At 44.6% G+C, this 141,596-nt stretch overlaps 2 protein-coding genes and 1 long non-coding RNA gene across 3 annotated transcripts in view; 1 reads left to right on the top strand and 2 right to left on the bottom strand.

Annotated features, from left to right (window-relative positions):
- The window catches only part of ATRN (attractin), a 152,979-nt gene extending 148,264 nt beyond the window's left edge, over nucleotides 1-4,715 (bottom strand). Inside the window, exons 1-2 of the mRNA XM_030450914.1 lie at nucleotides 4,552-4,715; nucleotides 3,992-4,408 (exon numbers count right to left, since the gene is read on the bottom strand). Coding sequence (XP_030306774.1) covers nucleotides 3,992-4,408; nucleotides 4,552-4,715 — 581 coding nt within the window. The remainder of the gene's footprint in view (nucleotides 1-3,991; nucleotides 4,409-4,551) is intronic.
- Nucleotides 4,716-23,641: 18,926 nt separating this feature from the next.
- Nucleotides 23,642-24,616, bottom strand: LOC115598329. Its single transcript, XR_003987572.1, has 3 exons — nucleotides 24,558-24,616; nucleotides 24,391-24,471; nucleotides 23,642-23,678 (listed from the first exon to the last, which is right to left on the bottom strand). It is a non-coding gene; the product is annotated as an uncharacterized LOC115598329 (long non-coding RNA).
- Nucleotides 24,617-39,172: 14,556 nt separating this feature from the next.
- C4BH20orf194 (chromosome 4B C20orf194 homolog) lies at nucleotides 39,173-117,459 on the top strand. Its single transcript, XM_030450437.1, has 37 exons — nucleotides 39,173-39,268; nucleotides 49,042-49,121; nucleotides 56,016-56,135; nucleotides 56,959-57,083; nucleotides 59,670-59,766; nucleotides 60,982-61,088; nucleotides 63,547-63,624; nucleotides 65,683-65,781; nucleotides 66,396-66,451; nucleotides 67,493-67,628; nucleotides 69,259-69,340; nucleotides 71,181-71,217; nucleotides 73,613-73,700; nucleotides 74,104-74,180; nucleotides 75,103-75,147; nucleotides 75,590-75,635; nucleotides 76,649-76,760; nucleotides 77,671-77,741; nucleotides 78,672-78,722; nucleotides 79,549-79,636; nucleotides 83,291-83,394; nucleotides 87,201-87,347; nucleotides 91,200-91,288; nucleotides 91,519-91,617; nucleotides 91,854-91,971; nucleotides 94,851-94,939; nucleotides 96,270-96,428; nucleotides 99,551-99,676; nucleotides 101,720-101,757; nucleotides 109,100-109,235; nucleotides 109,589-109,675; nucleotides 110,789-110,895; nucleotides 111,598-111,672; nucleotides 112,737-112,939; nucleotides 114,591-114,656; nucleotides 115,245-115,338; nucleotides 116,855-117,459. Exons 1-37 carry the CDS (start codon nucleotides 39,183-39,185, stop codon nucleotides 116,965-116,967), a joined length of 3,531 nt encoding a protein of 1,176 aa, XP_030306297.1. The 5' UTR covers nucleotides 39,173-39,182; the 3' UTR covers nucleotides 116,968-117,459.
- The last annotated feature ends 24,137 nt before the right edge of the window (nucleotides 117,460-141,596 follow it).

Here is a 141,596-nt window from a genome sequence, read left to right as displayed (position 1 = left end):
CCCCACACATCCTCCTTAGAACAGCAACACCCTCCCCACCATCACCCCTTTCGTGCCTTGGGTGAAAAAACGATAGAAATTGGTCCTTCCCAGGTTTGTCACCTGTGTTTCTAACTGGAGCCTAAATAAACTGATTTTCCCAGAGAAGAAGGCAAGCAGAATATTTAGTGGAGTGCCACACAGAGCTAGGATGTTCCCTCTCCACTGCTAACCCAAGAAACCACGAGGGATTGGCAGGACAAGTTGGATCCCGACAAGCCCAGAGTTCACCAGCAACAAAAAGGCCACAAATATCTCCATCAGATAAATCTAGATAAAGACAGGAAGATGAATATGCCAAATTTAATTATACCTCTCAGGCAAGCAGATAAGCATGTGGAATACACCAGGCTTCCAAGAGAATTTACAGAATAATTCTCACTTGCCCTTTTGCTGCCTGGTTCTACCTGGAGCATCCAAGAACAAATCCAATGTTTTACACCCCCCCCCAAAAAAAAAAAAACCACCCCTGAAAGGCCAGGTCTGGCAGCAGAAACTCAAGGCATGTGAAAGTTATGATTGGCAAACTCTAAGGATTGCTCAGACCACCTGTTTGCACTCCCCTGAGAGCTCCAAGTTTATAAATCAGTACCGGAAACTTCAATTCCCTGCTAAAAACAAACAAATAAAGAGATAAATAAACACCTCGAGAGAAAAACAAACATTGTGTTTTCCCTCAACATTTTAGAGCAGAATTAGCTATGAAAAAGAAACAAGTGGCTTTATGAAAACAGAAAGAGCTCAAACAAACAAAAAGAGGCCATTAGCAGTGAATATATTTCCATTTTTTTTTTCATTCACCACTTTTGCCACTCAGAAAAAACTCTGCTTTTATTCACAATATTCCCCTTAAAATGATCAGTGCCCTAAACCACCTGAAGGAAAAGTAACAGGTAAGGAGCTCATATGCTCTAACCTAGAAGAAAAATTCTTATCATGACTATAGCAAAAAAAAAAAAAACCCAAACAAAATAAAACCCAACATTTAAAAGGAAGCTTTTGACTTAAAAATAAAGGGCTTGCTTAGCCCTTGTTTCCACATGAAACAGGTTTCAAATCAACTGCACCACACACCCATCTGCAAACTGTCAAAAATAAATAATAATAATAATAAAAAAATATAGAAATCTCAACTCCTAAAGCACACAGTGGGGTTTTTTCTTCTCCTCAGCTCCCTCCCCCCAAACCTACAGCAGGCAGCATGGAAGGGTGGTTGGTGCTCTCTGTCAGGGGCTCCCTGAGAAAGGAATCACTGCCTGGAATCCTCATCCTTGCTTTCTTTCCTTCTTTTCCAAGAATCAGCTCTGCCCAGGGAATTCACCTGCTGACACACACACAATCTCTGGCTCTCTCCCTGCCACAGCTGAGAAAACCAAAGCAGAAACCCAACCATCTTACAGAACCCCCTTCCACTGCAAATCTAAGTTCAGGCAGGGTGCATTTCCAGCCTAAGATTTCCCATTTCTCATCCTGGGGAAGAAGATTGGAGACACAAAACCCACCTGGGCATTCCCAGCATCACCAGAACTGGGCCCCAGCACTGCAAGCCTCATGTTTTCCAGTACCCCCCAGCCCCCAAATCACCTCCTTCTGTGCAGACTCCATATCCCCCTGCCCAGAACCACCCTTGGGCTTTTTTAATTAAAATTAAAATGACCCTACTCAGATGCAGAACCCCCACACCACCCCCTGTGCCTGTTCAAGCCCCTCCAGCTGCCCAGTTCTGACCCAGGAGGTTCTTTCCATCAAGCTGTTATCCCTCCTGTCCCTCCCCAAGGCTGAGCATCCCTCCTGCACACACCCCACTGCCCCAGGAGCACACCCCATACTCCAGCAACCTTTTGGGGTGCTGCTTCTCCCTCATGCACACCCCTCCCCAGTCCCCCCTTAACCAAACCCCACAGCAGCTTTGATGCCACCTGCCAGGAGGAGCTTGCTCCAACCCCCCTGAACACCCCACTGTGGTCTCCACCCAGCCCTCAAACCCCCTTGCACACCCTTCCTCTCCCACCCCAACCTGCTCCCAGCCAGGTCCTGCCCCACATCTGCACCTCAGTCCTTCTCCTACCTCTGCCCCCACCCAGGAACTGGCCCCACACCCACAGTGTCCTCCAGCCCTAATTAAGTTCACTCATCCCTCAGCCTGGTACAACCCCCAAACCTTCTCCTGCTGCCCCCAATATGTCCCCCCACATAATCCCCCCCAACCCAACCCCCCCCCAGCCTTTTTTACTTCTCCAGACCTACCACAAGGTGTAAACCCAGTTACCCACAACCCCACCTCAGGCCCTGGTGCCCAGCCCCACACCCACCCCATGCCCCAAACCCACACCCCTGCTCCTACACAGCCCCCCTACCTCACAACTCATCCCCCCATCACCCCCAGTGCAACCCCGGCCACCAGCACCCCAAAATATTGTTCCCTCTGAGGTGCTTTTCATCCCTGTGCTCACCCACACCAGCTCAGGGGCACCCAACACCCCCATCCCATCACCCCCAGACCTCCAGCAAGCAGCCCCAGACACTTATACCCCCCCAGACCTGATCCTTCACACCCTCATCACCCCAAATCACCCCTCAAAGCTGCCCTGCCACAACCAAATGCCCCCTCAGACCTCCCCACATCTGCACCCAACCCCCTGCTCTCACCCCTCTGGATCCATCCCTCACCCCCCCAGTGCCCTCAGACTCCCCCAGAGACACCCAAACCCTTGGGGTCCCCTCAAGCCACCCTCATCTTCACCCAAGATTTGCCCCATGGCTCCACCACCTTCTTCACCCTGCCCAGGAGGCTCCCACCCCCTTCAGTGCCCCCAACCCAGCCTCAACCCCACACCCCTCATCTCCCCACTGCACCTCGAATGTCCCTTTGGGCAGCCCCCCCAGGTCCCTCCTGTCCCCCCTCAACCCCAAACCTCTCATTTCCCTGCTACATCTCAAGTGTCCCTTTGAGCAGCCCCTCAGGGCCACCACCAGCTCCCTCCTGTCACCCCTCAACCCCAAACCCATCATTTCTCTGCTGTTCCTCGAGTTTCCCCTTGGGCGGCCTGAACCCAGCAGGGCCACCACCAGCTTCCTCCTGTCCCCCCCTAAACCCCAACCCCCTCATTTGGGCCACCACCAGGTCCCTGCTGCCCCCCTCATGTCCCCAAATCCTCCCACCACCCCTACCCTAAACCCCAAACCCCTCACCTCCCCATAGCACCCCAAGTGTCCCCTTGGGTAGCCCCCCAGGGCCACCACCAGGTCCCTCCTGTCCCCCCCTAAACCCCAAACCCATAACTTCTTGGCTGTACCTCGAGTGTCCCCCTGAGCAGCCCCCCCAGGTCCCTCCTGTCCCCCCGCAACCCCAAACCTATCATTTCCTTGCTGTACCTCGAGTGTCCCTTTGAGCAACCCCCCAGGGCCACCACCAGCTCCCTGCTCTCCTCTCTCAACCCCAAACCCCTCACCTCGCCATAGCACCCCAAGTGTCCCTTTGGGCAGCCCCCCAGGGCCACCACCAGCTCCCTCCTTTCCCCCCTCATGTCCCCAAATCCTCCCACCACCCCTACCCTAAACCCCCCAACCCCTCATCTCCCCATAGCACCCCAAGTGCCCCCTTGAGCAGCCCCCCCAGGTCCCTCCTGTCCCCCCTCAACCCCAAACCCATCATTTCCTTGCTGTACCTCGAGTGTCCCTTTGGGCAGCCCCCCACCACCTCCCTCCAGTCCCCCTCAACCCCACACCCCCATTTCCCCGCTCCCCCCCAGTATCCCCTCAGCACAACCCACTCCCCCCCTTTCCTTTCCATTCCTCTCCCCACCCCCCAGCACCCCCCGCACCCCAAACTCCCTTCCCGGGAGCTCCTGCTCTCCAGAACCACCAAACCAGCCAAAACCCCAAACCCCCCCAGCCCCTTCCCCAGCCCCCCCCCGGTTCCCCCGGTTCCCCCCGGTCCCCCGGGTCTGACCTGAAGCGTCCCCCGCAGTGCTGGCACTGGTCGCCCACCCAGCCGGGCTGGCACTCGCACTGCCCGCTGCCGGGCTGGCACCGCCCGCCGTTGGCACAGGGTTTGTCGCATTCCTTCCCCACCTCCTCGGTGGCCAAAGCGGCGGCGGGGCCGAACCCCGGGAGCGCCGGGATCGTCGACGACGACGACGACAACAACAACATCACCACCGACACCATCCCCAACACCCCGAGGAACGGCGGCAACCGAGGCCTCCCGCCCCGCCAACCCGGGCCCCGCCGCGCCCACAGCTCCCCCGCCATCTGCCGGATCCCGGGGCGGGGAGGAGGAGGGGGGGGGGGGGGGGGCGGGAAAGGGGCGGCCCGGCGGGACGAGGCGGAACGAGGGGCCCGGGAGCTTCCCGGGACGGTGGCCGGGAAGGGAGGGAGGGAGGGGAGGAGGCGGCGGGAGGGGAAGGGAGGGGAGGGGGGGGGGGTTCTGCCGCGCCCGCTACGGTGGCCGTGAAGGGATGGGGAGGGAGGGAGAGGGGGGGGCAAGGGAGGGGGAGGAGGAGGCGGTACCGGAGGCGGTACCGGAGGCGGTACCGGGACGCTCGCGCAGGCCCGCGGCCCGTGACGTCAGCACCGGTTCCCCCGCCGCGCCTCCGCCTACCAACGAGACGGGCGGCGGGGGCGGGCAGAGCGGCGCCGCGGAGGGAGGGTCTGGAGAGCACCCCCCGGGGCATAGAGTGGGGGGAAGGGGTCCTCCCACACCCCGTGTTCCTTCGATCCGCTGCTTCCTTTTCTTCGTCTTTCTTTTCCTCTTCTTCCTCTTTCCCTTCTTCCCCTTATTCTCTTCCGCTTCTTCTTCCTCCTTTTCCTCCTCCTCTTCTTCCCCTTCCTCCTCTTCTTCCCCTTATCCTCCTCTTTCCATATCCTCTTCCTCTTTTTTCTCTTCCTCCCTTTATCCTCCTTCTTCTTCCTCCTCTTCCTCCCTTTATCTTCTCCTTCTTTCTCCTCTTCTTCCCCTTATCCTCTTCCTTTTGCCTCTCCCCCCCTTTATCCTCTTCTTCTTCCTCCTCTTCCTCCCATTATCCTCCTCTTCTTCCTCTTCTTCCTCCTCCTCTTCTTCCCCCCTTTATCCTCTCTTTCTTCCTCTTCCTCCTCCTCTTCCTCCTCTTCCTCCTCTTCCTCCTCTTCCTCCTCTTCCTCCTCTTCCTCCTCTTCCTCCTCTTCCTCCTCTTCCTCCTCTTCCTCCTCTTCCTCCTCTTCCTCCTCCTCTTCTTCCTCCTCTTCTTCCTCCTCTTCTTCCTCCCCTTATCCCCTTCTTCTTCCTCCTCTTCCCCTCTTCTCCCTCCTCCCATGGTTAAGGCCCCTCAGGGGTCCCTGTCCCCCCCTCCATGGCCCTGCTCTTACTCCACAAAACTGCCCAGAAGGGCCCTGGGGAAGCTCCAAGGGAAGGGCTGAAGGGAGAACCAGCAGGGAGCTGGCAGGGAACCCCAGACCCCTTTGGGTTGGGAAGGACTGTGCTGGTTATTTAGTTCCAGGGTCCCTGCACGTGCAGCTCTGGATGAAGGAAAATCGGGAACCAGGGGGAGATTTGGGGGTGTTCAGCCTGGAGAAGAGAAAAATCCCATGGGGAGACCTCAGAGCATCTCCCAGTGCCTGAAGGGGCTCCAGGAAAGCTGGGGAGGGACTTGGGACATCCTGGAGGGATGGGATGAGGGGGAAGGGTTTCCAGCTGCAAGAGGGGAGATGGAGAGGAGATCTTGGGATGAAATTGTTTGGGGTGAGGGTGCTGAGCCCCAGGTTACCCCCAGAAGCTGTGGCTGCCCCATCCCTGGCAGTGTTGAAGGTTGGATGGGGCTTGGAGCACCCTGGGCTGGGGGAGGTGTCCCTGGGCATGGCAGGGGGGTGGAAATGGATGATTTTTAAAGTTCTTTCTAACCCAAAGCATTCTATGAAGGGTGGGGACAATCAGCTTTCCCCATCACCCCCAGTGCAACCCATCCTGGACTTCAGCTGCACCTCAGCAGTGTCAGACTTGAAGAACTCCTTGTAAACTCAGCACTTTGTGGTTTGGTTGTTTGGTTTTTTTTTCCAGCTGGGTGGAAAACCACAAGTTGCCATTTCTCCTTCTGTCTCCCCCCACCCTTAGCCCAATATCTTTTCATTAAAATCAGTAAATCCCAGGGCAATAAACCAACCAGATCTGAGCACTGGGGGCTTTTTATCAGGCAAACTTCTTTAAAACTCTCTTAAATGAGGAGCTAAGAAAGCTCACCCAGCAAATGAGAGCAAGGAAAGAGACTCCTCAGGGGATGACAAAGAATCCCCCAGCACTCCTCAGGCTGCCAGAGGCCAATCTGGAATTCCTCAGAGCAGGATAACACCCCGGAATGTTGAACAAGAGGAAAAAAAAAACCCTTCCCTGACCTTGGGAGTGATCACACCGAGCCCTGTCACTGTCTGCATGAACCATGAACTGGGGGAGATCATTATTGTTAAATTAAAAGTGTCATCTCTTCAGTTTTAACATTAAAAAGTGTTCAAATCTTTTTTTTTTTTTTAATTTTACTTCTTTATTAGCAGGCAGCTTCCTGAGCACTGTTTGGAAGGGGAGGAGTGAGGTTAACCCAGGCTGAGCTATTTTTATTTTGGAAAAGAGAAATATTTCATCCTAAAATGATATAAAACACCCTTTTCCTGGCTACAGGCTCAGTTTTGCAAACTCCACAGAGTGAGGCTGTTGCACTGAGGTCCCAGGTATCATGACTAAAACAAAAAAATATAAAAAAACTCTCATGTAATCAGCACAATCAGTGCCTCTCACCCAACTTCCCTCAGCACCTGAAATTAGCAGCTAATTATTAAGCAAACAATTCCTTGGCTCTTGGTTTCAGCCAAGAAACCTGCACTGAGCTCTGGTCCTGCTCCACTCCCCATTTTTCACTCCTGTTCCCCAGTTTTCATAGAATCATAGAATTGGCTGGGTTGGAAGGGACCTCAGAGATCCTCGAGTCCAACCCTTTTTATGTCCCTGCCTGCTGCTCTTCCACCTGGAATTAAATCCCTGGATGCTCAGGATGTCAGGCAGGTTCCTACCCCCTTCCCATGCCTGGGAGAGGAGAGCCAGGGATGGTAATTAATGAGTTGGCCTCTGGGGTGAAATTATATCCTTGTCAAGAGCCTCCCATGGATATTAAGAAGGACAGAACATGATTTCTGGGGGCTGAGTCACAGCTGAGATCCTGGGTGTGGAAACAGTGGAGCTGCTCTGGGAACCTCTTTATCTTTATTCTGCCCCTGTGCTCAGCCCTGGGGAGGCCACAGCTTGAGTCCTGTGTCCAGTTCTGGGCCCCTCAGCCCCTCAGGAAGGAGCTTGAGGTGCTGGAGCAGGTCCAGAGAAGAGCAAGGAGGCTGTGAAGGGATCCAGCAGAATTGCTGTGAGGAAGGGCTGAGGGAGCTGGGGGTGTTGAGGCTGGAGAAGAGGAGGCTCAGGGGAGACCTCATCACTCTCTCCAACTTTCTAGAGGTTTAGTTTCACCTCTCTTTTTTTCTCCATTTTAATTTGGATGTAATGAGCAAAAGTCCTTTGAAAATATCTTTAATAAGGAATAAAAAAAAAAGAGTAATTCAGGTGCTGCCAGGGGCAAAGGTCTGATAGATTTGCAGGCACAGTAATGCTGAATAGCTGAAAAATACTTTTATCTGCACTGTTACTCCAGATCCTCCCTTTTTAGAAAGGAGGAAAAGAGCAAGAAGCCTTTTCTGGAACTGCTGAAATGAGGAGAGAAAAGGAAGAACCTTACAGCCTATCAAGAGGATTGTGAAAACAGAAAACAAACCTCGAGGAGACCTGGGCTACATCAGCAGCCTCTGGTGATTACACGTTTTAGACCTTGGGTTTCACATCTAATTCAGTATTTCCCACTGCACAGTTCTGGAGGCTGCTGGGTCACTGAGTGACTTGTGGGGTCTCTGCTCCACTTCTATTTTCCTCTGTTTTCAGGCTGTGTCTTGGAAGAGCTTTATGGAACTATTTGACCCATCTATCTCCATCTGATTCCAGGTGGGAAGATGCAGGTTCTGATGCTCAGCAGCTGATTGCCTCCATGGGTAACTGGGAGAACAGAGCCTCCCTTTGGGAAAATGTCCATTTATACAGGTTTGGGCCAGGATAAAGGTGATTTTCTGTCTTGTACTTTTGCTTTTAGCTCAGTCTCTTGTAAGTAGTTGCATTTGCTGAAATTAACAGCCAGTTTCTCAGACAGTGTCTGCTCCTAGGACTGATAACACTTGATGTTTATAGTTACTGCTAGAGACTGGTGTGCAGAGCCAAGGACACTGCTCAGCTCTGAGGAACATTTTACCCTCCAGAAGGATAAAGAGGTCCCACCTGCAGCCTCCTTTGGGGAGGAACAGACAAGAGAGATGCCAGAATTGACCAAACAGAGGATTCCATCCCATACACCTCATACTCAGGAGAAATTTGAGCCATCACAAGGGCCAAGCCAGATTTCCTGCTTCCAGCTTCCAGCTCCTGCCCTTCCTGCCTTTCCTGCTTCCCTTCCTTCACCCGGCATCCTGGAAGGATTCCATCCTTTCCTCTGCCTGTGCTCCTGATCCATCCCAGCCCGAATCTGTGTGTTCCTGCCTCCAGCTCCCAACTGCTGCTGACCCCAGGATTCCAGCCTGGACTTTCCCAGGGCTGCCCTGCAGCCTCAGTGGTGATGTGAGAGTTATTGGGGGAAAAGGGGGGAGGAATGTGGTTTCCATTTTCCTGTATAGTTGTATATATTTAGTAATTTTTCCTATTTATCATTCCTGTTTCATTAAAGCTGGGTAGTTTAGTTTCCAACCCATCAGTCTCTCTCCCTTATTCTCTCTCCTTTCTTTACCAGGGAGGAGAGAGAGATTAATAGAGAGTATCTGTTACTCAGTTTAATTGCCAGGCCAGTGTTAAACCCTGACAAGAAAGGGACTAAAGTTGGGTCCAAACCTGGGAAGTGTGGCTTTCAGCCCAGAGCCACCATCTCTGTGAAGTCACTCCTCAAATCCTGGTGTATTCTGAGATAATCTCCACCCCTGAACGAAAATTGGGTTATGGTGTGAGGAATAAAGAGGATAAAAAGGGGAGAACAGAGGAATAAGGAGGATAAAAAGGTGAGGATTAATAAATCAATTAATTAAAAGACAGCCCAAGAAAAATCAGCTGGATGTGGTGTCTCTGGCAGGTATTTTTTTTTTTTTAAACCATCACAGATTGGTAAATTTACTGCAGGAAAAAATACAACCAAGAAACCAAACCCAACCAAAACCAAACCAAAACACCCAAATGCACTTTCAAACCCTGGTATTTATAAAAAAGAAAGGCTCTGTCTGTGAACAACTCTTCTGTATAACCTAATTACCTGATTCCAGGCTGCTCTGGGGAAGGAGTGCATTGAATTCATCAGTTTCCCCCCCTTTTATTTTCCTTTTTTTGCTAGAACAGAGCAAAATCCTGAGGGTAGCAAGTGATTGAAAGATCATCCACCAACAATAGCAAGTCAGATGCAGTCTGGGGAGAGCCTGGATGCTACAAAAATAGCTCTGTCCTCCCTCTTCCCTCCTCCCTTCCCAAACAGAGCCCAGCCAGGGGATGGGGATAAGGAGGAGCCCGGTACAATGCATCCCTTCCATGTGTTCATCTGGAGGGCAGGGGCTGAAAAGAGAGGAGCTGCCATGATTATGCAGGGTATTCTTGGGAGGAATAAAGGGAGGAGAGGCAGTTTTGTGCCTTCCCAACAAAAAAAAAACCCAACAAACCACCAAGGACAGGCTGCACATTGTTCAGGGCCAGACGCTCCATGTTGCTGGCGGGGAAGCAGCTTGGCTGGGGCTGACCTGGGTGATTTCTCCTCTGATGTTGGTGCTGGGGGAGCAGCTGGTGACCATGCTGGCCCAGGGTTTCACTTGGTAAAGTGAGAGTTTCAGCAGCCCCAGGGTGGGTGCCAGCCTCTCCCCATCACCCAGGCACACGGGGAGGTGCTGGGTGCCTTCCCGGAGGTCTCACCTTCCAGGGAGGGATCAGCTTGGTGAGGAAGAGGAGGAGGGGAAGGAGATGCTGTGGCATTCCTGCCTCCCCATCATCTCCTTTTCCCCTGTCTGATTTGCTGGGTGTTTGCAAACTCCCCAGTTCCTTGCTTTTTGCCCTTTCCAGAGGGAGTCAAACACCACCAACAACCCTCATGGATGCAGCTACAAGGAAATAAATGGAATTGCTGGCCTGGGACCTGGCTCTGGCTGACTCAGGAGGGAAACACCTTCCCTCAGCATGGCCCCATGGCACTGCTGCTGTCCCTGGGGCAGCTTTCAGCACCCAGGAACCAGAGTTGCCCCATCAGAGGGATGACAGAGGTCAGACACCACTCCAGGGATGCAGCACAGACAGAGCCCCTGCAGTCCTCAGCCCCAGCCCTTCCACCAGTGGGAAATAAGCAACAGAGGGACTGAAACCCAAACAGTCCCCAGTCCTCCCTCTTCCTCACACATCAGCTTGACCCCTTCTAGCTCCTGGGAAAGACAACTGGGTGTTATTCACTGTCTGGGAGAAGATGCTAATCTTTCTTTTCTCACTGCTTGAAGCCTTAACCACCTTCCCTGGCTCTGAGCTGGCTGTGAGCAGGGAAGCAGCACTGGCAGGAGGTACCAACCTTGGGCTTCAGGGTGGTTTTGGTGGCCTCATGTCCAAAAAAATAAAAAAACCCAAAACCATCTGGAGTGTACACCTCTTGCACACTCACTCCTCCCTGACACAGCTCCCTGGGGATGGAGCAGGGCTGGATGGGGTAAATCAGGCACCAGCCCCTTGGTTAAAGCTCAGAATGTCCTTCAGTAGCTCTCAGGAAAGCCACTCCTGCTGTGGCTGTACATAAAAACACCCTGCTAAAAAAGCCAGTCCTTTCCACAGCTGACTCCTGGATATTCCCAACAAAACCAGTCCCAGGGCTCCACATCTCCAGCTCCAGCACATTCTGGGCCATGTGGGACTTCTGGTCCACAAGCTCTGTGGTAGCAGCTCTGAGGAGCTTGGCTTCATGGTGGAGAAAAGAGAGAGCATTAAAAAAATGGTCTCTGAAAGCACAAATACCCTCATTCTGACTTTTAGAAGAAGAGAAACACATGAGTCAAGGATTTGGGCAGTTCTCCATCACTATCACCTTTCTTCCCAAGCCTTATTATCTGTTTTTAATACTACCCCCTGAGTGCTCATGCCCCTGAAAATTACTTTTCCCCCTCTTGCACCTTGCTCAGGCCAGATTTACCCCAGGTGCTGATGTACCAGAAGTGCTCTGGATCTCCCTGTGTTCAGGGCTGAGGGAACTCAGTTAAAATACCTGCTAAATTCTCTTGTCTGGGGTTTGGGAGCTCTTGAGATGTCCTGCAGATTGCACAGGAAGCCTCCAGGCTTCAGAACAATGTCCAGCCAGCTTTGGAAGCCAATCCCCAGGTTGGATGGGGCTTGGAGCAAACTGGTTTGGTGGGAGGTGTTCTTGCCCAGGGAAAAGGGGTTGGGACTGGGTGATCTTAAAGGTCCCTTCCATCCCAAACCAGCCTGGGACTGGAGGATTTTAGGAAGGTGCCTCCTGTTTGACACCAGCCTAAGAGCATCACCTGGGGTAGAGCTGCTCCTTTTCCTCTGGACAAGCAAAAAGAGAACTGAGGCTGACATGGGCTTGGCTGCTGCCTTCCCTGGGTGAAATTAGGGAGGTTTTAATCAACTGAATAATTGGCTGAGTGTTTGCAGTAAACCTGTTGTTCAGCCACCTCCAGCAAACAACCTGGGATCTGGAACCTGGCACTTAAACCAAGTTTATTGAACTTATCCAAACTTTTTACACTTGTAATTAAGAGGGTGAGTGGTCCAGCTGACTTCCAGGGGAGTGCCTGGTTAAGTTTGGGTAGTTAAATCTGAGTAGTTAAACCTGTGCCTGCAGCTTCATGAGAGTGAAACTTGCCCATGGGCTTGCCCGTGCCCTGTTGGACCAGCACAGGAGGAGTTTGGCTATTAGATTACATCAGCCCCTTTTGCTTCCTCCTATGGTGAGAGGCCAAACCAGTAAGGAGTTACTGGTCTGCAGTTGCAACCAGTTCTCCCAATGCCTCCTGCACCTGAGTGCAAAATAGTTGAGCGTGGTGTAATTGGGATAATCAAGCCCTGGGATAATCACAGCATCAGAGGAAGTGTTTGGGAGCTAGGGGGGAGGAAATGTCTGAGGATGCATGGTTATAGATCCAGGACACACACAGAATCCAGGGGTGTGTTGGCTTCTGGACAGAACTGTGTGGAATTGGAGGAAAAATTCAAGTTAGGAGAAATCACCCCATCCAACCTTCCCCCTTCTTCCTCCAAGCAGCTCAAACCAGCAATATTTGGGGCTTGGAAATAAATGATTAGACAGCAGCTCTGACCACTAGAGCATCATTTTGTTAGGGCTTCACTTCCCTGCCCCACTTCTCCAGCTCTGCTCTCAGGTGGATGAAGGCATCAAACACACAGCCAGGACAACAAGCAAGAAACTCCAGGGCTTCAAGCCTGGCTTTGAAGCTTTTTTTTATGTTCTTCAGGCCACAGCTGGGTCTATTTTTGGTGGCTCCTGCTCCAGACATCTGCTGAGCCCTGCTGGTTGCCTGCTCTAGCAAGGCAGGAGCACAATAAATCTCCTTGTAACAGCTGAATTGGCCTCAGCTTTCCAGAGCTAATCAGCCATGAAAATGCCCCTCCTTGCCATCCTGGAAGAATTGACTCCAGTGATGAGAAACCTTCTCTTTTGAGCCTGGTCACAAGGGGAAGAGGCCGTTTTTGGGGAGATTTCAGCTCATCCTTTGGAGCATCCCATGGAGTCAGAGAGGGCAGGCCTGGCTCTCAGCTTTCTCTTAACCCTCTCCTACCCTGGACTCAGGGATTTCCAAAGGAAAACTGCAGGATTAACACAAGACCCATTGTTTGGGTTTTTATTATTTTATTTTATTTTACTTTTATATTTTATTCCATGTCTTGGAGGTCTTCTTTAGGGGTTTTTCCTGACCCTGAGTATTTCCAGGTGCCACTGACTCCATCCTCCTCCCCATCTCCTACACCCACACCACCCTTGGCATCTCTGACCATCAGGGTCGAGTGCATTTCACATGCACCAAGAAAAATATTGGGAATCTTGTGGGTTTCTGGGCTATTTGCCCCAGTGGGCAGCACAGACAGAGATTCCTCTCCATGGGCAGCAGTGGTTAATGCCAGGATATCCCACAATTGTTCTGGAGGTCTTGCAAGGGGCAGTGTCAAGGTGTCCCTGGTCTCTATCACCAAATCCACCTAATTTTATCAGGAAAGGAGGCAAAGACTCACAGGATGGCTTTGCTGAAGCATCCCCTTGTCTAGGGAAGCCACTAAACTCATTCTGGGGATGATGGTCACCCTTTGGGATGATGCTTGCTCACTCCCCAGCCATGGGGGATTCAGGGCCATCCTCAGGCCTGATGGTTCCTTGCAGGGATTTATTTCAGCCTGTATCAGGGTTTCTCACAAGCCAGGTCTAATTCCTTCCTGTAGGACAATCCATCCTGCTGTGGTGGGATCTCTTGATCAGGGAACAGGGTTGCTGAGGGAGTGTCACCACTTTACTTGTCATTCCTGGGTCACCTGGGTTTGTTTGGTTGGTGTTGGCTGAGGGGAAAACATAAAGCATGTGTTCAGCCACCTGGGTTAATGGGTGGGTGATGTTGTTCTTCAGGGAATGAGATGGGGAAAACACATTCTGGGTTGAGAAGAATCAGTCAGAGGAATGTGCAGCAACACAGCTTTACACCTCCTGCTCTCTCTGCCTTCAGAGTGGAGTTCCCAGGCTAAAGAAGTTCAACCCAGGAAAGAAAAACCTGAGTTTATCTCCAATCCACCATGGGAACTCCAAGTATTAACTTTTCCATGCCTAGGCAGCCCCAAAATGCTTCCCTCAGAACCCAAGGGTGAAACTCTTCCCAGGAACCATAGAAGCATGGAATCCCAGGATGGTTTGGGTTGGAAGGGACCTTCAAGATCATCCATTCCCACCCCCCCTGCCATGGGCAGGGACACCTCCCACCAGCCCAGGGTGCTCCAAGCCCCATCCAACCTTCAACACTGCCAGGGATGGGGCAGCCACAGCTTCTGGGGGCAACCAGGGGCTCAGCACCCCCATAGTGAAATATTTAACACTAAATCCCTCATTTATTTAATATAACCAAAATTCCCTTGCATAGTGATCCCTCTCTATTCAAGACACCTCCCCTCACTGCCAGAAGCTTGGGGACCCACTGTCCTTTTGCTGGTGGCATCAATGTGCTGCAGCTGAGTGACTTTGTGCTTTTAGGAGCTGCACCCAGAAGATCTTCTCCCTCTCTGGGAACCTTTTTTTTGGGAGCTCTCTTGGCACAGGAGGCCAAGTGCAGCCTGGTCTGCTGCCACGCTTGGGGAGGACCCACATCAGGAGGATTTCCAGCAGGATTTCCATCCAGCTTGTTGAATCCCTTGCCAGAATCACCTTGTGAGGAGCATTGCAGGTGATGCCAACCACGCTTGGAGGCTCTGGGGCTCCACAAGCAGTGGAAAAGCTTGCAGCAAGGATTCAGCTGGAGAGGGGAGCAGATTGCTTCCCCCAGAGCAGCATCATTGCTGCCAGGCTGGGAGCAGAAAGGCCCTTGTGTGCTTCAGCCATCAGATGTGGCTGGAAGACCCAGAAGGAGGAGATCTGCTGGGAAAGAAGGAGCTGTTTTCCTTTGGAGGTCACAAAAACCCCATTTGTGACTGCAGCCGCCTTCCAGACAGAGGCCCCTTATTGTTTGCAGAGCCACCCTTGGCAACCTTTCTTAGGAGCCTGGATGGGAACCAAGAAGGGTTTTGTGAAGCCTTATAAAAGGGCATTATGAGCAGGGGGCCCCATGGGTGGGTGGGATGTGCCGGGGTGATCCCCCCTGGAGGGAGCTGCGGGGAGCAGGAATCTCCAAGGGATGTTTGATCCTGGAGTCAGCCTGAAGCCCACGTGCTGGGGATGGGACCATTGCTCCCAGTTCCTTGCTCAGAGCATCCTCCTGGTCAACAGAGGATGTTTGTGAAGCTGAGCATGTGAAAGGGGAGCTAGAGGAAAGCTGGGGAGGGACTTTGGAAAAGGGCAGGGAGGGATGGGAAGAGGGAGGGTGGTCCCAAGCTGAAAGAGGGGAGATTAAGATTGGATTTTAGGAAGAAATTGTTTGGTGTGAGGATGCTGAGCCCCTGGTTGGCCCCAGAAGCTGTGGCTGCCCCATCCCTGGCAGTGTTGAAGGCTGGATGGGGCTTGGAGCACCCTGGGCTGGTGGGAGGTGTCCCTGCCCATGGCAGGGGGATCATCAAATGGATGATCTTGAAGGTCCCTTCCAAACCAGTCTGGGATTCTATGACTCTGTGTGGACAATCTGTCTTGGACAGCTTCACTGAAACCCACCACAGTCTAACCATGTCCTGGCTGAAGCAGGGTTGAAGGAGTTTAAGTTTCTGCAGAACATCTGAGCAGCACTGGTCAGACATCCCAGGCCAGGGGTAAATCCTGCTTTCCTGTGAGAAGGATAAAACACTGCCTGGTGAAATCCAGTCCTTGTTGCTTCATGGGATATTAGTGACCAACTCCAAACCAGGTCCTTGGGCTCTGGGAAGGATTTTCCTTCTCTTTAACACTTGGCACCAGGAATAAGGTCCAATAACCCAGGAGTTCTTCCCTCTGGAGGGAGGCACAAATGAGAAAGATGGCTTCATCCCAAGATGCTTGAGAAGATGGGGAGGTGACCTGAACCATCCTGCCAGCCCCCATACTGAGGATGCCCAAGGCCACCTCTCACCAGAGCATCCCCAGAGCAGCTCAGGGGTTCCATTCATCCTGCTCTAGCAGGGATGCTCCATCCTTGGTGCTTTGGGCTCCATCTCCTGGCTGCTCTGCAAACCCCACTGCTCCTAGCAGGGCCAGGAGCAGCCAAGCAGGCATTGCCACCACCTCTCTCCTGGATGGTTCTCCATGGAGTGGTGCTTTCCAGCTTCTCCTCCTCCTCTGGAACCCCATCCCAGCTGCCAGGGGTTTCCTCTGGAATGTGCAAAGCCAGTGGCTCCATCTCATCCCCTTCCAACCTTCTGTTCAGAGCTGGATGTCATCACCCCCTTGGGCATGGGATGGATCCGTAGCTCCTTCCAGCTGAGCTCAGCTTCAGCTCCTCAGGGGATTTGGCTGATGGCTCCAAGACCCTGTCCCAGCCACATTGTTCCCTCCTGTGTTGCTGGGAGGAGGCTTTGCAGCCCACCAGGACATTTTTTTTGGAGAAGCCCAAGTTCCACAAGCTGTGCTGCAGCCAGGAGCAGCTTCCTCAGCAAGGAGAAATTTGCCAAAATTAGGAGCTGAAGCTGTTTACAGATCAAGCCAGATTATTTTTGGCAGGCAGCAGCCCTGCAGAATCTGGGCAGAGAGTTTGCTGAAGCAACTGGTGAAGCCCTGGAAAAGTCAGTGGTGGCTGCACCAACCTAACCCTGGCTCTGACCCAGGGCTGGAGCTGCTCTGCTCTGAGCCAGGCTGAGATTTGGGGGTGTTCAGCCTGGAGAAGGCTCCAGGGAGATCTTAGAGCACCTTCCAGTGCCTGAAGGGGCTGCAGGAAAGCTGGGGAGGGCTTTTGGATAAGGATGTGGGGTGATGGAACAAAGGGTTTCCAGCTGCAAGAGGGGAGATGGAGAGGAGATGGGAAGGAGAAATTCTTTGGGGTGCTGTGAAGGTCCATGGGACCCCTTCATCCCATCCTACAGTCTAGAGGGACAGCTTTAGGGTCCCTACAATCCACACAGCAGTGGATTTAAATCATTTCTCCCCCTCCATAGCAAGGCAGGCTGGTATCTTGACATGGATCAGGTCTTTTCTATGATCTGTCCTGATGAAGCCATCCAAGCACCTAAGTATTCCCCAGGGTGATGCTGGGAAGAGCTCTACCTGATGATGTTCTCCTATAAGAGAGGAAATCAGAGCATTCTTCTCTTTTTTCTTTCATTATCCACAGGAAAGTGCCCAGTGTCAGCAGAGAGATGGTGAAGAGCATCCCTCAGCTCCCACCTCTGTCTGGGAGCCTGGGATCTCCCTGGAGAGGGTCCCAGAGCAGCACCCTGGTCCAGATCTGCCACCAGGTAGATAAGCAGGGAGGCTACAGAGAACTGGACCCTTTGGGTGCTGTAGAGGGACCCCATGGGGTTTGGCATCAAGTGAAAGATTCCTGAGGAGCAGAGAAATAAATGAAGATTTTGATTTCTGGAGGGGGGGGAAGTTACAAAATGAACTTAAAAAAAAATCCAGCAGAATTTTCTGTTGGGTTCTTGGGAAGAAGACAAGGAGTGACAAAGAAGTGAGGGGTTGAGGGGTCCCAGAGCTGAGGAAGCTGGGGACAATGTGATGAACAGAAGATGGAGGCTGGAGAGGAGGATGCAGATTCCAGCAGCCAGGAGCAGCTCTCCAAGAAAAGGGATGAGAGTCCCAGCATGGGGAACTTGCAGTTTCCAATAGCACAAGCCCAGCAAACACCCTGCTGAGGATGGTCCCATCCTGCAGGCCATTTCTTCCTTTTTCAGATGTTCTCCAGACTTGCAAGAGTGTCTGGGGGAGTGATGAGTGGTTGCAGGATTAATTGCTTTGAAAGCACAAAAGGAACAGAAAATGCCTGAAGGCAGTGGGATAATATGTTGTATTCATAAAGGTTTTAATAATTTAGTGCCAGCAGCTGCATGAAGTTATTCTGTCCCCTTTCCACTGCTCCTCTTCAAGGACAACTCAAGGCAGCTCAATTCCTGCTCAAGGAGCACGAATCAAAGGATGCTGGGGGTCCTTCGAGGTGGAGTTCATGTTTTATTAACCACAGCAACTTGTTTGCTGGGAAGAAATTAAAAGCACTTTTAGGGAGTTCAGGGTGCAGAAAAAAAAATCCTGATGAATGCCCTAAAACTTGAAGCTGGTGTTTGCTCAGCACTGGCTGGAGAAAGTAAAACCTGCACAGGGGAAGGAGCAAGGCTTTAAAATTAAACCTGTAGTAAACCTGTAAGTAAAATTAAACGTTTTCCTGACATGGAGCCCAAAATGCTGCCTGGTGGAGCAGTGCAGGGCTCTGCACCAGGAGATTTGGGCCCTTCAGTAGGATCTGGTTCACTTGAAACCAGAACAGACACCAAAAAGCTTCCTGGAAGGATGGGGGAGTGGAAGGGGAAGAGATTGGGTTGGAAAGGTGGGGTTAGAAAACCAGGAGTATCCCATGAGTAAGCCTAGAGCACCTTGTAGAAACATAGAAGCTTAGCATGGGTTGGACCCTTCCAGATGATCCAGTTCCATAGTTGATCCAACCTGGCCATGTGTAGGGATCTTCCCATCTGAAACTTCCCTGTTTGAAATGCAAATAAATTTAGCTATATCTCAGGGCTTGAATTGTTTTCTGGGGGGAGCAGGGGGCAGTTACACAACCACAACAATCCCTTTCAGCTTCAAAAGCTGTGAATAAAGCCAACAGGAACTCTTCTTTTATCTGCCAGAGATCTGGCCCATGGAAGGTCAGAACTGCTCCAGCTCAGAGAAGCCAAAAATTATGTAAATTCTAGAATTAAAGGGGAAAAAAAGATTTTTTGGGGTTTTTTTTTCCCCTGATCCCACTTGAGAGGGGAAGAGACGAAGAGCAAGGATGCTCTTCAAGAAGGGAGGTTGAAGTCTTGAGGTTGGGTTTGCTTTCAGCTGAGTTTGGGTTGGCCATGGCTGCTTTTGCTGAGCTGCAAGTGACTCAGGAGGGGAAAACCAGCTGGGTTAGATCAAGGGAAAAAGAATTTACTAACATTCCTTCCATGGGCAGAAACCTAGAGGAGAAGCAAACCTTGGAGTTTGCACCTCTCTATCAACCTGAAGGGCTCCAGGAAAGCTGGGGAGGGACTTGGGACAAGGGACTGGAGGGATGGGATGAAGGGGAATGGATTTAAATTGACAGAGGGGAGACTGGGGGGAGATTTTAGGAAGAAATTGTTTGGGGTGAGGGTGCAGAGCCCCTGGTTGCCTCCAGAAGCTGTGGCTGCCCCATCCCTGGCAGTGTTGAAGGTTGGATGGGGCTTGGGAACTGGATGGTTTTTAAGGTCCCTTCCAACCCCAAGCATTCAGTGACTCTGGGATTCTCCCCCCACAGTCCAGAGGGAAAGGAAGAAGCTCCCATGGATACAACTTGTGTCAAATGCAACCAAGCCTGAGATGTTCTCATTTAACTACCTGAGTAAAAACAAAATAAAAATAAATATTACCTCAGTCCCAAGGATGGAAGAAGAGGAAGAAGAACATCAACAGCTCGAGGTGTGCCTGGAATGTCTCTGTTCTCATCTTCTCCCTCTCTGCATTACAGAGGTGTGGAGGAGAAAGCTGAAATTGCAAGAAACCTTTATTCTGTGTTAATTGAGAGCTGTCACCCAGCTGAATTGAAGACACCCATCTCTTTTTTTTTTTTTCTCCTCCTTTTTTCTCTGTCCCAGACCAATTTTCTTGCCTCCAAGATGTGCTAATTGCTCCAGCTGCACCAGGCAGAAATCTCCTTGTCTTTAACTGGGGCTCAGCTCAGGTGCATTTCTATGTTAATGTATTCCCAGCCCTTTTCTTCCACGGGAGACAAAATAGCTGCTGGAGGACTGAAAGAAAAACTGGAATTTCATTTGCCTTGATTTAAGGAGGCAAAATATTTAATGTGGGGAGACAAAGGAGATCACTGTTGCTTTTTGGTGTGTTTTTTTTCTTTTTCTTTCTGAACAGGGCTGAAAGCAGGGGATAAAATGGGCAATGACTTGGTTGAAATTCCCTTTCAATCCCTTTTTTTCTCTCACCTGGACTGTCTGATGCCTGACATCCAGCCAGGGATGGCTCCTGGGGGTTTCACCCCAAGCCATCACCCAGCTCCTCAGCTTTTTGCTTCTTTGCTTATCACTTCTTGATAATTCCTCCTTATCTTGCAGGCCCAAACCTTTCAGGACTCATTTGCTGCCTGTTACCCCTTGGATCATCCTTCCTTTGGTCTCAGAGGATGTAAATGTTATGGGCAATGTCCAAGGGCTCTCCTCCACATTAAACCTGAGCCAAACAGCCTGATAGCTGTGGCTGAAAGCCTCCTGGTAGCACTGCTGAACAGGCAATGAGGCTCCAAAACTCTTCTGCCTTCTCACAGTCCTTGACAAAGGATGTGCCAGGCAGCAGATGAGCAGCAACAAGAAAAAAATAATTTAATTTGAGTTCATCCTGCTGTGATCATCTCCCTGGGCAGGGCAAGTCCAAGCCAACCATTCCCTCCTGGGTGATGGAGATGAGGAGGGTGTAAAAGTGCTTCACAGAATCCCACAGAATCCCAGCCTGGTTTGGGTTGGAAGGGACCTTCAAGCTCATCCATTCCCAACCCCACTGCCATGGGCAGGGACACCTCCCACAGCCCAGGGTGCTCCAAGCCCCATCCAACCTGCCTCTCCTTGAGCAGTCTTGGCAGGATCATAGAATGGTTTGGGTTGGAAGGGACCTTCAAAAGCATCCAGTTCCAGCATCTAAGTGGAAAACCAAAGAAAAAAAAGCTGGAGATGTTTGGTGGAAAATGTGATTATTTTCCCTCTTAGGATACTGTGGATTAATTCCTGCTCCCTTAGGTCTGAGCAGCTCCCATTGGGTTAAGAGCTTTCAGCCAAGATTCCTGCCCCTAAAATCACTCTGATGGGAGCTGAAGATGTAGGAGATATCTGACACCCATCCTATCCAATCCAGCCCTTTTCATTGCTGATGTTGTTGCCTGGGTGCTAGGGCTGGTGACAAAGGGTGTTCAGTCCTCTGGAATGAAACTTAGAATCCTAGAATGGTTTGGGTTGGAAGGGACCTTCAAGATCATCTTTTTCCAACCCCTTGCCATGGGCAGGGACACCTCCCACCAGCCTAGGTTGCTCCAAGCCCCATCCAACCTGTCTCTCCTTTAGCAGGGAACACAAACCTCTTCCTTTCCCCCTCCCTGCTCTCTTTGCATCTCCCCCCACCCTGCATTCCCAGCCCTTTTCTCCACCCCCCTTCAAATTTATCCAGAGGAGGCACCAGGATGAAGCTGAGGTTCTGCAGGTGCCTTCCCCATCCCCAGGTGTCACCTGGAACCCTCCCTTACCTCCTCATGGTTCTCTTTATCCTCGGGCCCTTTGACACCCAAGTTTTCTTCCTCCATTGCTGCTTTCCTGTTAACACCCACCCTGAGATGCCAACCACCTTTCACAGCATCTTTCCCCTCCCCCCCATCACCTTTGGGTGCTTTTATCATCCCCCATCCAATGTTTGAGGAAGGAAAAGGTGTAGTGGGGGTTGATTTCTCTCTTATTGATGGGATTCTCTCCAGGTGCTTTTGATGCACTGACTCACACACATTGATCTCCCTGGCTGTGTTTTTAACCCCCCCTTTCCCTTCTTTCCCTCCCTCTCTCCCAGCAGTGACTCAGGGTCTCTGCCTGGCAGGTTTGTTTTCATGTGCAGGCTGTACCCAACCTCTGCGTGTGTGTTTGAGCATCCTCTGGATTCATTTGCAGGACTGCAATGCAGGTAGGATCGAGTTTGTTTCAAAAAAAAAAATAAATAAAAAATCAAATCCTAAAAGAAACAAATAAAATATCAAGGCTGGAGAAGTGGTTTGATTTCCAGCTGAGGAAGAAAATGTATAGAGAGCATCTCGGGGCTACCAACAGTCCTAGGAACATGAAGATGGAGAGAAGGCAGGAAAGGGGTTGTTCCCAGTGTGTCCCAATTGACTCATTTGGGGAATTTTGGCACTGTGAGCCCTGAGCCTGTCCAGGGATCACTTTGGGGCCATGGCAGGGGATGGTGGGATGCATGGCTCCTGGATGAAGCTGCAGACTTGGTGGCTTCACAACCCCAGTGCCATCCATGCTGTCTCCAAAATCACAGAAATCAGTGTTAGGGCTTGGAAGGGACCTCAAGAAATCACCAAATCCAACCCCCTGGGTCACCTCTATCAGGTCACACAGAACACATCCAGCTGGGGTTTGAATGTACCCAGAGCAGGAGACTCCACAACCTCCCTGGGCAGCCTGGGCCAGGGCTCTGTCACCCTCAAAGTAAAAAAAACCTTTTCCTTATGTTTACAGGGAACCTCTTGTGCTCCAAACTGCATCCCTTGTCCCATCATTGCTCATCCCTGAGAGCTCCATCCTCCTGACACTCACCTCTGGGAATTGCTACAGATCTGTAAAGCTGGAGGTGAGAAGCCCAATTTTCCAGCTTTCCAGTGCATTGCTGTCTCCATTAGATAAAATATTCTTTATTTCCTGCCCTAAATGATTGCAGTGTGTTCCTCCACTCTGTTGTGCTCAAGCCCAGGAGGTAAATCCTCTCTCATCACCAATAGGTTACAGGGAAAGATCAATTTCAGCACAGAATCAAATCAAATCAAATGCCACACTTCCAAATCAGGTGGCTCTGAGTCAGAAGAAACATTGCAACCTCTCCCAGAGAGTCTCACTGAAAAACCCCCAAACCTTCTGGTCAGTCAAAATGTTCTGTTTCTATTTTGACTCTTCTTGTTTTCACTACATAAGGGGCTGAAATGAAAAGCCCTTTGGAAAGGGAAACTGAAAAGGCTTCACTCCTGAATGGTAAAAGGTTCTGATACCTTTAGAACACCCTGAGCTTTACAGATTTTTTTTTTTAACCGAGCTGGATTTTAATTAAACCTTCAGGTTGTCCAGCCCAGGGTGCTCCAAGCCCCATCCAACCTTCAGCACTGCCAGGGATGGGGCAGCCACAGTTTCTGGGGGCACCCCGGGGGCTCAGCACCCTCAAATTAAAGAATTTAATCTTAAGATCTCCTCTGCATCCCCCCTCTTGCAGCTGGAAACCCTTCCCTTTCATCCCATCCCTCCATGTCCTTGTCCCAAGTCCCTCCCCAGCTTTCCTGCAGCCCCTTCAGGCACTGGAAGGTGCTCTGAGGTCTCCCTGGATCCTTCTCATCTCCAGGTGGAACAACCTTACTCAGGGGGACAAACTCCTTGGAAGTGTCTCTCCAGTTGTCCATCTGAGGCTCTGTCTGATTGGAGCCTTGATTTGCCCTGGGATGCAGTGGGAGCAAAATTCCCTTTTGAACCCTGGATCTCTGGGATTGCTCCATGGGCTGTTCAGGCTTGGAGGGTTTGGGCATTCCCATGCAATTCCAGAGGGCAGGAGCAACCTGGAGCCTGGATTTCTCAGCAGGTTGGCAAGGAAAAAACCTCTCTTTGTCTCTTTCAACGAATCACAGAATCATTTTGGTTGGAAAAGAGCTTTATGATCACCAACTCCAACCATTCCCCCAGCACTGCCAAGGCCACCCCTGCCCCGTGGCCCTCAGCACCACATCTCCAGGGCTTGGGAATCCCTCCTGGGATGAGCCAAGTGACCACTGGATGATGCTCCAGAGACCTCAGTTCTCAGGCAGGATGGCTGAGGGGAAGCAAAAATGAGATTGCAGAGATGCTCCCAGCCCATTCAGGTGGGAGATGAGACAGAGGAGGTGGCTGTCAGATGGGCTGGAAGCCAATGCTGAGATGCTGCTGACTGCAAGGGGATTAAATCTCCCTTCTTGGAGGAGCTGAGAGGGCTCCATTCGGCTGGATCAGAAACCTGCAGGAAGAAAAAAACAGATTGGAAGTTGGCTGCCACAGTGAATTTGCCTCGTTTTGCACTTGCCAGATAAATCCTAACATTTTATGATTTATTTATGAACAAACCTGGAGGTGACCTCCAGCTGCAGACTGGTGAAGCTGCAATAATCCCAGGCATTTGGATATTGATCCCTCCTGGAGAAAACAAAACTATGTGGAGCTGGAACCCAAGGAAAGGCTCTGCTTTTGCAGAGCCCAGCTAGCAAAGAGGCATCAAAACCAGGAGAGGAAAGATGAAACAGACTCATTTATATAACCTGATTTTGTGTCTCTGGGTTATTTACCAACACAGTGATTCTCTAAAGCCATCACCCTAGAAGATATAAACCAGTTTATTTCATCACTAACTTAAACTTCCAGATGCTTGGCTTAAAATAGCCAGAAGGAAACCAGCTCTTATTGTGCTCCTGCCCAGAGACAACAGGATTTGGAGTCATTAGGAGCATCATCAGGGCTGTGATTTCAGGCAATTTGTTATTTAAGCCTTCTTGAAGGTTGCTCTTCTTCTGGCAAAAAAGAAACCAAACCCATAAACAATGAACAGAACAACACGACCCAAAATGCAACATAAAAGGACACAAAAAACCTGGCTGGAGGGTGGATTTGTCTGTGTTTCAGAGGATGATAAATCACTGGGCCTTGCTAAAGCTGCCCAGGAGCTGAACACTCACCCAAAGCTCCCTGGACAGCAGAGAACAAGATCCTGTAAATCCAGCAAAATTGCACAGGGGTTTGGAGGGATGGGAAGGAGCCTGGGGAAAAAAAATATTAGTGAGGAGTTTTCCCTTTAAATTGAAAGGATATGACCCTACAGGAGAACAAGTGATATATACAAGACCCTTCCAAGCATCCTTTGGGCCAGCAGTGTCCTGCCCAACCCCACGGGCTTTCTGGGCCTGGAGAAGGCATTTTTTTCCTTTTCATTTCCCTCTCTCATCCCCTGTCAGGACTCTGCCTCTTGAAGATTCTATTTTGTTGTTGCTCTGAAGCAGAAGTGCAGCTGTCCCACTTTTCCAGCCTCAGGGGCACAACCTGTTCCCAAAGTTCCCAGAGCAGCTCCCAAAGCTGTAGGTGATGGGAAGTGTGATGGTTCAGTGCTGTGTGCTCAGATCCCAGATGGTCCTGGCATGAGTCAAAGCAAACAATGAATGGGGTTTTTTTGTTGTTTGTGTGTTTTTCTTTCCTCCCTTCTCCAAACAAGAAGTTTTAAAACCTTCTCCAGCCTTGCAGGGAGATTTCATTCATTTCATTTCATTTCTGTGTCTTTCAACCCAAACCATTCCAGGATTCTATGGATCTCTGAAATCCCATTCCAACATAATTTATATCTGGATGGATGGATGGATAAAGAGCATTGCACCCAAGTGCACATGGAATGAAGAGGTGCAATGATGCCCTCCTGGAGTAGAGAGCACAATTCACTCCCTTTATCCCATGGATTTTGTGGTTATCCCAAACTTGTGCCTTTCAGAGAAATGCTCAGTGTAACTGTGTGCCAAAGGAGAGTCCTAGAGATTCTGTCTCCACCTTTTCAGCCCTGGTACCTCAAGGGTCTGTTGAAAAGGGTCTGACACAACACAGGGACATTGGAGAAGCAATAAAAACACAGATAATCTGATTTCTTGCAAGGTTTCAAGGGGCACATCAGGTAGAATTGTGGAATCATGGAATGGTTTGGGTTGGAAGGGACCTTCAAGATCATCAAGACATGGTGGCATGGGCAGGGACACCTCCCACTAGACCAAGTTGCACAAGGCTTCAAACATGACCTTAAGGCTCTTGTTTTCCAACCAAACTGACTCTGTCACCCTGTACTTTTCCTGCAGAGTTTCCAGCTCTCAAATCCAGCAGCATCTCATGCTTTGGGTGGAAGCAAATGTCAGGTTTTGCCTGGAGGTAAAGGAGAGGGATTGAGCCTGAGCCAGCAAAACTCTGCACGCTCAGAAGGAAGGAGCTGCTGCAATTAAAAGCAGGACCATGATGGTCCATCTTGCTCCTCCCCCAGCCAGAGGGTGGAAAACAACAGCCAGGGAATGTTTTCTCTTTGACTTTGCACCTTTCTTGTGTATTTGCTGCCTCCTGGTGCCTGCGATGCAAGGAGCTGGAGCAGCTCTGGGCAAGGAGCTCTGGCATCTCAGCAGCAACATCCAGAGCCAGAAAACTGCTGGAGATGCAGACACAGCAGCCCATGAGATATCTTATGCTATTTAATAGAAAATGTGGTCCAGCCTCTGCGTTTGATGCCCATAAAAGCTGGGAGCACTTACAGGGAAAGGATTTCTTTAGGGGTTCAGACAGTGAGAGGTAAAAACCTTCCTGGTGCTGAGAATTTCCTACACGAGCCAAACGTGCTCAGGTTGGCATTTCTTTCCCAGAGTAAATATTTCTGAGGTGTCATTTAAGTTAAGAATGATGTAATAAGCTAATGAGAATGTTAATTCCAGAAGTTTGGTGTTGGTTTGGGTTTTTTTTAGCCCATCTAGGGAGAAAATACCCCCAGCTCAGGTCAGGTTTTTGCACATGTAGTTGACTCTCAAGCCTCATCCTGCTGTCTCCTCCTCTGCCCTTTGGATGAATCTTCCTGAGATCATAAACATGGTCAAAAAATGTCCAGTCACCAGCTTCAAACCCTTTGATATTTCTGAGGTGCATCCCTACCCCCTCTGTGAGGTTTTTGCCTTGACATTTCTGTCTGTGCTGGAGCACCGGCTCCTCGGGTCATGTTAATTAATAAAGGAACTTAATTAGAAGGGAAAATGCAAATTCAGAGGGAAAAAATCCAACCTCCTAAAGTGGAGGAACAAGTGTAATGTGGTCCTGAAGCCTCCTCACCACCTCTCTCAAATGTCCCCATGTTGTCCTCACCTCCCACTGCCATAATCCCCTCTCTGTGGCCAGGAGATGGTTCTTGGAACTTCTTCATGAGAATTCCCATGTGGTTTTTTTAAATTTTTTTCTATTTATTTATTTTTTAAAATTTTTTATTTTGATTTTTCTAAAAGGAGAGTATTGTAGCTGCTTTTGAACACCAGGAGGAACTGGGGGACCTTGTGGCTGTCAGATTGCAGGAGGGTTTTCCAATACAATTGTGATGCCACCAATGTGCCCTTGGATACTTTTAACTCATCTGCACCCAGAGCTTTGCAGAGGCTGATGTGGTGTCTCTGCATGTTAAGGTGGGGTAAGCAAGGTGTGGTGATTTCATCACCTTTTCCCTGAAATGGGATAGGAGGAGTGAAATTCCATCCCCTTGGCCCTCTCCTCTGCCTGAGCTCAGCAGTGAGGCATCTGATGTCAGCCTGGGAAGATCAGATACAAGGAAGGAATTTTGTATGATTAGGGTGGTAAAACCCTGGCCCAGGTTGTCCAGAGAGGTGGGAGATGCCCCATCCCTGGAAATATCCCAGGTCAGGTTGGATGGGGCTCTGAGTAACTTGAAGATGTCCCTGCTTACTGGAGAGAGTTGGAGGAAATCACCTCTAAAGGTCCTTTCCGGCTCAAACCACACCATGGTTCTATGACTTTAGGAAACTACTGATTTGCTATTTTTGCTTCATCTCTCAAATCCATCACAGCAAAGTTATCTTGTCAGGGTTTCTTCCAGGATGGGTGGTGGAAGAACAGCAAAGATCCAGGCTTTCAAAACCTCGAAGGGTTTTCCAAAAATCAGTGGATGCTTTGAGACCAAGGGACCTCCTGGAGATGTGGACACCGTGCCTGCTTCTCCATGGGGAAGCTGAGTTATAGAATCACAGAATCATAGAATGGGCTGGGTTGGAAGGGACCTCAGAGATCATCAAGTCCAACCCTTGATCCACTCCCACTGCAGTTCCCAGCCCATGGCACTCAGTGCCACATCCAGGCTCTTTGGAAAGATCTCCAGACACGGAGAATCCACTACTTCCCTGGGCAGCCCATTCCAATGCCTGATCACCCTCTCCAGAAAGAAATTCTTTCTCATCTCCAACCTAAACCTCCCCTGGCACAACTTGAGACCCTGCCCTCTTGTCTTGCTGAGAGTTGCCTGGGAAAAGAGCCCAACCACCCCCTGGCTCCAACCTCCTTTCAGGGAGTTGCAGAGAGTGATGAGGTCTCCCCTGAGCCTCCTCTTCTCCAGCCTCAACACCCCCAGCTCCCTCAGCCCTTCCTCACAGCAATTCTGCTGGATCCCTTCACAGCCTCCTTGCTCTTCTCTGCACCTGCTCCAGCACCTCAAGCTCCTTCCTGAGCTGAGGGGCCCAGAACTGGACACAGGACTCAAGCTGTGGCCTCCCCAGGGCTGAGCACAGGGGCAGAATCCCTTCCCTGGACCTGCTGGCCACGCTCTTCCTGAGCCAGCCCAGGATGCCATTGGCCTTCTTGGCCACCTGGGCACACTGCTGGCTCCTCTTCAGCTTCCTGGCAATCCAGACTCCCAGGTCCCTTTCTGCCACTCTGTGCCCAGCCTGGAGCTCCCCATGGGGTTGTTGTGGCCAAAGTGCAGGACCCGGCACTTGGCTGTGTTGAACCTCATCCCGTTTATTGTTGCAAGGGGAGTTGCAAGGACATGGTTGAAGTGGAGCCTCTGATTGTCACCAGGAGCCTTGGGATGATGCATGGATCATTCCCACTGCCTGTGGAGATGCTGCAGGGCTGAGTGGAAGGAAGATCTCAGTGTCCTCTTTCAGAAGCTCTTGTCTCAGGGTACATTTTGCAGCCTCTCACAGCACCTTTGGAGCTGTTGGGGGTTTGGTAACAAGCTGGATTCCCACACAAGCTTCCAAGATGTTGTCCTAGTTTTAATGGGAGGGAGAACACTGCAGGGGTTTGCAGCAGAATTGGAAGTCCTGATGGAGAGAGGGCAGATTTGGGCCCCAAAATCAGCACAAGGTGAGCACGGCCACAGGGCTCTGTGACAAGAAAAGCAACACCCCATGGTAAAAACACCCCTTTGGGCCAAAAAATTGGATATTTGGCTTTGTGAGATTTCCTATCCTTTGCCTTCAGGGTGGCCCAAAGCCTTGCCAGAATATTTGCTAATGAGCTCAGTGGTACCTTCTCATCTAATGGGCTTCAAGGGAGCATTTTGCAGAAGGGCTGTGCTGGAAATCAGTGTTGCCAGGAGGCCAGCAGCCTGTAAAAACCCAGCTCCTTTGTCTCTGAGGTGGGTGACAGCTATAAATTGCCCTATAACTCGACAGCTCAGGTCCTATTGTTCCCTTTTTAAAGACCCAGCAAGGTACAACCCTAGAGAAAAGGCTCAGGATGGCACAAGGGGGAAAGGCAGACAAGGTCAAAGTCAAGGTCAAAGACTGGAGATTCCCCACACCCTTCCCTTGACAAAAGGGCCTTTTTATTTCTGTGCTCTCACTGGAGGGCAGTGGTTTATATCCTAATTTTAGCTTCCTTTTAGCTACTGCACAGTGAGTATTACTGTGCTGCTTGAATAAGAATTGCATCCACACAAACCCCACTTGGCAGTGTTTGCAGCCACATCCTATTCAGTGCCCAATCCCCCTTCCTCCTGGTATTATTTCCCCTTCCTCCTGTTGTTATTTCCCCGTTAGGAAAAGGGAACACCAATGAAATCTCATTTTCTATCACTGGACCTCAGACCTGCTCTTGTATTACGACATTGCCAGCACAGCATCCTGCTGTTTGCTGGGAAAAAAAACCCACAGAGCATCCACACCAAGAGCTTTGCAGCCCCTTTTGCAGATGCTATCACAGTGATTATCTCTGGCAGCTTTCCCCCCTTCTACCCCCTCCTCTTTTTTTTTTTAACTCTCAGCTTGCTTTGATGCTCTCCCCTCCTCTGCATCCAGCATTCCTCCACTCCAAAGCTCTCCCAGCTGGTTGGGAAATAGTTTCTGGTCATTGTCCCCAGCTCTGCCATGCAAACACAGAATCTCTGCTGGGCCAGACACTCTCCTCCTCCCCTTTGCCCCAGCGAGCACACAGGGAATATTGGGGAGGGATATTCAAGGCAGTAATCTGGCCATTTTCCCAATTCTGGGGCAAGAATTGTCTGTGATTGCATCTGAAGTGTCTTGTTTTGTGCAGGAAGACATCAGGTTTTCTTCATATTTTTTTTTTTCAGTTTAGGAAATAAATAATAATAATAATAATAATAATAATAATAATAAAGCTTTTCCTTTGTCTCCCCTACAACAAAGAAAAGGGAACAGGCTATTTAACCAACCAGCCCATCCCCAGGGTAAAGGCTCTGCCTTAACAGGGTTACACGCAGGAGAAATTTGGCTCGGGGTGTGTAATCACTGCCTGAATTAATGAAAAAAAAAAAAAAAAAGGGAAATAAAGAAAGAAAGGGTTTCTTTGGAAGAGGCTGAATAGCCCAGCTGCAGCAATTATCTCGTCACTCATCGGGGTGACGACAAAATTAGTTCCAGATATAAAACCCAACAGGGGAGCCTGGATTTATGGATTTATTTTGCCAGTTAATGACACTTGAGGTCCCCTCCCTGTCCCCGTGTGCATGGAGCAGCCCCTGCCATGTGCTCGTGGCTCACAGCAAAGCCCTGGGGGTTCCCAAGAAGCCAGGTGAGGACCTGGGCATCAGTTTGTGCCAAAGTTGGCTCCTTTCTCAGGGACCTGCTGAAGCTCCTGGCTGCTCCCCAGGCAGCTCCTGACTTGAAACTGGAGCTCCCAGCCTGGCTCAGCCCCATCCTTGGGCTTGTTGCTGGAGGTCATGGAATCATTAGGGTTGGAGAACCCCTCTGAGGCCAACTATCAACCCAACACCAGCAGCCAACTAAGCCTTGGGTCCCCAGGAGCTGTGTCTACACATTTTTGGAACACCTTCAAGTATGGGGACTCCAGCACTGCCCTGGGCAGCCTCTTCCAGTGCTTAGCCACCCTTTCAGTAAATGAGTTGTTCCTAAAAATCCAAGCTGAGCATCCCCTGGTGAGACTTGAGGCTGTTTTATCTTGTCCTATCACCAGGTACATGAAGAAGACACCAACCACCACCTCACTACCACCTCCTAGCTGATAGAGATAATTTCTCCCTTTCTGCTTTCCTGGGAGGAGGGATACTGACAGCAGCAGCACCATCACACTGCCCATGATGTGCACAGATGTTTTTCCATCTCTCAGGGACCCACAAATCTCCAGGTGCCACCACAGTGCTGGTAGCAGCCAAGATTGAGAAGAAACTCTTTAATTTGGGGGTCTGGAGCCCCTGGTTGCCCAGTGTGCCCCCAGAAGCTGTGGCTGCCCCATCCCTGGCAGTGTTGAAGGTTGGATGGGGCTTGGAGCAACCTGGGATGGTGGGAGGTGTCTCTGACCATGGCAGAGGGGTGGAATTGGATGTTCTTGAAGGTCCCAGCCCAAACCAGTCTGGGATTTTATGGTTCTATGATTATGGACTCAACACCCTATCTGTGCTGCCTGAGGACTACCAGCTGGAAGCTTTATTACTGGGACAACTGGCAGCAGAACTGCCCCTGGAAAGGCAGGAGCCACAAAAAAACTGATTTTGACCCAAGGGAGCAAACCACAGAGACCCAACAAGAAAAAGTAGCATATGGGATGCTCTTTTCCACCTGAAGTCTGCTACAAGACCTTCTGCTTGAGCACCCAGTCTTTTGCACAAGAGCATCATGACTCTCACATCCCTGCTGTCCTCTCAGGAGCTTGTGATGATGAATTTTCCTTCCTGGTGGTGTGTCTGTGACCTGGCACATTGGCACCCTCCTCCTTTCTGTCCCCCCAGGGCAAGGTGGCCCCAGGAGATCTCCCTGATGCATTTGGGTGTTTTCAGCAGCAGCTCCAAGGCAGAATCAGCCACTCAGGAAATGGATTCTCTGGTTTGGGGGATGTTTATGCCATGTTGTGTGTTGCATCTCAGGGGGAGCTGTGTCAGATGGTGGGGTGGAAAAGGTTGGTTGGAACATTTTGTGTTTTCCTTTAAAATGGAATGGAAGTTTTTGCATGAGGAAAAGTTTGAATCACTGCAGCAGACTCACAGCACTTCCCATTGAAGGAGGCTCAGGAGATACTGGGAAGAAATAACATGGGTTGGGTATTTTGTGTTTGTTTTGTTTGGGTGGGTTTTTTGGGTTTTTTTTTGGGGGTGGTGGTGGGGTTTTTTTTGTTTGTTTGGTTGTTTTTTTGTTTTTTTTAACAAGGTTTTATGGTGTTTTCTGTGCTAGATTTTTTTCTCTCCTGCTGCTGGAGACAATTTTGTGCATTGTTTTTCCATCCAATGACCAGAGCTACATAAATAACCCAGCTGCTGCCACTGGGTGTCACACAGGGCTCCCAGGAAAGGTGTGTGAACCAGAGGGAAAACCCCTTGGGAAGGGGCTGTCCAGCTGGCTGGTTGGTTTCTAAGGAATGAGGAACCAGCCACCTCCTTTCTACTCCCTGCCCATCAAACCAAGTGACCTGAGGTGACAGTGACAACCATGCCAGCTCTGTGGGATGGTTTAATCTCTCTGCTGCTGTATGAATATTGTCCCTATTAATGCTAATCAATAAATTAAGGCCCAGGGGATCCCCCACTGAGATATCACTCCTTTGCCTCTCCCACTTGGCAAACACCCACTGAGAAATCCATTGAGGCTCAAATTGCTGTCGTGCTGGCTGGGACAGCCCTGGGGGGAGCTGGAAAGTTGTAAATCATCATCTTAAAGAGCCTGGTGTTGGTTTAGTGCAAGGGATAAAGAGCCCACAAAGGCTTTTGTGCTCTGGGTTGGAGTGAACACAATTCCTCTCCGTGTCCAGGGGTGAGGAATCAGAGCTGCTATCCCCAGCAAGGCAGGATTTTTTTTCCTTGGGAAAGACACAGGCTTGATCTTTGGTTCATGGTTTGTGTGCCAAGATGGTGAGGTTGGTGAAATAGTCTGAAATAATCCTCCAGCCCAGAGCTTCACACTTGTCCTGCAGCATGGACCAGCAGCTCTCCCTGAAGTAATCTGGGGGGAAAAAAAAAACCCCAAAACCACAAAAGTGATGGGAGCTGCTGAAAGAGGCTGATATGATGCAAGACCTGAAGTTTCTTGAGCCATGAAGAAGTTGGCTCCAGCAAAACCCAACCCCTCCAAGGCTCAGCTTTCATGCAAACCACAAGAAGCTCAAGAAGGCCAAGTGTAAGGGTTCTGCAGATGGGTTGGGGCAATCCCAAGCACAAATCCAGGCTGGGTCAAGAATGGATTGAGAGCAGCCCTGAGGAGAAGGACTTCTGGCAGCCCAGAAACCAAAGGCAGTGATGGCTCTGTGGGATGGACATTAGTGATGATGTTCTGAAGACACAAATGTCTTTCTTAGGAGAAAAAGGGGTTCAGAGGTGTTAAGTGCCCATTCCCATTAAACTGCTGATAGTTTCCCTTTCTTGGAAAAGAGGTGGATAGCAATGGACTGAGTATGGAGCTGGGTGGGAAGCCAGTGAAGTCATTGGCATCAGCAGAATGAACAATGAATATCACTTCAGTGAAATGCTGGCAAAAGGAGATGAAAAGCTTGGGTGGATTTTCCCTTCCTGACATCCCTGGCCTTATCATCTCATGGTTTCTCTGAGCCAGCAACCACTGCAAGCTGGAAGAAGGGAATCCAGAGAGTGAAACTCCAGATAAGGAGAAACTGCAGCTCGTTTCTGATTCATATCTCCATAGGACCCCTAAAAAAATGTCCAGGACCATGCAAGGTATGAGTTAGAGTGAATATAACATGCTGACACTGCTGCATTTTTAGCCACCTTCTGTTGGCCCCAGAGCTCTCCAGGACCACCAGCTGAGGAGCTCTGATGAATGCAGAGAGGCTCAGAGATGCTCTTTGCCTACACATCCACCCTTTGAAGAAGTTGCATTGCCTGAAGTTGCAGCCTGATGGTTGAGGCTGACAGGTAGAGACTTGAGAGCAAGCTGTAAAATCAGATGCTGTTGGCTTTTAAATCAGGGTTTAGGAAGTTTATCCCCAGGCAGCATGGAAGGGAGGCTCCTGGAAGGGTGAAGCACAGTGAGGAGAGTGATTTGGGCCCTGGAGGAAGTGGGATGGGAGAGGTGGGAAGCTGTTCCTGGAGATAAGGAGATGCAGGGGGAGGCCACGCACAAGTGCTGGAGGTCCTGGCTTCCTCTGCTCTTCTGAGACTGAAATGGCTGCAGCAAAGGGAGAGAGAAGTTTGTGAATGTAGGGCTGGATGGGGAGGTGATGGGCACCCAAGAGGAGGGCAGCTGTAGTGCTGAGAGGGAGAAGGGGGTGGCTGTGGGACAACCCTTGGAGAGGAGCAGGACCCAGAGAACCCTTTGAGGTTTGTGGGACAGGTCCCGGGGAGGTGGCACTGGTTTCAAGTGGAAGAGGGGAGATTCAGGTTGGATCTGAGGAAGGAATTCTTTGGGGTGAGGGTGCTGAGCCCCTGGTTGCCCAAGGAAGCTGTGGCTGCCCCATCCCTGGCACTGTTGAAGGTTGGATGGGGCTTGGAGCACCCTGGGCTGTGGGAGGTGTCCCTGCCCATGGCAGGGGTGGCACTGGATGAGCTTGAAGGTCCCACCAACCCAAATTATTCCTAGGATTTCTTCACAAAGGGCAGTGGCTATTAGAGAGGAAAAGTTTGGGTAACTTGGGATCAGCAGGGATATTTTTGTAACATTTTTCCCATGCTTGCAGGATCTCAGTGTTGTGTCCCCATCATCTCCTGCATCTCCACCCTGTGTTTCAGGGGTGCCCGGTGCCAGATCCATGGTGGTACAAACCTGCAGACCTCCTCTTGCTGGAGGAATAACATCTTTTTATTGCCTTTGACTTGGGGGCTGCCTTTTGCAAGGAGAATGAACCAATAAGTGAAGACTAGAGGAAATCTTAATATCTCTCCTTCCAAAATAGCATTGGAGAAGAACTAAGATCTTTTAGCCTGAGGAACTTGGATAAATGGAGCAGGAGGTTGTTTGTTTTTTTTTTTTTATTCCCATCATAATTTATTATTTAATTTTTCTCCCGAGGTAAAAACTGGGAAATTTTTGTTACAGCCTTTTTTTATTTTTATTTTTTTTTATTTTATTTTATTTTTATTGCCCTCTCTGGTGCTATTCATACATTTTTCATGAAGAGCTTTGTAGGCTGCAAGTTTGCTCTGGGGATGAACACCCTCTGCTCCCAGGACACTGCCTGGGGGGTGAACTCTGCTGAAACATTTATGAGATCCCAGAAATGCAACAGGATCCCCTAAACCTGAGCAGACAGAAAGGAAGCTCAGCAGGGCACTACCTTGTTTATTTCTCAAGCACCCACTTTGGTTTTTTTCTCTCTAAGAATCCTGAATTATTTCCTTAGAGGTTCTGTCAGGGTGGGAGGATGGTTGCACTCGTTGCACTCTTGATGCTAAATCAGGGTTAAAGAAAACAAATTTGAAAGCCCCAAGAGATGGATCCTGGGCTCATTGGAAGCTGGAAGCTGACTGTGGGGTTTGTGTAAGCCATAAAGCTTCTCTGTTTGTTTTTATTTGTTGCTGGTGCTGTCACTGCCACCACTGAGCAGCTGCATCTCAGCTGTGCCTGGCACCATCTCTGGAACCAGAACTGGAGCTGGGACCTCTGATTCTAATTCTGGAGTTGTTGCCTCTGCCTGGTTGAACACAAGGGATGGGGACACTTCTTTGTGCTGGTAAAATGGAGTTCCACCATCCTGGAACATCCTCTGGAGTGGCTCATGGATGATTCCTTGACATCAAATCCTTCCCACAGCCAAAACTTCCAGCAGTCCACTGCTCCCTTTTCATGGAGAAGGGTCCTGCATGTGCCAGAAGCATGGGATCACAGAATCCCAGAGTGGTTTGGATTGGAAGGGACCTTTCAAGCTCATCCAGTCCAGCCCCCTGTAGTAAGCAGGGACATCTTCACTTAGATCAGGTTTTTCAGAGCCCCATCCAACCTGACCTGGAGTGTTTCCAGGAATGAAGCATCTCCCACCTCTCTGGGTAACCTGGGCCAGGGTTTTACCACCCTTAGAGTAAAAAAAGCTTCTTCTTAATAACTAGTTTGAAGCTCTCTCAATTTAAAGCCATCACCCCTTGTCGTCAAGCTACAAAGTCTGTCCCCACCTTTTTTGTAAGCCCTCTTTAAATACTGAAAGGGCACAACAAGGTGTCCCTTGAAGCCTTCTCTTCTCCAGGCTGAACAACTCCAACCCTCACAGCCTGGCTCCAGAGCAGAGCTGCTCCAGCAGCCCCTGGATCTCATGTATCAGATACAAATGTTCATTTTTTAATAAAAAACAGTCCCCAGCCCAGAGGAAGGAGTTTAGGTGCCTGTGATGGGTGGAGGAAGAGAAGACCTCTCCAGGTTCACGTCCGCTGGTGAACATCTATTTTTGGCCCCTGGAGATCCAACATTGTTTGCTCTGCTGGCACAGCAGGGATTTACTAAAAATAAAAAGGTATCCCCAGGAGAAGCTGCAAAAGCAGCTGTTTCCAGAGGCAGATGCCAATGTGGAGGTACCCAAGCTGAAAGCACAGCAAGAGAGCCCCATCAGGTCAAGTGAGCAGAGACTTAACCCAGATTTAGTGGTTTACTGTTGGACAAGATCTAGGTCAGGAGGATCCACCAAGGAACACCACCAGCAGCTTTTCCCCCCTTTTCCAAAGCACTCTCCTCTCCTCTTCCTTCCTTTTGGCAATTGTTAGGGGTCTCATTCAGCTTTTGCAGCCTTCAAAATGTGGAACAATGGTGGGACAGCAAAGCTCAGGAAGCTGGGGAGCAGGAAAAACAAGTTGACGTTGTGTCCTTTCCCAGCCATGCTGCCAGGCACCCCTTTCCCTTTGCTCCATCTCCAGGAAGTCTGACCTCTCCCTTGGGTGTTTTCCAGGCTCTTAATCTGCTTTTCCATCTCCCTGCATCCCAGGGAAATGCCGGGCTGCAGGTAACAGCCTGGTGCAATGCATCAGTGGTGCAAATTGTCTTCTTTTGTTGGATGAAAGAAGAATCCTTGGGGGTGGAATTGCACTAAAACCCTCTTTGGAGAAGATCCCTGTCCCTCCTCCTCTTTCATCATGGTCTTGCTGTGTTTCTGGAGCTCTGCAAGTCCCTGAGCAGGCATGTGAACACTTCCATGGGGATGGATCGTGGCTATCCTGGTCCTGGTCCCATGCCAAGGAGAAGATGGAAGGAAGCAGCACAGCTCCTGAGGTTTAAAGGATGGTGCTTGCTGCAGGGAAAGGCCATCAGGGACACCTTGTTAGGACACATCACCTTCCCTACATGAGCCCTGGATGCAGAGGGAGCCTGGGGAAGCTTTTTGGAGGCTGGAAGTCCATGGGCTTGGCCAGAGGCAACTGGTGGGAGCTCTGCAGGGAGCTTAAGCAGAGGACAAGAGAGGCAGGAGGAAAATGTTTGAGGGGATTCCTGGAGGGAAGCTGAAGGATTTCAGCCATGCTGACAAAGGGGCTTCTCCTTTTGGCACTTCCCATACTGATCCTGCCTTAGCAAGCTCATTTCATTGCATTTTCAAAGGGAGAGCTTGAGATGGAGGTGGTGCCAGCTCCCCATCAGCACCTGAGATGGGGCTGAGGGGCTTGGACTCATCTGGGCATCAAACTCGTCAGTGAGGGCAACTAAAATGCTTCATTGCACTTGGGTCATGGCCCGGAGTATTTATCTTGCCTACTTTTTGCTTGGTGCAAAGTCTAGTTTGTTTTTTGGAGGAAAAACAAAGAAAAGAAAATAACACTTTGGACAAGGTTCTCACCTGCACCGAGTCAAGAACCAGGTGGGTCTGAGCTCCCCGTGTGCCCCCACTGGCACTGGGGACACTGCCAAGCACAGAGGGGGTTATTTCCAGCAGCCCCCATCTCCATCACACCCCCCAGCTGCACATTTTGGGGTTTTTATGGCACAAGGCCCTTAAAATAAGATGCAGGAGAGTGGTCTTGGTCTCCACCAAGCACAGGGAGTTTGGCCACCACACATGAACGTTGAATTATTTTTTTTGGGGGGGAAAACATCACATGCTGAGAGCAGCAAGAACAAACTCAGGTTTTTCCTCAATGCTTACTCAACCTCCTGTCCTGCCAGGGAGCAGCTTTTTCCTCTCCCCTGGGGTCATGGTGATGGGGCAGGAGGATGCAGGAGAAGGATGTGCACCCCCCAGCCATGGGATGAGCAATTCATTGGTGTGAAGCCATGGGTCCCCCTCTACAGCTCATTAAATCCTGGATGTGGATCCATCATCTTGACTTTAATTAGAGATGTTTTGGAGGTGTTTGGGTGTTGGAACTAAAATTCTTCCTCTGGTATAATTTTTGGGGTTTTTTTTTTCCCTTTTTGGCACCCAGGCCCCAAGGGGTTGGTGGAAAGAGGCAATAATGGTAAAATAGGAAAAAATGGAAAAGTTGGGTTAAAATCCAGAACTTGGCACCTCTGAGCTGGGCTGGATGGAGGAGCTGAAAGAGGAGGGGATGTGGGCACCCCAAATTTATGGTGTAAAGGGAATAAACAGTTCTCATGAGTGTAGGTTTGGGGGTGCCTGGATGTGGCCAGCACCGTGGGGGTGATGGGATGATAAGAAAGGGGGGGGGGGGTATTTTTGGGGGGGTAGCATAGAGGGACCATAGGGGGCAGTGGGGGTGATGGTGACACTCCCAGAGGGGGTCACACTGTACTGGGGGTCCCTGTCACACCATCTCAAGGGGGTTCCAGGGGTCCCTATCACACCATCCCGGGGGTATCCCGGGGGTCTGTGTCACAAGGTCCTGGGGGGTTCTGGATGGGTCCTTGGGGGTCCCTGTCACACTGTCCTGGAGGGGTTTCAGGGGTCCCTGCCACACTGTCCCAGGGGGGTTCCAGGGGTCACACTGTTCCAGGGGGTCCTGGGGGTTCGTGTCACACTGTCCTGGGGATTCCGGGGGGTCCCGGGGGTCGGTGTCACACAGTCCTGGGGGGCTCCGGATGGGTCTCGGGGTGTCACATCGTCCCAGGGGCGTTCCGGGAGTCCGTGTCACATCGTCCCTGGGGCTGTCCCGGGGGTCCCCGTCACACCATCCCGGGGGGGTTCCGGAGGAGTTCGGGGAGGTTCTGACGGTGCCACGGCACAGCAGACGGGGGGGGTTGCGGTGGTTGGACGCGCCCATGGGCGCCGGGGGAGGGGGGATTGTGAAGCGCTGTGTGTGCGGGAGTGTGTGCGGGAGGCAGGCGTTGGACGAGCCCATCCCTTCCTAGGAGGGGGGGTTGGACCGCACACTGCTGCCTTCCCACCTCGCCATTCCCGGCAGGAAAATCCTTTCCATCCCGCATCCGCCGGAGAGAAGCGGAAGCTGGAGAGGAATCCGGAGTGGGCGGGGAAGGCTGCGGGGTTTTGTCTCCTTCCCTTTTCCTGCCCCTCCCGCAGTTCCTGAGGCGGGGAGCGGGGTGGTGTGTGCGGGGCGGAGCGGGGTGCGGAGCTGTCGGCTGCTCCCTCCTCCTCCTCCTCCTCCTCCTCCTCCTCCTCCTCCTCCTCCTCCTCCTCCTCCTCCTCCCTTCCCCGCTTTGCTGTCGCTATGGCGCTGTGCGGCCGCTCCGCGCTTCTGCTGCCGCCTCCGCGCCCCTCTCCGCGCCGCTCCCGGGCTGCTCAGCCCTTCGTCAGGTAACGGGGGGGGGTGTCAGGGCTGAGCCTTCCATTAGGGTGAGGGGTGCGGTGTGGGTTTGGAAGGGTTTTGGGGCTGCAGAGAGAAAAGGAGAGGGGGGGGGGTGTTGGGGGTTGGTGGGGTGGGGCCGGGGAGGTTGCTGGGGGGAACAGGGGATGGAGGGGAGGAGGTTGAAGGGGGTGTTGGAGTGGTTTGGGGGGAGTTGGTGTAGAGGGGTTGGGGTTTTTAAGGGTTTGGGGAGGGAGGAGATGGGGTGTTGGGGGAGCTGCGGGGAAATGGGGTGTGGAGGGTGGGAAGGGTATGGGGGGGGTTGGGAGGCGCTGAAGGAGGGCAGAGGGGTGGGGGGCGGTCAGGAGAGGGGGGGTTCGGGGGTTGTGGGGGGTGTTTAAGGGGGATTTGGAGTCATGAAGGAATTTTGGGGCATTAGGAGCAGCGTTGGAGGGGTGGGGGCATGGAGGGGGCTGGCTGTGAACCGCAGGTGGCGACTGGGAGAGGAGCGTTGGTGGCCTTGAGAGGATGGCGAGCGAGGGGCTGGCTTGACCTGGATTGAATCCTGAATCCTGTGTGGGAGGACAAAAAGAAGGATTTAAGAGAGCCTGGAGAGGGGATGGTCTGGGGTTGGTAGGGTTTAGGGTGCCGGGTTTAGTTAGGGAGGGGATGGATGCAGGGCTGCCCTGGGAGAAGGGGAAAAAAGGCTTGGGAAAGGTAGGAAAGCTTAATTAAGGTAGGGAGAGCAGAGATTCGGAATTGTGGAGAGAAAGGAGGTGGTGTGGGCACCTCTTGGGTGGCTTGTGGGGAAGGGCTTGAGGTATGGAGGCCAATAACGTTTTCTGAGGCTCGGAAACGTGGAGGATGGAGCTAGAGAAGAGATGGGGCGTGGGGATGTGTTAGATAATAACAGCATTTGGCTCCCTGGGAGCTCAGGTGTCAGCTCGGGTGTCCTTAGGCTGCTAGAGCTGCTATTAAAGCCTTAAGGTGTTCCCATGTGTGGGTATTAGGCTCCCAGGGTATTATCTGAAGTGTCTGAATATCGTAAAGAACAGCCCAGGAGCTGAAGGGCTTTGTAGCACAATCCAGGGAAATACTGGGTGAAGGCAGATAATAATAATATAATATAATATAATATATAGGGTGAAGGCATATATATATTATATATATAATATAATATAGGCTGAAGGCAGACAATAGAGTAGTTGGAAGTCAATTGCATGTAAATTTCACCCAAACACTTGACCAAGCTACCAGGGTAATGAGGCAGGGGTTGTGTTTGCTGTAGGTTTGTCCAAGTCTGTGATTATTTGGGATGGGAAGGGAATGAAGGCATTTTCACTCTGCAGACAATACACCCCTGAAATGGGAAATTCTGCAGTGTGAGAGAGAAATGGAGGTTGTTGCTTGAAATACAGGAACATGGCTGTTCTGGAGTGGTTATGTTCCTTCTCTGCCTGAAACTGAGTTGGGCAGAACAGGGAAGGAAAAAACGATCTTTTCAGAGAATTTTTTTTTTCACTGAATACATAAATCTTACTTGTGTAGAGCTTAGGGTTTGTATATAGCTGGAGAGTATCTCAACACTCAGTGACCAAGCCCCAAGATGGTAAAAAAGCCAAGCTGAAAGAGAAAATGGTTTCCACTCTCTTTCTGAGTGAATTTTGTAATCTGAGATCCTGTTTTAGAGTAGTCATGAGAACATCCAGACTTTCTGTGAACATCTGCAAGCTTTTGAGCTCCACTGGGAGATGCAGACAGCATCTGTGATTTGGCATGTTTGCAGGAGGCATGGCATCCGTTCATCTTTTTCCTCCTCAACATTCATTCTGGTGCAGTTTTTATGTTGTTTTTTTTTTTTTTTTTCCCCAGGCCAGATGGGAGCAGAGAGGCCAGTGTCTGCAATAAATTTCCCAAGCAGTCAGCAGATAGCAGGCAGTTCATAAAAATAACTTAAAACAAAACAATCCCTCACCCTCCACCCCCAAGTCCCAAACAGGAATGGAAAAATTCTTAAGACTATATAAAGACTAGAGAAATGGCCAGAGATAATTCTTGGAGTTCTTCCACATACTTCAGAGTTCTGGTCTGGTGTTGGGAGCTGGCATTTACCCTGTGAACCCTCAGCATTGTAACAACAAAAGGTTAAAAATGCTTTTGGAAACAAACAAACAAAAGAAAAATCCCTTAAGGAAGTGATAAGTATTGCCCAAAAAAAGGGGATGGCTTTTCAGAGGGTGATGTCACCTATCATATGTCTGTGCTTAGTGGCAAATGAGTCTTTTCCTTGAGGATAGATGCATTTCTGAACAAAATTTCTGTGAGGTGCTTTGGTTAAATATCCCCATCAGAAATCAAGGTAAATTGGTTCTGTTTGGTAGAGTTTTGCATTACCTTGATGTAAAACAGAGGCAGCAGATTTCCAGTGTTAATTACCCATGTTGGTAACATAATACAGACAAATTCTCACTCTGTCTCTAAGTAGGGAAATGCAGAATGAGTGCTTGGGTCCATTTTTATCTTGTCTCTCTCTGTCTGCCTCGTATTAGCATCCTCTGAACCATTCTGCTTTTAATTTTGTCGTGGTTAAGTCTGTGGCTTTTTTTCCTCCAGCTTCAGAGGAGCAGTCAGTGGGGTGTTTGGAAGCCCAGTGGTGCAGGGAGGAAAGAGTTGTTGTGGTTTCTCAACCAGTTTTAGCAGGAGATGGATCTGAGTCCAGATTTGAACAGTTTGTAGCTATGTGGTCCTTAGGTTATTGTGCCCAGGTTCAGGGTTTGGTAATAGCACAGTTTCACTGCAGGTTTTGGGTTTTTTTTTTTAAGGATTGTGCTGAGTTTTAGCCATGCAAAGAGAGAGCTGATTTAATTTGCTGATGGACAGGATGGAAAAAAAAAATATGGGTGGCTTTCTGCCAAGTTAGGGAAGGAAGGGTCTGGAAGTGCTAGGCTGTGGCCAGCCTTTAGAGGGATGTGAATCCATATGGTTGCTGGGAATAGAAAGGTAAAATAAATGCTTGGGAAGGAGAAGGTGCCAAGGAGAGGAGCAGATCTGTGGCATTAACTGAGCTGCCTGTGGAGCTTCAGCTGAAGTCACCAAAGCATCTGGCTTTGAGCTTTGTGGCTGCAGTGCTTGTGGTCCAGAAATGGGCTCTGAAAGGAAAGCCTTTGGCCACTGGAGCTTAACTGCTGATTTCTGGTCTTTGGGATCAAATTAATTGCTGGCAGAGTGGTTGCACTTCCCAGCCTTTTCATTTTATCTTTTTTTTTGGGGGTGAGGGAATGCCTGGCATCCTTTAACACACTGCAGATAAAGTAAAACCACAGAGCTGGTGTTTGTAAATCAATTTTTTAAACAGAGGAGGTGTCAAGGCTTCAAGGTCTGAGTGGCACGTGGGTGTGTGTAGGTGATGGGCACCCCATCATTTAATTGCAGCCCCAGAATTTCACTTTATTTCCAGCCTCTGAGCTGATGTGGGGGTCCAGTCTGTGAGTTACTCCCACTAAACACGTGTGCTGAAGGGTTTGCACCATCCAGTGTGGTTACAGAAAATCCCAGGAGGAGTCTGGATGTGATTTTTAATAAATTGAGCTACTGTTCAGATGTGCTGAAGAGCCTCATCCAGCTTGTAATCTGCAGCCAGCATCACAGAGTCCCAAGTGTTCAGTGAGGAGAGATTGGTGCTTGTTCCTACATGCTTTGAGGTCTAGGATTACAGAATTAAATATTCCTTTCCAGTTGAAGTCAAGAAGCAAAGAATCCTGTAAAATGTGGAGTTGAAATTTCTTCCTTTACGTCCAGTTTTAATATTTGCTGCTTCCTGAGTTGCTAAACATGTCAGGTGTTGTTCAGGAGCTCCCACCTACAGTCAAGTTCCCTGTGTTCATTATATTGAGAATAGCTGGAAAATTGTCCTGTATTTTAAGGTGAACAAATGACATTGTCCTGTGTGAGTGCCAAGCAATAAACCAGAGTTATTTTGGTGAGCTAAGAGAACCAAACAAGCAGAGAAAACCTGGTGTTGTTCTAGCTAGATCCTCAATTTCAAGTCAATTGATTTTGAAACTTGCAACATTCTGGGAGTCTTTAACTCAGTCTGACTTCTTGTTTCTCTTTTCACCAATAGGGAGATGGTGATAATGGCAGACTGTGAGAAAGGCAGGGAAATCCCATGCTCTAATATAAGCAGACAGTAATAAGATTTCTGGTAGTATTTGTGAGGTCAACAGAAGGCCCATGAAAAATTAACTTGATTTTTTTTTTTTTCCAGTCGGTAGAGTGGAAACAGATGGTAGCATCAGCAAGTCAACAAGAAGTGAGATCAGGGGAAAAAATAGAGATAAATCGATTTAGGTTTTTTAAATCAAGCCCTTAAAGTTACAAACCAGTGGGTTTTTAACCCTGAAGATGTCAATGTGAGGATTTGCACAACCTTGCCAGGGGTGTCTCTGATTTTTCCCTTGGGTCGCTGCTGTCCAGGAAAGCTCTGGCAGGTGGGGGGTTTGGAAGGCTGCTTTGCCTTTGTGGGGGAGGAGCATCACATCTGCCAACATGCAGCAAAACCTCCTCCCCACACTAACACCCCATCCTTTGGGAGCTGGAGTGCACATTAAGCACATCCCCAGCTGGATGGGGAGACAGCCAGAGGGAATCAATGGGGAACCGATCGCGGATCGATCATCGCCGCTGGGTCCCAACATCAGCTTGGTGCTCTGAATAAACTCAGCTAGCAACCAGGGGTGGAGGAAAAAAATAGGAAAAACAGGAATAAAATGAAAATATTGGGTGGCATTATTTAAAAGCAAAAAACTCCTGGTTTTTTTTCCAATTGGGAGAAACGGGGTGGTTAAAATTCTCTCTCTGTTTGCCGGCGCCCAGAGAGCCTCCTCTGTTCCTGAGCTGTGACAGGCTGGGCTGTTATAAAGCAAGGGACTTTGCATAATTAGTATGAAGACATGTGAACAGATGAGCACTAATTCTTCGAAGTTAATGACTGTCAATTATCTTCCCCTTTTCTTTGGATATAGTCCAAGAGCAGCAGAATATCAAGCGCCTCGTGGTGAAGGTTCCTAATTGGCCCCAGCACACTTTTATTGCCAGATGCCACCCCAAAATGTTGCTTTGCTTTCTGACCTCCTTTCATCAGCAGTCAGATCAGCTTGCTGATGGTTGAAAGCTTTTTTTTTTTTTTTTTTTAATTCCTGGGCTGGAGTTTGTTTGTCTCCATAAGCTGATATGACTTGACACATGGCTTCAAGATTGTTAGAGCAAATACAAAGGCAGCAAGAAGGGTGAGACTGCTCCTTGCAGCACTCTGGGCTCTTTTATGATGTAGAAACCAGATAATCTGTTCAAAACAACATATTGGAAAAAAAATCTCACTTTGCCTGCTTCAACTTCTAAAGCAGGCTGGTTCTCTGTGGCTCTCTCGTTGGAATAAACCAAGTTTGAGCCTCATTGAGGTCTGGGAATTTGGGGTTTCCTGAGAAGGGCATGTGATTATTTTTTTTAACACACCTAGTGCTGATTTTCCATCATAAAGCTACTGTAAAATCAAGTTCCCAACGTGGACAAAGCCACATCTTCCAGGAAAGTGTTCTGGAGCCTCGAGGGTGATGTTGTGTAGAGAGGATTCTTCTGTGCTTCTGTTTGAAATTGTGTTACTCTGGTAAAATAAAAAGGAGTAAAAAGTCAGTACTCTTGCTCGGGTGCTTGCTTTGGAGTTGGGAAAAGCCAAGCAGTTGTGTTCCCATGGCAGTTTCTTTGTTTTTGTCAGATGACTCTAATGTGAAATGAGAGAAAATGCCAGTTTTTCCCCTCTGACTCTATCCACAGTTTAGCCTGGATTGTTTAAAAGCATGTAGTAAGAATTCTATTTATTCTCCTCAGTATTTCTGATTAATGTCTGGATTCAGACACAGAAACCTTCTGTTTTAGTGGCAGCCTTTGGATGTACTGATTTACACACACTTCAAATGACGTTGGAAATGTTTCCATGAAGAAGATTTTTCAAAGATTTCTTTCACAGAAACCACTTCTTTAAATGGGGAGAGGAAAAACTTGCTGCTTGAGGCATTTGAAGATGATTTAAGATTGAAATAAACATCTTTAGGGTCATACAGCTCATTACAAAATAACAAACATATAATTTGCTTTCTGCCTTTCTTTTTCTTTCATGTCAGGACTGTCTCCTGCAGGAAATGTGGCAGTGGCATTCAGCTTTGCTTGGCACATGTTTCCTAGCAGCTTAATCTGAGAATTTATTCTGCTCTGAGGGATGCACCAGGGTTGTTAGAGCTATGAAAGATACTGCAAGTAGTTTTAGGAGAGTAAAACCCCTGACCTTAAACCAAACCTTGAGTGGGGGAAAAAAATCAAGCAACTCAGAACGAACATAAGTGCTTTCCTCTTCCTCTTCCCCTCATCCACCCAACTTCCTAGACCAGATCAAAATAGTTTCACAGGGTTGAAGACACCAAAAAATGTTTATTTTGCTTTATTCTGGTCCTGTTACACAAGCTCATTACAGAGGTTTTTCTTTTCAGGTGATAAATGTATTCAATAAGGGCTCCTTTTTGCTGAAGTTGTTAGTGTGAAGCAAAACTAAAAGCTTATTAAAGGGATAACTTGCCTTTTATCATATATTATAATGTTAAAAATATATTTCCTAGTAAATGGGAAGTCACAAGTTACAAGGAGTTTACCTGCTTGTTCTTTGTCAGATTGAGTCCTACCCTTTAATCTCTTTTAAAGTGTTCAGTTTAGTGGAAAAAACCTGATAGTAAAGTCAAGGTATGTGTGAATTCTGTGTTTATGATGCTTGAGAGGTTTTAAAACCAATCCAGACAAACCTGTTTTTGGCTGGAGAATCCCTTAAATTTGCTTTTAGCAGGGGAGTTGAACACAAATGGACAGAGTTCTGCATCTTGTTCCTGCAAGGTGTTTATTGAAAACCCTTGTGCCTCCAGTTTGGAAGCATTCTTAGTGTTTTTTATTATTTTTTTTTTCTGATGACAGTTTCTTTTCTCAGTCTGAGCAGCAGCAGGAAGATGCATCCTTTGATATGGGAAATGTTTTAATAAAAGTCAGTCTGGAAGCTGCTTCTGTCATTACACAACTTTTGGGGCATTCTCCCACTCATTTCAGTGTCCTTCAGGCAGCATAAATTTCTCTTAAATTGTCCTTTGCAGACAGGTTCAGAAAGATTTCTGGTTCCACATGGGTTGTACCTAAAGTTGCTTCCATTTTAGTGGTTCACAGAGGCTTGAGCAGTTCCTGCCTGCAGCTGGGCCTGAGCCTTGTTTCCATGCTAACAAATGTTTGTACCCAAAGTGAGAAGTTGAGCATTTTTTTCTGCTCTTGTGACATGGAAATATGTAAATAATAAATAAATAAAAAAAAATACACAATAAAAAAATGAGCATCTTGCTGTAGTGGATCATCTCTCACCTAAGGACTTCAGGGTCTTGTTTAGTGATGGGACAGAAGTCTTCCAGAAGATGATACCAAGCCTTAAGTCTGGCTAGCTTTGAGATTCAGTTTTAGGTTAGGTTTTAAACAACTAGGAATTAGAAATTGCTAAATTGTGTGGCATAAAGTTCAGTGTTTCCCATAGCATCACCTACATGGGCAAGAACGTTTGAGAGTCATGCTGAGTTATAGGTGATATTGGTAGGGCTGCTTTCCTGGGGCTGGAAATGTAAAAAAGAATTGTAAAGAGGATAAAGAGAGACCTGAGTAGGTGTTTGTGCCGTTATCAGTGGCTTTAATCCAGTGACTGGATCAAAGGAGGTCCAAAGGAGGGCAACCAGGCTGGTGAAGGGACTCGAGCACAGACCCTATGAGGAGAGGCTGAGAGAGCTGGGGGTGTTGAGGCTGGAGAAGAGGAGGCTCAGGGGAGACCTCATCACTCTCTACAACTCCCTGAAAGGAGGTTGGAGCCAGGGGGGGGTTGGGCTCTTTTCCCAGGCAACTCTCAGCAAGACAAGAGGGCAGGGTCTCAAGTTGTGCCAGGGGAAGTTTAGGTTGGAGATTAGAAAGAATTTCTTTCTGGAGAGGGTGATCAGGCATTGGAATGGGCTGCCCAGGGAAGTAGTGGATTCTCCGTGTCTGGAGATATTTAAAAAGAGACTGGATGTGGCACTGAGTGCCATGGTCTACCAACCACAACGGTGGTAAAAGGGTTGGACTTGATCTCTGAGGTCCCTTCCAACCCAGCCAATTCTATGATTCTATGAAAATATCCAGACAGACAGCCAGGGGACTGTGAGACAGTTCAGCATAGGATGTGAAGTGGGAAGGTTCAGGCAAATGGAATAATTGAGGGATTCAGAACTGCAACAGGCAGCCTGGAATTAGGAGAAGATAAAAGTGGAGTGTTTGCACTCCTTATGTACTTGCTCTGAAATTTCCTTCTAATGTCTGCTCCTTAATGTGGATGTTTGAGTTGCACTCCAGTGAGCTCTGCTGCAAACCTTTCCTGTTCATTCTGGCTTTTCAGGTAAAGTAGAGCATGATAATTGTAGTGTTACCGAAAAGTTCTCTTTGCTTTTTGCTGGGCTTAAGTGACTATGAAAATAGGAATTCTTGTTTATTTGAGCAGCTCAGAAATGGAGCTCTGTTACAGTGTTGCTGTAAGAGCCATTGGTTTCCTGGAGCTGAAGAGCTCAGCTATGTAAACAAGGCTCTAAACAAGAAAATATAGTTATACCAGCAGGGAAATTTCTTGCCTTTTATCTGTATTAGAACAAGCAACAAGCTCACAAAATGTAACTTAGAAGCATTTATTACTTATGCTTAGAAGCATAAATTCTCTTCCTCTCGGTGTGGCTATTCTAGCTGAATTCTTTTGCCTAAAGATGCAGTTGGACAACTAAATAAAACTTTATATTAAAATTCATTTTGATTCTTGCCAAGACTTGGTGTTGTTTCATTTCTTTCTCATCTAGATTATCATTATTCTTCATCTTTTCATCTAGATTATCAAAGATAATACTTCAGGCTTATAATTTGCTCGAGCATTTTAGACAAATGTCAGGGTTTTATTACACAAGTCATGAGAAAGGCAAAGTGCCTGTTATGAAAATAACCTAGAGATTGCTTTGGGTAGAGAGGAGGAAAAGTTCCTGCTTTTATCATTTGCATTAAGTATAATTCATTTACATTTTTGACTGAGTTGTGGTTAACTTTCTGACTGGTGGAACTTCAGTTTAAGTTGTCTTGCAGGAAAAAAAAATCCTTCTATAAAAGTGCCCTTTTCTGGAGCTCAGCTTTTTTTTTGTGTGTGTGTCTATGGTCTGGAGTTGACCTTTTTTTTGTTTTTTGCCCTTATTCTGCAGTTACAGAGGGTTCAAACAGCCTGATGGTGCTGGGGATGCTGAGACTCCTCTCTTGCATCCTCCTCCCTTCCCTTGTCCCAACCTGAGCATCACCTGCCCTGGGTTGCTTTGCTCTCTGCTAGGAAAAGGAATATTTCTGGCCTGAGGAAGAACTTAAAGGTTTTGGCTAGAGGTTAAAGATTAACAGAGCACTTGGGTAGAAGGGGTAGTTACAGATTCTGGTCTCCTCTCAGGGCTCTCTACTTTCATTGGAGAAAAATAAATAAACTGGGGCTGGTTTGATGGAAGATTTACAACGTGTTTCAAACAACAGCTACACAAGTTGAACTACTCCTGCTTAGTTTGTATAATAAAAAGCTAGGTCAACTCTTCAGCCTGCCAAATGTGAGCACTTCAAAACACTGACCTGAAGGAGGGATTTTTATTTTTATTTTATTTTTCTTTTGCAGCTGCAGCCGCCTCAGAAACATTCAGAGTATCCTGACACAGAGCAGCAAATCTCAACCAGATGGAATCCTTTGCATTTTAGGTTAGTTTTGCTATTTTTTTTTTTCTTTCCCTTCTCTTTGTTCTCTGTACTGTGTAGCAAAGTTACCATGAGGTTCAGAAAGATGAAGACCCTCAGAGCCCTGTTTCAGGGCTGTCTCATAGTCCCACTGTTTTCTCCCTAAATAATTTCTGGGCATATTTACTGATTTCAGGCAAACTTGCTCCAACAGGAGCAATGAGACTGCTTTTATTGTGAAAATGAAGTGGCTGGAGAGAAGACAGAATCTCAGTTAATGTCCAAACTGAAGGAAAGATGGGGAGAATCTAATCCCTGTCAATTTGGAGTAAAGATTCAGCTGTCTGGGCAGCTTGTGTTTTCCAGCTGGTGCTTGGCATAGAAGCTCAAGGCTGATGTTGTTGCAGATGGTTTCCCTGGGTAGGGGAAATGAAAGGGATCAGAAGATGCTGAGGTTGTGGAAATGAAGAGCAGAGGAGCACTGAAATTAGGGATTGAGAGATACAAAGCTCTGGAGGGTGGTGGCTGAGGACAGGCTTGGCTTATGAGAGAGATAGGAAGGGGGAGAATAATCAGGAAACTGCCAGAATTAATAAAACCTGAATTGAAGGGGTGGGAGGTCTGGCCTCAGGAGAGGTAATTCAGAATTCACTTAAAGGCTGGCATGAGAAACCTGAGAAGCAGTTACAAGTTAAATGCATGTGGCTGCAGTGCTTGGTTTCTTCTGGGGCTGGGAGAAAAGGGTGATTGGAAGTAAAAGTGACATGTGCAAGTGTGCTGGAGGAAAAGAACAGGTTTCTTTGTGCTGCTTGAATATAATTTCTGTGAGTAATATTGACTCGTGTTTCCTAGTGTATAATCAGCATCAAGGTACCAAAGGAAAAGTTCAGGAATGATGATGGAACAGGACTAGGTGCCATTGTTTTAAGTAATTTATTAATAGAGACAGAAATCTAATGCAGCCCTAATGATGTTTTGTGTAGGAAGGCTGGAGAGGGACTGTGTGCAAGGGCCTGGAGTGATGGAACAAGGGGTAATGGTTAGAAATTGAAAAGGAAGTTTAGATTGGATGTTAGGAACAAGTTCTTCACCATGAGGGTGGTGGAACAATGGACCAGGCTGCCCAGGGAGGTGGTTGAGGCTTCATCCCTGGAGATATTCAAGGTGAGGCTCTGATCTGGTTGATGGTGTCCCTGCTGAGTGCAGGGGTTGGACTGGGTGACCTTTGAGGTCTCCTGCAACCCAAATTACTCTGGATTCCATAACGGGCTTGCATTAAGAAATCAAACAACACTGTTAAATTATGGGGTTGTTTTTTTTTTAGTGGTGTAGCAAGAAAACTTGCAGAAGCTCCTTTACTGAATCAGAACAAAACTTGTAAATGTGTATAACCTAGTTTTCAAACTCCATAACATGACTTCCTATCCCACATCCTTTAGGGTAAGAGTTTAGAAGCCTTTGGCTACCTAGTGACTGGTCTGTAAGGTCACTGTGTCATCCTTCCAGTGAAACTTAGACAGGATAAAGTACTTGTTTTTTGCCTTAGCCAGGCTAATTTCATAAATTTGCTCAAATTATGTCATTTTACCATTGAACTGCAGTGTTTCTTGGCTCCAATTAACTCTGAAGCTTCAGGAAGTACCAAGCAAAGAGGAGTCACTCCCAGCCTTAGGGGAAACTTTGCAGGCAGAAGGAATTGCTTGGTGTAATCCTCTGTGAAATGTGAAGTATTTAAGCCCATAGCTCTTAGTAAATAAGCATTTCTGTTGTGGAAATATAGGTGGTGTGTTTTGTGGGGAGATCTCTGCTCTGCCCTAATCTCTTTCAGTGCCCACAATGGGGGTGTTGTTGTCTGATCTGACCTGTGCAATGCAGCCTGCTGGATTTCTCACATAACTTCTGGTTAAGAAGAATAAATCCATTAAATCTGTCTTCAGACACGAGGCTCAGATGACAAAAAATAGGTAGTCTTACATTTTAAGTCCTGTTGGATTGTCTGGAAAGCAGATACCCATGTTTTGTGGGTTTTTTTACATGTTATATTTCACTTGGCTGTCTGTAATCACTTAGACTTAATGTATTTCCCTCCCCCCAACTTCAGTTTTACATGCTGGGCTGTGAGATAAAAGCAATATAAACTTTCATGGCTCAGCTTCAAGTCCATTAATATTTATACTGAAATTAAAAACTGTTTTGTGAGGTTCTGAAGAGAGATGAGAACTGAGAAATTACTGCTACAATTATTGAAATGTAGTTAGAGCTGATTCTTGAAAAGAATCCTGCCTTCTTAAAGTGGTTGAAAGGGAGCATTTCTGCCTTCTTTGCTGGGGAGAAAAGGCATCACAATTGGTAGGAAAAAGGAATTTCTAGGTTGGTATCTTGGTTATCTTAAGAAATGTCCATTTGGAGTGTGTTGCTGTTAGAGCTGCTAAGAGAAGGGTGTATCCAACTACTTAAAAATGGTTTAGAGTATAATTTAACAGTGGTGTTTCTGGCATCTCACCTTTCAACAGGGATTTTCAGCTCAGGGTTAAGTTGATCTGGTTTCTGTTTTACTTTCTGTAGGGTATGTCTACAAATCTGACTGGAGTTGAAGCTGTTCTTGTAGCTCCAAGTGTTTCAGAGTTCAGCACAGCCAAGCTATAATTTGTACAGATCTTGCTGTTTACTTTTTATCCTCCCTTCAGAGGACAGGAATACTTTAGAGCTTGGATCAGTGATTTTAAAGTTTATTTTCTCTTGGTTCTGCTCACATATTCCTACTTTTTTGATCTTTTTCTTCTTCCAGTATATCCATCCTACACAGACCTCACACCTTAGGGTGTGAGAAAAACTTGATCATTTAGTAGATTGCACTGGTTGTTCATCCCTTTCCCAATAGGGATGTTTTTTAATAATTATTGTGCCACTTCTCTTAGATGACAGTTCCACAACTACATTTTTGGGGGGGACAAGTGTCTAAAGGTGACTTCTCCATTCCTCCTCACCTTCCTGCTCCCTCCCTGGCATCCCTGCAACCCCAAATGTGTCATGGACCAACTCTTCTTCCTTTGCTACTCCAGGATGTGTCAGAAGTGGATGGCTGGGACAAAAAGGACTTTTTTTTTTTTACCTAGAGGCTGTGTTTGTGTCAGCAGCTGTGTGGTTGCAGGTAGGAGGGATGACTGAGCTGAATTCTTTTTGCTGTGCAGCAGAGGAGCTGCAGCCTGGCCCTAGGCTGCTCCCCTTCCCTTTCCTCTCTTTCCTCCCCACATGGCTTTTACATCAGTGGTGGCTGATCCCTTGCAGCCACTTCATTTTACTGAGCAGGCAGCTGATTATTTTTTCTTCTCCCTGCTTAGCCAGACCACTTTTCTGCCAATTTAGCAAAGTGAAACACAGAAGTGAGGTCAGAGAAGTCCTGACTGCAGGAGAAGGAGCAGGGATGGCTCTTGGGCAGCAGGGAGATGCTGGGGACTGAATTATTGCCCCACTCCAGCCTTGTGACAAGTTGGGGACAGGCAGGGAGTTCAGTAGCTCCCAGCTCAGCTGGAGACAGGCGTGGGGGTTTCCTAATTAATAACTTTCCCCATTGTTCTGTTGCAGAGGCTTTCTGGAGGTATCTCATCCTTGGCATTGTTTCATTTCCTGTTTATTTTCCTCTGGTTATATCTCTTCATTTAACTCCATGTGTTTCTGGATAATAATATAATAAAGTAGAATAAAGTATTATTAAAGTCTCAGTTTGAAAGGTCCTGTAAATAACTGGAACTGTAAATAACTTGAAAAATCAACCAGCCACACAAACCCCTGCAGAGTTCATGGTTTTATGGGAAGTTAATGCCTGGCAGGGCTCTGCAAGCCATAAATTCCCACTTGTCCTCTCTTAGAAGAGTTCAGCTTATCAGCTGCCCCCCTGAAAATCTTTTTGTCTATTTTACCTGGTGTTTAGCTTTGAATCTTCTTTGCTTCAAGCCTGAGGAGTTGGTGCATGCAGACAAAACCTCAAACTCCTACAGCAGTTGGTGACATTTTTTTTTTCTCCTTTTTCTCCTGCTCTTTCAGACTTTCCACTAATCTGTTCCTTTTTCTCCTTCACTCTTACCCTGAGCACACCACTTTGGATCTGTAGGTTTTGGAGACCCAGGCAAGGAGTTTGATAAGAAAATCCAAATGCCTTTTTTATCCATGCTGTTGGAGGTGCCTTTTGCCATGGTAGTGATGTTTGCTTGTGAAACACAAGCAATGCTGCTTGTGAAGGGACTGTCAGAACCCCTGCTTTCTGCCAGATTATTGCTCATCTGATTGCCTCCAAAAATTGCCAAGTAGTCAGGGAAAGAGATGATTTTCAGGTAGCTTTCTGAGGCTGTAACTGGTTTCAAGGAGACTGCTTGCCTGTAAACACAGTTCCCCAGAACAATGGGATGGATGCTTCCTGGAATTAAGTCTCCACACTTGGTTGTCATTAAAATCCCACTTAAAGATGGGGGGTTTGGCACCAATATTGGTGTGTTGAGTCATGCTGAGGTTTAGATGATATTGGTAGGGCTGCTTTCATGGGGCTGGAAAGGTAAAAAAATTGTCAAGAGGATAAAGAGAGACAGTGTGTTCTCTTCTCCTCCTTCTTTTGTGCCCACTCTGAGTTGCCAGATCCAGGGCAGTCTCTGCAGAAAATGACTGGCACAGAATAGAGGAAATCTCACAGCAGGAAGGGGAAGGGAAGAAGTGACTGGGTCTGAACATTTTTATAGCTGAATCTTAACTGATGCCATGGCCTGAGTGGAAGATTGACTGCTGAGATCCCTCGGTATTCCCTGTGTCAAGGGGAGCTTTCTAACCCCCAGAATTGTGACTCAATTTGAGAAGGTTTTATAGATCTCTGAATGGGAGATGAGGACTAGAAGTTAGCAGAGGAATGAGGATTCGAAGGTTATGGTAGAAAGGCTTTTTGAGGGGTCAGAAAGCTTTCCCCTTTCCCTACAGAGTTGAAGGAATGCTGTGATGGGTTGTGCTAAATGCTGCTGAGGTTTTTCTCACATCCTAAGGGCAAGAGGTCTGTGTAGGATGGATGCAGCTCCTCTGCTGCACAGCAAAAAGAATTCAGCTCAGTCATCCCTCCTACCTGCAACCACACAGCTGCTGACACAAACACAGCCTCTAGGTAAAAAAAAAAAAAAGCCCTTTTTGTCCCAGCCATCCACTTCTGACACATCCTGGAGTAACAAAGAAAGAAGAGTTGGTCCATGACACATTTGGAGCTGCAGGGATGCCAGGGAGGGAGCAGGAAGGTGAGGAGGAATGGAGAAGTCACCTTTAGACACTTGTCCCCCCCAAAAATGTAGTTGTGGAACTGTCATCTAAAAGAAGTGGTATAATAATTATTAAAAAACATCCCTATTGGGAAAGGGATGAACAACCAGTGCAATCTACTAAATGATCAAGTTTTTCTCACACCCTAAGGTGTGAGGTCTGTGTAGGATGGATATACTGGAAGAAGAAAAAGATCAAAAAAGTAGGAATACGTGAGCAGAATCAAGAGAAAATAAACTTTAAAAGTCACTGCTCCAAGCTCTAAAGTATTCCTGTCCTCTGAAGAGAGGATAAAAAGTAAACAGCAAGATCTGGAAAAATTTTAGCTGTGCTGTGTTACTGCTGGTAATCGTGGAGCCATGAGCAGGACTGCAGAGGTTCAGGGCTTTAACACACCTTGAACTGATGGAGTTTTATTGCTTCTGTAGCCTGAGAGAGCATCAGGTACCTTGGAATAAATGGGAGCTTTCCAAAGGCCAAAGCTGCTAAATAAACAAGGGAATTTATTAAGCTGAGGGATTCAGGAGCTGGATGCAGGCATGTCCAGTTTAAAAAGCTGAAGCATGAATTATAAAACCAAAAAGAAATGTAATTTGCTCCAATTTGTGGTGTTCAGGGGACTCTTGAGGAGCTGGGTTTCCGATGCAAGGCTTGAAAGCCAGACATCCAGGCTGTGTTGTTCCATTATCAGGGCACTGATCTCTGCTTTGGACAGGGCTAACAAATCTTTGTTTATTGGCAGCCTTCCTACTGTATCCTAATATAACTTGGTAGGAAAACTTGACATCAGTGTTTATGAGAAATTTGGGGCTGGTTGAGACTCTTTAAAGTGTGGATGTCAAGGATGTTGCTTCCTGCATCATTTTGCTGGTGGAGAAAACTTGATTTATTACAGTAAAATTAGGAATTAGCACTCTGTCTTCCAGAGAGATGAAAATACTTCTGAAATCTGTGCCTTGTTTCCTTTTTTCTTTGTTTTCTTTTTTTTTTTCCCTTCTCTCTCTCCCCATACTGCAGATCTTCAATTATTTTCATTGTATTTTCCCAGTGACCAGAAGAAGCTTCCTCTGAAAGCTGTCCTTACACTGTCTATTTTGTCAAAATATCTTTTCATGATATGTTTGAAGCCTGCAGTGGCTTTCTGGTGACTCAGGGGTTGCAGTATAATTCTGATAAGATAATGTTTAATCATGTATTCTAAAGCAGGAGATTTAGGTCACAGGATTAGTTCGTTAGGAAGCTTCAATCAAGAACATATTAATTAGAATGCATCCTGAGCACAGGCAGATGTTTGGGTTTGAATCACTAGATAAAACTCAACTTTTGATGGTGCAGAGCACTGCAGAAAACTGGAGTTATTTAATTTTTTTTAAAGAAATCCTGTGGATTTAGGTCAAGAGAGAGATGTCAGCATGTGGCAATGAACTGCCAGAAACTTCTTTTACCCAACTCTGTTTTGCCAGCATGTTCAATGGGCATAAGTGCTCACTGACAATGTGAGGAGTTAATACTCTTGTTTTAAAGTTATTTTAGTAGGGAAAAACCCAAACTTTTCAGGTGTACAGTGTTAGGACACAGAACACTTCACATGTGGGGTTGGTTTGTGTTTTGTTTTTTTTTTTTTTGCAGGAATAGACAGTCGGTACAATGAAGGTTGCAGGGAACTGGCAAACTATCTGCTTTTTGGCTTGTATAACCAGAATAACAATGACTTTGAAAGATCTGGGTTTCCTGAAGAGGTTCTTGATGGTGAGTAAAGTACTCAGCTTTTTTTACCTATTCTTCAGTCTTTCTGGAGGGTGGGTGAGCAGCATTAGGAACACACCTCAACAAAATCAAGTCAGTAAATCTCTTAATTCTGTATCTACACCTGAAACAGCTCTTAAAAACACTGCTGAAGAACTCTTGGTTTTAAACACATTTTAAAGGTGTCTCCCCTTCACTGTTTCCCCCAAATCTTCTAAACAACCACAGCCCCCATTAGGAGAAGTCATGGTACTTGTGTCCCTCTGTTATCACTGACCCTGTGATCACCCCTCCAGAGTTCTTAAATAATTGATTTCTTTTCCCTTTAACATATTATCTCACTGATGTGATACTTGGAGGGTGGCCAGCCACCAAGAGCATCAATTATTATCCCCTTCTTTGCAAGAAATGTTGAATATCTACACCATGAGCCTCAGTGCTGGCCTTTAGTCCAAGCAACCTTCTGATGTAATATCAGGCAAGAGCAGCTCTGGTTCCCAGCTCTGGAAGGACTCATCTCTGACCCTCTTGGCTTTTCAGAGGACAGGCTGATGCAAGTTCCATGCAAGCCTTCAGAATAAACCCATAATTGTTCTGAAGAGTTAAGAAGTGCTGTTGTACTTGGAGCTGTATCTGGCTGCCAGCTCTTTCTTAAAGAAGTGGGGAGTGATTGTAGATTCAGATAGTTGAACAGTTTTCTTTTTAATCAGGTTGTGTCATAGCAAAAAGGGTCTTCTGTTCAGTTTCTGTGGGGTTTTTGTGCCCAAATAATTGTTCTGTGTATGGAGTCTTGGTGCTGGAATAATATTTGTTCTGCTTGCTACAGATATAATCATATTAATCAAACCTGACAGTGTCCATCTGTACTGTAACCCTGTGAATTATAATCATCTTTTGCCATATGTGGCATACTGGAGGAACTTGCATTTTCACTGCCTGACTGAAAATGAGGTAAGTGGAAAAAGAATGCAGATGAGAATTCCTTCATCAACTTCCTAATCAACTGATATTTGAAGTGGAATTTTTCTTTGCCATTCCTTCCAGAAGTCTTTTTCTCTTTCTCAGCCTCAGCAGGGGGGTGAGCTGCATGGATATGTGGGTGTTAATCATTTCCCTGCCATCCCCAAGAAGAATATGTTTTTAACACTTTGTAGTTGTTGGAGCATGAAGATGAATTGCTCCCCTCTCCCACTAATTACTGCTGCTTTGACATGAGTCAGTGATCTTTTAATGAGGAAAAAGCACGTGGCTTGGGAGAAATGCAGAATATGGATCCAGTAGCACAGTCCACACTGAGATTTCCAAGGATGGGCTTATTTGCTAGCAGTGTTCTATGCCAGTAGGTTTAAAATATGAGAGAAGAATGGCCTAGTAAGCCACTTAAAATCAATATATTGTATTATTTTTTTTCATTTTGACTTTCAACTCTTCCTTTCAAGAGCTGTTAATCTCATAGCTTTGTCATTTTCTTTCGCTGGACCATGGTTCCTAAATGTGAGTTTCATTTTGTGATTAAAGGCAAGCTGAGAAAAGCTGCTTATCATAGTGAAGTGCTCCTAGAGGAGTTAAAAAATGAAAATACTTTTTGTCTAGGTGTAGAGTAAGTTTCCTAGGGTAATTGTGGAAGAGAAACCAAAAAACATTGCTGGGTCAGGCTTTAAGTGCATCTTGTTTATAGGAGGTTTCCCTGTAGTGGCTTTTAAGCATATTCTTTTTTTTTTCAGAGACACAAATAACTTCTTCTTGCTTCTATAACAATGAAACCAACAAGCTCAAGAGATTTAGGAGTAAAGAAAGGAAATCCATACCTGGCTCTGTATGAATCTGCCAAAACCTGTAGCCTCTCCTTTTCTCCTTCCCTATTTGCCTTCACCTAGACCATAGAAATTTAAGTGAATATCCTAGGTATTGCAAGAAAAAGATATTATTATAAATGCTCATTTTCAAAATGACCAAATAAGATCAAATACTGGAATTTAATGCAGAGTGTCTAAGCTTTCTTCGTGTCATAACTGCATGGTTGATGGAACAAGCTGTATTTATACCTATTTAGAGGCTGAGGGAGCTGGGGGTGTTGAGGCTGGAGAAGAGGAGGCTCAGGGGAGACCTCATCACTCTCTCCAACTCCCTGAAAGGAGGTTGGAGCCAGGGGGGGGTTGGGCTCTTTTCCCAGGCAACTCTCAGCAAGACAAGAGGGCAGGGTCTCAAGTTGTGCCAGGGGAGGTTTAGGTTGGAGATGAGAAAGAATTTCTTTCTGGAGAGGGTGATCAGGCATTGGAATGGGCTGCCCAGGGAAGTAGTGGATTCTCCGTGTCTGGAGATCTTTCCAAAGAGCCTGGATGTGGCACTGAGTGCCATGGGCTGGGAACTGCAGTGGGAGTGGATCAAGGGTTGGACTTGATGATCTCTGAGCTCCCTTCCAACCCAGTCAATTCTATGGTTCTATTATTCTATAGCAGATAGTAAGCAAGTTTTTAGCACCCTGCCAAAACCCAAGATTTTATTCTAATGGCATTTTGAAGTCTGGAGAAATTGGCAGTTGTTTGGGGCTTGGCTTTGAACTGCAACTTTGATCTGGTTTCCTGGGTTTGAAGACAGAACACATCATGGAGGAACCTGGGCTGCATCTTAAACTTGGGCTTCTCTTAAAAGAACTTGTTCTTAAAATAAGTTTGTGGGGTGTACCCTGAAGCTCACAAGAGCTACATCCAAAACGTTTGTAGTCATGTGTTTTACCTGGGTATTAAGTTCAGAGCAGTGTGTGTTTAAAAGAAAGAAAGAAAAAAAAAGAAGAGAAAAATAAGAGACAAAACACAACTGCCTTCTGATCTTGCTCCAGGAAGCAAGTGTCTCTTGAGTACCCAGTGAGGTTGGGCATGTTGGTTCCAGACTTGCTGTGTCTTTTCAGATAAAAATCAGAGAGCATTTATATTATATTTTTTTAACAGTTTAGTTTTTAACACTTTTCTGAGCCACAAGTAAGATATTTGTTCTTCACTCCTGCTGATATCTGCAGCTGACTTCAGGCTGCTGCTAGCAAGTGCTGCTTGGTGAACTCTCCTTTTCTCTTCCTTTTCCTACATTTATCTCTGCCTCAGACAGCAGTTTGGTCTCACTGCTTCTTCTCTGACCTGGGCTGTCTCTTGTCAGTTTTGCATTCCCCACTGAGTGTTGTTACTGTGGTAATATATATATTTTTTTTCCTCAGCAGAAAGGTTTTCGTGGCACATCAGCTGCTATTCTCAAAATACCTTTTAATGTTTAAATTCTTTCCAGCATCTAGTAAGTGATATTGAGAAGCTGAGAATAAAATAAATGTTTTTCTATGTTTATAACCTTATTGAAAACATTGCTCTGAAGTTACTAAAGAAATACTTTTAAGTTCCTTTGCTTCTGGAAGCTGCAGGGAATGTTTTAATGGATTACATGACGTTTGCTGGGGAATTAAAACAGCACTATACATCTTCTCCTTTATGCAAAACTACCAACCATATTAGGCCTGCCTAATCAGCTTTCATGTTAAATGACTTCTTGCAGTATGAAGATGAAGAAGCTGCAGAGGAATTCAAAATCTCCAGCTTTGTAGACATGGTTCGGGATTGCAGTCGCATTGGCATTCCGTACAGCTGCCAGGGTAGGTCAGCTTGGTTTATGCCAAGAATTTAAGTGTTTTCCAGCAGGCCATTCAGGGAGTGAAGATTTCCTTCCCTTTGCTAAGGATTAATATGTCAGTAGTTTCTCTTTAGCCACCTTTTTACTTGCGAGTTGGGTTTCTTTCTGGAACCTCTGAGCCCTGAGACTTCGTCTGCAGCGTGAATGCTCCCAGCGTGGGGAAATGATTTGCATTCAGAGAAGTGTGTTCTGCTGCTACACAACTTCTCTGGTCAGATGGGAGCTCCAGATAAACACTTCTTTATGTAAGGAAAGAATAAACATTTCGTTATGCAACTTGCCTTTTATAGCACTGCAAAAATGGGGCTGCAGGGCTTCCTGCTCTGAGCTGGAGCATCCCTTGCAGCCTCAGCAGGCAGCTCTTGCATTTTTCACTGAAATGCACTTAACAGCATCCCCAACAGGGAAGGATGTAAAGAAATTAAATGTAAAAGAAAGCAGGACCTGCACTTCACCATGCAGCACAAAGCTCTGGGCTTTGGGGTTCACAGTACAGTGGGTGAGAGGCAAAAAAAAAAGGAAAAAGAATCACTTCCTGGTTTTGAACAATAATAACTCCAAACAACCTATTTTTTTTTATATATATACCTAATTCTTGTCTTGAGAAGAGGATGATTTGTTCTGACTGCCTGCAAAATGCTTGATGAGTCAGGGCAAGGGAGAGGGTTATGGCTTTTTGTCAGGAAGTGGCTAAAGAAGGAGTGTTGTTTAACGGGGATACTCACCCTTCAGCTGGTTTGCAGCTTCACTGGTAAATACCAGGCTGAATAGTTTTCCTCCTGCTCAGCTTGAAATTCTGATTACCATGGGGATGACGTTGGCAGGATTTGACTTCAGGCCAAATATTTAAGGAAATTGGAGTAAGCAAAGCTCCCTGTTGAGTGTTTTGAGCTTTAATGGTGCTGCTGGTGGTGGAATCAAATTTGCAAGGAGCTGGAACTTTTTGGACCAGGGTGACAGCTGGAAAAAAGGGCTTAAATTTGAGGTGTAAAAAGGAACTTTCTAAAAAAAATCTTCACAAAAACCATGTTTTAATTGTAGATTTTAAGTTGGACAAAGACAGGATAATTTACACCCTTTATTAGAATCTCAGGACAATTAAGTTCTCAGAGAAAGTTAAGCAGAGAGATATTGTGATATTGTGAGAGAATGTTTCTGTGAACCATTTCCTTTGCAGGTCATCTCCAGATTTTTGATATGTTTATTGTTGAAAAGTGGCCCATCGTGCAGGCTTTTGCACTGGAAGGAATAGGGGGTGATGGCTTCTTTACAATGAAATATGAGGTTAGTACTTATGCCTTTAATTTTCTTCCATTCTGAAGCAGAAATTGAGTTGTAGAATTACTTGGAAATTCCCTTTTGAGATCATCTGCTCCTGACTCATCACTCAGTGAGCTTCTAAGCTGGGTGAAGTTTTTCAGGGTATTCTGGAGCTGGGGTTTGAGTGAGAAAACTCAGTCTTGCTGAGGTTTTGCAAGCTACACAGCACTCTGTCTTGGATAAATCATCCCTGCTGGGTGCCCCTCAAGCCTCCTTGTTGTGATTTAGAACTTTTTATTTTCCCTTCTGGAGTCTCTTGAGCAAATCAGAAGGGAATTGTTGGGGTTTTTTTAACTGCTACATGGGTATAGATACCCACGAGCAGTGGAAGAGAAGCTGGTTAGTGAAAAATGCCCTGAAATTAACTGAGATAATGAGAAGGGACTGTATTACTTGGATCATTAGTTTTGAGACAAGAAATGCATCTACTTTTCTCTCAACATATATTCTTGGGTCATCATAGCCTGCTGAATAGGGCAGCAGTCAAGATTTTGGATGATGCTGCTGATTTTAATAATGATTTGCTGTTCCACTCTGTCTCACTTGTCTCAATTGATTTGCCTGTTCATTAAATACACTCCAACAGCATCTTTGGAGGGGAGCTTTGTCTTCATGTACTTGTTTGAAGCTTCTTTTATTTAAATTTTCTTGGCCCTCTGCCACAGAAATGCAGATGCCCTGGTTTTCTTCTTGGTTCTCCATTTTTACAGCCAGAATGTTCTTTGTCTGACTTCTGACAACTGGAAAAAACCCAAGGAATTAGTAATCCCATTGTTCAAGTCCCATCACATGTAGTACTGTACACGCTGGCTCAGAAATCTCTTATGTGAGTTCAAGTGTGGTTTTCTCTCTCTGAGCAGTGTGCTCTTCCCACTGGTACCTTCCTTGGGTTTTTTTGGGTTTGTTTTTTGTCATCAGTAGTGCTGAACCATCTTAGGAGAACTCAGCAAAACCATTAAATACAAAGTGCAAATTGATGAGCATCCTCGTGGAGGTCTGCCTGGGTACCAATAGCCTGAAATGAGGCAACAAAAAAATTGTCTGTCAATTCAGGAGCTTGTTTGGGGTCTTTATTTACCCTTGACAATTCATTTAATGAACCTGGAGAGGTTTTGAGAAAATGTGTAGCCCCAGTGGGGTGATGACTTTGTAAAGACAGAGCTTCTCCTGTTTCAGCTGTCTTTACAGACTTTAAAAGGAGGGATGCAAATCCTCAGGGTCTGGTTTTCAGGCATGTTTAGCTCTTGGCTGCTCAGCCAGTTCCAGTTAGGTTCTTGCTTTCTTCCTCCTTAAAGTCATAAGGGATTTCAAGTGGGAAGGGACATTCTTAACTATTTACTTAGCTGTTTATGCCTGGTTATCTGTCTAAACAGATAAACTGTATGTCAGAGATGGGGAGGAAAAACCTATTGATGGGAGGAAGAACATTTGGGATGACTATAAATGACCTAGAAATTAATATTTCTGATCTTACTAAAAGGCAGTGTTCTCAGTGCATTTTTAGCTCTTCAAACTGACTTTCCCCTGCTGCACATTTTATGGTGTTAGATTTGGAGACAGCTGTTTTGTGTTTGGTTTTTTTTTTAGTTTTTTTAATGGCATTTACTCTGTTACTACAAATGTTGCAGTTGCTCAAGATGCTGAAATCCAGAGAATTTTCTGTACTGATAGCTTTCTGGAAGTGCTGTCTGGGAAATCTTTATTATCCAACTGGACATAACTATAAATTATAACTTTATATATATATAAACTATTGTCCAACTGGAATAACTATAAAACTGGTTTCAGAAAACTTCACCCAGTGTTGCATTTTTAATGAAGTGGCTGGCAGGAAGCCCTGGAAATGCAGCAATTATTCAAATACAAATATGTTTATTATACATATATATACTGAATACAAATATATACTGAATAATATGTTGTTTAATAGAGGTTTCATATGCATCATCTTGCTACCTGGAAGAAGGAATTGCTGAGTTAAACTGGCTTTGCCTGGATTTCCATTCTGCTTAGAGCAAGAATTGGCTGGCATGTGGGATGAGGAGCCTTGGAATCTGCTTCTTATCTGTCTTGTCTCAAAGAACAAGGCAAAAAAAATGTCTCCTTTTTGGTTGTACCAGCTGATACTACTCTCTGCTATTAATCAGGAATAAATTAGTGAAATGACTTGTTTAAAAGGTGGAAGCAAAGCTTCACATTGTTTGCTCAACCCTCAGTAAAGAGGTGAATCTCAGAAGCATCCAGAACAATTTCATGGTCAATTCTTTTGTACCCAATAATGCCAAATTATTTCCAAACTGTGAGTTAGGAGGAGTGGGCAGCCTGAAGTGGCTTCAAGTCAGTTTTAGGGCAGCTGAAAGCTAAGTTTATATGGCTTTTCATGGTGTTTTTGACAGAAGTGTGTTTGAAATCTTTTTTTCAGTTAATGGATGTCAGTGTTGACTTGTGGAAGACATACAGCAAGATGGATCCTGTTTCCTTGGAGGATTTGCTCTTGGAGGTAACGTGGGTGAAATATTCTGCAGCTGCCTCTGGTCTGTGAGTGTGGATGCAGAGCAAAATTGTGCTTTTTGTTTGGTTTTAATCGTGATTAGGGACTTTATCTGCTGATGAAGGCTCTGCATCGTGTTGTTGGCTTGCCTCAAATCTTCCATGAAGTCCTCACACCATTCAAATAACTTGTCTTGGATTCCTTGAATTTCTTAATTTGCCTGAAATGCTTCTAAATCTTCATTGATGATTTAAATGAGGGGATTGAGTCCATCATCAGCAAGTTTGCAGATGACACTAAGCTGGTAGGAGTGTGGATCAGCTGGAAGGCAGGAGGGCTCTGCAGAGGGACCTGGACAGACTGGAGAGTTGGGCTGATCCCAAGGGGATGAGGTTCAACATTCCAAGTGCCGGGTCCTGCACTTTGGCCACAACAACCCCATGGGGAGCTCCAGGCTGGGCACAGAGTGGCAGAAAGGGACCTGGGAGTCTGGATTGCCAGGAAGCTGAAGAGGAGCCAGCAGTGTGCCCAGGTGGCCAAGAAGGCCAATGGCATCCTGGGCTGGCTCAGGAACAGCGTGGCCAGCAGGTCCAGGGAAGGGATTCTGCCCCTGTGCTCAGCCCTGGTGAGGCCACAGCTCGAGTCCTGTGTCCAGTTCTGGGCCCCTCAGCTCAGGAAGGAGCTTGAGGTGCTGGAGCAGGTGCAGAGAAGAGCAAGGAGGCTGTGAAGGGATCCAGCAGAATTGCTGTGAGGAAGGGCTGAGGGAGCTGGGGGTGTTGAGGCTGGAGAAGAGGAGGCTCAGGGGAGACCTCATCACTCTCTCCAACTCCCTGAAAGGAGGTTGGAGCCAGGGGGGGGGTTGGGCTCTTTTCCCAGGCAACTCTCAGCAAGACAAGAGGGCAGGGGCTCAAGTTGTGCCAGGGGAGGTTTAGGTTGGAGATGAGAAAGAATTTCTTTCTGGAGAGGGTGATCAGGCATTGGAATGGGCTGCCCAGGGAAGTAGTGGATTCTCCGTGTCTGGAGATCTTTCCAAAGAGCCTGGATGTGGCACTGAGTGCCATGGGCTGGGAACTGCAGTGGGAGTGGATCAAGGGTTGGACTTGATGATCTCTGAGCTCCCTTCCAACCCAGCCCATTCTATGATTCTATGATTCTAAATGTTAATGTAAATGGTGTGGCATTCATCAGGCCATAGGACTGTGTGCAGAGTACAGAAATTTGGTGTATTTATACGTGTTTATCCTCCTTTTTGCAGCAAGGGGGTGTGTGTGTAAAGCCACTTTTAGCACACAGCCATTCTTGGAGGAAAAACCCTTTCTGAGTGGCTTTGTGGGGACTTCAAGTGGGGAACAGTGACACACAGTGGCTGCCCTGATGCTTCATGGAAAACTCATTCCTCATTTTAATGCAGTGATCTGATGTCAGTGGTGGAGAGGAAAGCAATGTATCAGTACTGGTGTGGGGTTTCTTTGGTTTTTTTTTTAATCAGTTTATATTTTGGCATCAGAGTAGGCTTTTAATGTGTAGCAAGTTCAGCAGTAAGTATCCTGTTTAATAAAATCTTTGTAGTGCACATCATTTTTGTTGGTTAATCAACTGCTTCAATGAGTTTACAAGGTCAGTATAAATAGTTACTTTCCCCTTCCCATGCAAGTGAGATAAAAAGTTGGGTCTGTTTTCTTGTTCCTGATGTTTCTACCCCAAAACAGACTTACTTACCCTATTTTGAGGTTTTGAGCCTGAAAGTTTTTGATAAATTGGCTTCAAATTGTCTGGAAAAAAAAAAAAAGACATTGTCACACAAATGTGGTTGTATAGAAATGGGTGTGTCAAAAATGATTCTTTTTTTCTACGAGGATGAAGCTGGGTGCACTTGAGCAGTTGAAGCTGGCACATGTTAGTTCCTTTTCTTTTTGTGAACACAGCTTTGATTTTAAACATTATCCTGCATAGTGAAATACAGTCTGTGTTCTAAAGTAATTGGAGTTCTTCTTGTACAAGCTGGGTTCTTTTCTCTGGTATAAAAAAGTGCTGGTATAAAAGTAATGCTGACTGTTTTTCTTCTAGGATTTAATGATATTTGAGCACCAGTGGACCAATTTTTTTGCTAATTTTGAGACTGAAATTCCCTTCATTCTGGAGCTATCAGAATCCCAGGCAGGAGAGGTATGGCTGCTTCAGGAATCCTCTGAAATGCTAATAGCATCCAGGTAGAAGGAATAACTATTGAGAATTGTGAATTGTTGGGGTTTTTTGGGTTTTTTTTCCTTTTGATTTCTCCCTGCCCCCTCTCACCTCTCCTGTTGGAGGAGCAGAATCCTGTCGTGGAGCTCAGCACCCACAGCACTGGTGGCTGAGAACTGGGATTCCCTGAATTATTTATTCAGTTTGCTCACTGATAATTGAACTCAGATTTCTGTCTGCACCACAGATCCCTATTTGTAGGCAGAAAAAACCCTTTTATTTGGCTCTGGTGTGTGTTCACTTGTGCTCACTTGTGAACTCACAAGTTCAGGTTGCAGGTGTCAAATCTTGGACAGGAGTGATGGTAACGTGCAGCATGGGTGAAAACAGCACAGTGGGAGGTTTTTTTGGGGTGGCTGTTGCTTTTTAAACATATACAAGAGTTACTGATGTTTATGGAGGCTGGAAGTAGTTTTTGAGGCTTCAGGAGTTGTCTCTAAGAAGGATAATTCAGGTTTATTCAGAGCAATAGTGAGGCAATGGATCTCTATTCATTCCTTTGTTAATCACTTGTGTTTCTTCTAAATTTTTCCCAGCCTTTCAGAAGTTATTTCAGTCATGGAATGATCTCAAGCCATATAACAGATAACAGGTAAGACTCCTAATTCCCTGTGAAGTTGTGGTGCCACTAGCACCTCATCATTCCCATCTCTGATGCCATGATGCTTTCTACCCTTTTGGAATCATCTCAGTATATCACATCTCATCTTTGCATATTAAAAAAGAATCTGTGGAAAGGCACTTCTGGGGAGAATAAGCTGATTTTTTGACAAATTGGAAGCTGTGGTTACCACATAGAAAGTGTCAATATGTTTGAAACCACATCCACCTTGTGCAGGCTGATGTAAACAGGTTCTGCCTGGGCAAATACCTGACCAAACTCAGTAGTTTGATTACACAGGATTGCTGTGTTTTAAAGTGTTGGCCCTCTTTATATGCTTTTCATAACACAGTGTTTAAAACAGGGAAGTTAAACCCCCAAATCCTACCCAATGTAAGCTGGGCAATCCAGGTCAGCTTGATGTTGTTCCAGCACAGAAGTTTACCAGAGAGAGAGGAAGGCTGTTTGTTATACATTGCAAAACCAAGTGTTGTGCTGGGCTGAGCTAAATAAAGGTTGCCTAGCTACTTAAATGTCTCTGTAGCTCCTTTTTATTTGGAATTAGACAGTAGAGCTCAATGGCTTTTATTGTCTTCAGCATCCTATGTTGTTTGCATTTAAATAATGAGAAGAAAAACCTTGACCTCTCCAGTTGAGTCTTGGGCACAAAGCCAGAACTGAAACCAAAATAGTTTTGTTCAATTCCAGTACAGTTTTTTTTTTTTTCAAGAGAGTACATTTTAAACTAGTCAGTTCTTCAAGGCAATTTACTTTAAGTAAGAAGGAAAAAGAACTTCTAACAGCCTTTGGGGAACAGCCTTCTTGTATATGAAAGAAATTGCAGTTATTCGGATGGTTTTTTGTCCCTTTGGAACTTGCTCTCCAAGTTTTCTGCAGCTGTAGTCTGATTTTTTGACCCTTCTATAGTGAGAAATTCCATAGCTAGTCCATCAGACTCCTAAGCTTGGATTTAAGTTGATGTGTGTAAGTTTTCTTCACGAATTCTCTTCAGTTATTCTCTTTTCTCCTTAGCCCAAGCCGTCAGCCCTTTGTTCTCTTTGGGAGTCACTCCACTAAGGAAAACCTGAACTCTGGGAACTTTAATTTTCCATCAGAAGGACATCTGGTTCGAAACACTGGCCTTGGTGGCAGCACTGCTAAGCATATGGTAAGGCTTTCAAGTAGTTAACTGATATTTTGAAGCAGTGTATATTTTCTTTCTGTATTTTTTGTGCCCTTAAAATGCTTCCTTTCCATGAGTCAAACACCCAATTCTTCCCAACATAAAAAAGCATCATTTAATGATAGCTTAAGGAACAAATTTCCTTTTTTTTTTAATCTTTCCAAATCAAACTATACTGAATGTTGATTCAGGGACTGACAAAGGAGTTAATTTTTCCCCTCCTTCTGTAAAAAGACAATTTTAAAAACATTTTTAGTGGCTGCAAATGTGTGGGGTGGGGGCGAGGGAAATGCTGTTTGTCCTAGCCATGAAATTAACATCTCCTTGATGGCAGCACATGATGTGCTTAACTCCAACACTCAAATTCTATTTTTTGTTTGGCTATTTCTTAAAAAAAAAAAAGGGGAAGACACTTTTTTTTGCTAACAAAGAGCTTTGTGAACAGTCACAGGATACCGACGCGTGCCCCAATTTCGGTGTCTGCTGAGTAGTTCATGAAACCCTTGGAAAAAAAAAAATAATCTTTCTGGTGGTGTAAGAATGTTAAGAGATGAAGTTGTAAGATTAACTTGTTTCCATTTTCAAGTAAAAGCTTAGTTTTAAAACATATGATGAGGTGGATGGCTTGTTGGCACTGCTGCGCAGGGGACGTAAGTGGGGAAGCGACCCCAGGGAGTTGAGATCCTCTGGCTGGCTGGGCTGGGGGCCCCAAGAAGGTAACTCACAGCAAAGGAGGAGAGGTAGGGTGCAGATTGTGGTGTGAAGTTCTCCCCAGGGCTCTGGGAAGGTCCATCAGTGCGAGTCCAGAGTCTGTGGTGTCAAGGAAATGGATGTGGTTGAGTTCAGGTCATGGTGGAGTGTGATTGAGGGAGTGAGTTGGTGGTCTTGGCACAACAACATCTCATGAGTTAGGGATGGATGGATGGATGGTGGGCACATCAGAAGCTTGAGAAAGGATGGTGTTAGCATTCTGGTGAATTCTCATCCTCCATTTGGTGATCTATTTATCTCTGCTTCTATATCAACCCTTCCAATTTTATTGCATTGTGTTTTTTTCCTCCCCTTATTAACATTCCTGTTAAGACCATTCAATATTTCCCATAATCCAAGTACAGGTGTTGGTTTATTTATTTTTTTTTTTCTGCTGCTGTACTCACTCCCTCTGTTATCCTCAGATTCTGACACTGTTCTTCAAAAGGTGGTTTATTTACAGGTACAGGTGATACTGTTTTAATAGGGTGTCATGAAAATAGTAAATAAGACCCAAGTGCAAGCATAGTTTTGGGAACCTGACACGTTTTCCTCTTGATGAGAAAAGCAGTTGGCATAGGAAATTGAACACACAGTGCTTAACGCTTATGGAACTCAGAGCTCATCTCCTTTTCAAAGCCTTTCAACTGTTCAGGTCAAGTCAAAAGTGAAATGTACCTTTGAAAAACGTAAGTCACTTTTTTCAAAATCCAGTAAAGTCTGTGTTGTGGGCTTCCTGTAGTATGTCAGTGGTTAGAAGACTTAAGGGGAACTTAGCGTGGAGTTAATTATTGGAGAGTTTTTGGGGTTTTTGTTTTTTTTTCACTGAGGTCTTTTTGTATCTCCTTCATGCTGGCAACTCTAGGTAGTGCAGTGTGTATCTCCAAAAGGACCTCTGGCTTGTGCAAGGACTTATTTTTTTGGAGCCACTCATACTCCTTTCCTGGGTAAGTCACTCCTGGGTCAGTATATGAAAAATACCAAGCAGTGATTTGAGGTAGTTATTTGCTTTTTACAGTAATTCACTGATTATTTAGAATATCTGGCAGTTAAAAGGTGGCTTTGATTCCTTTCTGAGCTTCAGGCTATGGAGTTGTAGATCCTGTGTAGTTCTGTGGGCATGAAATCACAGCAGAACCTTGTGGTGTTGCACATCTTTGGTTGGAGAGCAGCCAGGCAGAAAGGGACCTGGGAGTCTGGATTGCCAGGAAGCTGAAGAGGAGCCAGCAGTGTGCCCAGGTGGCCAAGAAGGCCAATGGCATCCTGGCATGTATCAGAAACAGTGTCACCAGCAGGTCCAAGGAGGTGATTCTGCCCCTATACTCAGCCCTGGTAAGGCCACACCTTGAGTACTGTGTCCAGTTCTGGGCCCCTCAGTTCAAGAAGGATATTGAGGTCCTCGAACAGGTCCAAAGGAGGGCAACCAGGCTGGTGAAGGGACTCGAGCACAGATCCTATGAGGAGAGGCTGAGGGAGCTGGGGCTGTTCAGCCTGAAGAAGAGGAGGCTCAGGGGAGACCTCATTGCTGTCTACAACTCCCTGAAAGGAGGTTGGAGCCAGGGGGGGGTTGGTCTCTTTTCCCAGGCAACTCTCAGCAAGACAAGAGGGCAGGGTCTTAAATTGTGCCGGGGGAAGTTCAGATTGGATATTAGAAAGAATTTTTTCATGGAAAGGGTGATCAGACATTGGAACGGGCTGCCTGGGGAGGTGGTGGACTCTTCGTCCCTGGAGACATTTAAAAAGCGACTCGATGTAGCACTCGGTGCCATGGTCTAGTGACTGTGGCGGTAGCTGATCAAGGGTTGGACTCGATGATCTCTGAGGTCCCTTCCAACCCAGCCCATTCTATGATCTTGCTTTCATGTCAGAAAATCTGTCAGAGAAGGATTCAAAGGTCAGGAAGTGTGTTTGGGTTTGCATCAGAATGTGTAAACATGGAAGCCCATGTTCCATACGGGTTGATGGAAAAACTGTCCACAAAAATGCAGTAATTCAATGTGGCAGTTGTTAAATCAGCATGATTTTCTCCCCTTTATCTCCTCTCCCTCCTCTTCCCCTTATTTTAATTTTTATTTTAGTAGTTTATTTTATTTTCACAATAATTGAGCCTTTTTAAAAGCACAGAGAAGATTCTTTGAGTGTTCATCTTCTAGTTTGGGTTTGATCTAGGACAGTATCATAGCTGCTTTCCCTAACAGAAAGAAGCCATAGGAAATTAAAAAAAAAAACACATTTTCTTTAAAAAAACCTCATTTTACCAAGCTGCATGAGCCCATGGATAACATCAGTCTCCTTAGGGTTACTGTGTGTCTTGAAACCATATCCAGTTGGAGGATAGCAGGGAAGGAACTGGAGCTTATAACTCTACTTGGACTTTTTCCTGGGATGAAGGGAGAAGGATGAAGGGAGAACAATCCTTGTTCTGACCCAATGCAGCTGTTTTTAGAGGGGATTTGGGTCTTGGTCTTGGCCATAATATGTACAGATAAAGTTAACCTGTGCTTCACTCATTTTTATCTTTGCAAACAAACTATAAATAGAACACTAGATAATATAATTTTATATTATATTATTATATAAAATGATAATATAAATATATAAATATAAATATATATATAATTATACATAATTAAATATATATTTTATAATATATATTATATATAATATATATAACACTAGATAATTATCATTTAAGCCACCCAGCAGAAATGCCATGCCCAGGAAGCTCTGTGTAAACACTTCTAAAAGTGCTGAAAACAAAACATTTTGGGGTTTTTTTTATTCCAGGCAATGACAACGAGATGCACAAGCCAGCTGACCAAGTGTAAGTTGCCAACTTTTTATTATTCCTTAGCTCTTCACTCCTTCTACCTCCTGGCTGTAGGGCAAACCCACTTCTAGTCACCAGTGGCTGTTGGCATTTGCAGAGCTACATTTTTATTTACATTTTATTCCATTTTTATTTAAAATAATGTGAATTTGAGAGGCTTTCAAAGGCAAATTGCTCAGTGAGAGTTTCAGTGAGCAACTTAGGAGCTGGTAGTTGTGTCCCTCCTGCTCTACAGCAAAGTATGAAAGGAAATAGTAAATTTTACTTAGGTTTTAATCACACTTCTTTATCTCAACGTTCTTTGAATTGTTTTAAAATGTAGTTTATATACACTGAGAGGGAAAACATCTACAGTGGAATGGGAGAATGTGCCACAGATAGAAATAAAAGTAATTTTGAGACCACTTTCATTAAGCTAAGCAGTGTGTGAGATATACACGTGGTTAATGGAAAGGAAATTTAACTCTCTTAAAGGATAAATTAAAAATAACTTCTGCATATTTTTGCTAGTAAAATACAAAGCTTCTGTGTGGTTGGACTTTGACAAAATCAGACTTTTTCTCCATGTTGTTGTTCCTTTCTCTGCATGTTGTGGGTACCTGTGAAGCTTTAAGAACACGGTAGATAATCTGCTTGGGTTCTGCTCCCAGTCTTGATTAACCAGGCTGTAGAGGTTTTGTTTTCCTTGCTTTCAGGGGAATTTTAGGAGCCTGTTCTTGCTTCTGCAGTGGAGCAGTTTGCAAGCCTTTGCAAGCAACTTTTTGGGTTTTCTAGGAAATTTAACTTGGTAGTTTTGCTTCCATGCATGTTCTGCTCAAACACATAAACTATTTCTTTTTCCCCTTCTAAAAGACTTGGGACTAAATCCAGTTGTAGCAGAGATGGGTAGAGATGTTTCCAAGCACAGCAGAGCTCAGTTGATAGAGGGGATTTTTAAATGAGAATATCTATTTCTTGAAGGTTTCCCTGCATTGGATCAAATAATCTGATTTCAACAACACAAATCAGCTTCTCTGGCAAACCTGACCTCATGATTTTGGAATCAGTTTGCAGCCAAGTCATGTAACTGGTTCTTGCATTGGCTAATGGTTTTTTTCCAATGAAATGAAAAGTGGAAAACTATTTTGTAAGCACTATTTAGTCCAAATTTGAGTGTATTTAGGAAGCAGAACTGTAGTCCTGAAGTGCAGGCTGGCTGAGGTGCATAAACTGACTGTGTAACTTTTAAGTATCTCTGGGGTAAACGTTGTAATTTTGGGGTTTTTTTTTCTTTAAAAGAAAATGTTTTCTGTTTTGCATTGTTTATGGTAGAATTTTAAAAATGGGAATGAGAGGAAGGTAACTATTAATATAAAGCACAGCCCACTCTGAGGTGTTTTCTTGCAAATATATATGTGAATTTGGGGGAAAATGGGAATAGTTGGAGAGTTAGGAAGAATTATACACATTGCTTATAATGAGGGTATACTGGAAACTGTTCTTCATCCCCTTTAGCAATGGGGATGAGCTTAGAAGAGAAACACTGGTGAATTTTGAGCTTTTTCCATGTTGGGCCATGTTTGGGAGCTTCAGATCCTTTTTTCCATTTTTCAGGAATCCTTTGCATAAGGCTGAGATGCTGCATTCTCTCTGCTCCCCCCTCTCCTCTCCCTCAACATCCAGCAGTTGCAGAGGAGCAATGAGAGAGGTTAAAAATTTGGGGAAAAGTTTGATTGTTTTGTCAATCTTATTATCTTTTTCTTCTGGAAAGCAGAGGCTGATGTTTCAGAGTTGACCACAAGTGTTTTTTTTTGTTTTTTCAGTACTTCTGGAGCTGTAAATATGTCAGTGGCTGGAAGTTGCTGCTGATTTCATCTAACCTTTGTTTCTTTCTCTATAATTTTTAAAATTCCCTTTTAAGAAGGGCATCAGACTGAGTTCTAATGTAGATGTGCTCAAAAGGTAGTGGTGCCTGGGTGGTTTTGGTGTCTTTTTGCTTGACATGGTCCAGAATAAGTCAGGCTGAGTCTCTGAGGTCAGTTCATCCTCTTCTCCAGTGTTGCTTGCTACCATTCTGGTCTTACTGGACTATTTAGGATTTGATCCTCAACATGACTGCAGTGAAAGTCAACAACAAAACAAGTTAACTTTATTTTTGACTCTAGGAGAGCAGGGATACATTTGTGCCAAGTTTTCCCCCCAATTTATTCTGTAATTCGAGCCAATTCCTCTCTCCGATTTATTTTATTTAAAACAGAAAGGTTCATTATGAAGCTGTTTCTGCTTTATAATTGAAGGACCCTTTCTGTTTAAGGGAGTGGGGTTAAGAGAGGAAAAAACTGCTCCTTTCAACAGAGATGGAAGGAAACTCTGCCTGTCTAGTAAATGTTGTGTTTGTATTTCTCTTCAGTACGCTGTTGTGGCAAATCTATACTGCTGTTGTAGAGGCTGTGCTTGCTGGCATTGAGTGCTATGCTAAAACTTCCACTGAATCCAAGGTAAATGAAGCACGGGTTCTGTACACTGTGGTTGTTCCTTTTGGATTGCTTGCCAGAGAAAATTGACCTGCAACCCAAAATCTAAAATGAAAAAATTGACACGTTTCCCTCGACTGCATAACGGGAGTGAAGTGAACGCTCTGGCCTCTGACCAGTCTAAGTTCTGCTTAAAAAAAGAGACACTAAAGAATGTTCCTGATCTTCCCTATTGACAGTTGTCTGTTCCATCATTCCTGAATTTTCCTATCCTTAGAGTCTGGAAAATCAGGTACTCAAAAGAACAAATTTTAGCCTGGTGCATCAGTGTTGTTGTTCAGTCTTTGCTCTCTTCTGAGTGCTCCTCTAGTTGCAAGGATTTGGAAGTCTGGGAAAAAATACTTTATTCTCAATTTCCTTTTTTCAGGCAAAGGAGGTGGCAGAGCAGGTGCTCATGTCTGTGTTAGATAACCTTCATTTAACCCAACTTAAAACTGCATTACGGTATGTGTTTTCAAATCCTTTATTCCTTTATGTCTTGTGGCAGTGTATTAGGGGCTTTTGGGGAAAAAAACCCCACCAAATGTTAATTTTAGATGGAACTTGCATGGCTGTCAAATTCCAAGACTTCATAATGTATTCAGACTTTAAAAATCATGGTAATTATTCTATTTTTCTTTTCTTGTCGTTTTTCTTTCCCTTTTTTCCTTTCCCTGTCTTTTTCCTTCCCCTGTCTTTTTCCTTCCCCTGTCTTTTTCCTTCCCCTGTCTTTTTCCTTCCCCTGTCTTTTTCCTTCCCCTGTCTTTTTCCTTCCCCTGTCTTTTTCCTTCCTTCCCCTGTCTCCTTCCTTCCCCTGTCTCCTTCCTTCCCCTGTCTCCTTCCTTCCCCTGTCTCCTTCCTTCCCGTCTCCTTCCTTCCCCTGTCTCCTTCCTTCCCCTGTCTCCTTCCTTCCCCTGTCTCCTTCCTTCCCCTGTCTCCTTCCTTCCCCTGTCTCCTTCCTTCCCCTGTCTCCTTCCTTCCCCTGTCTCCTTCCTTCCCCTGTCTCCTTCCTTCCCCTGTCTCCTTCCTTCCCCCGTCTCCTTCCTTCCCGTCTCCTTCCTTCCCCTGTCTCCTTCCTTCCCCTGTCTCCTTCCTTCCCGTCTCCTTCCTTCCCCTGTCTCCTTCCTTCCCGTCTCCTTCCTTCCCCTGTCTCCTTCCTTCCCCTGTCTCCTTCCTTCCCCTGTCTTTTCCCTTCCCCTGTCTTTTCCCTTCCCCTGTCTTTTCCCTTCCCCTGTCTTTTCCCTTCCCCTGTCTTTTTTCCTGTACTTTTTCTTTTCCTGTCTTTTTTTTTCTTAATTACCTCAGCAGTTACTTCACTTTAAATTTATTTTTACATGCAAGAGAAATACAAACCACATTTTTCACCAGTGCAATTTCTGCTCTACAGCTCCAAAATGGCCTTTCAAATTCAGGCTGTGAACAACCATGGAAGGTTTGTATCACTGTCTTACACCTCTTGTTATTAATTAGGGTTTCTAATATGGTAATAAATATTTTTTTTTTCTTTTCTTTGAATTTCTGAGAAAGCATTGCCTTTGATAATGCCATACAAGGTGTACTGAATGCTTTTGTGCTGGTGGTAGTTCAGTGTTTTTGCATCTATATTGTTGGAAATCTTAAAAAGATGTAAAACAACTGGGCAGACCAATTTATTAACTGTTAATGAGTAGAAGCTGCATGAGCCCATTAGGAGTTTCCTCTTAAAGCTGTGCTTTAATTAATTAATATCCCTGCCTTGTGCTTTTGTAATCCTATGCTAATTGACTGAAATAGCCCCACAAAAATAAGAGTTTATTTGCAAATAGCTTTTTTTGGCTGTCATGAAGTCACTAAAGATGATCTAGCTTCTAAATACTGAATTCTTGTTGTTGTAGAATTACTCCCTTAGACAATGAGGATAGCCTGTGGTTGATTAAAACGGTGAGTAAGCTGCTCAGTATTCTGATTAAACATTTGAGTAGAAAACAGAGCACAAGTGGCTTTTTTATGGGGCATGCTGAGGTTTTTATCTGTGTGAATACAAGTGTAAGGGCAGAGATGAGAGAGATTTCAGATGCTGGGGTAAGATTGACTTTTAACATAACGTCAGACACTGGAAATTGGAATAAAACATTAACCTAGAGTTACTGAGACTTTCCACCACTATTTAGAAGCAGAGCTTTAGGAGGGTTAAAGCAGATGGGGTTTGTTACTTCTATTGAAATGCTTCAAGTTGAGGGTATTTTCCTTGTAGTCTGGATTGCCAGGAAGCTGAAGAGGAGCCAGCAGTGTGCCCAGGTGGCCAAGAAGGCCAATGGCATCCTGGGCTGGCTCAGGAAGAGCGTGGCCAGCAGGTCCAGGGAAGGGATTCTGCCCCTGTGCTCAGCCCTGGGGAGGCCACAGCTTGAGTCCTGTGTCCAGTTCTGGGCCCCTCAGCTCAGGAAGGAGCTTGAGGTGCTGGAGCAGGTCCAGAGAAGAGCAAGGAGGCTGTGAAGGGATCCAGCAGAATTGCTGTGAGGAAGGGCTGAGGGAGCTGGGGGTGTTGAGGCTGGAGAAGAGGAGGCTCAGGGGAGACCTCATCACTCTCTCCAACTCCCTGAAAGGAGGTTGGAGCCAGGGGGGGGTTGGGCTCTTTTCCCAGGCAACTCTCAGCAAGACAAGAGGGCAGGGTCTCAAGTTGTGCCAGGGAGGTTTAGGTTGGAGATTCGAAAGAATTTCTTTCTGGAGAGGGTGATCAGGCATTGGAATGGGCTGCCCAGGGAAGTAGTGGATTCTCCGTGTCTGGAGATCTTTCCAAAGAGCCTGGATGTGGCACTGAGTGCCATGGGCTGGGAACTGCAGTGGGAGTGGATCAAGGGTTGGACTTGATGATCTCTGAGCTCCCTTCCAACCCAGCCCATTCTATGATTCTAAGTTTTGATTTTCCTTTCTGTCCAACTCTTTGATCCCTGTAGGCATCTATGATGGTGTTTGACATCCCAGACTTGCTCACAGGAAGAGGATGCTTGGGCTCTGTTGTCTTTTCAGAGTCCTTTCTAACATCACAGATACAAGTCAAAGAAAAAGGTAATTTTTCATTTCTAACCCCAGTGTTGTCATTCTGCTAGCATTGGTGTGATGGAAGAGCAAGAGAGCTTCTGATGGGTGGTATTACTCTGATTAAGATTTTTACCCCTGAGTTAATTACAAGACCTAAATGTTCCAGCTTGTCAGGAGTGAATATCTGAAGTGTCAAGTTCCTGTAATGTCACCAGAAGGAATTTTATGGGAGATTATGGGGTTTATGGCTGCCTTGGCTGTTGTTAAAAAAAAAAAAGCAATGTAGTAGTGTCCTTCCTAAATTTTTTTATGTCTTAGTGAGTGTGTTCTGTTGTATGGGGGCATTGGGACAGCTCTCTTCCATCACTTCTGTAACACTCCTTTTACAGGGTGTGTTTCAATTTCAGTTGTTGCTTGCTTGGAAGAGATTAAGTGAAACTAAAATGATCAGATTTTTAGACAGTTTGGGTTTGGAACAGTCTTATCTTTAAAATACAGGATACTGAGTAATCCCCATAACTTCAGACAAGTGCATGTTTTCCAGGTTGTTTACATGTGACAAGGAAATGTAGAGTTATTGAGATGGTCTGAGCAATATCCATGAATCCTTGTATCCAGAGGGGCTGTGGGTTATGGAACACTTTTGGTGGGGAAAGCAAAGGAAAAAGCCCTCAACTAAGACCAGAATAAAATCAGGTTACTATGGAATTGTGTAGGAGCTCTGTGGATGTTAGAAAACAAGAAGAGTGGGAGTTAGTCTGGGAAAGCTTTGCTTAAACACAATAAATCCTTAAAAAACAGAGGAAATTTTCATATTATATTTCATATAGTTCCTTTCATACTTCCTAAAGGAATTTCAAGGTGTAAAAATAGTTTACTCAACAATCTGAAGTGTATGGATGGTATTATACTTTGCTTTTCATTTCCTCCCCTGCAGATGGCAGCATTAATTCAGAAACCAACCACATCATCCTGACTGCAGCTATCCCAAGATACACTTCTTGGCTGGTCAGTACAAAAAAACACCTTTTTTCTATACATGCAGATCAATAAATATAAATATAAATATAAATATAAATATAAATATAAATATAAATATAAATATATTATAAGTAAATAAATATAATAAAAATAAATATAAATCTCAATAAATACATTAAAAATAAATATAAATCTCAATAAACACATTTATATAAATAAATAGAAACAAATATAAATAAATAGAAATATTTTTCTTATAAAAGCATGGATGTATGAAGAAAAAGGGTGGAACTAGGGAACTGACACAGAATCTGAACATATTACTGCTATGCTCATTTTTAAAATGTGTACATGAAGTGAAAAACCAGTAAGCTGGAATAGGCTGATGCTTCCACTCATAACATGAGCTACAAATTATTTCATTTTCACTGCTTCAGCTTTTCATCTCTGTAGAGACCTGGGTGTTTTTCAAGCACACAGTGTGACTTGTGAAAATTCTGTTTATTGTGGGAGTACTTTAGGTGACTTAAATGTTTGCCCTAAAGATCATTCTGCTCCCAGACCTCTGATATTCTGCATGTTGGTGTCATTCCAATGACTGGGATGAAGCTGGACAACATTACAGCCTTTTGCAACCCCTACTCCTTAAATCCTTTAACAATAATAAAAAATAAGACTGAATGAGATGCACTGCTCTGTGTTTAGGCAACACTATTTTAGTTCATGAAACAATTTAGTCTCTGAAAATCTGTGTATCTCCCTGCATGTGTTTCAAGGGACTCTTTCAGTCCCCTGGCAACAGTCGTGAGGAGCACAAAACTGTCTTTGATGCTCTCCACTCTCCCAAATTTATCTGTACATGGTACATACAGTTTTTGTTTGCCTGGAGTCTTGTTTCATGCTTTTTGCCTTGGTTTATCTACTAACAATACAACTGGAAACTGTTTCTGGCTACAGGTTGAAGATAGTGATGTGAAACTCTCTGAGAAAGCACAGCTGATATTGAAGGTAAAATGAAACACTTTGGGTAAACTTAAGTTATGCTTTCCAGAGCCAACATTGAAAAAAATCTCTCAGCTGGTAGTAAAACTGGTTTTTATTATGTTTGTTATTCCTCTTCTTCGAAAGGCTTGCCTTTTCTACCCTCTTTCAATCTAGAAAAAAAAAATAATACATTGTGTGTAAAAGTTTGAGGTTTTCTTTATTTCAAAGAACGACAAAACCCAAGAGCAAGAAGGGTTCTAATAAAGCTATGTTTTCATGGAAGTCTCACTAAGTACAGCCCATGGAGCTCATGTTTCAAAAAAAAACAACCCCAAACTCAATGTCACTCTACATGCAACTTTCTTTCAACTAAATTAGCATGGTAAATGTCTAAAGGAAAACACTTGAAGCATTATGAAAAAGAAAAGAATTTGGGATCTGGGAACATCTTAAACCACATGAGTTTCACATTTGTGGTTTCATTTGTGGTTACCAGAAATCTTCATTACAAATAGATTTATTTTCCTGTAATATACTTTTAGTGCATCAGATTGACAACCTAAAAACAAAAAGCTCTGCCTTGTGGTTGTGACAATAGCTTGGAACTTCATAGCTGCTGGCAAAATCAAAAGCAGAGGGAAGTGTTTTTCAAAATTATCCTCTTGACATTCTGTCTTGCACTGGTTCTTCTGTATCAACGGAGTCTAAAACTCTTGTAAATGTCCTGACAGATGCTGTTTAAGACAAAAAAAATCTTTTCTCTTGAAGCAAAAGCACGTGAAAATATTCTTGACTGGGGCACAGCCCTTGATGCAGTCTGTGATGTTGTTGGGTTTTTTTTCCTGTTTAGGAAGACATATCTTTCCTGGGCACTTTACTCACTGGAGGTGATGGAGCCTACATTTATTCCAGCAACCCACAGGCCATGCCAGCAGAAGGTGAGTTGTGTTTTTTCAAGTCCTGAGGTCACCCCTCCTGGCTCAGTTCCCCCAGCTCCCTCAGCTGCTCCTGGGCAGATTTGTCCTCCAGCCCCTTCCCCAGCTCCATTCCCTTCTCTGGACATCCCCTCAATGACCTTCTGGTCCTGATGGACCCAAAAGTGAGCCCAGGATTGGAGGTGTAGCCTCAGCAATGCCCAGCCCAGGGATGCTCCCTGCCCTGCTCCTGCTGGCCACAGCACTGCTGGTACAATCCAGGATGCTGGTGGCCTCCTTGGCCACCTGGGCACACACCAACTCAGTTCAGCTGCTGTCAACCAACAGCCACCAGGTCCTTTCCTGCTGAGCAGCTTTCTGGTGTTTAGCAGGGTTTCCCTTGAGGTTATGTGCCTTGCTTTTTCTCAGCTGGAAGGCAGGAGGGCTCTGCAGAGGGACCTGGACAGACTGGAGAGTTGGGCTGATCCCAAGGGGATGAGGTTCAACATTCCAAGTGCCGGGTCCTGCACTTTGGCCACAACAACCCCATGGGGAGCTCCAGGCTGGGCACAGAGTGGCAGAAAGGGACCTGGGAGTCTGGATTGCCAGGAAGCTGAAGAGGAGCCAGCAGTGTGCCCAGGTGGCCAAGAAGGCCAATGGCATCCTGGGCTGGCTCAGGAACAGCGTGGCCAGCAGGTCCAGGGAAGGGATTCTGCCCCTGTGCTCAGCCCTGGGGAGGCCACAGCTTGAGTCCTGTGTCCAGTTCTGGGCCCCTCAGCAAGTCCCTCAGGAAGGAGCTTGAGGTGCTGGAGCAGGTGCAGAGAAGAGCAAGGAGGCTGTGAAGGGATCCAGCAGAATTGCTGTGAGGAAGGGCTGAGGGAGCTGGGGGTGTTGAGGCTGGAGAAGAGGAGGCTCAGGGGAGACCTCATCACTCTCTGCAACTCCCTGAAAGGAGGTTGGAGCCAGGGGGGGGTTGGGCTCTTTTCCCAGGCAACTCTCAGCAAGACAAGAGGGCAGGGTCTCAAGTTGTGCCAGGGGAGGTTTAGGTTGGAGATGAGAAAGAATTTCTTTCTGGAGAGGGTGATCAGGCATTGGAATGGGCTGCCCAGGGAAGTAGTGGATTCTCCGTGTCTGGAGATCTTTCCAAAGAGCCTGGATGTGGCACTGAGTGCCATGGGCTGGGAACTGCAGTGGGAGTGGATCAAGGGTTGGACTTGATGATCTCTGAGGTCCCTTCCAACCCAGCCCATTCTAGGATTCTGATTCCTTGAGCCTACAGCTGCTGCTCAAGGCGCAACATTTTTGTATTCCACTGTACAGAGAGGGAATTGTTGTCACAGTGCTGAGGTACAACACAAGATAACTGATAATCAAAGTGCTTGGTGACCTTTAGAGGAATATGTTTGGCTTTGCTGTTTTTGTAGCTGCACAATGTAGTGTTGTGGGTAAATAATGATGTATAAGGCAATCAAACAGCAGCCTTCATGATGCAGAATTTATTTTTCCTTGAATTGAACAGATTTTAAAGAAGGTTAAGGCAGAATAACTTATTCAGCTATTTTGCAATACTGTGCTGTGGGTACATGTTTTTTCAATAAATAACTAGAGAATGGTGAACTGTATTTATGTATTTATTTATTTAGACATTGTGAGAACTGGCCATGCCTCCCCTGATGGAGCAATTTACTTTTTGCCTTTTTTGGAGAGATTTGTGAAGTAAAATGTTTTGGTGACTCTTGAGATGGAGAGTTACAAGTAGGTGGCATAAGGGATATGTAGCACTTCAGTCAGTGAGATATTTCATTAGGTGTCAAGTGAAAATCAACTTGATCTTGTTCCCTGCCCTGCCAGACAGTTTGCTGTGCTCTAATTTGGGCTTTACTGAGGTTGTAGCCATGTCATCTGGCAAGAGGAGATGTAAAAGGTGCTGTCAGACAGGTCCTCACCTCTCTCCATCACTTCTGTCTCACTGCAGAGAGGTGTCCAGCCATGACTGACGTTCATTTAAAAAGTTTAGACTGTTCAGCTTTTATTTTTTTGTTCTAAGACAACTGTTGTCTGAGGGATTTTTGTGGGATGAGCTTAACTGTTTCCAGTCTGGCCAAGCAGACTCAATTTGGTGATCCATCACTTAGGGAAAACACACAAGCATCTCAAGTTGTTTGTGATAGAATTCCCTGACTTCCATATTAAAGGAAGCCCTTTTAGTTAGGATTAATTAAAACTCTTTTTGGCTGGCTTTTACTTAACATCTCTGATTTCCCATTCTCTGTGAAGTGGGATGTTCTTGGAGATCTGACAGCAAATGTTGTATTTTATGGTTTTTTTTCCTTGACTGCTCACTAGAAGGACCTGATTTAACCTTCACATCTACATGATCACATATGGCTTTGTCTCCATTCTGCTTGCTGTCAATTTGGGCCATGAATTTGGGATTGTTGTGTTTCCCAACCTAACAGTAGCTGTTGTTCCAATGTCATTTTTGTTAATTAGGAGGCTCAGTGTAAACCATTTACATTTGTAATTAGCAGAGCCTGTGTTTTTTTAGGTTACTGTTGAAATCTGATGTTGAATCAAGCTCTTTATTAAACAAAGCCTTCACACAGAACAACTTTGATCTTATTCTAAGTTGCCATTTCTAAAGGAAAACATCTTAATGTCTTAGCTACTTTCTTAGCTCCTCTGAGCAGGGTTTGCTAGATGGAGCTGGATGTGCCATCATGTTTAACTGTAGTTGTAATTCCTTTGCTGCTTGGCTTTGCTTTTTCTTGAAGCATAACTGAGTAATGCTTTTTTTTTTTTTTTTTTTTGGTCTGTAAATGAAGTATTTAACCTTTCCCTTTTGCTGACTCACAGCCTTCTTTCTATGGGATGTGATCCTGCTTTTTAATGCCTGGTCCAGCACTGGTAGCAGAGGTCCAGCTGGCAGCCCCTGCTTAGTCATTTATTCCTGGCTTTCTTCTGCCTCTTGGAAGTTAACTTTATGTTGATGTCAGTTGCTAGTGCTTTGGTGGAATTTTATTTTATTTTTTTTCTCCTTTCTGCCATCTAGGCCTGCTGTTTCTCATTTTCCAGCTGCTTTCCCTCATCATGCAGGTTTATGAACCAAAGTGTTTGTAAGATGACAAGACAACCAGAGATAAGAGTGGATGCTGTGTCTCTCCTGGCTGTCACTAGGTGGTTGCCAGCTCAGTAATAGTTGTCCCTAGACACAAAAGTCAATGCAAACCTGCAGGTTTTTTCTGTTTTAAGCTTTGTTTTGAAGAGGAAATGAAAGGAAGGCTGTTGCCTTACACCTCTCTTGCTGTTTGCACAGTACATGGAGGTATATTGAAATTTTGCTGAAAATCTGAGCAGTTCTTATAGTGTTATAATATTTACATTTTGGGTTGGATGTCTTCAGTTCTTGTTTTGTCAGCTTTACCTTTCTGGAAGTTTGCAATGTGAAATGATGGAAAATTTTGTGGAAAAAAAGCCACAAAATCCTAACAATAAGTGAGCTCCAGGGGATTAGATGAAGTCAAATGGAATTATAGTTGTGTTTCTTCCCCTTGATAGTGGTATTGGTAAAGATCATCCCAAATCTATACTCAACTGTACTGCATGTTGGTTATTTTTTGCAAGAATAGGCAGTTGTCACATATACCTAATAATATTTTTTTTTCTTCCAAATTGCAGGCAAATTGTACTTCTTTTCAGATGGCATTCTCTTTGCTGATCCCCACCATGGCAGCATTTCCATTTCAAAGAACCACATGAGTTCCATTTCTCTCTATGATGGGGTGAGCAATTTGTATATTTCTACTGGCATGAACTTTTAAATCACTTCTTACAGCCCTCCTGTAGGGTACTAGCACAAAGTTTGACTCTCAGTTGCAGTTTTATGAGTTTTATGTGTGAAACTCATTCCCATATAACTCATACACTTTTGGTACTGGTTATCTTAACCAATTACTGATTAGCTAAACTGGAAGGAGGAGAGAATTTTGCATTAGACTGAGTTATCAATGTGGTATTAATAGTGTGGGAAATAGCTTTTTATTCAAAGAAAAATAGCAGAGCACTCATAGAACACTCATAGAACTCAGCCCTCATGAGGCCACACCTTGAGTACTGTGTCCAGTTCTGGGCCCCCCAGTTCAGGAAGGATATCGAGGTCCTGGAGCAGGTCCAAAGGAGGGCAACCAGGCTGGTGAAGGGACTCGAGCATAGACCCTACGAGGAGAGGCTGAGAGAACTGGGGTTGTTCAGCCTAAAGAAGAGGCGGCTCAGGGGAGACCTCATCGCTCTCTACAACTCCCTGAAAGGAGGCTGTAGCGAGGTGGGGGTTGGGCTCTTTTACCAAACGACTTTCAACAAGACAAGAGGGCATGGACTTAAGTTGTGCCAGGGGAAGTTTAGGTTAGATATTAGAAAGAATTTCTTTACGGAAAGAGTGATCCGTCATTGGAATGGGCTGCCCACTGAAGTGGTGGATTCTCCGTCCCTGGAGATATTTAAAAAGAGCCTGGATGTGGCACTCAGTGCCATGGTCTAGCAACCGCAACGGTGGTTCAAGGGTTGGACTCGATGATCTCTGAGGTCCCTTCCAACCCAGCCAATTCTATGATTCTATGATTCTATGAACATTGAACGGGCATAAGTGATGGAGAGGGAAGAGTTGAAGGCACTGTGAAGTCATTTGGTGTACTGGAGGGTGAAATGCTCTCTTCTATTCAAAATATGTTTGGCTTTCAGTCAGATGTTGATGGCAGTGACTAATTATCTCTGGAGAGGTCACGAGCAGTGTCTGTCTGCTGTCCTGGAGCATTTCATAGCTGACAGGGTGTAGGGAGTGACTGGTTCAACTCTGCCAAGCTGAGAAGGAAGGGCAAGGGGCAAGCAACTACAAATATTTGGAGTAATTGCATTAAAAGACTTTTAGGTGTAGACATTTTGCCATTCCTGTGACTGAGATCATTTCTTTTGGCCAGTTTACCAAGCTATTAGTTTGGTCCCTGGCTCAAGTGGGAATTGGCAGGTTAATGCTGGCAACTCAGCTAATTTTTTCCTCTTTAAGACATGCTCTGGATCAATATAATTTTTGCCAATATCCATCAGGATGGAAAAGGAGTTATTTTGGTTGGTTATTGTTTCCTAAGCACTGGAAAAGAAAATGATCTGTTTCCTTTGCTTCCTATTCTCTTCAGGTGTGGTATTCCCCATTTGTTTGGTGACCCCCAGAAAGCATTGTGTTGCTGTGATTTCATCATGTAATAGAGGAAACCAGTCAAATACAATGAAAGTGTGTGATTCCATTGAGATGAAAACACAGCAGTGAAGAGAATCTTACCTTAGCTGCCTTTTCTTCTATGTCATATTGATTGCCCCTTGCTACTTTCAGGAGCTATTTTAACACTGACCTTCCTTCTATTGTTTGCTTCAAGACACTCACTTTCATAAAATGAGCTATTTATGGGGCCTGGCTATCATTCTTGAGCTGATGCCAGATTTTTGTGTAAAGCTAAACCTTGACAGAGAGCATTTTTATTGTTAACTGACTTGGCATAATACAAGGGTGGAGAGCTTAAAATGTTAAGAAGTGACAGGAGGAGAAGGGTAATTGTTAGTAGGCTTTTTCTGATAGTGCAACAATATTGATGGGAAAGAAAGGATAATTTAATGCTCGGATTAAAATAAAGGAGCCAAAGATTTAAGTGATGCAGAGCAGCTCTAGCACTGTGCTAAATCCTTCGCTTTTTAACTTGAAAACGTCTGCACTCCTGCCTTGAAAACGTGGTTTTTCTGTTCTGAGAAACTGGTCCCTTAGTGACACCTCAGCTCCTGAAGTCTTTGAAGCTCACAGATAGTGAGTGTGTGGAGGACAGGACAGATTCCTCACAAAACTGTACCATGAAAATCTAAAGCAGAACCCAGACCCCAGACATAAATCTCCCATCTCCTAAGGCAGCACAAGTTTGACTTAGAACCCCACTGGGAGTAAAAAAAAAACCAACAGGTTCCACTATTCCCCCACTCCATACTCCCAGATTTCTTTCTTTTTCTTCTGTAGCTGTTCAGTGTCAATAAACTGTCTCAAGGAATCTTTACTTTAGGTTCTTACTTCAGAGCAAGTGTTTCATTTTGTAAGGACCTGCATCAAGCATTGGTTTTGGCCATCAGTCAGTCAAGTGAGCAAATATTATTAAGTAATACTTGGATTTCACAACATTCATATCTTGTAAAATATGGAAGTGGCTTCTTTTTAACGTTAGGTCATTGGGGATTTATTGCTGCTGCTTCCCAGCTTTTTCCAATTTGTGGAACCCTAAACATTTTCCAGGAGGAGGAGCACATTCTGTTGGGCATCTCACATGGAGATTGCAGCATGTGTGACTTGGCCTTTTAGTTGTTTCTGCTGAAATCTACATGGCATCCTGGAGAATCCACTACCTAAGGGTTCCAAAAGCCATTTTTTCCTGAGAAAACTTGTTCTCTCCCAGGAGAATATTTTTCTTTGTTCTTTAGTAACTTCAATGGCATCAAGAGGATTAATGTTATATCAGCCAAGAGTAGAGATTTTCCTTCAAATATCTGCATTGATACTGGTTCTTCCCCAAGTGTTTGCCAAGCTGGGCTTTTTCTTATCAAAAATTAAGTGGAGTTCTTTGCACAGTTCTGTTCAAAGGCAATTGGCTGCTACTCAATTTCTGATGTGAACCCAAAATAGGGGAATCCCATTTTCCAAGGATGTTTCATGCTGCTGCATTCTACTGTTTTTTCTAATACTTTGGTGTGAAAAGAGTTTTCCAGCCAAAGCTTGACCATAAACCACTTCAGCAAGGTTGTACACAAATGCCTCTCTTGAAATTCAGAAAGCTGAGGGTCACTGCTGTTTTATTAGAACAAAAATGGGACAGCCTGATGTCAGTACTTCTGAGGGACACTGATGATGAGGGTTTCAGATTCCTGTGGGTGAAGACACAGGTCAGGTGAAGGAGCAATAGATTGAAGAGAATTTCTGCTCATTAAACAACCTTAGAGAAACAGAACACTTCCCATGTGTAGCTGACCTGCACTTTAAATCACAGAACTGATGGATGTAGCTCATCTCAGCATGGTTCCTTTCAGGTCAGAAACTCACAAGCATTAGAGAAAAAAAAGTCAGCAATAGCACCAGGCCATCCTTGAAATCTTTTTAATTCACTTTTCCAGGATGTCTGTGCCAGAGATGTGTGGGTGGAGATGAAAGTGGCTTTGTTGTGAAGAGTTTGGTCTGGTTTTTGGTAGAAGGAAAAGCTAGAAACTAAAATTCAAGCTTTTCTTTTCCAGACAAGACAAAGCTTAGATGCTTGGAACAATTTCAGTTGTTTTCTTCAGAGCTTATGGTATCTCTAAGAGTTCCAGAGTACAAACTGAGGAGCACTGTAAGGCTGCAGTGGATCCTTCTGCTCCATCCCTGTGCTGTGCAGGTTACTCAGTGTTCAGATGTGTTCCCAGCTATGACTGGAGAAGTTCTGTTCTCTGCTATTTAATGTATTAAGCCTTTTTCCTCCCCAACTTTCAATAGCTTTTAATTATAATTTGTCCTGTTTTCTTTCTTTTCCAGGATTCAAGCAGTATTGTTGCTGCTCTCTTCATAGACTTCAAAAGTTCCTTGCTTGCTCACCTACCAATTGAATTCCAGTCCCGAGACAACTTTCTCATGCTTGCACTTTTCCCCAAAACAAAGATTTATAAAGCTTTTTATTCACAGGTAAAGTAAAAAAAAAAAAAAAAGATAGGTTTGGGTGGGAGGAAAACAACACAATTATTTTTCATGTTTCAGGTGGAGACATGGATGAATTTGATGTTTGTCTTAACTAATGAAACTTGGAAAGGTGTTTGTTTCTTCTATTAGTTGAGCCCCTAAAGCTTGTCACCTGATAAGTTAATACAGAAAATGTTGATGTTCAAAGGTTTTCAGTCTTCACAAGCAAAACCTTTTCCTATATCCTGATGAATAAGCACACTTTAGAAAGGAGAAGGGGCAGCTGATATTGAGGGAGCAAACCAGTTAGGAAATAAATTGAAATTATCCTCTGGGAAGCTGGCTGAGATTCATGGAGAGTATTAAGAGACACCTGATGTGATTTTTTTTTGAAGCTGATTATCAAATTTATCTAAAATCAGGGTGCTGCAGTAGGAAGGACTGACACAGATAACTTTGAACACTGTCAGAGAGCCTAACAAGGGGTGGGTTTTTTTATTTTATTTTATCCAGCCAAAACCAGAAAGAATAGGTCTGAAATTTCTGACTATTTCTGACTTCAAGCACCTGGTTTGAAGATTCAGTGTTAGTGGGAGGTTGGTGCAGTCTCTGGAACCAGTGTCACCCAGACAGTGAATTTCTCTACCTTTGAAGACTTTGAAAACTTTGGAGGACAAAGTGATGGCTGCCCTGTTCTGCTCTGCCAGCAACCATCCAGCTTTGGAGCAGGAGATGGATCTGGAGACCAAGCAGAACTTTTGGAGTCTCTGTGTCCTTTGGCATCAGCCTTGCAGGCTTGAGGTTATCAGAGACTTTTCCCTGCCATGTGGACCTTCCCAGGGGCATGGCTGCTCCTGATCTTAAGAACTTGCATGTGTGAGAAACTTTTAACTTATGTTTTTATTTCTAGTGATCATGTTGCTTATTAAATTTAATGCTCACCATGTGCTTTCTGAAGGCAGTGAGTGCTCCAAAAGCTTGTTTTCTAGTAGTTGCATTTTAAATGTAGCACTGGCGTATAATTGGCTACAGCAATTGTATGTGGTGGCAGAGGTTCTATTGTGTTTTTTTTCTGTGGTCAGACACTTTTGGATCATGATCCTTAGGGAAGTTTTGTTAAAGTCTTTAAGTACCCCTTATGGCATTGTATTATTCTCTAAGCAGATTGGCTTCATGCATTGTAATGCAGAGGCTTTTTTCATAAACAAAACTTTATAACAATGGCACTTTTGAGGAAATGAGCCTGGAATTTTTAGGGCTTCACAAGAGTTTGAGTATGGCATCATAATACTGGACTGGAAAAGACCACCTAGCTCAGTGAGTACATGCCCCACTAGGAGTATTAATGTTACCATAAAATTTCCCCTCCTTTTATCTCAAGTGTTCAGATTCCACTGTGTGAGGGGTTGTGAATATGTTGGTTGGTTGGTTTTGAATTTTCAGCCTATTTTATTTGCTCTATTTTTATATCTGGTTTGGGGTTTGCTTTTTTTATCTTTTTTACTCTACCAGCAGACCACCTGAGGTAATCAGAAACTTCAGACCTATTCTTTCTGGCTTGTTTGGCTGGATAAAATAAAACCAGATCCTTTTTAGTCTCTGCTCCTGAAAAAGTTTTCTTTTTCTCTGATCATCATACTACTTCTCTTTTGGTCTGGTTTTTGGGGTTTTTTTGTCTGTAGATTTCCAGTCTGTGTGTAGCAGCTGAAATGAGGGTATTTGTTGTACAGAGGCTATAATAGTTCTCTCTCCAGAAAATGTTCAGAGGTACCTTTGGTTTCTCTTTAGGTTTTTTTTGCTGCCTTAAATTAATAGATTGCTGTTGGTTTTTGAGTAACTCCTTCAGATCCTTTCTCTTTTGCTACCCACTGATTCTCCAGCTGATTCCAGAAGTCTTTTTTTTGTTTTGTTTTGTTCATCCTTGCTTTTATAGTTACCTTCTGTTTTCCTTTCTATTTCTTCCATACTGAGTTAGATCTGTTTTCCTATGAAGCAGCTCAGTGCTGAGTTGACCATTTTTCAACTGAGTTCCCCCAAAATGCTGTTAATTCTCTTAAGGTTATGCCAGATTCATCACAACAGATGTCAGTGGGGTATTCCCTAAGCAGTCCTGATGGATGTCCTGCTGCTCCTTTTCCCAGGGCTCCTTTTCCCAGTGCTCTTTTCCCAGTGCTCCTTTTCCCAGTGCTCCTTTTCCCAGTGCTCTTTTCCCAGTGCTCCTTTTCCCAGTGCTCTTTATGCTGCTTCTCCTTTGAGATACTTTTCTCTTGACCAGTTTTATACTGAGTTTCAGTTTCTGCACCTTTGGTCCTGCTTCAGTCCCAGTAAACACATCTTTTGGTCTGAAAGATCTGACCTCATGAACAAAAACTCTTCATGAGATCCAGTCTACCTGACTGTGCAAGCCATGGAAACGTGTAATTGGATTTTGTTTGTATTTACCTTCAGGGATTTACTGATTTCCTCCAAAATCTTGCCTAGGCATCAATGTCACAGTCATTCTACAGACTCCTAGTTACAAAGATTCACTAAAATACAAGCAGTAGATTGACTCCTCTCCAAACACATGGCATGATGTCTTGCTTACTGGAATGATGTTTGAATTATTCCCATATTATTAGGGAGCAACAATGATCTGAGTGTGTTAAATTCCTTGTAACTGAGACTTGTGACTTGCAAGCTTGGTTTTGATCACCAAGAACTGGGATCTGGTTTGCAGATTTGTGTAGATGGGACTCAGTGCTTTTCAAGTCCTCAGCTGTAATTGGTAGGGGAGGAAAATTTGCTCATGCTTTGGGGTTGTATTGATTCATTTTGGTTTTCTTCATCTTCTCTAATGCTCCAGCAGCTCTTTTAAAAAACATTTGACAAAAAGGACTTATTTCCTTTGAGTTCTGTCTGTCTGACCTGCTCCCATCTCATCCCTACCCCTTTCCCTTCTAAAGAAGACACTTGCAGTCCTTCCATCCCTTGTAGGCATTTTCCTTTTCTTTTATTACATGGTTTGAAGTGTTTTGTTTTCTTTTTTTTTTTTTAAAGTTGCATGGCTCCTTCCTCACAAGCAGTATTGTTTTAGTATAAAAAATCTTATTTATTTTGATGGCTTTTACCTCAGTACCCTGCATTTAGGATGCCGGGGTGTTCATGGAAAGCAGTCTCCCCCTTTTACTTGTTTTGTCTTGCAGCAAATTATTGTGAAAAATGACAATGGCTCTTGCCTTTACTTATTAAAAGGAGGGAAATACCAAACACTTAAAATGAGTGTGTGATTCATCTGAAGCTGATTTCTAGGTTCAGAGAACCATTCATATTAATGGGACTTGGCGAGAGCAATAGGTTGCGAGCCAAAACAGGGTTCCCTGGAGGAATGAAGGGCTCCCTGTGCTTTTGTGAAGGAACAGAGTTGTTCTTCAATTTCTAGAAATGATTGCTGCAATCTTCCCTCCTGAAAATTATGATCCTACTGAGGGGAGACTTATATTCTGTTCCTGTAATTAGACAGTAAATGCTTTGCATATGCTAGAATTAAAAGATAAATATGAACGTTGCCTTTAGTTTGGGCAAATTTTTTTTCCTGTTTTGTTTTTTTTCCCCCCCAGCTAGGAAGATGGGGGCAAAACTAGACCATTTACTGAAGTTACTTCTGAAATCAGTTCCACTTTAGCCAAAGAGAAGCTCACAAAATCTGATTTGTGGTGACCTCTTCCAGATTTTGAATTTGGGGAACAAAACCAGTGTTGTAAAATCTTTACTGGGTAGTTAAAATGTGGGAATGTTTTGAGGTGGACAAAGCCAATTCCTAAAGAAACTTAAATTTGGAAAATAATGTCACTCACGTGTGGTTCTGGTTTCTTCCAGGTTTTCTGTTCGTGGAAAAACCAAACAAACTCAGGATTATCTTTAAGGCTTGTCCAGGAAGAATTCCTGTCTGGGGAACAAAAGAGACTGTAAGTTCCTGCCACTTATTCCTGTGGAATTACAGATTAAATGTCTGCTGCAATCAGAAAAATCCTGTTGTGTCTTGAAGATGTAGATAATAGTTCAGAAAGGAATTTTTAGGTCCTAATGCATCACCCACTTTGTTTTATTTTTGTAGTATTTACTACGTATCCATCTGGTTTAAAAGATAAATTTCAAGGTTTCTCCTTTAACCAAATCATTAATTTGCTTCTTTTAGGCATTCCAGGGCTCAGAAGCTGTTTAATGCCTTGTCTTTTCCTTCTGGGGAAAGATGCAGGGAGCTGAAAATATCTGCTGCCCTTCCAGAACTGGAGAGGTGAGGAATGATTTTTGATTTCAAGGGATCAGTTTTGTCAGAAATAATACAAAAATATTTTCACATATGCAGTGATCATCTAAAAATGGCTTATTTATTAGCTGTCTTTACACTGAATCTTTTTATTCTGAGATTCATTATTTCCTCTCTAGGAAACCTCTGTTTTTACCTTGTTACAATTTATATGAATGAAGCCTTTTGGTCCTGATTGTAAGGAAATCTTTTTTTTCTGAAAGGTTTGTGCAACATTTTACTGTCAGCAGCATCAGTCCTGAGCCAGTAATGAGAGCACATCTCCCTGTTTTATTGCAACAGTCAGACATAATTACTGAGAGCAAAGCAGAAAGTGATAAGGTAAGAAAGCAGCCCCAACACTACTTCCTTGTCATAGAATCCTAGAATGGGCTGGGTTGGAAGGGAGCTCAGAGATCATCAAGTCCAACCCTTGATCCACTCCCACTGCAGTTCCCAGCCCATGGCACTCAGTGCCACATCCAGGCTCTTTGGAAAGATCTCCAGACACGGAGAATCCACTACTTCCCTGGGCAGCCCATTCCAATGCCTGATCACCCTCTCCAGAAAGAAATTCTTTCTCATCTCCAACCTAAACCTCCCCTGGCACAACTTGAGACCCTGCCCTCTTGTCTTGCTGAGAGTTGCCTGGGAAAAGAGCCCAACCCCCCCCTAGCTCCAACCTCCTTTCAGGGAGTTGCAGAGAGTGATGAGGTCTCCCCTGAGCCTCCTCTTCTCCAGCCTCAACACCCCCAGCTCCCTCAGCCCTTCCTCACAGCAATTCTGCTGGATCCCTTCACAGCCTCCTTGCTCTTCTCTGCACCTGCTCCAGCACCTCAAGCTCCTTCCTGAGGGGCTGAGGGGCCCAGAACTGGACACAGGACTCAAGCTGTGGCCTCCCCAGGGCTGAGCACAGGGGCAGAATCCCTTCCCTGGACCTGCTGGCCACGCTGTTCCTGAGCCAGCCCAGGATGCCATTGGCCTTCTTGGCCACCTGGGCACACTGCTGCCTCCTCGTCAGCTTCCTGGCAATCCAGACTCCCAGGTCCCTTTCTGCCACTCTGTGCCCAGCCTGGAGCTCCCCATGGGGTTGTTGTGGCCAAAGTGCAGGACCCGGCACTTGGAATGTTGAACCTCATCCCGTTGGGATCAGCCCAACTCTCCAGGCTGTCCAGGTCCCTCTGCAGAGCCCTCCTGCCTTCCAGCTGATCCACACTCCCCCCATCTTAGTGTCATCTGCAAACTTGCTGATGATGGACTCAACCCCCTCATCTAAATCATCAATAAAGATATTGAACAGAACTGGGCCCAACACTGATCCCTGGGGGACACCACAGCCGCCATTTTGATGCAGCCCCGTTCAGCACCACTCTCTGGGCCCGTTCCAGCCAGTTCCTAACCCAGCACAGGGTGCTCCTGTCCAAGCTGTGGGCTGACAGCTTTTTCAGGAGGATGCTGTGGGATACGGTGTCACTTTGCTGAAGTCCAGGTAGACTTGTCCCTTTTATAGAATATTTAGCAAATATTTAGTTCTGCTGCAGGCAATGCAGTGAAGTATTGCTGGATGCTGACCCATGCGCTGCCTCCTTCTCCAGTACCTCCCATTGACACTGAACTTGCCTCAAGTCTTTTTCGTGGCATAAATCCCTCTGCCCTGGTTTTCTGATTAGTTTGCTTACATTTTTTTTCATTTAAACAGTCTTTTGGAAGTGATAATGACCCTCCAGCCTGATAAAATGGAGACAGAAAATGAGGCATAGATCTTCAAGGGAATGGTTTTCTCTAATGTCCAGGGTTAGCCCTAAAGCAGTAGTTTGTGGGTTTGTTTTTGGTTTTTTTTTCTGTGAATTGCTGAATAATTTAACTGAATTGTTCTCTGGAACATGAAAGTCCTTTAAATAGTATACAGGTAGCACATGATATTTAACATTTGCTGATATTATCTGTAGAACACTCAGTTCTCTATAGGGGCAACAACAAGTGTCAGACTTCAGGTGTGCTTTAAATAACATTTTCAGAGAAAAGATTTCCTTGTAATTTCCCAGCATTTGAAATCTCCTCTAAGCAAGAAAGGCAGAGCAGGAGGAATAGAGGCTTTTTCTGAACCTTGCAATGCCATGGCAGCCTCATTTCCTGGGATCTAGTTCAGAGAGACTGTACTGATGCTTAGGTAGTAATTAATAAACCTTTTAAAAATCTGATTTTCAAGTTAGCTGAAGTGGTTTTGTGTATTTAAAAATAAGAAAAACCTTCTTGATACTTTTTGTATGGAATTCTGTAGAACATGCAGGCAGAGTGCCTCTCATTTTTCTGAGTCCTTTCTCTAGCTCTGTTATCAGAAATACTGATTTTCTGTGAGCATCCAGAAGGGATTTTGAGGCTAGGATACAAATAATCTGCAATGGTTGTCTTCAAATACCATGTAGAAACTGGGAGAGGTAATTTGTTAGTAGCAGGATGATATGCAGTGTGATGAGTGACAATTCCTGAAGTTCAGTGCAGCACAGAGTTATTTTAGTTGTGTTTTTTCCAGAGTTTATTTGCTTACTTCTCTTGCCCCCTCCTTTACAAAGTGTAGAACTCTATTTACACCCTCTGGAGATATTCTCTGACTTCTTCTCAGTGTTTCTTTGCTATGATCCCTCTCCAAACAGCACAAGAAGTAGACATGCTGGAAACAGAGGTGCTTTATGCAGAAACTTTGCTATTCCTGTGTTAGAGCTTTTACTCTGCAGCCTCTTCCCTTTCCTACCCAATTTGCTGGAAAAAATTGTCTGTGGAGCTTGCTTGGTTCAGAATCAGAAACTTTGCTCCTTGTTTGATGAGACAGCTTGACATACACCATCATTTTTAGAACCATTTTGCTGTAATACTCTTGGGAATATTTGAATGTACCCTTGTTCTGGAACAGAACCTGTCTGGTGTCTCTTGCAGTGTTTGACATTTGCATTAATCCTTTCCACTGCAGCCTGGATTGTGATGGAAAGGTTTGGAGAATACTGTTTGCTGGATTTATCATCCTTTCACTGCATTTAAGGGATGAAAACCAGGAGAAAACATCTCTTTCCTAAATGAAGCATAGCTGAGTAGTGGCAGAAATACAACTACAGTCCCACTGTAATCAGATCTTACCAAGATAAAAGGTTTTTTTTGTGTGTGTAGTTGTTGAAACTTTTCTAATCTTCAAGTTTTCCCCTTCTAACCTGTTCTCTGTGTTTTAGGTGGTTATCACCATTATAACTGGGCTCCCAGGATGTCGTTGCAGTGATCTCTGCACTTTTCTTGTAGCATTTAACAAGGAGCATGGAAGGTTTGTACCCTTCTGGTTTTACAGTGCACTGGTTATACTGGTCCCCAAAGAACCACTCACCCTGAAGGAAATTAAACTATCAGTATTGCAATTAATTTAAAAACATAAATATACATATATTTATATACTTTTTTATATATATATCTCCCAGTTTCTAATTTGTAAACAAATGTGTTATAAGAATAAATTCAGTATCATAAAGCATTTTAACAAGTTATATATAGACTTCAGGGTAGGTGGTATTAATTCAGATAGGTCTCTGAACTGTGTTATGTCAGCTAGATTAACCCTTAGCTTTTTGATAGGGAAAAATAGGAAAGGAAATTTCTTATTAAGAACACTCTAGGTGTGACTGTAGATCCTATGAGGTATCTATGGAACTATCACTGATGCTACAAAATAATCCTAGAAGGGCCAAATAAATCCTGCCATAAGCAAGTATGAAAGTGGTCAAAACTTAAAGGAAACAGGTGAAGAGCTTCCATTTATTAACTTGTACTGAGTCCAAAATGTATTTTTCTTTGGTAAAAGAAAAAAAAAAAAAAGATTGAGAGACTTATACAAACAGTCCTTGCTTGCAGGATTGTTTTTTAATCTCAGCTGATTTCTGTTTTACAATAGCAGGAGATGCACTCTGGGCATGGCAATAAGAGAAACCTGCTGTAGGACTTGGGCATCCTCTGTGTTGATGTAACTTCTTGAAATTCAAAGGGAGAAATTCTATTCTTTTAAATCTTACAGCCAAACACCTTTTTAATCTTAAGATGAAAATCACCTTTTAAAACTTAGCATTTAATCTTAGTGGTGTTCTGGGCTGTTGATTTTTTTTTTTTTTTATTGCTTTGGAAATCGGTGTCTTGATATTGGCAACTTGATTCAGAACAGTTTTGTGGCTTTGTGTTGAGGGCAAACAAGTGAGGTGACTTTTCAACGTTTTGGGCTGATGCATTTTACCATCTTTTTCTGCAAATGCCCCATTTTTGCAGTGAAATATTTTCGTGCCCAGAACCTTGAGTTGGATTCCTCCAATTTTCCTTTACCACATCACTAACAAAGATGAGAATTACTCATCTGATGTGCTCTGGAGGAGCTGTTGAGCATTTTTATGAAATAACAAAGCCCTCCAAAACCTTTTGCTACAATAATGCCAAGAATGTGCTCATCCTGGAGCTGTCTGCAAGCCAAGGAAGTTCCTCTTTCCCCTGTGGTGTGACGCGTGGCACCTAATGGTTATCAGAATTTATTTTGGGTCTCTAGGTTCCAAATAAAAAGAAACCAGGACTATTATGTCACAGACCACTAACTTCTCTCTCTGTTTTTTGGTTCTCAGCTGGATGGTTTATCGACAAACCATGGACAGCCCAGAGTGTTTCAGTGCAGCTCCTTTCCAGCGTTACCTCTCCAGTGTCCTGGAGGCTCAGCAAAACCCCCACGTCCAGCAATCCTCTTATGCTCAAAAGAACAAGAGGCTCTTGGTGGTCTTGCAAGGGTAAATCTCTGAAAAACTCTTGGGGTTTTTTTTGTTTGTTTTCTACCTGATTCTGTGGCATTTATAAACTTTCCCAGCAGCTGATTGTTGTCTTATTTCTGGGCTCAAGTGTGGTCCTCTCTTCATGTAGTTTCACAGACATTTATGTTCATTTTCTGTGTTGCTCCATGGAAAGAGTGGTATCCAAGGTCTTCCTGCAGTCAAAAAAAAAGACAGACTGCCTTTGGCTCATCTTCCCTTTTCAGGAGATTGACCAGGATTTTTTTTTTTGATACTTTTAAGAAGTTTTCTTCCCCTTCCCTGTGGCATCTTAGACTGATGCTAAATGCCACTTGATTTATTGGTGCAGCTGCATGGTTTTCTATTTGGGCCTGGGTTTTTTCTTTGTTTTCTTGTTTTATTCCTGGATAGGAGGCACTTGTATTTCAAAAGCTGATGAAACTTCTTCACAAACATACTGAGGTGTCTCCTTCAGCCTTGCTTTTCCAGTGGCAAACTGAAAGAACTCATTTTCTGGCTTGAAAGCCATGGATCTAGATGAGGGCAATGGGATGGAGACAGCCTGAGATGGTGCTGCAAGTGGATATTTGTGAATACCACCTGCCATAGCATTATTTTAATATTTATTAATATATTTATTATATATATTGATATATTAATATTAATATATATAAAATTATTAATATATTAATAATTTATTAAGGGAGCATTGTGTTGTAGTCCCTGTTAGTACACAAATGAATTATTTCTACTTTTTCCCAACAGACTTGTTATTCACTGATAACAAAACCCCATGGAATACATGCACAAGTCTTTCCAGAGTGCAGCAAAGCAAATTAAATGAGTTCTTGCCTGCTTTTCCTCTATCATTTTCTCTGAAATTTGGCTAAAATGTTGGAATTGTTTTGATGAAGATCAGGGGTGAGGCACCACCTTATTCTTTCAGCAGAATATCTATTGATCTCAGGGCACGAGGTGACTGAGGGCATTTTGGTAAATTTTATTTTAAATGGATTCAGCATAAAAATGAATTTTAGGAAGCATATGCTATGGCATAAAGACTAATAATTCTCTCTCTGAAGTGCTCACCTTCAGCTTTTGAAAGAGAAGGAGTCTTTGGGGACTCTTTAATAAATAAATACATCATTTCCATAATTAAATGGTCCAGTCAGTTGGCAATATTTTTTTCTTCAAATAGAATCTTAAAAGCCTAAGCTCCTGGGTGACTCTTACTGAATTTTTTAAACAGAGAACGACTGCACTAGAGAAGAATTAAACTTTGCTTTTTCCCCTAAGTGTTTAACTCCTTTGTGTGCACAGATGCTTCCTTTGTCTGTGCATTTCTGGTAGCCCTTGCTTGGATTCAACAGCATTAGCTCCAAAAAATGTGATGCAAACTTTCCAAGTCCCAACTGTGATGAAAGATCTGAAGAAAGAGAAGCAATATGTCATGGGTGTGAGCTGGTATCCAAATAAACACTGGGGCAGCTTTTGCTCAACATTTCTTCTCTGGTGTGAGTCTCAAGTTGAGAATGAAGGGCTCAGAAGAATTCTGACCCCTTGCTGGCAGAAATAGACATTTCATTCCAGACAGCAGGAGAGATGGAAGTCAAACTGATGAACAGGTTTTGAATGGGTGCCAGGATTTTGTGGGGGAATAGTGAAGATGGAGCTGTCTGTGTCTGACATTGCCATCTGATGGGTGACACAAGCATCAGCTGCAGAATGTTTGCCCTCTCTTTTCTGAGTCAGAAGCAGGTTCTGAGTTCTAAGGCAGCTTCAGGGAGGTGCTGACATAACCTGGCTGGAATGCTTTTGGTTCCCAGGTTCATCTTTTTCACTTAGCACTTTCTTCATTATGATCTGTTCTGATAATTCTAAAAAGCTTTTCTTTCTTCTTCTTTCCTCTCCTCTTGCCTCTCCTCTTGCCTCTCCTCTTGCCTCTCCTCTTGCCTCTCCTCTTGCCTCTCCTCTTGCCTCTCCTCTTGCCTCTCCTCTTGCCTCTCCTCTTGCCTCTCCTCTTGCCTCTCCTCTTGCCTCTCCTCTTGCCTCTCCTCTTGCCTCTCCTCTTGCCTCTCTCTCCTCTTGCCTCTCTCTCCTCTTGCCTCTCCTCTTGCCTCTCCTCTTGCCTCTCCTCTTGCCTCTCCTCTTGCCTCTCCTCTTGCCTCTCCTCTTGCCTCTCCTCTTGCCTCTCCTCTTTGCCTCTCCTCTTGCCTCTCCTCTTGCCTCTCCTCTTGCCTCTCCTCTTGCCTCTCCTCTTGCCTCTCCTCTTGCCTCTCCTCTTGCCTCTCCTCTTGCCTCTCCTCTTCCCTCTCCTCTTCCCTCTCCTCTTCCCTCTCCTCTTCCCTCTCCTCTTCCCTCTCCTCTTCCCTCTCCTCTTCCCTCTCCTCTTCCCTCTCCTCTTCCCTCTTTTCTTTCTTTTTTCTTTTTTTCATGTTAATGTCAGATTATTGTATTTTTTTTCTTCAAGTCAGGGGAGTTTAGAATCCAGTGATGTACAAAATAACAGGGGCTTCAGGAATGGCTAATTCTGAGTTTTCTGGGTAGTTCTGGGTTGGCACAGACAGCTCTAAAGTAGCAGAAGTTCTCTAAATAATCCATTACCTTGCTAACTGACAGTCGAGTTCTGCAAGAAATTTTAACTGGCTGAGAAATCAACATCTCCAATAAAAACTCAGGTTCACTTCAACTTTGCTATTGTAAAGGAGTATAATGCAGCATTGTGTGGAGTGCTGATAAAAAAATGGAAGTGTTAGTTACAGAAGAATGCTTAAATTGGAATGCCTGATAAAAGTCAAAGGAGTTAGATTATTTTCTTTGCTTAAATTTGTGCTTAAGATGCTTTGCCTAAAATGCTTGTATTTATTTTTGTGCTTCCAGAAAGCTTTTCAGTTGTTCAGTGCAAAGCTTATGCTGCTTTTCTCTGTAGCTGCAAATAATTTATTACCAATGTTACTTGCACTCTGCTTAATAAGTGGTTATGTCAAGGTTTGAACAGCTTTGTAAGAATTTTGGTTGCCTTTTGTAGGGATCCAACTTTCTTGCCAGCAATTGAGTTACTTGATGCTGAAATGTGTCATTCTGTTTCCCTGAAACTCTTATTTCCTTCTGTTTTCTTACAGGTATACTGATGTTATTGATGTTGTACAGGCTCTGCAGACTCATCCTGACCCAGATGTCAAGTCTTCTTTCATCATTGGAGCAGTTAATACTTGTGTAGAGCCCCTGAGTTGCTATATGGAACACAGGTATGCTTGAAAATCTTTTAGCTAGTTTGAAAATCGAGGTGTAAATTTATAATATCTCTTTACAATTAGAGCTCTGGGGTAGTTAAATGCTATTGAGCTGTCTTAAAACTCATCAAGCTGCTAGGTAATTATTTTGGATGAACCTTGAAGTGCTAAGGGCTGTTTGGTTTCTAGTGATGATGCTTGGTATATATAATTATATGGAATACTGATAAAAGCTGAGCTTGTGGAAGTACAAACAAATACTTAATGTTTAAGTATATAAGTACATATATATTATATATATAAGTATGTATTATAAGTATATATTGTGTATATATATCTAAATACAATGCTTAAATACATATACTCTGGCCCAGGACCTTGTAAAATCTGGACAGTGATCTTTCCCTTTTTTCTGCTTTTTTAATCATTTATCTTCTTACCAACTTTTCATAAGCAGAACTAAAAATCAAGACGTGCATCTCAGGTGGGGTTATTGATTGTGCCACTGCTTTTGGGTGTTAAAGAAAGACCTTAGGGGTTTTAAATACAGAACTCATGGGAAGCAAGCCCAGAGTTAGTTGAAGAGAACGACAAAGCACGGAAGCCAAAGCTTTGCAAGAATTAAAATCTGATATCCTGGGTTACAGCAGAAGCAGGGTGGGGAGGAAACAGCAGCAAAGCCAAGTTGCTGACATTTTAAAATACTGTGGTATGGTTGCTGTATATGTGAGTGCTCCACACCTCAGCAAACATGGAGCTGTTTATGCTAAGAAATTATGATAATTATTGTTATGATAATAACTTTCAGAGTTTGTAGCACTGCTCTTTGTGATGAAACTGCATCATAGCTTAGAGGTGAACTGCCCAATCATTCCTTAAATTTCCCAGCTATTTTTAAAACACCAACATGCTGCTTGTGCTTTGCAGTACTCAGTAAGAAGATGTTACCTTCCTGCTGCTTCTTGTCTCCATGACAAAGCTTGTCAATAAATAATAAAGACTCCATAAAATCTTGGTGAGCAGATGGTGGAGTGCTGCTTCAACTTGTCTTTCCTGTACTTAGGGAAAGAACAAGTTCCATTCCTAGTTGTTTTGTTGGGTTTTTTTTTTTTAAACTTAATGTGTTCCTGGTCATGGTACTGAGCAGTATTTATAGCAGCAGTTGCCTGCAGTCCTTTGCTAACATTGTTTGGGTCCTGAACTGCAGGAGCAATTGAAGGAAGAGGCTTAGCTCTGCTCTGGACTATTTGTGTCTCTCTTTGAAGTTTCTCCTGATAAGAACTTACCAAGAAGCCATGCACTGCCACTGAAAAAAATCTTTAAGTTGAGAATTTTTGGCAGTTTCCCTGTGTGAATGGAGAAGAGTGATTTTTTTATTATTATTTTTAATCATTTTTTAAATTATTATTTTTATTTTTTTTAATGTCTGACTTGAAAGTTCTGCTGTTAGGAAAACCAAAACCATTTCTTGTCTTTGAAAGTTGAGTACTGGAGAGATGCAGCTCTCAGGTTGAAGGTCTGCCCTGTATTGAAGCCATGGCAGGGGAGAGGTAGTTGGAGGGGAAGAGTTCAAGTAGGATCTCTGGAGCTTTTGTGGACATGATCAAGCTCACAAAAATGATTGTAGCTTGTCCAACACAATGGCAGAAGTTGGTACAGGATGTACAGAAAGCATTATGTTCCTGCAGTCTTTCCATGAAGACCTCACCATGTTTGGGGGGCCCAGATTTTTAGGGTAAACCTAAAATTCTGATTGCTTAAATGGGGCTTGAAGTAATCTTGAAGCCTTTCTGTTTTCCTAGAATACAGAATAGATTGTGTAGTGGGAATTAGCTCTTACATCCCTTAAAGTATTAAAATAATCTACAAAACTAACTTCTGGGGAAGAACCCCTGACAGACATAACCTGGAGGAATGTTCCATGGATTGAGAAAAGGAAGCATTAAATGGTTTGAAGAGTAAGACTTTAGCTGAGGGTGTCTAAATGAATGTAGGTGCTTTATTTAATAATATCCATTCTTCAACACAAACCTCTGATTATTGGTTGTTTTTTTTTAGGCTTCTGTTTCCCAAGTTTTTGGACCAGTGTTCACAAGGTATGTGCCACTTTTCCTGACTTTGGATTACCCAGAACAAGAAGTTGAGTCACCTGGCCAAACAAATACACTGCAAATGCTTGAAGGAAAAGGATCAGGATGGAGACCTGGGGTCAGAACCATCAGTATAGAACAGGCAGTGTCTCTGCCAACATTTTTAAACACCAGTGGTGCCTTCTAAAGATGTGAGACTTGGTAGGATGGTGCATTCTGGTTACCCTCATCTGTAGGATGAGTTTCCTAAGACCGTGAGTTGAACTGCTTATCTTTGGCTGTTTGTTGTTGTTAATCTAGGAGCAAAATGGATTAGATTTGCCTTATTTCCTCTTTTGGGGAAGCATGAGGAAATGGACCTCTCCCCTCTTCTGTTTTTGAAAGGGAAAGATCATTTAATTACCTCATTTTCCTCTTCTTCATGCAGTGTGGAGGATCCTGGCAGGGTTCATGTGACAGAGCAGCAAACAAAAAAACCTCACTTGCAAAAGAACTGTTTCTTACCTGTACATTCCCTTTTATATCCTGACTCTGAAATACATCATCCTGCTTGTCAGATTTGGAATTCAGAGCAGCTGTTGGTGTAAATGGGTTCCTGACTTAGCATCAAATAAGTTATTTAAGTTCCAAGAGCAGAAGAAACTTCAGCTACAGCATCCTTACAGTGATGCTTAAGAGTTCTCTGGCTGATTTACAACAGTAAGACCAGTCCATGGGGTGTGTGTTTATATAAAACCAGATCATTTCAGTCAGATAATCTTTATTTTTTTACTTTTTATCACTCAGATAATCTTTATTTTTAGGCAGGCTATAAGCTCTGCCTGAACTTGGGTAGAGAATTGACAGCTGAGATAATTTTCAAGTCACAATTGGACTTCAAATTGGAGTTACTGCAGTGTGGGACTTTCTGCTCTTTCCCTGCTCTCTTCCCAGGTGAACTGCAGCAATGTAGGAGGTTTTTTTGTGTTTGTAATGACTTAAAAGCAGTTGTCAAAAGGATGCTGCACTTTTCTTGTGGCTATTTAGGCTGTAGTGCTCTGTTTTGCTGCTGGAATTAAGCCACCTCTTTCTTGGTCGTGTCAAGGGAGACCAAAAAAATGAAATCTAAAAGAACTCAAAAGAATGAAATTCAAAAGAACTCCAAAGTATGAAGTTGTGAACAAGCTGGAAAGTATGTAGATGCTTTTATATAAGTCAGTATCTTAATCTTATTTGGAGAAAAATGCTGAAGCTATGGGTTGGGGAACTGAGCAATAAATAACTGGTGATTAAAGGCATGGGTAAAAGGAGAATGTCAAAATTAAAAATATAATAAAGCATTAATAAGTGCTGAGAAGCTAGGAGTGCAAGCACGCCTTTGTCTTTTATGACAGGATTTTAAAAAAAAACCAAAAAAACAACACTCAGAGCTTTTTTTTTTTCTTTTCAAGTGTCTTTGTACAGACCTGTTTGGGTGAGAATTTGTCATTGTTCTGAAAAGAACTAAAAAATGCTTAGGACAAGCACAGCTAAATTTTCTATGGTCCAAACACTGAAAGAAGGAAAAATACCAGAGGTTAGAAGAATGTTCTTCTGGCAGTGAATTATTTCTGCATGTTGCAAGGTTTTGTCATGTACTTTTCAGATACAAAATGTGACATTAGATGGCCCAGAGGTCTGTTTGTGTGAAGCAAATTGTTTCGTATGAATAGAGGCAATTTTTATGTACAAGAGTTTTAAGAGGAAAAGTATGCTTTGAACTGAGATGTGGTACCCCCTTACACTTTCCAGACAAACAGAGAATTGTATCACATCTCTAGCAGAGAATTTACTTTGTATAATTGAGAATTCATTTCTGGCTCAGCAAGAGCAAGATTTAATGAGATATTCTCTGATTTGGTGGCTGGTCACCAGTGGTGTCCCCCAGGGATCAGTGTTGGGCCCAGTGCTGTTCAATATCTTTATTGATGATTTAGATGAGGGGATTGAGTCCATCATCAGCAAGTTTGCAGATGACACTAAGATGGGGGGAGTGTGGATCAGCTGGAAGGCAGGAGGGCTCTGCAGAGGGACCTGGACAGACTGGAGAGTTGGGCTGATTCCAATGGGATGAGGTTCAACAAGGCCAAGTGCCGGGTCCTGCACTTTGGCCACAACAACCCCATGGGGAGCTCCAGGCTGGGCACAGAGTGGCAGAAAGGGACCTGGGAGTCTGGATTGCCAGGAAGCTGAAGAGGAGCCAGCAGTGTGCCCAGGTGGCCAAGAAGGCCAATGGCATCCTGGGCTGGCTCAGGAACAGCGTGGCCAGCAGGTCCAGGGAAGGGATTCTGCCCCTGTGCTCAGCTCTGGTGAGGCCACAGCTTGAGTCCTGTGTCCAGTTCTGGGCCCCTCAGCCCCTCAGGAAGGAGCTTGAGGTGCTGGAGCAGGTCCAGAGAAGAGCAAGGAGGCTGTGAAGGGATCCAGCAGAATTGCTGTGAGGAAGGGCTGAGGGAGCTGGGGGTGTTGAGGCTGGAGAAGAGGAGGCTCAGGGGAGACCTCATCACTCTCTGCAACTCCCTGAAAGGAGGTTGGAGCCAGGGGGGGGTTGGGCTCTTTTCCCAGGCAACTCTCAGCAAGACAAGAGGGCAGGGTCTCAAGTTGTGCCAGGGGAGGTTTAGGTTGGAGATGAGAAAGAATTTCTTTGAGGAGAGGGTGATCAGGCATTGGAATGGGCTGCCCAGGGAAGTAGTGGATTCTCCGTGTCTGGAGATCTTTCCAAAGAGCCTGGATGTGGCACTGAGTGCCATGGGCTGGGAACTGCAGTGGGAGTGGATCAAGGGTTGGACTTGATGATCTCTGAGCTCCCTTCCAACCCAGCCCATTCTATGATTCTATGATTCAGTTTCAGACACATTTGTCCTATTTTTTTTGGTCATACACCACCAGTGGTTTTATTTCTGTTCCTGTAGCATCAGTGGGACAAGACTGGGGGTGATACAGACACGAGCAGACACTTGTAATGAGGATATAAGAAAGTGTCAATATGTATATATACAAGTAGGTTTTAATTAGGCTTTTGGATGCTTACCTTGACCACATAATTAATTATCTTGCAGATTTTGGGACAGAGTAGGGTCAGCCCAATGCTGCTGCTTTCCAGGTCTCTTCTTTTTTGTGGCTTTTTCTATAATGTCAGGGTACCTGTGCAGTCAGCAACCTGACACCATTTACCTGAGTGACACTTTCTGCTCAGAAAGCCACCAGGCTACCAGAAAAAGGTGAGGGTTAGAGAGAACTGATAAAACTTGGAGCAGAATAAGCAACATCAAGAGTTTTGCTTGCTCATCCCCTTGCATGCATCACTTAAACTTGAAAAAAAAAAATTTGCCACCATCTGTGTGCTCTGATTTCCTTTTGTATCATTCCTTCCATATATTCCTCTCTATTTTTTTCTATTTTTAATTCTATCAGCTGACACCTTGCTGGTCTAAGGACACGTTGGCATCTCTTGTCTTACAGTTTAAGACATCACTGTTGTTAAATATGCCCCTTGTATGTTTGGGATCCATTATTTTTGTAAAGCTTACATATTTTCAGTCTCTGTTTCTTTACTGCTTCTTTTGTAGGTGCTATTCCCCTGGCTGCAATGGTTTTTTTTTATTGTTAGGTGGAAACATTAATACAGAATTAAACAAAACTGGATGGTCTTCAACAGAAAGAGATGGCAGTGACAATTCAAATAGAAAAAGTCCAAATTCTCAGGACTTTGGAGGCAGGAAGTGTAGGTGTAAAGCTTTGCAGGCATCTCCCAGTTCTCAGAAAGCTCATTTTAATTCTGGATGTATTCTGCCAGTCAGTTCAGTATCATGCTCTGCTGCCTGCTATCACAGGGCCAATTTTTGTGCAGTACTGGTACCTACAGGATTTTTCTGTCGAGGGGTGTGCAGAGCCAAAGCTTCCCCAGGCTCCCAGCAGTTTTCTGCTACCTCTGAAGCTGTGTGGGAGTCTGCAAAAAGGAATGACAGGTATTGCCCCAAAGCTGTTCCACTCAGACAGGCACAAATGAAGCAGAGATTGATGGAGAACAACGATGGAGAAGACACAGAGGTTTCTGATTTGCTGGATATTTTAATCCTTGAATTTCTTTCTGTCAGGGTTTAACACTGGCCTGGCAATTAAACCCAGTGACAGATGCTCTGTATTAATCCCCTTCTCCTCCCTGGTAAAGAAAGGAGAGAGAATAAGGGAGAGAGACTGATGGGTTGGAAACTAAACTACACAACTTTAATGAAACAGTAATGATAAATAGGAAAAATTACTAAATATATACAAATATACAGGAAAATGGATACCACGTTGCTGCCCCCTGTCCCCCAGTAACTCTCACATCAGCACAGAGGCTGCAGGGCAGTTCTGGTAAAGTCCAGGCTGGAATCCTGGAGTCAGCAGCAGTCAGGAACTGGAGGCAGAACACACAGATTCAGGCTGGGATGGATCAGGAGCAGAGGAAGGGATGGAATCCTCCCAGGATGCTGAAGGAAACAGGGAACGGGTGAAGGAAGGGAAGCAGGAAAGGCAGGAAGGGCAGGCAGCTGGAAGCGTGGCTTGGCCCTTGTGATCCCTCAAATTTATGGGATGTATGGGATAGAATCCTCTGTTTGGTCAATTCTGGCATCTCTCTTGTCTGTTCCTCCCCAAAGGAGGCTGCAGGTGGGACCTCTTTATCCTTCTGGAGGGTAAAATGTTCCTCAGAGCTGAGCAGTGTCCTTGGCTCTGCACACCAGTCTCTAGCAGTAACTATAAACATCAAGTGTTATCAGCCCTAGAAACACACACTGTCTGAGAAACTGGCTGTTAATTTCAGCAAGTGCAACTACTTACAAGAGACTGAGCTAAAAGCAAAAGTACAAGACAGAAAATCACCTTTATCCTGGCCCAAACCAGGACACTTTCTTAACTTTAAGCATTGCCAACTTAGTCCTTACCAACTACTGCTCTCCAAGGCATACAGTGCCTCTCACTCCAATACCTGCTCCACAGCATTGATGTTCTGCAGCCTTTTCCTTGCTCTGTGCCAGCTTCACAGAAAGGATAGCTGTGTTTTTAATTAAACTTGACTTTTAAATCAATATCAAGTTTGGGGATATGAAGCAAAAAAACCAAACCACTGCATGTAGCACACCCACAATGTGGTGGTTGTTGATTAGCTTATTCTTTTCATGTTAATTCCATGTTCTTACCCAGTAATTTCAAGCATGCATGTGACTTAAATTTCTAAGAGTCCTTCCCCCCCCCCCCCCCCTTCCTCTCTCAAGAACAACTGTGTCATGGAGAAAACTGAGATGTTCTGAAAGTGGAATGGAAATTTCTGTGGGGGATTAAAAAAGAAAAAAGAGAGAAATACTAATGATGAGAATTTGCTTGAGCTATTATAAACATTCTGGCTTGAAAGGGTCAGTGATGCAAGGAACAGTGACCAGGAGCATACCCAGAAACGTGGTAGAGAAACCTCTGCAAGGATAAATGTATTTAAAAGACTTCTGTAAAGATCAGGAGTCACTGGAGGCAGCAGATTATAGAATCACAGCATGGTTTGGCTGGGAAGGGACCTTTAAAGGTCATCCAGTGCCACCCCCTGCACTGAGCAGGGACATCTCCAACTGGATTGCTCAGAGCCTCATCCAACCTGACCTGGAATGTTCCCAGGGATGGGGCATCTCCCATCTCTCTGGGCAGCCTGGGCCAGGGTTTTACCACCTTCTCCTTACATTCCTAGTCTGATTTTCTCAGCTGAAAAACATCACCCCTTGTCTTTCCCCATTTTTCTTATCTCCTTGTCTTCCTCTGCTCCAACACCTCCATGTCCTGGTGCTGGACACCCCAGAACTAGACCCAGCAGTGTAGAGGGATCTCACCAAGGTGGAGGAGATGCTGTGAGCTTCATGACATGTTCTGCTTCAAATAGTGGTGAGCTGGGGGCAGGGGAAATGCATCCTGGCTCTTACATTGTACCTGTAGTTACAGGAAAGTGTCTGAAATGAGCTGTACATCCTGAGCATCCTCACACCTTCTGGACAATATTGACACCTTAGGGAGTCAGTCTCTTTGAGGAACTGGAATACATTCTGATGTAAATGGCTTCTGGATAGAACTGGGAAGCAGAGTGAAACCAGTGAAACCAGTTAGATAATGTCATCTCACCTTTTCCCTTGATCCTTCCCAGTGCCCAGGGCTTGACAGCACTGATCACTCCTGGGGGATTTCTGATTGCCCTCAGAGATGTCTGCAGGAGCAGTGCTTGGTTATTATTTAATGTCAAACTTGTCTTATCCCTGGCAAGACAACAGCCTGAACGTGAAGATTCTGTTGTCACCTTCAAATCTTGGAGTTTTTTGCCTCTTTCTTTAGTGCAGTTGGTGGCACCAGGTGCAAAGTGAAGGGATACAAATAGGTCTGAAAAAAGAATTTATTTTCTTGTGACATTTTGCTGAGAATTTGGGCTCTGGACAATGAGTTAATCTATGTTTTTTCTCTGTTATCTCTTTTGATGCCTTGTGGGTTCACATTTGCTGTCTGAACACCATTTTAGGGTCTTTCTTTAAAGCAGAGGCAAAAACCCCAAGCCCCAAACCCTTTTCTTGTTTTGGAAGTGGCAACTAAGAGTCCAAACTACTGATTTTTAGCCACTTAGCCTATCTTTCTACCCATTAAATTTGCCACAATGCTTTAAAAGTTAGCATTTTTTATCAAGCTAATCCTTCACAAATCGATTCTCATATGAATTTATTCTTTCAATTAATTGATTCTTTTGATTAATTGAGTCTTAAGTGACTTCTGTTCCATACTCTGTCTAATTGGAAGAAAAATGCTTTGACCTGGGAGAGCTGTGTTTTGGCAAAGCAGCCCTTCCTCATTAGTTGAGTCATCTTGAGGGACTGGCAAGGTCATGGTTTTAATTTTTTTAAATTTTTTTTATTTTTTAAGATTCTTTTCACTAAATCCTAAGAACCCAGAGATTCCAACATCCTGCCTCTTGCCCCTCGAGTCACTGCCTGCAGAGGGTTGGCTCCTTCAGGATGAAGCCTTCCTCTTGGCCTCCAGGTTGGGATTTCTGAGCTCCCAGTTGGAAAATCAAGAGTTAACAATAATTCTGCCTTGGTTTATTCCCCAGGGGTCATGTGTGAAGTTAGATGGACTTCTGGGGTTTTGCTAGCTGGGCAAAAGATGAAAGGTTCCTTGATTTTTGTTGTTGGGTTTTGGTTTGTTTTTTTTCCTGAATAATTTCAGTTTAGTGACAGGGAAGGAAAATTATTATTATTATTAATAATTGTTCATTTGTCACTGTTGCAAACTTGATTTTTCTAAGCTCTCCTCTGATTTCCTTACACAGGATTAGTGAGTAATGTGATTTTCACAAGCCATGCTACAGAGCAGAAGCATCCACTCCTGATGCAACTCCAGAGCCTTATCCGAGCTGCAAATCCTGCTGTTGCCTTCATCCTGGCAGAAAATGGAGTGGTGACCAGGTGAAGTTAAACACTGTCCTGTGTTTGTTACTCCTGGCAGATGGGACACATCCACTTAGAAATTCCTCTTCTTCTGTTTTACTTTGGTAACTGATACAAAGGAGATGCAGATTTTTTTCCTAATTGCTTCTCATGGAAAGGATAAATTCCATTTATATTTATTTATCTAAATACTGGCATTAGGAAATGGTGTTTTTGTTTGAAGAATATAGCTTTAGTTACTGTCATACCAAGGGAAAAATACTCTTAATTTTACTGTGACTAACACATTCTGTTTTATGTAAGTAGCATACAGATAGTGGCCATTTTATTGAACTTATAAATGAAACATCTTCATCTTTATCTCTTTATAGGAACGAGGATATTGAATTAATTCTCTCAGAAAGCAGTTTCTCAAATCCTCAGATGATGAGAGCTCGCTATTTAATGTATCCTGGCTGGCAAGTATCTTGACTGAGAAATATTAAAACCCTTTTTCTAATTAACTTGCAGATTAAAAAGTCTCACTAACTTTTTTTTTTTTTTTTTTTAAACTACTCACTTGGAACAGTCAGTAGATTTATAAATCATATTTAAAAGAGAGCTGATGAGTATTCTTAGCAGATACACGACTGCTGTCCTTTTATGGGGAAAAGGCTCCTTTTCTGGACACCATGTAAATCAATGGCAAGATTACTGTTGCTTTTCAGAAGAATAGAAAAAGAAACCTCTGGGAATAAGCTGGGAAGGCTTGGGATGGGTGAGGTCAATAATGACTGGAGTAATTTCATTCTGACAGCTATTCAGCCTCACTGGAATGAACTTGCTGTGTCAGTCTCACTATTAGCAGAACAATTATTCATAAAACCCAGGAACCTTATTGACAGTCTTGGCAGAGGCCAAGGGCACAGAAATACATGGTACCAAGCTTTCCATTTAATACTGAGGGATTTATTTTATTTTTTTTTTCATGGTTCTTTACACATCTTGTTGCACTTATCTGTACTGCACCTATTTGGCAGAAAACATAAACCTGTCAGCTACTATAACTCCTGGCTGACTGTTCTCTAGTTGGGTTTATAGTGCTGGAAACATGATTTATTTACCATACCTTTCCAGCCCTGAATGTGTGCTTAAATTTTTATTCATAATTCTTACACTAAATTGGATGCAATTCAGCAAACTGGCACAAAACTTGAAGATGTCAGAGCTGCTTGGGGATTGCTGGAGCCAAAAGTAGAGAGAGAAAGCAGGAAAAAAAAGTAATTAAAACTTTTAGACAGCTGTTAATCTGTTTGATGATAGTATGCTAACACAGTCTGTTGATAGAATGTAAGCAAAAATAGAAAGGTTGCAGCAGGAAAAACCATCAAAAGGAGTCCTGAGGGCTTTAAACATCCCCAAACCATTAATACCACGTTTTCCTGGGTGTCTCAGGGAAGAATACTTTGTATTTTTCTCCTTCTTTTAATAATATTTTATTAAATATTCCTTTTAAGAAGTTTGTTAGATGAAAAGCACAAAGCTGAGTGTTTTCTCTTGGTTGAAGGTGTGTGTTTGGTTTTTCTCTCAAGGTATGAAGGCAAATACAGAGCTGGGTCTGTCTTCCCTCCCATGGTGCAGATCTGTGTCTGGTTTAATCGTCCTCTCGAAAAGACTCGATTTGTGGCCAAATGCAAAGGTACAAAGGAGCTTTGCCTGATTTCAACCCAAGTTTGAACTATGGAGGAGCAGAGGAAGGCACTGACATAGCAGAATTATTTAATTACTGCTGAAGTAAACTTCTGAATTGAAAATTCAGCTTTCCTTCTTTAAACTAGAGTAAATTATCTTCCTTAGCATGTGGGCCTGAAAATTAACCCATGATTTTGTTCGGGTGAAAATCTGATTTAATTTTTTGTTTTTTTTTAGATACCAAGACATTTTTCTTCATATCTTTGCTTATTATTGTATGTTTAATTTTATTCAGTAGTGGGGAAGCCCAGTTTGTCAGTGACCATCAGCTTCTACCTTCTTAATGCCAAATAACTCTTTGTAGTTACTAGAAAATAGGCTCAACTCTGGTAGGCTACAAGAGTAGAGATATAATCATGCCTTTCCTTCTTTCCTTAGCAGAACAGTGGTAAGGAGCAACTTTTTACTTTCCACACCCACTGTAAGCTTTCCTTGTGCCAAAAGCATGTTATTCCCACCTCCCCCATAGCAAAGAAATGAGAACATCTAGAAATGTTATGTAGTGGGGCTCTGGGGAAGCTCTAGTGCTTCTTTTTCCCCTGAAGCACTAGGATGTGGATTAGAGACCTGTAGCCTAGGTCTGAGCAGAAGCTCCAGCAAAGGGAAGAGCAGTAAGTGAGCTCATCTGGTTGTCTTCTCTTTCAAACAGCAATTAAGTCATTGCTCAAGCCAAGTCCTTTTTCTGGAAACATTTATCACATCATGGGCAAAGTGAAGTTTTCAGGTAAGGGCACATCACTGCTTGAGGATTGTCTCGTGGTTGCATTTGAAAACTTTTTTTTTCCTAACACCAAAGCTTGACTGTTAAATGAGGTGAGCACTTATCAGGACCTTTCTTTCTTCTGTTTCCCAGTGCTGTTCAATATCTTTATTGATGATTTAGGTGAGGGGATTGAGTCCATCATCAGCAAATTCACAGCTGACACTAAGCTGGGGGGGAGTGTGGATCAGCTGGAAGGCAGGAGGGCTCTGCAGAGGGACCTGGACAGACTGGAGAGTTGGGCTGATCCCAAGGGGATGAGGTTCAACATTCCAAGTGCCGGGTCCTGCACTTTGGCCACAACAACCCCATGGGGAGCTCCAGGCTGGGCACAGAGTGGCAGAAAGGGACCTGGGAGTCTGGATTGCCAGGAAGCTGAAGAGGAGCCAGCAGTGTGCCCAGGTGGCCAAGAAGGCCAATGGCATCCTGGGCTGGCTCAGGAACAGCGTGGCCAGCAGGTCCAGGGAAGGGATTCTGCCCCTGAGCTCAGCCCTGGGGAGGCCACAGCTTGAGTCCTGTGTCCAGTTCTGGGCCCCTCAGCCCCTCAGGAAGGAGCTTGAGGTGCTGGAGCAGGTGCAGAGAAGAGCAAGGAGGCTGTGAAGGGATCCAGCAGAATTGCTGTGAGGAAGGGCTGAGGGAGCTGGGGGTGTTGAGGCTGGAGAAGAGGAGGCTCAGGGGAGACCTCATCACTCTCTGCAACTCCCTGAAAGGAGGTTGGAGCCAGGGGGGGGTGGGGCTCTTTTCCCAGGCAACTCTCAGCAAGACAAGAGGGCAGGGTCTCAAGTTGTGCCAGGGGAGGTTTAGGTTGGAGATGAGAAAGAATTTCTTTCTGGAGAGGGTGATCAGGCATTGGAATGGGCTGCCCAGGGAAGTAGTGGATTCTCCGTGTCTGGAGATCTTTCCAAAGAGCCTGGATGTGGCACTGAGTGCCATGGGCTGGGAACTGCAGTGGGAGTGGATCAAGGGTTGGACTTGATGATCTCTGAGGTCCCTTCCAACCCAGCCCATTCTATGATTCTTTCTTCTAGATTCTGAGAAAGTGATTGAAGTCTGTCACAACACATCATCCAACTCCCTAAGCCTTGTGCCTGTTCAGGAGGGGCCAAGTCCTCCTGATTCAAGAAGTGATAACAGGGATTGCAGCAGCCAGCAGGAATGTTTCCTTGTGTTCCTTGGCTGCTCCCTGAAGGAAGAGGAGATCAAAGACTGGCTCAGAGAAACTGCAAAACAGGTCTGTGGGCATCTTGCCTTTTGTTCAGTGGGAGCTCTCTGGCATTTCATCACAAAAGGAGAAATCCCAACAACTTGATGAAACCTTTGTATTCTGTTTTGTTTTTTTTTTTTTTTAAATCTCCTTTCTCTTCTACCAAGGCATCAGCATAAATGTGTTTCAGACAGAGCTCTAAGAGTTTGCAACTGGCTGTGATTTGGGTGTTGTTTTAATACCTGATGCAGTGTAGACATGGGTTGATCTGCTCTTAAACACAAAGCAAATGGAACACATCCAGGATAAACACAAGGGGATTTAGCTGAGACTTGAGTGCCAAAAGTGTGGTGTGAAATAAATCTTCTCCAAGTACCTGAACACTGCAAACTCGGTTTGATTTACTAAATTAAACCTTGGAAGTAATCCACTGAAATGGAGGGTAGAGCTGGTCTGGTTGGGTTTTTATGTTGTTGTTCTGTCCTGCTTCATTTGTCATTGTGCAGCTATGGAAGGCTTCACAGATTCCTGCATGGTTTACATGGCTGTGCAGTGCAAGTTGGAGTAGGGAGCTGGGAGTACTCACATCATAAGAAGCCTCAAAGGCTGGTGGGTTTTTTTCTTTTTTTTTCATTTTTTTTTTCCATTTTTTTCTTTTTTTTCTTGTTTTTTCTTTTTTTTTCTTTTCTTTTTCCTTTTTTTCTTTTTTTTTCTTCTTTTCTTCTTTCTTTTCTTTTTCTTTTTCTTCTTTCTTTTCTTTTTCTTTCTTTCTTTTCTTTTCTTTTTCTTTTTCTTTTTCTTTTCTTTTTCTTTTTCTTTTTTTCTTTTTCTTTTTCTTTTTCTTTTCTTTCTTTTCTTTTTTCTTTTTCTTTTTCTTTTCTTTTCTTTTTCTTTTCTTTTCTTTTTCTTTTTCTTTTTCTTTTCTTTTTCTTTTTTTCCTTTTCCTTTTTTCTTTTTTTCTTTTCTTTTTCTTTTCTTTTCCTTTTCCTTTCCTTTTCCTTTTTCTTTTTTTTCTTTTTCTTTTCTTTTTCTTTTTCTTCTTCTTTTTCTTTTTCTTTTTCTTTTTCTCTTTTTTCTTTTTTTCTTTTCTTTTTCTCTTCTTTTTTTATTTTCTTTTTCTTCTTTTACATTTTTTTTCTTTTTCTTTTTTCCTCCTTTTCTCTTTTTTCTTATTTTGTTCTTATTTTGTTCTTATGTTCTTATTTTTCTTATTTTTCTTATTTTTTCCTTATTTTTCTTATTTTTTTTTCTTTTTTTTTCTTTATTTTCTTTTTTTTTCAGTATAAAGCTTCTCAGACTAAAAAGCTAGATGTTTTTCTGTTCTTTTTTTTTTTTTTTCTGTTTTCAGCAGAGCTGTATTTAAATACACCTTTAGAAGTTGTCATCTCTTATGGTCCCTTCTGTAAGATCACTTGACCTTTGTTTTCAGAGCACAGTTGTGAGTCCCTCAGTGTAATTGAATAATTCTCTCTAGAAATTAACTGTAGGAACACTACATACATCTAAAAACGAGGGCTTGAGCATGGGAACACGTGGTCAGAGATTTCACTGCCTTTGCCCCTGTTTTCAACAAAGAACTTGTCTGGGTTTTCTTGTTTGTTTTTTTTTTTAATGTCACTGAACTGTTATAAATCTCATTGCCACTCAGTGTATAACTGAGGTCTGAATCTCCCTACAGAAACCTCAGAGGAAAGCCCTGAAAACCAGAGGGATGCTCACCCTTCAGGAAATAAAGAATATTCATGTAAGTAGAAAGAATTAATAGCAAATCCTGCTTCTGGCTGAGCATTTATATGACTGAGCACCTCCCATACAAGTGTGCTGAGCACTAAATTATTGTGACACTTTCTGGGTTTTTTTAAAGCTCAAAACATAACTGAGATTGTCCAGGAGGGATTTGATCCACAAATCATGGTGTTAGCTCTGAAAAAGAGGGAGGTGCTTGGTGTTGGAGAAGAATACACTTTTGGTTATTTTAATGATCTTTCCCCATCTTTTTCCTGTGTTCTGTGCTGTGCAAGTTGTCACTTGCAAATTAGAATACCAAGTTAGGATTAGGATCCTAATCCTGCCTTTATCAACCACCTTGGATTGTTAAATTCTGTCCTGGAGTTGGGTTCCTAAGAGTTTGGTGTGGCTGGACCTAATCCCACTGCTCCATAAGGGTGGGATTTGTTAGACTGTTTTGATCAGAACACTCCTTTATCACCAAGAGCTGCACCTTTCCTCCCTGGCTGCTAAATTCAGCAGAAAGAGAATTTTCTTTTCTCTATTAAATTATTTTAGGGCAGTTGTAGATGTTTAATGCTCTGTGGATGCTCTCTTAATGCAGGTGAAACGCCACTTGGATCCACTTCCAGCTGGGTATTTTTACAATGGGACTCAATTTGTCAATTTTTTTGGTGACAAAATGGATTATCATCCATGTATCCTTTAAAATGTGTGCTTGTTTTGTTGGGATTTTGATTGCTTTTTTATTTTGGTGAAGGTTTTAGGGTAGGCAACAGGCTATGCAGACCTGGGTGTAGATTGTCAACACTGATCCAGGGAAGAGCCAGTTCAAGTTTCAGGAGGAATAGTAAGTGAATAATAACTGAAAAGGTTTTTTCCTCAAACCTATGCGTGGCTACTTGCCATTTAAAGCTGACTCTTAAAGCATTTTTTTCAGAGATAGGATCTAAGAAGCAGAATAAAACCAACAAAAACAATCCCAAAGCTGTATGTGAGCTCATGCAGAGAATAATTTATGAACCCCAGCTTGTCAAAGAAATATTTTTCAACCCAAGTAGTGCTGTAATCCTTCTCAATGCCTGGTCATGACTGATAAAACTCCCAAAATGAATGTAATTTTGTGTGCATGCATGTGCATGTGCTCACCCAAGGAAAAAACAATCAGGGTTGGTTTAGGTTTCACTCCAGGATCCTTTTTTCTGCCACGTATTTTGCAGTGAAGCTGATGGGAAATGATTGCTCTCATTTTCTAACTTGCTGGAAGAAAAAAACCTTCTTGGGTGCAATGCAGGGATATGAACAGGGGGTTCAGAATTAGGTGTGGAGATGCATTTTTTTATTATCACTTTTAAATGAGTGAAACCTTAATACTAGCAAGCAGTATGATTTATTTATCAACATTTATTTATACAGCTTTGTCCTTGCTGGCCCTGCTTGCTGTGGGTTTACAGAACATGAACTACAGCTCAAGTAGGGTCCTCTGGATGACTTTCCAGAACTAATTTTTATTTTTAAATTTAAACCTGATCGTATTTTCATCTTTGGCAAGAAATGCCAGAGCAATGCAAATGCTGCAGTGTATTCCTGCTCTTCTTTTTTATTTTCATAACTTTTCATTGCCTTTGTTTCATCATCAAAACTGCAAATTTGGTTTTCTTATTCCCAGCTTGTTTTCACTTGGAAAAACTTTGCAAAAATCCAAGTGGCTTCTGTCATTCTCCACTGAAACAAGACAGGGTTTTTTTTCTGTGCTCTCTAGGACAACTTTAAAAGTTGAAACCATCTCCTATTCCATGGAAATACTGGCAGAAAAATATCCTAAAGATTAGACTTGGATATTCAGTGGACTTTACCTCCAGCACCATCTTGCTTGGCATCTTGCAGGGGTTGGTTAACCACTTCTGGATGATTTGAATTTTGGGCAGCTTTTGGTTGGTTGTTTTTTTTTTTAACTTTACCAAAATAGCTGTAAACTTCTGCTGATCTGCTGTAGCTTTGCTCTTCTTGTTTTCTTCCTCATAATTAGGAAATGTCTGTTGTCCAACACCTTAATTCCCCAGTAATACAGAGTAATTGTGGTTAGGTCTGACTGCAGAAGGCAATATATTGAATTTCTGCTTTCAGTAACTGGCACATCTTTCAGACCTCTCTGTTCTTTTCTAATGAACTCTATTTACACAAATGTTCTTCCTTAGTTTTTATTTAAATCAGTGATGGACCAATTCATGAATGATTACCTGGAAGAAGCCAACAGGGAAATTGAGAAGTACAACAGAGAACTAGAAGAACAAGAGTACCATGATCTCTTTGAGCAGAAGACATAAACATGTGCATCTTGTGCAGTTCTGAACCACCTACTGTCAGTAACCAAAAATGCTTTTGTCCTTGCTAGAAAATTAAGTGAAATGTCAGTTTTCAGTACTCCTTTTAAAACTAAGAGATCATTCCTGTAAGGTTGGCATTTTCATATGGTAACTGCTTAGCTGTTTCTACTGTCAGGTTTTGCTTCCACTTCACCCTAATTCCAAACTGTAAAAAAGCATCACCTGGAATCTCTGGCTAGTAGTGGAAACTTTTTTAATAAGAAGAAAAGAAGCAAAGCTGTGTTTTCCTGCTAGGGCAGAATCTAATTGTGGAGTTGGTCCATGTGCAGATCATCACTTTCATCTCTGGATGTCCCTTGGAACTTGTCACCCAGGAGCAGTGGGGTTGGGGGTGTTCCCAAAGTGAGAAATGGGGGAACAATTAAAAAACTCCAGAGTAACAAATCCTAGAGCTGTTAAGGTGTTCCCAAACTGAGAAATGGGGGAACAAATCAAACAACTCTGAAGAGTAGCTAATTCTACAGCTTTTAGGGTGTTCCCAAAGCAAGAAATGGGGGAACAAATCAAACAACTCTGAAGAGTAGCTAATTCTACAGCTTTTAGGGTGTTCCCAAAGCAAGAAGTGGGGGAACAATTAAAAAACTCCAGAGTAACAAATCCTAGAGCTGTTAAGGTGTTCCCAAAGTGAGAAATGGGGGAAAAAAATAAACTCCAAGAAATACCTGACCCTACTGCTGTTTGAGGTGTTCCCAAAGTGAGAAATGGGGGAACAATTAACAAAAAAACTCTTAGGAGTAACAAATCCTAGAGCTGTTAAGGTGTTCCCAAAGGGAGAAATGGGGGAACAAATCAAACAACTCTGAAGAGTAGCTAATTCTACAGCTTTTAGGGTGTTCCCAAAGTGAGAAATGGGGGAACAGTTAAAAAAAAACCTCTGAAGAGTAACTAATGCTACTGCTCCTAGGTGTGTTCCCAAAGCCAGAAATGGGGGAACAAAGAAAACAACTCTGAAGAGTAACTAATCCTACAGCTCTTAGGGTGTTCCCAAAGCAAGAAATGGAACAAAGAAACAAATGGGAACAAAGAAAACAACTCTGAAGAGTAACTAATGCTACAGCTCTTAGATTGTTCCCAAAGTGAGAAATGGGGGAACAATTAAAAAACTGAAGAATAACTAATCCTACAGCTCTTAGGGTGTTCCCAAAGCAAGAAATGGGGGAACAATTAAAAAACTCCAGAGTAACTAATCCTGCATCTTTTAGGGTGTTCCCAAAGTGAGAAATGGGGGAACAATTAAAAACCTCCCAAGAAATACCTGACCCTACTGCTGTTTGAGGTGTTCCCAAAGCCAGAAATGGGGGAACAATTAACAAAAAACTCTGAAGAGTAACAAATCCTACAGCTCCTAGGGTGTTCCCAAAGTGAGAAATGGGGAAACAAACAAAAAACTCCAGAGTAACAAATCCTAGAGCTGTTAAGGTGTTCCCAAAGCAAGAAATAGGGGAACAATTAAGAAACTCCAGAGTAACAAATCCTACAGCTTTTAGGGTGTTCCCAAAGCGAGAAATGGGGGAACAATTAACAAAAACCTCTGAAGAGTAACTAATGCTACTGCTCCTAGGTTTTTCCCAAAGCAAGAAATGGGGGAACAAAGAAAACAACTCTGAAGAGTAACTAATCCTACAGCTCTTAGGGTGTTCCCAAAGTGAGAAATGGGGGAACAAATTAAAAACTCTGAAGAGTAGCTAATTCTACAGCTTTTAGGGTGTTCCCAAAGTGAGAAATGGGGGAACAGTTAAAAAAGTCCAGAGTAACAAATCCTAGAGCTTTTAGGGTGTTCCCAAAGTGAGAAGTGGGGGAACAATTAAAAACTCTGAAGAGTAACTAATCCTACAGCTCTTAAGGTGTTCCCAAAGCGAGAAATGGGGGAACAAATTAAAAAACTCCAAGAAATACCTGACCCTACTGCTGTTTGAGGTGTTCCCAAAGCAAGAAATGGGGGAACAATTAAAAAAGTCCAGAGTAACAAATCCTAGAGCTGTTAAGGTGTTCCCAAACTGAGAAATGGGGGAAAAAAATAAACTCCGAGAAATACCTGACCCTACTGCTGTTTGAGGTGTTCCCAAAGTGAGAAATGGGGGAACAATTAACAAAAAACTCTGAAGAGTAACAAATCCTACAGCTCTTAGGGTGTTCCCAAAGCCAGAAATGGGGGAACAAATAAAACAACTCTGAAGAGTAGCTAATTCTACAGCTTTTAGGGTGTTCCCAAAGCGAGAAATGGGGGAACAATTAACAAAAACCTCTGAAGAGTAACTAATGCTACTGCTCCTAGGTTGTTCCCAAAGCAAGAAATGGGGGAACAAAGAAAACAACTCTGAAGAGTAACTAATCCTACAGCTCTTAGGGTGTTCCCAAAGCAAGAAATGGAACAAAGAAACAAATGGGAACAAAGAAAACAACTCTGAAGAGTAACTAATGCTACAGCTCTTAGATTGTTCCCAAAGTGAGAAATGGGGGAACAATTAAAAAACTGAAGAATAACTAATCCTACAGCTCTTAGGGTGTTCCCAAAGCAAGAAATGGGGGGAACAATTAAAAAAACTCCCAGAGTAACTAATCCTGCATCTTTTAGGGTGTTCCCAAAGTGAGAAATGGGGGAACAATTAAAAACCTCCCAAGAAATACCTGACCCTACTGCTGTTTGAGGTGTTCCCAAAGCGAGAAATGAGGGAACAATTAACAAAAAACTCTGAAGAGTAACAAATCCTACAGCTTTTAGGGTGTTCCCAAAGCCAGAAATGGGGAAACAAAGAAAAAACTCCAGAGTAACAAATCCTAGAGCTGTTAAGGTGTTCCCAAAGCAAGAAATAGGGGAACAATTAAGAAACTCCAGAGTAACAAATCCTACAGCTTTTAGGGTGTTCCCAAAGCGAGAAATGGGGGAACAATTAAAAAAAAACCTCTGAAGAGTAACTAATGCTACTGCTCCTAGGTTTTTCCCAAAGCAAGAAATGGGGGAACAAAGAAAACAACTCTGAAAAGTAACTAATCCTACAGCTCTTAGGGTGTTCCCAAAGTGAGAAATGGGGGAACAAATTAAAAACTCTGAAGAGTAGCTAATTCTACAGCTTTTAGGGTGTTCCCAAAGTGAGAAATGGGGGAACAGTTAAAAAAGTCCAGAGTAACAAATCCTACAGCTTTTAGGGTGTTCCCAAAGTGAGAAGTGGGGGAACAATTAAAAACTCTGAAGAGTAACTAATCCTACAGCTCTTAAGGTGTTCCCAAAGCGAGAAATGGGGGAACAAATTAAAAACTCCAGAAATACCTGACCCTACTGCTGTTGAGGTGTTCCCAAAGTGAGAAAGGGGGAACAATTAACAAAAACCTGAAGAGTAACAAATCCTACAGCTCTTAGGGTTTCCCAAAAGCCAGAATGGGGGAACAATTCAAAACTCTGACCCTACTGCGTTTTGAGGTGTCCCAAAGCAAGAATGGGGGGAACAATTAAAAAACCCAGAGTAACAAATCCTAGAGCTGTTAAGGTGTTCCCAAGTGAGAAATGGGGAACAAATCAAACAACCTTGAGAGTAGCTAATTCTACAGCTTTTAGGTGTTCCAAAGTGAGAAGTGAGGGAACAATTAAACTCTGAGAGTAGCTAATCCTACAGCTTTTAGGGTATTCCCAAAGTGAGAAATGGGGAACAAATCCAACAACTCTGAAGAGTAGCTAATCCTACAGCTTTAGGGTATCCCAAAGTGAGAATGGGGGAACAAATCAAACCAACTCTGAAGAGTAGCTAATCCTACAGCTTTTAGGGTGTTCCCAAAGTGAGAAGTGAGGGAACAATTAAAAACTCTGAAGAGTAGCTAATCCTACAGCTTTTAGGGTATTCCCAAAGTGAGAAATGGGGGAACAAATCAAACAACTCTGAAGAGTAGCTAATCCTACAGCTTTTAGGGTATTCCCAAAGTGAGAAATGGGGGAACAAATTAAAAAACTCCTGACCCTACTGCTGTTTGAGGTGTTCCCAAAGCGAGAAATGGGGGGACCCTTTTTTTCTGCTTTTTTTCTGAGGGGCCAGCATGTCTCCTAACCTCTGCACAGTTTGAATCTGCAAAGAAAAGAGAAGCTGTTTATGCATTTCAGGGTGAAACAAGATAAGTGGTGATATCTTGTTTTCTTCCCAGTGTTATTGGGGTTCTAGAAAATGTACAAGATGAATGTCAGTAACCTGCAACTTGCTGGTGCTTAGGTTAGCTCTGAAGGAGTCTTCCTGCAGTGCTAAAAACTAAGCAAAGCAAGAGGAAAAGGAGATTCTTTAACTAAAGAATTCTTTTTCAGAGAAAATGACTTGCTTCCAAAGGTAAAAAAATGTTGAAATCTATACTTGAAATACAAAAGAACTTGTTAGTGAAGCTGTCAGGGAACTTTGCACACCCTAATGTTTCACTCAACTGATACACCAGGTTTTATATAGTTCCTAAATTATGGCATAATAGGAATTCTGGCAGCTTGTCCTGAAGCTTGATATAGTACAGCTTGAAGTGAAACTTCAGAGATCCCTGACTGAAGGATTATAAGGTACCTTAGTAGCTACTTAGTGGTAATTATTGAGGCTTATTTGAGTTGTTGGAGTGTTCAGAGTTTAGTCGAGTAAAAACAGCCCAAGAGGAGGTTTTTCTTTTCATATTTCTTTGCCTGAGGAACAGCTTTGAAAACAACTTGACCCTTCCTTTTGGTCAGCTGTATCTAAAGCAGGAAGAAGTTGAAGGAGTAGTTTCTTCCACTACACTTATAATGCTTCCAACTTGTCTCTTTCAGTGGCAGAAAAATCAGATTTCCCTCCTGCCATCCACCCTAAGGCTGCAGACAGCTTCACACCTTAGTTCAGAAATATATATTTTTTTTTACCTTTGGAACCTGAAATAGCAGAAATTTCAATAAGCCTGTAAAAAAACTGAGACACCTTTGAGGTTGACTCTCAGTGCACGATGCTCCTGGCTGCTTTGGTGCCTCTTCTCTGGTGGTTTCACCATTCAGAGGCAAAATTCCAGGTGCTGCAGACTGGGATATGGATGTTAATAAGGTTTCGTTAGCTTTCCTACTAGATTTTTAAAAGCTGTTTGAAGTTAAAGACATTATTATTATTATTATTATTTCATTTTGCACACCACGAGACTTTATGAACTACTTGTATCCTGTTCAAGCCAGAGGGTAGTTTGTGTTTTTAGGCTTTTTTTTTAATTATTTTGGCTAAACCCCTGTTCCAGGTATAGAGCAGAGTGGTGAGGCTGGTGAGTTTATCTATGCATGGCTATATTTTAGTCTTAATATACTGTAGTGCCTGGTAGAATAAATGTAGCTGGCAGGGGATGTAGGGGGTAAGGACTAGAAGGTGTTTACAGACTAAGTCCAGTTGGTTTGGAACTAGAGTTGGCATCAAACTATTAACCAGAGCAGGATTCTTTAGAGTAGAAAATCCTGCTTGCAAGGCTGCAAGGAAAGGAAAAAAGGGTCTTGAGAAAAACTCTGGTTCTTCTACACCAAGAAAACTTAGTGTAAACCCAACATGCTCCTTTTTCAACCCAGATTATCTAACCTGCAAAGCCATACTGGTAGAGTAGTGGTATGAGAGTGTCATGGGAGGAGAAATACCCCCAGCTGGGACAGGGGGGATGTTGTCCACACCTTGTCTCAACTGGTGAGTTGATTTAAGAGTAGATTTAAGTGCAATTGATGGAACAATAGCTGAAAATCCTGTAGGTGATTTGGCTCTGCTGAGCTCTCTTTTTAAGAACTCCAACCTGTGCAGCTCTCCAAAAATCTTGAAATGGGGCTGGTGGTGGAGCTACCAGTGTCCCCAGGAACAAAAACAAACAAAAAAAAGGAAATAAGTATTAAAATTTGGCTTGCTGCTGTGCAAATGGAGCTGTTCCTTAAAAACTGAAGCAGAAGAGCTGAAAACAAAGGCCTAGTATCCTTATATACTGTACTGCATGCTATATGGTAATAGCTGTGTATTATAAAGACCTTTCACCATACTGGTACTATTTCAATTTAATATATTTTGGTATTGAAACGATTTGATTACCTCAATTTTCCTTCCTTTGGGTTTGTGACTTTAAAAGAGGGGAAAAAAAACAAAAAAACAAACCAACAAACTAGAGTGAAACAGTGAAACTGTGACTAGTGGTATCCTTTAAAACTAGTAGTGCCTTGCAGATGACACCATTTATTCCTGAAGTGTACAATAAATGGCTGTCACGGGTTGTATTGCACCCTCTTTTTTGGTTTTTAAAGGAAAACCAGTTTTGGTGAAAGGACTTAACATTAACCTAGTGAAGATATTAGCACAAAAGGTTAAACTGTTTAAAAGAAAACTCTTTGAGGACTAAAATGTGTAAATGCCTGATGCTGCTGATAGTTTAATAGCAGTTGCTGGTTATTTTGGAGTTATTTCTAACAATCAGCAGCACTTTTTTTTTTTTAGGAGAAGATGATAACTTTTGTACTCTGGTCAGAGATGTTTATACTGTGTGGAACCCCAGCTGTGGGGGAATCTGGTGTCTTGGTTTCCTCACTCTCTTGAGGTCGAGGTGAGGACTGAGACACTCGTAAGGATCTAGTTTTGAACCTTGCTTTTTTTTTTTTTAAGCTACTGAAAAACTGAAAGAAAAAAAGAAAAAAAAAAAAAAAAAAAAAAAAGCACCATTTCTAACTAAACCACAGATGTTTGGATACAGCCAAAGTGCCATTACACTGTTCCTTTCTCTTTAGCTGGATTTTGAAAATTGGGAAGAATAACTTTGTGTCCAGGCATTTCTGATGTGCTGAAGAAGTGCTGAGAGTCCTCAAGGGGTTTCCCTGCTTTGCTGACCTTCCTGTTAGCAGCTTGTGGTGGTGTTTTTTTTTTTTTTTTCTTTTTTTTTCTTTTTAAATCCCCCTCACCAAGAATGAGTGTGATCAGGAGTTACTGAAGTTATAGGGAGCAAAATGTGATCAGCTTAGGAGAGGAACACGTTTGCAACTTGAAACTGCTCTGCAATCTGAAGAGTTATTTTATATATTCAGCTGTGAAATTTGGGTTTAATCCAGTTTTACACTTTCCAAGTCACAAAAAAAAAAAAACCCCAAAACAAACCAACACCTGATTGCAGGGAGGATTTAAGTTGCTTGGAAGAGTTCCCTCATAAGTTGGGTTTTTTTAATGATTCTGTTTTAATTGAAACTTTTTCTGAATTTGCACAGACATAAGCTCTGGAATACTTGGGTATTCTTAAAAGGGAAAAATTGTAACTAGTAGAGTGAATTGTAAACTGTGAGTTGTTAGAACCACCTTGTTGATCTAATTTTAGCTTGTTTAAAGCTGTACCTCAGAAGGTTAGTGAGAAATTGCTTCACTTCTACACAAGGGTCGGATGCTAATGGAACACTTCTCACTTTACAATGTGCCAAAATTCACTTTTTTACTAGTTCTCAATGCTTTAATATTTGCAACTCTAAGTTAAAAACGTGTATTTACAAACACTACTGTAACTTCAGTGAAACTGAACGGTGTGATTGAAGCTTTTTGCCTCTCGTATTTATTACACAACTTGATTCAGTAAATATAAAAATGACCTTTCCATTTATTTTTGTATTGTTTTACATGTTTATACTTGCAGTTTGTGTGACTTTTACACCTGTAACTCAGATGTGATGGGAAGAACCAATAAACAGCATCCATCTGCTGTCTGTCTTGGAGTCCTTTAATAAACTCCCTGTTTCCTAACCTTGAATCTTTCATCTTTAAGCAGTTTTCTTTTTAAAATGTTTGAGGCTTCTTACCTGGCAGGAAGGTGAGTTGATAATTAAACTAAAACATGAAGATTTAAGGCTTTGAATTTTTTTTTTTAGCCACTGTTTGAAGTTTAGCCCTCCGTAAAAGAGCATCAGGATGAAGGATGCTGCTCAGCTTCCTGCTGCTTCCTCTGCTCTTCAACAACTCCAGAAGCTCAGGAGCTCAGTCCTGCTCCTGGTATCCACACAGAGGAAGCAGCTTCAAGATCAGTTTGGGTTGGACTCAAATCAGGCTGGTATTGGGAACCAGTCCCACCTTACCCTCCTTTTCCTGCTGGGAATGCTGAGTGGGAAGCTGGGCATGACTGGGATCAAGTTTGCTGATGATGCTGAACCTGCATCATTTCTGTCTCAGTTCAACAAAGCTTTTGGATTTGTTTTGTTGGGGAGGTTTTGTGCTCTGTTGATTTTGGGGTTTTTTAATGAGCTGTTCATGTAAAAAGCATTGAAAATTCAGCCTGTTTTGCACACAAGGGCTACAGAGGAGCTGAAGAGGGGATTTTCAGAAGAGCTTGGGGTGATGGGATGAGGGGTGATGGTTTTCAATTTGGGATAGACATTAGGAAGAAATTCCTAATGTCTATCTGGGGGTTAAGGGTTAAGGGTGTGGGGATGTTGGTTTATGTGGTGTGTCTTATTTCAGTGTTAACATGGGGGGATGTAAAATAATCTGTTGTGGCAGATCAGGCAAGATCAAGCTGAGACTCTAAAGATCTTTTCTGCCTTAAAAAAGAAATCTTAAAATTCAGTTTAGTTTAATTTTGTTGTGTGGGGTTTTGTTTTACTTTAGTTTGGTGGTTTTGGGTTTTTTTTTTTCTGGTCTGTAACAACTTCTTAACTCCCTACAGGCATGCAGAAAAAGGTGAGTGTCCTACAAGCAGCAAAACCTGGTTTGGGAAGGAGCTCATGAGGTTTGGCTGCTTTGTCCCCTTTCTTGTTCAGACTTCAGGTCAGCTTCAGGTTCTCTTTCAACAACTCCTTTCCTAGGCAAAGGAAAGGTGGGAGCTCTCATCTACCTGGACATGGGTTGATGTACTTGGTCTGGTTCCAAGATGGGAAGCTGTAAATTTGGAGAGCCCAGGGGGTTGATGGAAGAATCAGAGGTCAGGCAGGAATGGGCTGAGGGTTTGGTGAGAGTGGGCAGGGTGGCAAGGAGGATTGGGCCAAGGGAAGGTTATGTAGAGCTTGTGAGGAGCATGGACAGGGAAAGTTATTATTTATGAAAAAAATTATTTATGAAAAAAATTATTTATAAAAATTACCTTGGTCGTGGGAGGTTTTTATGTAGTAAATTCACCAGGAGTGTAAAGTAGAGGACTTGTCTAGACAGAGGAGGGTCAAGAAGTTATGGGGAATGAAGTGGAGGACTTGGGGGTAACACTGAAAATCCAGCAGTGAGGATACTGATTGATGGAAGGACTTGAGTTCCTGTTGCTCAAAGAGCTGAGGAAAAGCTCAATGTGTGGGTAGTGCCAAAGCACCTCTTAAAAATGCAAGTAGGTTCTGGGGTGTGAATGGTGCTGAGATTTGAGGTTAGGAGATGAGCTGGATGCTCAGAGATCACGGGGAGAGCCTGTGCTTTTCAGGTCATGTGTGCTCAGAAAATAAATATTCCAAAAGTGTGGAAGCAGGAGGGAGCAGGGATGGAGATCCTGTCTCATCCAGGGATGCTACAAAGGAGCCTTGATTTGTCCTGACCAAGGATAAATGCAGATGAGATGGTCTGGGTGGAAGGTTTCAAGTGGGGAAGAGCTTATGGAGATGCCTCCTGTATGACTTTCATTTCCTAAGAGAGCTGAGTTAGGTTTTCCTAGATAAATCCCAACTTTCAGTCCTGTTCCTTGCTCTCCAGTATCTCATTTGGGTCTGGTAGGATCTCCAGAGGTTTCCAGGTAACTTTTCACAAGCTCCTCTCCTTCCAGTGTGGATTGATTGGAATTCTTTTCCTACGTGTTGTGACTTCTGGAGCTTCAGGTCTTGTTGGCCTCATTAAAGTCCATGAATTCCCAACAGGAATTGGATGAAAATGGGAGCACTCCCAAACTGAATAGCTCTGGGTTAGGCTCCCACTGTCCCCTTCCTTCCAACAAGGTGCTGAGTTAGGTTTTCCTAGATAAATCCCAACTTTCAGTCCTGTTCCTTGCTCTCCAGTATCTCATTTGGGTCTGGTAGGATCTCCAGAGGTTTCCAAGTAACTTTTCACAAGCTCCTCTCCTTCCAGTGTGGAATTTCTTTGCCTACGTGTTGGGACCTCTGGAGCTTCAGGACTTGTTGGCCTCATTAAAGTCCATGAATTCCCAACAGGAATTACATGAAAATGGGAGCACTCCCAAACTGAATAGCTCTGGGTTAGGCTCCCATTGTCCCCTTCCTTCCAACAAGGTGCTTGTGTGATCCCTCCTATTGAATTGGCTTAAAATAAACCTGCAGGGTAGTTTGATGTCTTGGTAGGAAAGTAAACACCCAATGGGCACGGCCTGGAGGATTTCTATAGCTCTATTGCTCCAGGACAGACAAATTAAAGCATGGAAAGTAATATCTGAGTGACCCATTCCTGGCTAGGAAATCATTAGGCACACAATGTATTGTGTAGATGACTGTAAAACCACCCCGACACGAGTGAAACAGGAAATTTAGAATAGTTAAAACTGAGCCTTTGGTTAACCCCACCAAAACCTCCTCTATTTATTTTTAATTTTTTTTTTTTTTTCTGCGTTATCAAAGTTAGTTCAATATTTGCTTTATATACATCCTGTTCCGGACTTTGACTCCTCTCTGTAGCCCACCTTCCTGCCTTCTCACAGCTGATTTATTGCAGAAACACTTTCTTTTTTTTTTTTTTTCTGCTGAAGCTTTAACTCTTTATCTTGTCAGCCTACCAGCTGGGTTTGTCCACAGCCTTCCCTTGCATTTTGTAAAACCCTGGAGAAAGAATAACTAAGGAGCTGGCAAAGAGGGGAAGCTGTAGGTAAGGGAAGGATGGGCTGCAGGATCTTCTGGAAAGAAATTCAGAATATCCAAGGTGGCTCATGTGCATCAAATCAGAAGCTGGGTGGTTTGTCCAGGTTGTCCCTGTTGGAAACATGCAGTGTCCTGCTGCTGGAGCTTGGGCTGGATGAGCTGAGGAAGGAAAGCAGGTCCTAACCCACCTCTCCACATCATTCTCCTCTTTCCTAAACCCCAGAGTAGGACACGGAGGCTTCAGGCACCCTCTGGTCACGGTGCTCTCACCACAAAGCTTCTCTCAACCTTCCAACCAGGGCATCAAGCCTCAGAGTAATTTTTGTGACTTTAATGAATTGGCTTTTTTCTTCTTCTTCTCCTTCCCTCTTTGTTCTTTTGTCCCTGAAAGTCAGAGTCTTTCAATTGATTAATTATCATCTGCAGCCAGATTCCCTCTCTCATTTCCAATGGAAGAACAGGGAGCTGGTGAACCCCTTTGGCAAGAAGCCTTCCATGGCTTTGCCAACTTCTGGGTTCCCCTTTCCTTCTCTTCTTCCCCCATCTGTGGGGCACGTGAGCCACAGGATCATTTGGGCTGAACAAGAACCTTAAGAACATCAAGCCCAACCCTTAACCCAACACTGCCAAGCCCACCATGGAGACTCATCCTTCTTTCCATGGAGATGCTCAGACAGCCACACCATGCAGAGATGTTAGAAACCCATTCTGAGCTTGGATGCCCTTAGAGCTGCCTCAGTGAGGAGGGAAGAAAGGAAAATAATGGACAAAAGATGTTGAGTGAATCTCCTCTCTGGTTTGGGAGGAAAAGCCCAACTAGAGATGACTCTGAGCACCCACCCCCTTTTAGCAGCTCCTGCTTTTTAGTTGACCCCACAATGATGTGAGGAGGGGGACAGCCTGGATTGAGTGGAAAAAATCCAGGTCAATGAGTTTGTGAGACCACAGGATGTGTCTGAGGGCAGCAAATCCCTGCATGGAACCTTCCCCCACATCAGCAGAACTTGGCAGGTCCAGGAGCAGAGGGGCTCCTCTTCCCCTCCCAGGTGACAATGAAAAGAAAGTAGGGGGAAGAAAACAAAGAGCACAGCTGTTTCCTGGCTTCTGTGTTGCCTCTTTGATGGCAGCTATTTTGGGGCTCTGAGCTGTGTTTTGCTCCCATTTTGAGATGCTTGGAATGTTGAAGTCAGGCTGTCTGTGGGGAAGGCTTAAGAAGAAGAAAAAACAAAAAAAGTAGTCCAGATAAAGCCCATTTCTAGCAAAGAGATACTGAAATCAAACCAGAATGTACAGAGAAGCTGGGACTGTGACAATAATGTGACTTGACCATGGAACCCAAACCTGGTTTTTCCACCTTGTGATGCCACCTTGGCCAGAGGGAACCAGGTTTTCCAAAAAAAAAACAAAACAAGGAGTCATTCTGGAGAAGGAAAACCAATCAACAATGATAAAATAAACCAAACAAAATTGAAATGCTGGGATGATTGAACGGATGGGTGAACAAAAGGTCTGTGTGCAGAAGTTGGATCTTTCCTCATCTTCCTCAGCCCCTGGAGCATCTCCCCATGGGCCCTGTTGATTTCTTGGCTCTGAGATTGCTTTCTTGGGGAATAAAAAAATCACAAGAGCAAAACCCAAGCCCCCTGGGTTACCAAACTTTTGTGTGCTGTAAACAGAAATTCTTTTCTTCTGCTTGCCCAGAGCACAAAGTGTACCCAGGGGTGGAGAAGGGCAGAGCCAGGGCAGGGACAGCTTCAGGAAAGCAAGTAAAATATTGTCAATGTGATGTCACTTTTTTTTTTTTTCCTCATCACTCCAATGCTCTTGAAGAGCTTTCCCTGAGGACTTTGGCTCTTTGATACAAGGGGAAGTTGTTCCTTCTCTCTTTTCTTCTGGCCCAACTCAACCTCCCGTGGCGAGGTTGTTTTTGCAGCTCCTGGAGATGGAAACATCTTTGGAAGGGAAGTGCAAAGGAGGTGGCCATGGGTGGATAGCTTTGGAAAATGGGTTTGTGGATTAAATCCTTCAGAATGTGGGATTTGGATGATGTTCTTACCCCGTGCTTAGTCTACCCAGGAGCTCATCTCATGGTTCTGTGATTACAGAAATCCTTTTTCTGGCTTTCCCACCAGCCTCCAGGACTGGAAGGTCTCTTCTCCTGCCACGTGAAGATTTGCCTGCTCATCATTTATTTCCTCCCTTTTTCTGGGGAAAGTGAGACTTCCACAAGCAGGCACTTGTTCTGAATCCTCATCCTCCTCTTTGGGGATTTTATGGATTCATCTTTTTTTCTGAGTTATAAAAATTCTCTCTCAGGTCTGGAGAGGAGGAGGATTCCTCCAGCAGAAATCTGTTTATCTCCAATCCCTCCTCTACTCCAGGCTGCAGAGATGCAAGCCCCAGCCAAACTTTCTCTGAAAAAAATATTATTTTTAACCCTTCCTTCCTCCCACTCGTCTCCCCAGCCAGGTCCCTGAGGACTTGCTGAACAAGATTGTTCTCATTTCCATGTCTCTTTTTGTGACTGCTTGGGAGAGCTTAGCTCTGCTTGGAGAAACACATTTCTTACATATGTTCTTGTCTAAACACAGTTTTTTTCCCCCTGCATTTTTGCCATGAAATCCAAGTTGTCAGGCCAAAGAGGAGAAGTTAGAACTCTACTTGATTTTTCTACTTGAAGGAATCTGGTGGGAGGGCTGGGACAAGATGATCTTCCAACCCAAACCAGTCTATGAACTGGACACCCATGGGAAGGGCTCTGCTCCCAGCACACAGTTCATCCCTCCCATGGCATGCAAAACTTTTACTCCTGTCCTAGGTTCTCACTGTGGATTTGCTGCAACCAACCAACCAACCAACCATCCTTGTTCTGCAGACTCCAAGACCCCTGATCCCCACCCAGGAAAGCTGAGTGAAGGGTGGGAAGGATGGTGAGCTCAGTTTTAATAGCACCAAAGTGGAGAAACACACAAGAAGCCAAAGAAATCACTTTGGGTGGACATCTCAGTGACTGGTTGGATAGATTCAGCCTAACCAAGCATTAATGAAGTTTATGCTAATGACATGATAAACACAAGGCATAACACAGGGAAATGGGAAATTCCACCACTGTTTGTGGCTCTAGAGAAGAAGATGGAAGCTCAGCCCAGATGGTGATTGCTCTCCCACCTCACTCCAGAAAGCCAGGTGGGTTTAGGATGCAAATTTCTGGTCCAGCTCTTCCTGGTTTTCCCTTCTCTGCTGCTTTCTACCAAGATGGTTTTGGGAGTTGGGTGCAGCCTCCTGCCCCATTTCTGGCCATCCACAGCTTGATGGGTGCCTGGAGACCTCTTCATGACTTTTGGATTGAAGTTTGCTCAGAACTAGGTGTGTTTTACTGCAGGTATGTGGTGTATTCTGTCTTGACCTAATTTAATCCTGCTGGGCAGAGGCAGGAGAGGGGGACTGGGAGGAGGAGAGGCACAAGAGGTTGTTCTGCTGCTTATTCCTTGGGTTTTCATGGGTGATGCTTGCCCCAGGGCTGTTGTTTTTGGAGAGTTGGTGCTCCTGTTTATTGCAAGGGCTGCTAGAGCTGGGGGCTTTGAGGTGTGTAAATCCAAATCCTGACATTTAAAAGAGGTTGCACGCCGTGCCCAAGTGTGCAGGGAGAGGAAATAGGAGTAGATTGCCTTCAGATCCTGGAAGCTGGAAAAAAATAAATAAAAAATCCCCCGTGGGAGTATCATTAAAGTTCTCAGCACCTCCTGGTAATTATATTCTGACAGAAGTTCTTTGGACCCCAATTGATGGTGACTCTAATCTGGACCTTGTTATGATGGATAAAGAGGAATTAATCACAGAATCATAGGATTAATTACTGAGCTGGAAGCTGGGTGTTCCCTGGAGGGATGTGGTTGTGACCTGCCTGCTCCAATTTGGGCAAAACTGGGAGAGTTTCAGCCAATAATGTGTGTGCAGACACAGATAGGGTGGCTCCAGAGGGACATGGCTGACCAGAGGCAACAAGAAATGTGACTGGGAAGGGAAAGGACACGGAGAGGAAGGTGGTGGTGGGAATGGGAGTCATACTTCCAGAAAACATGAGCAGAAATAGAGTCCTGGGGAGCCTGCTGGGTCTGCAGGGATCATTTCCTAACCTGTGCTGTCTGGGGACAGTGCAGAGGTTGGGAAGCATGGGGGAGGTCTGGGGAATTCCATGGCAGCATCCCTGCTCCTCAGGGAGGGCAGAAAGATCAGGAGATTCTTGGTCATGGAAAGTGCTTTGGAATTCCATTTGGAGTTTGTTGGGGGGAATCTGGAGGACACAACCATCTGCCAGCAGCTTTATGGGCTCTGACTTTTCAGGATTTTCTGCTCAGCCCTAAAGAGGGCAATTTTTCTGTGTGTGTCTATGGTTATTCTGATGGACACACAAGGGACCTCAGTCACATTGTGCTTCTCTTTTATCCACCCCCTAGAGGATGGCCCAGTGTGGAGTAGCCAGAACCTGGGGTCAGAAGAAAAAAAATCCAGGTTTCTGAACTTCTTAAAGTGTTTCTAGGACCTGGGGCAAGAATCTGACCCATGTCTACCCCTGCAAGAACTTCCCTTAGATCACAGCAGTCCTTGTGCTTTGTTCTTCAGGGGAGTCTTCCAAGACATCAGCATGGTTCCAGCACGTTTGGGGTGAGATGTGGATGCTGGTACATTAACTCCATCACCTAGCAGGCCCACAAAAAGTTCAAACCTATTTGAGCTTTCTCTACAATTCAGATTTAAACTCTGGAACCTGAAGCAAGCAGCCAGTGTTCCCCCATCATCTTTGGCCCAGCCTCCAGTTCTTCTTCTTCATGAGGGCAAACCAGAATCTTCATTTCTTGGGCCTACAAGAAAGCTGCTGAGGGAGTTTTTAGGATGTCAGGTAGGACTAGGGGGAATGGATTCAATGGGTAGAATTGATTTAAGGAAGAAGTTCTTCACCAGGGTGGTGAGACCCTGGCACAGGGTGCCCAGAGAGGTGGTGGAAGCCCCATCCATCCCTGGAAGTCTTTAAGGCCAGGCTGGATGGAGCTCTGAGCATCCTGATGTGGTGGCAACTAGATGATCTTAAAGGACCCTTCCAACCCTGAAAATTCAATGATTCTCCGATTTCTTGCCTGTTCCCTCTCTTTGTTTCAAGCCCTCAGTTCTCTTAAGGATTCATCTACGTGTCATCCTTCATAGTGAAGATCTGGGAGATATTTTGATAAAATACAACATCTCTTTACTTCCTTTCCTCTTCCCTCTGCCCAAGCCCAGAGTCTCTCTGCAAGGAGATCCTGTTTGCTTTACTATCTATTTATGTTTTAAATGTCTTACTCCCATCTGAAGCTGTTGACTCCAGTTTGGGATTATTCTTTTTACTATTATTATTTTGTTTTGTTGTTGTTGTTACCCTCTCAAGAGAAAGCAACTGTGAGGGTTTCCAAGTTCTTGAATAAATGTCAAATAAAACATTCCAAGCAATTATTCAAGCTGGTAATAAGCAGTGAGACATCCTTCCTGTAGAGAAGCTGAACAATGGTTTCCTCTTGACAGAAGCAAAATATCAGGGGCCTTCCATGTGCTGGGGATGATTTAAATGGAGGCAACAACTCCAAGTGGGACAGGAGGCCCCAGCAAGTATCTGGATATCCTGAGGGAAGAAAAACTCTGTGGGTAACACCCAGACTCCCCCTGCCATGCCATAAAGTCTGAGAGCTCTCTGCCTGTCTCCTCAACATCCTCCAGGTTGGAAAACCTTTGTTTCCTTCCCTGGCTTTTGGAATCCTTCCCAGCACTCCTGGGGCTCCCATGGAAGCAGGTGTCTCACCCTCCATCTCAAACTCCAGGGTGACCTCCAAGGAGGAGCAGTGCAGGAGCTGCAGCCCTGCAGGGCACATCCCCTTCCCAACTCCTCATGGGTTTTGCTCCAGCATTGTCTTCTCCTGCCCCAGGACCACGACCTTGGAGGTTTCTGGCACCTTCAAGGGAACCCAACCCTGCTCTGGGAGCACCCCAATGTGTGGCTCTAGCAAGATTCACCCTCTTCTCCCCAGGCTGCAGACCCCGGGGAAGGGTGGACACCTGGGATCGGTGGAGCCATGGATAATGTGGATAAAATCCACCTGGACTTTGGTTCTCCTCCCCAAAAACCCCACTTTGTAGACCCCATGACTCTGGGAGGACAACACAAATGCTGACTTTGGTCCTCAGGTGGGTGACCAGGACATCCCTCTCCAGGGGGTACTTGGTGCTGGTGACCTTGTCCTTGTGGCAGTGACCTGGAGGTTGGGGGGGGTGTGGAAGGTGATGCTGCACATCCCCAGTTTGGTGGTGATGCTGGGAGCAGGGTGGCTGGGGTTGGAGAGGCCACGGCCACTGGAGATGAGCCCACTCCCACAGTGCATGCTCAGCCCTGAGGGGAAGAGCTGGTTCTGGTTGGAGGGCTTCAAACAAGGGATGAGGAAGTTGGCCACGTTCCTGAAGGTGCTGCCTCCTAAATCCTTCCCAAACACAGAGAGTCTGGAAAGGGCAGAGCACGTGGCTACTCAGTTTTGTCCTCCTCAGCTTGAGCAGCCACCCAGTTCTTGCTCAGAGCAGCATCTAAATCTTTGTGAACCAGCTGGTACCTGGCAGCCAAGGGCAGGGATGGCTGGAGGGTCAAGAGCAAAGTTCCCTGTGGAGCAACAAGCAGCTCCTCTTCATGGCTGCTCTCCCCAGTGACAAAATCTCTCCCTTTTGGGTGAAGGTCCCAGAAATGGAATGGGGTTTCAGTGTGTGGGTCCAGACATCGGATCTGGCGGGAGCACACCCAGTTGTAGAAGTCCTGAGAGTTGGTGAGATGGGCAAAGATCATGAGGTCAAAGAAGCCCTTGGTTGGGGGAGTCACCTTGGTGGTCAGGATCTTCTTGGACACCATCATCATTCCATGACCTGCACCTGCATCCTCTCCAGCTGTGGTGCCCTGGTAAGTGAACTCTGTTGGGTGGGTGCTCCTCAGCCTCACTGAAACCTCCCCATGGTCTGTAGAAGGGTGAACAAAACATTCCCAGCCCTTTGATGGACACTTTAACACCTTCACTTTCACAGGGTGCCTCAGATCATCTGCATCACCTGGTTCTCCTTCTCTTTTTGCCTCTGTGGCTGAAGGACTTTAGGAAGACCCCTCTTCACACTTTGTCCTTTTTCTCCCCTTGCTGACAGAGAAGTGATGGTACCAGTAGATCTGGAGATGAAGGGACAGGTACAAAGAGTTATCCTTTGGGACCTGAGATGCCCAAAACCAAGGCAGTGATGTTCATGGGGTGTTAATTCTTCCAGATGTTCTGGAGCTGGAGTAATTTCTCCAAGCTGCAGGTGTCACACTGTGGTGTCAAACCACAAGATCAAAACATCCCAGCCTGGTTGGTTAGGAGTTCCCACATCACTGCCACATTTTAGGAATGAATTTAATTCTTCCTGTTATTGGAATATTTTTTTCTTCTAAATTTTAGCCTCACCAAATCACAAAAAACATAAAAAAAAAATAATCCACAATCTTCTGGCTTGGAGTGTGCATTAACCAAGGAGGAGGGAAGAGCAGGAGGTCCAAAGGAGAGATGCCTTGGTGTGGGTATCTGATGGTGGTCCCACAATTGGTGGGGAAGTGCTGGGGCTCTTTCCCAGTGACTTCTGCTCCCTGGTAGACTCAGTAGTCTCCTACTCAAGGCCACCACACACCACCCAGCAGCAAACCAACCTTCTGCTCCAGGTAGGACCCAGAAATGGGGCACTTCCAAGGGAAGTCCCCATGGAGGAGAACACTTGTGGTGGCCTTGGTTTCACCCTTCCCCTCCCTGTGCCCCATCCTGCTGCTTGTAAACCCAAACTGCAGGCAGAGAGGGCACTGGTTGGTGCTGCAATCCCTCCCAAGGGATTTCCAGCTGCTCCTGGCAGAAGGGGGTTTGGATGGTTTTGCAATGTGAGGTTTCACAAGCCCTGGAGTCTTGACCTTGAAGGAGAACATTCCACCAGCAGACAGCAGGCTGGTTCCAGCACCAGGTGAGCTCCATCATCTCATGTCACAGGTACTGGGGCAGCCTGGGTGGAAAACACTGATTTAATGGCATTTTATGCCTTTTTCTTTTTTTTTTCCCTCCAGATATAGGCAAGCAGGAGAAAAATGTCCACAGAGAGCAAGACTTTGAACCTTTTTGCCTTTGAAGGGTCTCAGGGTGCATCCACAGAGCCTGGCTCTGACATCCAGCCCTCCTGAGAGGCAGGATCCCCAAGGTCTGTGGAAATTAAGCCTGTTCTTCATTACCCATGGTCCCCAAGTGCCCGAGGATGCTTTGTCTCTGGGCCAGAGCTCAGCAGCTCCACATCCATCCCATCTTCACCACATTCTGCCTGGAGAGAGGGGAGCACCCAGCAATGGCACCACGGGACCAGCACCCGCTCTGTGCACAATGTTCATTTGTTTTGGGTGCTAACACCAAATGACAAAAGAGTCCAGATTCATGCTGAAAAAAAATTTGTCCCTTGCTAATTATTAGATTACGAAACCCATTTCATAATCTAATGAATAATGGTGGTGATGGGAGGGGGGGGAGGAATGAGCTTGATTTTTTTTTTATTATTTTTTTTTTTTTTCTCTGTTTGAATCTGGATTTTTTCATTGTTTGCCCCCCAGTTTTTGCTGGTAGGTCGAAAGAGAGATGTGAAAAGAATGGGGAAGGCTGGGTTTTATTTGTGCCTTGCCTGTTAAAGCTGTGACTTGGCTCACACAGTAAGTGCAAACAATTCTCTCCTGGCGAGCGTTCAGTGGAGACATTACTGATGACAGACTTTATTAACTGCAGGTTTGCTTGTTATTAAATTCCCTCTATGCTAGTTTCCGAAGCTGCTGGCCTGGCTGGCTGCATCATATTAGGATCTTTAGGAAGAAAGAAAAGAACAGAACATTGCATGCAGCAGAGCCAAGCGATGAGGAGATAGAGAAGCCAGCGATGCCTTTTGCTTGGGGTAGGAGACCCAAGGAGATAATTAATGGCTACGTTTAAAACAAGCATTCGTTGGGTTTATGGGGTTAATTTGAGGGCTTTGAGATCCCTGGGGTTTGGGGCAGCCCAGGTGATGCTGGGGATGGGTTCCCACCTTGGTGTGCTCGGTCAAGGTCTCTTGAGTTGTTTGGGGAAAGGGAGGGGGTGGGGATGGACACCCCACAACCCAGCATTGAAGCCCAGGCATGTTTCTCATTTCTTGTTTAAAAGGCTTCTCTTCCCCTCTCCCACCCCAGCTATTGTATCTGCAGGATGCCATCAATGACTGCCTTTCTAGACAAAAATAAATAATCTTAGAGAGCTGGGGAGGGGGGGGTGGTGTGATTCTCACCCCTCTGCTCTGCTCTTGTGAGTCCCCACCTGGAGCTCTGTGTCCAGTTCTGGAGTCCCCAGCATCAGAAGGACACAGAGCTCCTGGGATGTATCCGGAGGAGCCACAGAAATGCTCAGAGGGCTGAGCAGCTCCCTGGGAAACCAGGCTGAAGGATTGGGGTTGTTCAGCCTGGAGAAGAGGAGGCTCTGAGCAACCTTCCAATATCTGAAGGGGCTCCAAGAAAGCTGGGATTGGGATTTTGACACAGGGGGGTAGTGAGAGGACAAGGGAAAATGGTTTAAAACTTAAAGAAGGGAGATTCAGGTTGGACATGGGGAAAAAAATCTTTAATTTGAGGGTGCTGAGCCCCAGGGTGCCCCCAGAAGCTGTGGCTGCCCCATCCCTGGCAGTGCTGAAGGTTGGATGAGGCTTGGAGCACCCTGGGCTGGGGGGAGGTGTCCCTGGGCATGGCAGGAGGTTGGAACTGGGTGATTTTTAGGTCCTTTACAATCAAAACCATTCTAGGATTCCAAGTTTCATTCCAGAGGACTGAACACCCTTTGTCACCAGCCCTAGCACCCAGGCAACAACATCAGCAATGAAAAGGGCTGGATTGGATAGGATGGGTGTCAGATATCTCCTACAAATCAGGTCCCTTGGCAAGGTGTCCCACCTTCAGCTCCCATCAGAGTGATTTTAGGGGCAGGAATCTTGGCTGAAAGCTCTTAAGCCAATGGGAGCTGCTCAGACCTAAGAGAGCAGGAATTAATCCACAGGAATTAATCCACAGTATCCAAAGAGGGAAAAAAATCGAATTTTCCACCAAAATCTCCAGCTTTTTTTTTCTTTTTTTTTTCACTTAGATGCTTCAGTACACCCTGTAAGGAGACAGCTTACTTCCCACCAACCTTGAGCACTACAACCATAATTTAGCATCAACAAAACAGACGTCTGGCTCAGTTCACAACCTGCATTTGGTGTTTTGAGCACAATTCTGATCTGATGCTGGTTGTTGAGGCTGATTGCAGCAGTTAAACTGTTCACTTTAGGTCCAGGAATACAGTTCTTGCTCTCTACAAGATGAGAAGTTCACAGTGGGGGGAAAAAAGTTGGCTTTTTTTTTTTTTTTTTCCTTATTTTCCCGTTTTAATGGAAAAATCTCTTTTCATCTTAGTTTTGGATAAATAAAAAAAAGTCATCCAGCCATCCAGTGAGTTTTGTGGTAGAGGGACAGAAGATCTTCCAGCCAAGGGGTGCAAATCAGTGGATGTGCCAGGTTTGATTCCTTGACACCTCTCCCCAGGTCCCTTATGTTTCCTGACAGCTTGTGGTCAACAAAGCCCTGAGCTGCTTCTGGGCTCCATCCCTGTATTATTTTGCTATCAAAAATGGGATTAGAGAGAGAAAAGAATAATGAAAGACTAATTTCTCCTCATTCTTCCCTTTGGGCTTTTGTACCACCACTAATGACACTGGATAGGAATCCATGTTATGCAATTTATCTCCCTGGCACCCAGATGAAGGGACTGGTGGGACTCTTCATCTCCTGGTTTTTTCTCCAAAATGGCAGATGTTGTGTGGTTTGGTTTTAGGTTTTGGAGCCTGTCCCTTGGTCTTTTGGACCTGAAAAGGGTTTCTCAAGGCTACACCCTGTGTTTGCTACAAGGTTGGACAAAGCCACCTCCTCAGGATGCTCTGAGGTTCTCCAGGGGAGAAGCACCACAAGAGCTTTGTACAAAAGGCAGCATCAACCTTTCAGCTGTTCCCAAATTAATTTGATTTGCAGAGGCCACTTCCTGCTCCAGAGGTGTCTGATAGCCCATCTTGGCAAACCCAAACCTCCTGAAAATCCTACAGGAGTTCTCCTGGGTAAGTAATAACCTCTCTCAGACAAAGCATGACACTGGGCCTTGGCTGGTGTAGGTTTATTTTCTGTAGGCTTGAAAACTCACTTCAGTCTGAGGTTGCCTTATCTCCCAGCCTGCTGTCTTGATTTAAAAAATAAAAAAAAAAAAGGCAGGAAAAATCCATGTTCTCTTGGGAACATCCAGAGAAATGGATGTACAAAGGCTGCCTGGGTAAGATGAAGATGGTTTTGTATCCAACCTGAGAAATCATCATAGAACTAAATGCCAGGAAAACCAACTCCATTTAAAACAATTTAAAAATAAATTATATATATATATATAATTATTAACAAATAAAAAAGGGAGGTGAACCTTTCAGGCCATGTTTTTATCTGGGCGTTTTCCTCCTCAGCCTAGGAACACAATGAGAATTGTGTCCCAGGTATGTTGAAGCTGTTTTGCTACTGTTGGTGAATTGAGGTGGGGAAAAGCTGGGAAAAAAAAAGGGCTTGAAGTTGTTTGGCTCAATTAATGATGAGTTATGAATCCTAATTCCCAGTTTACTCATCATGGTATCACACAATGGCCGTGACTCCCGAAACCGCTTAAATGCATCCCTTAAATCTTCAACTTAAAACCAGCTGGACCATGTTGGAGGGAGAAATGTTTTCCTCAAGGCAAACTTCACTGTTTAAAGCTTTTATATTAGTAGGATTTCACCCCCTTGTTTTGCATTTACCTGTTTTGAGGAGGGAAGGGTTTGGAGAAAAGAGGGAGAGCTCCAGTCGGAAAAACCTTTAACAACTTTCTGCTCAAAGTCTTCCCCTGAGACTTGGGGGGATTCCTCTGGCCAGGAGGTCTCCATGAAGTGCTCAGGATGAGTGAGGAAGAAAAATTCATCATATTTGCAATGCAGAGAAGAAAAAGACACCAAGGTAGGAAGAAGAGAAGCTGTGGCTGCCCCATCCCTGGCAGTGTTGAAGGTTGGATGGGGCTTGGAGCACCCTGGGCTGGGGGGAGGTGTCCCTGGGCATGGCAGGGGGTTGGAATGAGATGACTCTTAAAATCCCTTCCAACCCAAACCATTCCACAGTTCTCTGAGACTGTTGGCCCCACAAGAAGCTGTTGTCTCTGGCTGTATCTCTAGATGATGTTTCATTTTCCTTTCTCTCCCTGTGCTCAGCTAAAAGCAGCCCACACTCTCTGGTGTTTAAACTGCTCTCAGCAAGATAATTACCTATGAGAAATGCCACAATTATTTCATTATGCATTGTTGGAGGGAAAGAAAAAAAAAAAAACAACAAAAAAAACCCCAAAAAGGTTAAGAATGCAATCCCATAATAGAGTTAATGGAAATTATTAAATGGTAGAAATGATTTCCATGAGAGTAGTTGTTTTCTTAGCATGGGCTGAGAAATCTCAAGTAATTACATATGGAACGACGTGAGAGTGAAGGAGTTGGGAAAATGAGGATTTCTTCACTGGTGACACTCTTTGGAGATCAAAAACAACTTGTAGAGGGGTATTTTCATCCGAGGAGTTACTGCCCCAGAACAGGGAAGGAGGCCCCCAAGGGAGATGTCCACATGGAGATGATCCATGAGCTCCCTCAGCACCCACCATAGGTGAGAATGAGCTCTGGACTTTCTGCAAGTCCCCTCGGGGGAAAAACCTGAAAATGAGGCTTCAGATCTGGTTAATCCAGCATTCAGGGAGGAGACTGGAAGGGCTGGGATGGCCACTCTGGGCTGTATCCCAAGTTAGGTTGATCCTCCATCCATTTGTGTTGAAGACAATGTCAGCAGTGATGGGAGAGGGGTCTCACCTGGGCATGAACAATCTGCTCTCTCCATCCACAGCCCCTGCACCCCAGCAAGGATCCAGGAGGCATCTCTGCCCTTCCAGGTACCCCAGCAAGGATCCAGGAGGCACCTCTGCCCTTCAAGGCACCCAAGCAAGCATCCAGGAGGCACCTCTGCCCTTCCATCCCCCCTGCATTCCACATGTGGCTGCTCTGCTGCTGCTGGCACCACCAAACCCTGGGACCTGGGTGCTCTGACCAAACCCTGGGACCTCCAAAAAACACAAACCTCCCCCCGTGTCCAAGGAGAGAGCTGCAAACCCAACACAGCTTTGTGTGTGGTTCCTTGGAGAGCATCCCAACCTGCACGGGGAAGTTCAGCCACTTAGAGAAGACCTCCTACCCAGGCAAGATGTTGGCCACATCCAGCCCCTGCTTTCCTCACACCTATTTCTAACCCTCATCCCTCTTATCTCTGGTTCTGGTTTATCTTTCAAAGGTTTATCTTTCCTGCATCCAAGCAGAGGAGGAAGGAGGCACCCAGGGAGCTGATGTGTGGATGATGGTTGCTTGGCAAGCTCTAAGCCAGCTGGACATCCCCACCAAAGATCTTCAGGAGGGTGGAAGAAGAAAGCCCAAGGTGAGTTTTACCTGCACATTTCCTGGCAGAAATGGGCATAACCAGAACACACAGCTCTGCCCATTTGCAGGACCTGCTCTGGCACCTGGATGCCCTGAGACAGCTCCAAGAAACCACCCACATCCTATCCTGGGAAAGGGAGAACACTGTGCAAATTCAGTCCCATCCAACCCGAGTCTGGGA

Source organism: Calypte anna, chromosome 4B (assembly GCF_003957555.1).
Source record: "Calypte anna isolate BGI_N300 chromosome 4B, bCalAnn1_v1.p, whole genome shotgun sequence".
Taxonomy (NCBI): Eukaryota; Metazoa; Chordata; class Aves; order Apodiformes; family Trochilidae; genus Calypte; species Calypte anna.
This window is presented reverse-complemented; position numbering and strand designations above follow the sequence as displayed.

Excerpts from the sequence above, each read along its gene's own strand:
- C4BH20orf194 (XM_030450437.1), top strand. The coding sequence starts at position 39,183 with ATGGCGCTGTGCGGCCGCTCCGCGCTTCTGCTGCCGCCTCCGCGCCCC. Across the intron at positions 91,618-91,853 it reads GCCCTTCCAGAACTGGAGAG|GTTTGTGCAACATTTTACTG; the intron begins GTGAGGAATGAT and ends TTTTTCTGAAAG. Across the intron at positions 91,972-94,850 it reads GCAAAGCAGAAAGTGATAAG|GTGGTTATCACCATTATAAC; the intron begins GTAAGAAAGCAG and ends TCTGTGTTTTAG.